The 142,029-nt window shown below is 47.3% G+C and overlaps 5 protein-coding genes across 7 annotated transcripts; 3 read left to right on the top strand and 2 right to left on the bottom strand.

The window, feature by feature from the left end:
* Positions 1-23,130: 23,130 nt before the first annotated feature.
* Positions 23,131-24,102, bottom strand: LOC123352662 (P2Y purinoceptor 2-like). The gene has a single exon (XM_044993096.1). The coding sequence runs from the start codon at positions 24,100-24,102 to the stop codon at positions 23,131-23,133; it is 972 nt and encodes a 323-aa protein (XP_044849031.1).
* Positions 24,103-43,524: 19,422 nt separating this feature from the next.
* Positions 43,525-58,324, top strand: LOC123352366. Its single transcript, XM_044992345.1, has 7 exons — positions 43,525-43,643; positions 47,279-47,569; positions 49,529-49,664; positions 50,293-50,414; positions 51,640-51,707; positions 53,713-53,863; positions 57,098-58,324. Exons 2-7 carry the CDS (start codon positions 47,337-47,339, stop codon positions 58,074-58,076), a joined length of 1,689 nt encoding a protein of 562 aa, XP_044848280.1. The 5' UTR covers positions 43,525-43,643; positions 47,279-47,336; the 3' UTR covers positions 58,077-58,324.
* A 9,143-nt stretch (positions 58,325-67,467) lies between these two features.
* On the bottom strand, positions 67,468-82,873 carry NELFB (negative elongation factor complex member B). Of its 2 annotated transcripts, none has more exons than XM_044993184.1 (13): positions 82,719-82,873; positions 81,007-81,170; positions 80,710-80,809; positions 79,701-79,931; positions 78,313-78,498; positions 76,618-76,730; positions 76,061-76,163; positions 74,673-74,768; positions 72,588-72,730; positions 70,437-70,543; positions 69,643-69,784; positions 68,953-69,061; positions 67,468-68,685 (listed from the first exon to the last, which is right to left on the bottom strand). In XM_044993184.1, the coding sequence occupies exons 1-13, from the start codon at positions 82,818-82,820 to the stop codon at positions 68,548-68,550; spliced, it is 1,734 nt and encodes a 577-aa protein (XP_044849119.1). In that variant the 5' UTR covers positions 82,821-82,873; the 3' UTR covers positions 67,468-68,547. The 2 variants fall into 2 exon arrangements, with proteins under 2 accessions (XP_044849119.1, XP_044849120.1); XM_044993185.1 differs by lacking the exon at positions 82,719-82,873 and adding an exon at positions 82,543-82,655.
* Positions 82,874-90,816: 7,943 nt separating this feature from the next.
* On the top strand, positions 90,817-121,103 carry LOC123352621 (ectonucleoside triphosphate diphosphohydrolase 2-like). Its single transcript, XM_044993023.1, has 9 exons — positions 90,817-90,974; positions 99,586-99,703; positions 105,877-106,027; positions 107,773-107,932; positions 111,136-111,363; positions 113,534-113,806; positions 115,135-115,230; positions 116,955-117,089; positions 118,063-121,103. The coding sequence occupies exons 1-9, from the start codon at positions 90,864-90,866 to the stop codon at positions 118,279-118,281; spliced, it is 1,491 nt and encodes a 496-aa protein (XP_044848958.1). The 5' UTR covers positions 90,817-90,863; the 3' UTR covers positions 118,282-121,103.
* A 6,372-nt stretch (positions 121,104-127,475) lies between these two features.
* On the top strand, positions 127,476-141,789 carry LOC123352546 (ficolin-2-like). 2 transcript variants are annotated; one of them, XM_044992844.1, is made up of 10 exons: positions 127,476-127,640; positions 131,007-131,120; positions 131,996-132,049; positions 133,639-133,674; positions 134,193-134,228; positions 134,870-134,905; positions 135,417-135,544; positions 137,052-137,181; positions 139,792-139,926; positions 141,236-141,789. In XM_044992844.1, the coding sequence occupies exons 1-10, from the start codon at positions 127,559-127,561 to the stop codon at positions 141,481-141,483; spliced, it is 999 nt and encodes a 332-aa protein (XP_044848779.1). In that variant the 5' UTR covers positions 127,476-127,558; the 3' UTR covers positions 141,484-141,789. The 2 variants fall into 2 exon arrangements, with proteins under 2 accessions (XP_044848779.1, XP_044848780.1); XM_044992845.1 differs by lacking the exon at positions 127,476-127,640 and adding an exon at positions 130,353-130,381.
* Positions 141,790-142,029: the final 240 nt, after the last annotated feature.

Raw genomic sequence — 142,029 nt, 5'->3', positions numbered from 1 at the left:
GCTCTCCGGGTCTGTTTCTGCTGTTCCTGTTGTTGCTGCTTTGGCTCCCACCATCAGTCCAGCTTTTCCATTTAGTTTTTGTTCTTTTAAATACTAACTCCCTACTCGACCAAGTCCCTCTCCCCAGCTATCACATCTGCCACTGTTTCATCTCCCCTACTCCTTTCCCAGCAGCAGCTTTAAATTTCCCTCCTTTGTTGGGTGAGGGGAGGTCTCAGAAAGTCCTGCCAACTGTATCAGTTATCACAGGGCCACCTTATCCAGTCTGTCTTCAGGCAAGCTGTTGCCTCAGTTTCCCCTCAGTTCCAGGGGGTGGAGGCAGGGGAATCATTGCCTCCATTCTCCACCAGCTGTAGGGTGCGAGCCTGTCTCCCAGCCCTGGAAGGATTCATCGACACACCCACAGTCTTTTTCCAGGCACCGTTTTATTCTCCAAATGTAAAACGTAGAGAAAACATCAAACTCGAAACCAGCTCCTCAGCCCACCCTGGGCTCCAGCTGCCAGGGGCTTTCCCCCTTTGTCTCTCCGTCCCTCATTCAGGAACCCATCTCCCTTCCTGCTGCCCCTCCTCTGCAAGTGAGTTCTCTCAGGCCTTTATCGCACTCACCTGACCCCTTCCCAGAGGGGTCTGAAACCAAACAGGGATGGCTGTCCCCGGTCCCCGCCTCTGACATGGGCAGGCCAACCCCTCATACCTTTACCCTGAAGCAGAACCCCAGGGAGCAAACTCCTCCCTAATGCATTTGACCTTCTCCTCTTAGTCACTTACCAGGCCAACTGAATACATCCCCTGAGGATTTACAGCAGGCCTGCACAACTCGTAAAGCGGCGAGGGCCCTGTTACTCCAAAGAAAACAGCTGAGGGCCGAACCACCTCTAGCCCCGCCGGCCCCCTCCCCTCCAGTGCCACCAAGCCCCCCCGAAACAACACTTTCCCCAGCGCTGCCCAGTCCCCCTGAAACACTCCCCCCTCCAGCGCCGCCCAGCCCCCCTGAAATACTCCCCCCGCAGCACCACCTGCCTCGTGGAAACAAACCCTCCTTCCCCAGCGCTGCTCCACCGAAAAAGCCGTATTGAACCTTGGTAATATGTTATAGGGGGCCCCTGAGGTAGTATAATTAAGGTAAAAGAAAAATGCCTTTTTGCTAGAAATAGAATAAGATCTTCCCCCCACTTTGTAATCAATTGCCCCGTTGAATGAATGAGGTGTGACTGAGGAAGGTGTGGAAGGCAGCACCTCCAGACAGCTGCAACCCTAGGAGAGGGGATGGGAGCCAGACCAGATCAGTAGAACAGGACAGCCACTGATTCCTCGCTTGCGTCCTCAGCCTCCCACCCCCCCGGCTTGTCTCCTCACCCCCCGCCACTGCCCACCTGCCTCTTCATCCCCCCTCCCTCACCTGCCGCTTGCCTACTCACCCCCCACGGGCTGCACAGTGAGCCCACCTACTCATTTCCTGTGGGCCGCACAGTGAGCCCACGCGGGCCGCATGTTGTGCAGGCCTGATTTACAGCTCTCCAGCTGCATCCATAGGTTTTCAGCGAGCACCTTCCACAGGGTTAATGTTTGAAAGAAGCCCGGCAAGGCCCCCCTTTATGTGTATGCAGCCGTATTATATACAGAGCCCCAGTATCATCACCTCCCTGGCACGGGGGAGGGGAGGGACAATGCAGGGAAAATCAAGGAAATGGGAGTCACTTCAGTACAGTCTCTCTCAAAGGGAGAAGTTGGATGATAAGATAAGCCAGAGCCTAATTGCCATTGGCTGGCCAGCTTTTCCCAGAGTCATCGCTGCCCTAATTCCATCTTGTCTGATCAGCTCTCTTCTCATTTCCCCATAACGTGAGTGGAGGAGCTGGCAGGGGTAAGTCAAATGCAAGACTACTGACAGCCCCAGGAGGAGGCAGGGAGCGGAGGCATGAGACATGATTTCATGTAGGAGCCAACTATGAAGAGCAGCAATCAGAGTGATTAGGACACATGGCTGGTTTTTAGATCTTGAAGGCTCCCTGTTTCAGTGCTCCGCAGATTCAATCTGCTTCCACCCATGAGGCTTCATTCTCACACTGATGCTGTCCCACTGCCCGGTGTGGCATCATCTCATCATGTGACATCAGTTCTTCACCTCCTGACAAACGTCCCAGTGCCAGAGAGAAACTCGGGGCTTTCCTGCAAGCTCCTGGTGTAGGACTCACCTGGACAGAACCTTGGGGCTCAGAACATCCCTTGAGCTGCAGGCTGGGTGTCAACCCCACCCCAGGGATTGTGAGGACTCAAAAGCAGATCTGCTAAGGCAAAGGGGTTGATTTTGCTCCCTGCTCCAGGGAGCCACAAGAGGTTGTGGGAGAACTGTATGTTTAAGAGGTCCTACACTGCCTTTCCTTGTAGGCCGTTGTGTACTGGCAGGGCTGGGGGCATAATTATAGGGTTTCAGGGAATTCTGGGTAGCTATGCCCCCAAGCAGGGACAGATCAAACTTATACCAGGGGACATTTCTGCCCCCACATCAGCCCTGGATCCTGGTAGTGAAAAGCAGCCGTCCAAGCTTTACTTCCCAGGAGGCACAGCACAGAATCTAGCCCAAAGAGTCTAACAAAGTTGGGGAAGGGGCCTGGCATAATGGGTACAGCACCTCCCTCAGCATAGAGACTTTTGGCTTCATTGGACTGTAAAGTATTTCCTGTTCCTTCAGGGTGCTACTCTCAGCCACCTCGCTAGGGAGATCACATGTCCTTACGAAGAAGGATCCAGGTCTGTCCTCGTGTCTCCATATGTTGGTATTTTCTTCCTGCATTTGTGGCCTCTGCAGATGCTGGCCCCCTGACTGGCTGAGCGGATGAAACTGTCAGCAGGCTGGCTGGGCGCACGTGCGCCTCAAGCAGCACCTGCCGCCTGGCCTCTCACAGGCTGATACTGCCCCACGGAGGGGGGATCAGCTGGATTTGGAGGGGTTGGTTAGTTTTAAAAAAATAAACGTTTTCCCTCCCTGGTGTATATAAAACAGCTTCAGAGATGCAGGGAACCCCGCTGTCAATTTCATCAGCTCAGCCAGTCAAGGGACCAGGATCTGCCGAGGCCACAAATGCTGGAAGAAAACACCAACATTTCTAGAATCATTGGAGAGCACAGACTAGCAACCTCCTTCCTTCCTTCCCCACATGCATTGTCCTGACTCCTCCCACCCCAAACCCTTCTCCCCATGTGCCATCCTGTTTCCCCTCTCCCCTGCCCTCTTCCAACCTTCTCCCTGGGTGCCTTGTTTTAGGTTTTGAAAATCTGGTCTCCTCGGTCTTGCCCTTCCCAATGAGAAAATGAACTTGACCTACATGCATGATGTTGTCAGTCTCCGAGCAGAGAGAGAGAAATACCCAGGAGACGGAGAAGTCACGGTTTAGAGAGTCTGAAAAGCCATTAAACAAGACATCAGCTCAGAAAGCAGCTGCACCTGCAGCCCAGCTCACCTGCTGCCTGGGGCATTTTCAATATTTCAGACACCTCTGCTGCCAAAGTCTTCTGGGAAAAACGTGTTCCAACAGCCTTGCTACCTTTCAATCAAGAGAGATGTCTGCAGGGCAGGATTGGCCTAGAAAAATAAGTGATGAAAAAAATAATGGACATGCTTTCCTTTATGGATTATTTGCATCCGGAGCCCTGCAAGAGTCCAGGAACTCCTCAGTCTCCTTTCAGCTTCTCTGTCCCGTTCATGACCAGAGACTCCAGATTACTTGAAGCTCAGAAGGCCCAGCAGGCTACACAGATTCCTTTAAGCTTGTTTCTTAAAATTCTCAAGGCAGAGATTCACATTTCTTTACTCCCCTTCCCTTGACAGGGGAAAATGGCAAATGCTTTGATAAATGGGTTGTGCTTGGTACACCTGCTTTTTTGTGTTGCTGTAGCATCTCGGAGTCCCAGGGATGGAGTAGAACCTGGTATGTCAGGCGCTGCACATACACAGAGCAAAAAGATGGTCTCTGCTATGGTGATGGGACTATAGAAAACCAGAGATAAAAAGAGTGTCTATTTAAGTAGGTCCCACCCGTTGATATCAGCGAGTACTTGAAGCCTGTGTGGCTGCTTTACTGATGGGCTTCTATGGTCTTGTCTATGGTACAGAATTTTGCAGGACTTAGTAACAGGACCCTGCGATTGGCTGAAATTCCCCCTTACTTCCCACACCCAGAAGTGCTAGAAAAACACGAGTAACACCGATTTGGCTGGACTAAGTGAGGTCTGAGCTTCAGTCGTTCCAGGCTTTTCTTGTCCCTGGTTCAGCAGGGCAGTTGATTTAACAGCTGCACAGCAATACTACAAAGAGTTTAGGTTAGAAAGTGAAGGACACGGTAAACATTCACGGAGGGAATCTGAGGGGAGTTGACCACAAGTATTCAAGTGATGTGCCCTGGGAACTTGAATGACCCACACAGGGAGAATTAGAGGTGGGCCTGAAACACTTATCATCTGAACGTGACCCCACATCCCAGGCATCAAGTAAATAGGCACCAGAGCTGAACCATCCCTAGTTTTGGCTTTGCAAAACAAGCCACCCTCCTCCTCCACTCCACTTTTACAAGGCAGCTTCCCCAGCAGTCCAGTGCCCAGCACTGCTGACTCCGTGGGAAGAGCTGCACATGCTGCGTCACTAAAACCACTTCTTGCAGCAACTAGTCTCCCAGCCAAACACTGACCAGGCGCATCCCTACGTAGTCTGTTGGAGCTGGCTGAGATCGTGGCATTGTGGCAGCTGGATGATTGTCAGACAGGAGATGTTAGGCAGCAGAGAGACCATGCTCTGATGTTTGCAGGGGAAAGAGCATTACACTGAATTCTCATAAGCTCTTTCCAGAAATAATGAGTCAGATTTACAGGAAAGGAGGATTAACTCGGCCTGATATTAATTTTACTTTCAGAAATTCCCCAGCCACCCCCATTTGATGTTTCATGTGGATTTGATCCTTAAGTCTCATAGACTCATAGACTTAAGGTCAGAAGGGACCATTATGATTATCTAGTCTGACCTCTTGCACAATTCAGGCCACAGAATCTCACCCACCCACCCCTGTAACAACCCCCTAACCTATGTCTGAGTTATTGAAGTCCTCAAACTGTGGTTTGAAGACCTCAAGCTGCAGGGAATCCTCCAGCAAGTGACCCATGGCCCCACGCTGCAGAGGAAGGCGAAAAACCTCCAGGGCCTCTTCCTGACCCCAAATATGGCGATCAGCTAAACCCTGAGCATGTGGTTTAAGTCTGCTAGGACTAGGAAGTAAATCCGAGTGAACAATGGCAGACACGGATGTTCAGCCTAGAATCAGAAGGGCATTCAGAGGGCAAAAGAAACAGGGAAAAACAAACCAAAACCCAACATGACTGCTTGTGACACCTTAAATACATAAGGACCAGAAAGCGAATGGGAGAAACAGAGTCAGCTGTGGAGCAGAGCCTCCCTCCCCCCCTCCTTTGCATTGTCCCTGAGTCAAGTGACATCAGAGCCAGCCTAGTCTCTGGGGCTGGAGCCATAGGTGAGGGGCCCTCAGCACAGCTCAGTGTTTTCAGTGGGAGAGGAGGTGGCTTGAAGCCATCTTTGCACCCCCTTGCAGTCCTGGACATCTTTGTGCACCTAGGTGGCCCTCATCATAACACATGGCAGCCAATGGCTGCAGAGAGCCATCTTGGCAGCTAGAGCATAGTGGGGCTCTGTTTGCACCCAATAACTGGGGTCAGGTGGGAGAGGGGAAGAGAATTGCTGGAGCAGCAATGGTGCCGCTACGCCACTCGAATACCCTCCGCACTGTGGATTGCCAGGCACTAGTGGCCTGCAGGCAGCTTTGCACCACACGAAGCACAGGGCAAGACTTGACACAGATCTTCATTCTCCGTGAAACACCATGCGCACAGCTCTCCAGTAACCTCCAGGGAGTCCCGCAATGTCCTAAACCCCCTTCCATTAACCCCCATCCACTAGCAGCCATTATGCATCTCCTCCAGTACTACCCAGACTTCGGTGCCAACCCCCATAGTACCTAGGCGCCCGCTTCCCATCTTAACCTCTGCTCCTTGTACCTGAGAGAAACCTCTTCCAGAAACCTCACGCTTTCAGTACCTCCTGGAAACCACTTCCGTTTCCGTCTCTCCAGTAAGCCCCAGAGCCTGCACCATTTGACTGTCCAGCACCTCTCTCATGGAGGACAGGTCCATCAATGGCTTTTAGGGACACAGCACCATGCTCTGGATGTCCCTAAGCCTCTGACTACCAGAGTCTAGGAATGGGTGACAGGGGCTGGATCACTTGATAATTGCCCTGTTCTGGTCATTCCCTCTGGGGCACCTGGCACTGGGCACTGTCAGAAGACGGGATACCGGGCTAGATGGGCCACTGAGCAGCCCCAGCATGGCCGTTCTTATGAGTGGGATAGAGGGAAGGATTAAGCCTGGAGTTAAACCACAGAACCTGGATCCTTTCAGAGACCTCTGCACTGACTCTAGAGCACAGTAATTGCTCAGGGGGACACATTTAATGCACCAGGTCAGCAGCTAGGACCAGAGGGCTAAGCCAGAGAGGGATAAGGGAGCATTGCAGAAAAGCTTTCTGGTCTGCAGCTTGACCCCTTTATGTATCTGCAGTGTACGAGCCGCAGAACTCACAAGAGCTGGCCAGGGTAAATAATCTCTTTAGAGTATATGGAGGGAAGGAGGAGCACTGGGAGTCAATAATGCTGGGTTTTATTCCCAGTTCTGCCATTTGCATATTGTTTGATCTTGAGCAAGTGACTTAACTTACATACCTCAGTTTACAAGTCTCTAAAATGGGGGTGGGATACTTATCTCTGGGGAGAGGTGCTGTGTTTGTAAATCACCTTTAGATCCACCAATGGAAGGTGATGCAGAAAGGCAAAGTGTTATTATATTCTCCAAAGCACGCCTTCCACTCCTTCCCTCCAGAACAGCCCTCTGGTAACACCAGGAGTATGTGTGAGACTCAGAGAAAAATTGCCCTGCTTATGTGACCGAACCAGGATCCAGCCATGGAGCATTTACCCTCTAGTCACTGACTGCTTGAGAATCCAAGAGTGATGGCTCTGCCAGTGTAAATACCTGAGAAAAGGAAGGTCATTCTTCTACAGTGGCCAAAGTCCTGGGAAGAATGAGTCAGTATCTTTATTGCAATTCAGGAAGCATTATACTTAGAGCCCTACCAAATTCACAGTCCATTTTGGTCAATTTCACGGTTATAGGATTTAAAAAATCATAAATGTCATGATTTCACGTATTTAAATCTGAAATTTCTTGGTGTTGTAATTGTAGGGGTGCTAACCCAAAAAGGAGTTGTGGGAGGGGTCGCAAGGTTATTGTAGGGTGGGTTGCGGTACTGCTCCCCTTACTTCTGTGTTGCTCTCTGGCGGCAGCGCTGCCTTCAGAGCCGAGCAGCTGGAGAGCAGCAGCTGCTGGCCTGGAGCCCAGCTCTGAAGGCAGAGCCGCCACCAGCAGCAGTGCAGAAGTAAGGGTAGCATGGCATGATATGCTGCCCAGCTCTGACGTCAGTGCAGAAGTAAGGATGGCAATACTGTGACCCCCCTAAAATAACCTTGTGACCCCCCCTGCAACTCTCTTTTGGGTCAGGACCTCCAGTGTGAGAAACGCTGGTCTCCCCCGTGAAAGCTGTATAGTATAGGGTAAAAGCGCACAAAAGACCAGATTTCACAGTCCGTGATGCCTTTTTCCTGGCTATGAATTTGGTAGGGCCCTAATTATACTCGATCTCATCATGCTAGGCTGCCCTCTGCCACCCACAGTAGGGGCTCATAGTGCTGGTGCTTAGCACCTGACCAAAAGCATCTCCAAGTCAACGATGATTCATAGAATCATAGAACCACAGGGGTAGAAGGGACTGCAAGGGTCATCTCGTCTAACCCCTGCCAAGATGCCAGTTGATTTTAATGGGCTCTGGATCCGGCCTGTATTTTCATATTCTGATGTCACAGGAACACACACCCGTTGTTCTCACACATGTTTTCTAGGGACAGTGAGGTCTCTGCACAGTTAAGGTTGGAACCAGTTTTTTTAAACATAATGGCCACACTTGGTCAGACCAGTGGTCCATCTATCCCAGTATCCCATCTTCTGACAGTGTCCTGTGCCAGAGGCCTTAGGGGAATTAACAGAACAGGGCAATTATCGAGTGATCCATCCCCCATTGTCCAGTCCCAGCATCTGGCAGTCAGAGGCTAAAACCATTTTGATCTCTCTACTCTTGATAGGTGTAACCCAACCTGTTTGAACAGCCTGCTGTGTAGGCATGTGGCAGAGGATTTGGGGGAAAGTTTGAGGTAATCTGACAAGGCCCCACTGACATCTAATCATTCGAAACACCGAGAGATGTCACTTCCTGGACAATTTCCTAATTTATTCCTTTATTTGTATGTGTGCATCATGTGGTGTCCCCAAAAATAACTTAGCCAGGAGAGCAGCAAAGAGTCCTGTGGCGCCTTATAGACTAACAGAAGTATTGGAGCATGAGCTTTCGTGGGTGAATACCCACTTCGTCTCGTGCATCCGACAAAGTGGGTATTCACCCACAAAACCCCATGCTCCAATACTTCTGTTAGTCTATAAGGTGCCACAGGACTCTTTGCTGCTTTTACAGATCCAGACTAACACAGCTACCCCTCTGATACTTAGCCAGGAGAGTCCACATTTGGTTTATTCCATTGTTCTGACTGAGAACTGGTGCCTTCCATTATTTTTGTGAAAGCTGGCAGGTTAATTCTGAAGTCATTTCTTTTTTAAATCTGGGGTTTGTAAACTCTGCAACTCATGTGATGACATTAAGGAAGCCCACAGCCAAAAACTGTAGACTTAATAAAGGGCACTGCTGAGGCCTTTTAAACTTGCTTTTGCTTCTGTTCCAATCGGTAGCAACCACATCACATTTTCACTCATCATTGCTATAAAAAGTCATCTCGAAAACACAAACAGAAAAATAAGGAAATTCCCAAACAAAAAACTTGGCTGGTAAGTCAGTGTTAAGGCTGTAACTAGACCAGTAATATATAAATGTTATTTAAAAAAAGGAACATTTGAAAGTTGGGAAATGAATGGAGGTTATAAATCAAGTGTTTGAAAGTCCAGAATTTAAAATATTGTGGGACAAAAAGCCTAGGTTCCAGGGCACTGGGAGATATTAAGCAGTACAAAGACCAAGGCCGTTGTTTATTAGGGAAGTGCTGTTCTGCACGACTTGCCAGTTGGCTAGTCTGTGTAATTGTTTTAATGATCCAAGTGGAATTTCTCCCTCTCGTTGCGAAAAGATTTTCCTTATGAAGTCATGAGCAGAATAGGTTGACCTGGATTAATGTTTTAATTCCTGCCATTAAGAAGGCTTCCTCTTCCCTTTAGCTCCCCCTTTCCCCAATGCATTTAATTGGCGATAATACATCATAATACTTATACTTTGCCCTTCTCTAATCCCATCCATCTGAAGACCTCAAAGTACTTTACAAACATGTATTAACCCTCACTGCTCCACTGTGAAGTAGGGGGCATTAGCACCAGTTTGTAGCTGGCACAGCGCCGTTAAATAACTTGTCCCAGGAAGCCTTTGGCAGAGCTGAGAGTACAAACCATGAGTCCTGAATCCCAATCCTGGTCTTTAATCACTACAGCCCGTCCATCCCTTGAGGGGGTTTCCCAATGAACTGATAGCTGAAATCTCAGCCTTTGCAGAACTCCTTGGATTGAAGCTACTTTTCTTTCCTGGCAGGCATCTATCTAAGGTACTTGCATGGTTCCCACTACTGTAGCATCTGAGAACCCCCTAATCATTACAACAGCCCTGGGAGGTAGGACAGTGTGGTTATCCCCATTGGGGGCACTGAGGAACCAAGGCCCAGATCCTCAAAGGTATTTAGGCTCCTCTGCACCACTGATGTCAGTGACTTGCCCAATATCACACAGGAAGTCTGTGGCAGAGGGAATTGAACCCAGATCTCCAAAATCCTAGGCGAGGGCCCTAACCACTGGACCACCCTTCCTCTCTATAGGTGGAATCACCCTTCTCTTCCAGCCCCCACCAAAATCAGTGCGTCTCTGCTGGCTTCTGACTAGGACTGTGAGAACCCAGAGCTTAAGGTTTAGCCAGGTTCACGCTCTTGAGGTTTCCTTTGAGTTTCTGGTTTGCACAAATCCAAGCCAATACTAACAGATGCCTCATTTTAACTCCCACCCTCTGCCATGACACCCTCTTCCCCCACAGACCAACTTGGGATCCTCCCTCATTCCCACTCAACCTCCTCCACCCTTAGACCCTGGCTTCCATTTACCACTAGGTTCCTTCTGGGGGCAAGAAGACAGGGGAGCTATTGACCTGATTCTTCCCTTCCCTCACAAGCCCTTGAGGCAGCAGCTGGCTGGCCCCTGCCTACAAATGGGCTCTTTATTGTTGGCCAGAAGGCCTGCTGCCCCCATAGGGGGTGGATGTTGAGTAGGTTAATTGCTCTGCTTAGCCCACTGTTAATACCGACAGTGGAGCTGCCTGTCTCTAAGCCCCACATTCAGCACCAGGGCTCAGCCTGTAAAGAGAATTCACCTCCTTCTAGGGCCTTGATGCACCTAGAACGTATGACAGGCCAGTTCCCCTATTACCTTGCAGGTGCTGGGATTAACGGTCGATGGTTTAGGTAACAGTTGGCTATGGGGTGTAGAAAAAAGGTATCTTTATAGCCTGCAGGAATTCAGGTGGCAGCGCAAACTTTGCTATTCCACTCACCGGCATTCCCCGCCCCCTCATCTGATAAACCACTGTGCATGTTACTGTGAGCGTGCCCATTACATACATGGAAACGAATAAGCAAATAAATAAAATAAATAAATAAATAAAAGTCACTTGCGGTTTTGGAGCACTTGGGTCTCAGTCAAGTTGGCATGGACCAAAAATTCCAAATGTGGCCATTGATTTTGGGTGCTAAGGATCCATATCTCCCAGTGAAGTCAATGGAAATTACGTATGGTCCACATCTAAGAGAAAAAACAATCACACTTTACTAATAATGTTATGCTGCAGGTGGCGATGACTGCCAGCAGCTGTCTTTGATCGATGTGCTGTCACAGGGCTCTCTGAGGAGCTGATGGGTGTGCTTTCATCTGGGTTAAATGAGGGAGCAATAAAATGCCACTTTGCTTAGAGATAACTGAAACAGAAGCCACTGTCCAAGGTTCTGGGCCGTATGGGAAGGCCTGAGCTTGAACTCACCTCAGGGAGAATAGAAGGGGTTTCCCTGGATCTAATTGCAACTGTAGAGGCTGGGGTATTGTGTGTCAAAGGCAGATGGGGCCAGAAAGCTAGAGAGTCACTCGTAAGCGTGGCCCTGGGCTGAAGCCAAGAGAGAACTTTTTGGGTACAGGACTGGCTGGAAAGTAGCCTTGGATGTATGAGCAGGAAAATTACCTCCTACTGCATTCAGGGAAACAACTTTGTGGACATTCTTTGTCAGTAGAGAGGCACTAAAGAAATATTTGACTCATATTATCAGTTTCCCCTCCTAACAGAAACAACCCAGCAAGGCCTCAAATACTGGCCCAAATTCTTGCCAAATTCTTGGGCTAAGGGGCAACAGTGATAGGGAGCTCTTCTGCAGTCCTTTGCATCAGTACACCCCCAAACACTTGACAAAGGAGGTCAGTATCATTACCCCCATTTCACAGATAGAGAAACTTTTGCCCAGAGCAGGTAAATGACTTGAGCAAAGTCCAGCAGCAAATTTGGAAAAAGAACCCGGTTCTTCTGAGTCCCAGGCCAGTGCTCCATCCGCTAGGCCATGCGGGTGTCTCAGGACAGCCAACCAAAAACTGAGGCACTTTGGCCTGAGTTCCCATGCTGACTTCCTGGCCCCTTTACAGAACCAGAGTGGTGCAAAGGGACTTTAGAATGAATATGAATCTTGCTCCTGGAGCCAGTATCCTTCTTAGAAATGTGGTGTTTCCTCTTCCTCCAGGCTTGAGTCTCTTCTCTCTGGCACTACTGTTGAACAGGGCCCCGCTGCCTGTTTTCTCCTTTCGTTCCCAGGACATACATTAAAAGGCTTTGTGAGGAATACCAGCCTGTATGTTTTGTTCTCGCTTGGAGACCCGCCCCCCGTCCGATCTGCACATTATCACTAGGAAATAGGGTTTAATCGCTGCAGAAGGTAAACGGAGCCGTTATCGCTTCTTGAGGGTTGCATTAAGCAGCCGTTTGGAGTTGGCTTTGTTTACACGGCTTGGTGTATTTTAGAAATATGTTAGAGTCTTTTGAGACAAATAGCTCCCCTGGGACAAATCCAGCTGCCCTTGTTCTTTTGTTTTCCTCTTCTGCTCCTGTGACCTGTTTTTCATGTCGGCGGTATCAGCGATATAACAGGGCTTAGATCATAGTCATGTGTTTTAGGAACTAACGTCCTCTAGTTATCCCCAGAGCAGGTAAACCGCAGACAGAAATAGCACAAGATTCCTCCACACCAGCCTGCCGGTGGCCTTCAACCTTGCCTTGAAGCGCCCCATCTTTAGTTGCGGCAGGTAGCTCAGACTGTCCTGCCCATTCAATCCCTGGCTTTTCTGCAGAAGCTCTCAACCCAGGGACCGACTGGTCCGGATGGCTATGGTTTGTGTGACGCAGCCGCGTGTCAGTTAGGAATTGGAATGAGATTACCACCATGTTTCCTGCAGATCGCAGATCAGATCTCAGATAGTACAGCCTTTGCTCCCTGCTGATCTAGGCTGGACAAACACCTGTCAGGGATGGTCCAAGTTTGCCTCAGCCCAGGGAGCTGGATTTGATGAACTGCCAAGGTCCCTTCCAGCCCTACATTTCTGTGACTGACTCTCCACGGCTGTGACTGATAGGGGGTCTGCTCTCTGTAGGGCAGCTGGCCTGTTTCCCCAGCCCAGGAAGGATTAAATGCCATGCCCAGATTCTGTTCAGGCCCTTCCTTCAGGGCTCAGTTTATTCCTCCAACAAAATACACACAAAGTAGCTGCAAAACGAAGCTAGTCCCCTGACCAAAGCAGGCTGCAGGGGCCCAGAAGCTTCTCATTGTATCTCTTCTCCACTGGTCATAGCAGCCATCTGCTTCCCACAACTCCCTTCCCAAGGGAACCCTCTCAGCCCTTTATAGGAACCACTTGACTCTTTCCCAGCTGCAACTGATAATCTGCCTGGCCCAGACACGTGTTCTTAAAGGGGCTCTGTCTCCAAACAGGGCTGACTGGCCCCAGAACTCTTGGCCCTTAAAAGGGCAAACCACCCACCTATACCCACATTCTCATGTAGTCAGAGAGGTATCTATCACCATCCATGCTGCAGCCTTTTGCCCAATCCAGCTTTGCTTCTAGCTCCAGATTTTCCTCACTGTAACATGTCCCACCCCATGGCTAAATGGGAATAGGAGAAGGTGGGTCTGGGTTCACTGAGAGGTGCTTTCAAGGATGCCACTGATCAGGCAGCTTGCTTTTTAAACTCCATCTTCTTTCCTCCCAGAGACAGAGAAAGATGATGTAGTGTTGCCAGTTCACATGATTTTCTGAGAAGTCTCATGATATCTGGCATTTTCTTAAAGCCCCAGCTCCTGGAGTCGTGTGACTATACCAAGACCAGAGCTTTCACTTTAAAAAAAATCAGTTTCTATCCCCTGCAGTTGCACAGATATACTTGAAAGTGTGGCCCCTAAATGCTCCAACACCTGGAACCAAATGGAAAGAACCTCAAATGTATTATTATGAGCTCATGATTTTAAAGCCAATCCCCATGTTTGGCTTTTTTGGGGCCTGACTCATGATTTTTGAATGTTCGGAGTTGTCAACACTGTGATGGGAGCTGGGACAGCACATTTCGTTACAATTCAAGGTTGCTTCTTGTTAATGTAGTAATAATAAACTCCTTGCCATTTAGCATTGGCATTTTAGTCCAGGACACGGTTATAACCCATTTTATAAACAGGAGGCATCGTCTAAGTATCTAGGTAACTAGCCATTGTTATACACAGAGAAAATACAAGAGAGCAGGGTCTTGTACATTTCAATCTGTCGCCTGTGTACAGGAACGGAACTGACAGAACCACAGCAAAACAAATCAAAAGAATCATTGTGATCGTATGCAGCCGAGTCCAGCAATGTTGAAGATATTCCTGTGTAATGCATGTTATTCCTCAGTTGTTCACTAGATGGCCCTCTTCTCACATGCCATCACTGCAAATGTGAGTAAGGACTCAGGAAGCAAAGGCCTTTCCTCTGTTTGTCTGCAGTTTATTATCTAGTGTGTTTGATTTGTAATTAAACTCTGCTTCCCATTCATGTAGCTAATGGAGGCTGGTTGAAGTTTTTCCATTGAAGCTGGGGTTTGATTTTTTTTTTTTTGAAGAAAAAGCTTTTTTTTGGCTAAATGAATATTTTTGCAAAAGAATATCTGCCTTTTGGAGAAAATTTTGAGGTTTGGTCAAAACTTTTTGGCTGAAAGTTTTCTATAAAAAGTTATAATTTTTCAAGGAAACAACTCTTACTCCTGAGTAGTTTTGTCTCCAACTTAAGCAGCGGTTTGTGGGGGCAAGAGGGAACGGCAGGAGGTTCTGCTAGGAGTTGATCCCAATCCTCCCGACCCGCAGCTTTCTAGCCTACGCTTTGCACAATGTGTGTGAGATACCTCCAGCTGCAGCTGTGCTTGAAATAAGCCGGTGTGGGGCGCATTGGGGGTTAGCCCAGACTATAGCACAAGAAGAGCTTGTGAACCTAGCTGGCCACATTAGTTCAGAGTGAGTCTCACGAGGGCTGGGTGGGGATAAAGCTTTTGGGGCAGCTGATTTGCTGTTGTAGACTTCCCTTCCTGAGACACCAGGTTCACCAGATCCAAACGCAGGAGCCATCTTTACATCCTGGCTTTCTCTCACTAATACTAATAAATCTTCACGTGTCACCCCCGTCCTGGCGTGGGAGGAGAGAGGGGCCGTATTTCCATGCTAACAGACCGAGCTGCCTGTTAGCACCGTGGCGAGCCTGGTATCAATGAGAGAGAGCTGCCAGGTGGCATGTTGAAGACCCAGATCCAGCCCTGTCATCCCCTGCGATGGTTCAAACCTGATCTGGGCTTGGTGTTCGGATGGGGCTGAACCCTGTTCTTAGCTGCATTCGTGAAGGGTGTCACCGCTCTGCTGCAGACACTTCAGCCCCATTTATGCCTGAAGACTTAAATGTATTTTAACCATGTCAGGAGCCTTCCCTGTTTTAACCTAGTCCTCCCGCACCAGCAATGTCTTCGGGGCGACATTAGGAGATATAAATGTCAAGGCCCAAAGGAAGAGGCAACAAGCTGGAATCTGGACAGGGACTTCCATGTCCCTGGTTTATGAAGAGGCATCTGGTGTGTGTGTGTGTGCGTGTGCGTGTGCGTGAGAGAGAGAGAGAGAGAGAGATGGCAGCTCTGCCCTTGCTGGGTGAGTTGCACATCAGGTTGTAGCAGCTGTTCGACAACTAATTCATGGCTCCGTCCTCCAGCAGGCAGCCCCAGCAGCTTGGAGCTGTGGGAGGATGTAAAGGGATAGGGGTAGGCTACCCCTACACACCCCATCGTGGCTAGGTGCAGCCCTGCAGATATACCTGACCTCACTTTACCCCAGCTGGGTGTTAACCAGTGTGCTTGTTTGATCAGGACACTGACAAGCCAAGCACCCTAATTAACACAGATAAATTCTCCCTTAAATGACACCATCCTGAAAAGGAGCACTTGGACAAATTTTAAGGCTCTTACCTCAGAGCCCAGGTTTGGGTCACTCCAAACTTAAGACTCGGAGTCTGGTTAGACCAGTCTTCAGGGGGCTGGAGCAGAGATCACCATCCCTAGCTAATTGCACAGTTTCAAGTCTACACCCCCTCTCACGTGTGCAGGTGGTTCTGATTGCAGCTCCTGGCTGGCCCCTTAAGTGTAGCATACTCCTTCATAGAGGGATTTCCCCTTCGTTACCTGGGCAGCACGACAGCTGGTTCTGTTCACCCTGCAGAAACAGAATGGGCAGTGGTGCAAAGGAAGGACGTGCTCCGAAAGGAAAAAAGTGCAGAAGGGGAGGACTTGCCCAGAAAGGCCCCAAAAGAACTCGGTTTTGCTTCAGCATCTCCCGTGCTGTGCACTGGCTTCAGGGAAGATCACAGAACCATAGAATGGTAGGACTGGAAGGGACCTCGAGAGGTCATCTAGTCCTGTCCCCTGCACTCCTGGCAGGACTAATGATCTAGACCATCCCTGACAGGTGTTTGTCTAACTTGCTCTTAAAAATCTCCAGTGATGGAGATCCCACAGCTTCCCTAAGCAATTTATTCCATGACAGTTCGGAAGTTTTTCCTAATGTCCAACCTAAACCTCCTTTGCAGCAATTTAAGCCCTTTGCTTCTTGTCCTAGCATCAGAGGTTAAGAAGAACAATTTTTCTTCGTCCTCCTTGTAACAACCTTTTACATACTTGAAAACTGTTATGTCCCTGCTCAGTCTTCTCTTCGCCAGACACAAATCCAATATTTTCAGCCTTCCCTCATAGGTCTTGTTTTTTAGACTTTCAGTCATTTTTGTTGCTCTTCTTTGGACTCTCTCCAATTTGTCCACATCCTTCCTGAAATGTGGTGCCCAGAACTGAACACAATACTCCATTTGAGGCCTAATCAGCGTGGAGTAGAGCGGAAGAATTACTTCTCACGTCTTGCTTACAACACTCCTGCTAATACATCCCAGAATTATGTTCGCTTTTTTTGCAGCAGTTACACTGTTGACTCATATTTAGCTTGTGGTCCACTATTACCCCAGATCCGTTTCCGCAGTGCTCCTTCCCATTTTGTATGTGTGCAACTGCCTGTTCCTTCCTAAGTGGAGTCCTTTGCATTTGTCCTTATGGAATTTCATCCTACTGACTTCAGACCATTTTTCCAGTTTGTCCACATCATTTTGAATTTTAATTCTATCCTCCAAAAGCACTTGCAACCCCTCCCAGCTTGGTATCACCCTCAAACTTTATACGTTTACTCTGTATGCCATTATCTAAACCATTGATGAAGATATTGAACCAGACCCAGAACCAATCCCTGCGGGATCCCACTCGATACACCCTTCCAGCATGGCTGTGAACCACTGATAACTACTCTCTGGGAACAGTTTTCCAACCAGTTTTGCACCCACCTTATAGTAGCTCCATCTGTGTTGCATTTTCCTAGTTTATTTATGAGCTAGTTATGTGGGACAGTATCAAAAGCTTCACTAAAATCAAGCTACAGCACGTCTACCACTTCCCGCCTATTCACAAGGCTTGTGACCCTATCAAAGATGCTGTAGGCACAGCTCGCAAATAACACCCAGTAAAGGGCCATACTGACTGCTGTTCTAGCGGTGTAAATTAAGGGTCATTCTGTTGACTGCAGAGGAGTTACTCCTGATTTACACCCACGTAACTCAGTCTGGCTGTAGGACTGTAGGAACGGTGCAGATCCCCAGTGTTCTGCATGCAGCTACCAAACTCACAGGATCTTGTTAGAGAGTTTTTGGGCTGTGATTTCCCAGTGCCCCTGCTAACGTGATTAGTCTGCTGATGACTGGACACCCTCTAAAGAGAGTACTTAGCACAGGCGGAGGGTGTGACTTTTCAGTGTCACATTGTCCTGCTTCTAACTTGAGTGGCGCACACCCCATTTGGCAGCAGAGCCAGGGCCTGGCAAGCCCCTTAGCTGGTGTAAATCAGCATAGCTCCACTGACTTCAATGGGACTATTCCAATTTACATGGGTTGAATAGTTTAGTTTCCTCAGAGCTTGGGAGTGAGAAAAAAAATACATTGTGCTTGCCAAGGTGGCCTAACTTTTGGAAACAGACGCATGGAGCAGAGGCAGAACCTTCATTTCATTGAGTTTTCAAACAATGCAAATCAGAACAAAGACCATTGCACTTTGAACAGTGGTAAATGCCTCTGCAACGTTGCCAGGCAATAGTGAGTCAGGTCCCTTCATTTTAATTAATATAAATACTGTTAAATGCAAAGTATAAATGAATTCACGCCCCCACCTGTCATGCTGATTTACCACATGCTGTTTGATACCAGCCAACTAGAGCAGTTAGCATAGAAATCCTGTGTTTCCGCTGATCCAATTGTCTGTCCTATTTGTGCGATGCCTTAAAACCACAAAAATATTTGTACTCATAAGGCGGGGACTCCCAAGCAACCACCTGGTTTAGATCACGTGCACACCCATGTGATCTAAACCAGGTGCATCCGAAGAAGTGGGTATTCACCCACGAAAGCTCATGCTGCAAAACGTCTGTTAGTCTATAAGGTGCCACAGGATTCTTTGCTACCCATGGTGGGGACAGCATGAATTTGGCAGCTTGGCACCATCATTCCTCAGAGTTGTTAGCAGCTTTATAATAATTATCCAAGCATTATTTATCCAATTATAACATCATTAGAAGTGTTATGGCACCTTTCCTCTTGCAAGGCACATTAAAGACATGACAATTGCCCTGTGTGGTAGATGTGTAAATATGCTAGAGATAGAATAAACCCACGGTTGAAGTTTGTAGGATAAATGTGTTTTGGTTACAGAACTGAAGTCGTTAGCAAATACAATAATTAGTAAGTTAAGCCAGCAGGTAACAGATGACAAGGTACAGCAGTCAAAGAGCAGCAATGTGAGTTTCTTAAGCTGCATTGTCAGACAAAGCACTGAGCTGGGTTACAGCCAGGGCCAGAGAACCTGATGGAGGTGGGGGAGATCCTAGCCAAGGAGAGAAATAACCCCTTCCACGGATGGAGAGGAGAGACAAAGTGGTCTGGTCTAGGGGAGAGACACCCCCAGAGGGAGAGTCATAGCTCCATACCTCAATGCCAGATAGAAGGAGAAGGGAAACCTGTGCTGGTAATTCAGGGTGACCAGATGTCCCGATTTTATCAGGACAGTCCCAATTTTTGGGTCTTTTTCTTACATAGCCTCCTATTACCCCCCACTCCCTCCCGATTTTTCACATTTGCTGTCTGGGTCACCCTATGGTAATTACAACTTCTGTCATTAACGTGAAATAGAAAAGGAGCTGACGGCAGTGTCACGAGAGGGTATTTGGATCTGGGTAAGCTGGGTGCCTGCTGTCCTGGCAATGTACGTTGACCAAATATACAAAATTAGGGCATTGACCCAGAACTTCATCGCCAGATCTCTGTATCGCTCAACTTGTAGATTTCTGTACCACCTCACCATGCAGAGAGGCCTCAAAGGCTCCCAGCTGAGGCCATGCAGGAGTGTGCAGTGTACTTCAGCGAACATTTTGGAGCTCACTCATGCTTTCAGCTTTCTCCCACGTAAAGGGCCCTGGCTTGAGAGCCTAGAAACTTGCCAAGCAAATTCTACGCAATATGGTTCAACTGATTTTGGAACTTTAAAAAGCCCCAGCAGCTTGGACACTAAGGTTGACAAGTTTTGTCGTGCAGAAGGGACCTTGGCTTTCCTTTTACAATAAGGAACCCTCATCTCATTGAATCTACTGCCTGCCACACTGGTACAATTGCATTGAGGGTGGTGCAAACCTCCCGCTCACACACTCGTCTCTAAAGAGATGGTAATGCCTAAATCTAATGCTGATCACATGGTACTAACCAGACTTGCTGCACAGCCATGCTAATTACCATCGTTTGAACACAGCTGTTGCAAACAGAGTCCAACACCTTGTCTACACTGGGAATTTGCCCCAATTCAAGCAATCGGTGCCCTGACACCAACGGAGACACTATCTATACCCAAGTATACACAAGGGAAGCTGTGGTTTGCACTGGGGTGGCATTCCCTGGTTTGAAACAGATGCAAATGGCAGCTTACCTTGTCCACTCTGGTGCAACTGTGTCAGCAAGTGGCCACCAACAACTGGAATTACAAATACGCCATGTAGACAGGACCTGGTCTTACTCTCCCTGACCATGGATGGAGATTTTTATCTGAGACTAGTGCTGTTCCACAATGGAATCTATCATAGGGTGTTATCAAGATACACTTCTTTTCCCAGGCCTTCCCACCGGGTTTCCTTGCTGGCTGATAAAGCAGCAGGCAGCCAGGTCTCTCTACAGCACAGCTGGATTAGCAGCCTTAAGCTCTATGTTCACCTTGGACATGGAAACAGACCAAGAATGCTGTTAGCAACAGCTGTATGAGAACATGTTAAAATTAGGAGGTGGAAAATGGGGGAGAGGGGAAGATAAAAGGGAGGATCCACTCTTGGGAACCTCATGCCACCTCCCCAATCCATAACTCCTGCTTTGTCCTTCTGGAGGTCTCATTATCCCTGATGGCTAGTGCGGTCTCCCTATTGATAACGGTCTAGTTCTTCATACTTCTGTAGCACCTTTCATCCAAGGATGTCACTGTTCTTCTGTGCTGAAGCCCAGGGAGTTTAAGAGGTTTGCCCAAGGCATCAGAAAGTCAGTGGCAAAAACAGGAATTGAGCCCAGGAATCCCTTGTTTATTATACTAGCCAATAGGCATATGTTACACACCATCTTAATATGCATTACATATTATTACAAATATGAGCACAACGCTTTATATTTGAATGATATTTTGCTTGCACTGGTTCACTCATGCGAAGTATCCCATAACAATGTGCAAACCTGAAGTCAGCTTTGGCCCCAGCAAACACTAAATTTGTTCTATGACCCAGTACTGGTGCCTTCACGGGTAGCTGAATACAGGATCCGAAACAGAGATAAGACAAGTGAAAAACAAAACAAGAAGTTAAATCCCAGGCAGACTGCAAAGAGCTACAAAAGGATCTCTCAAAACTGGGTGACTGGGCAACAAAATGGCAGATGAAAGTCAATGTTGATAAATGCAAAGTAATGCACATTGGAAAACATCATCCCAACTGTACATATAAAATGATGGGGTCTAAATTAGCTGTTACCACTCAAGAAAGAGATTGTGGAGTCCTTGTGGATAGTTCTCTGAAAACATCCACTCAGTGTGCAGCGGCAGTCAAAAAAGCAAACAGAATGTTGGGAATCATTAAGAAAGGGACAGATAATAAGACAGAAAATATCATATTGCCGCTATATAAATCCATAGTACACCCACATCTTGAATACTGCATGCAGACGTGGTCACCCCATCTCAAAAAAGATATACTGGAATTGGAAAAGGTTCCGAAAAGGGCAACAAAAATGATTAGGGGTGTGGAATGGCTTCCATATGAGGAGAGATTAATAAGACTGGGACTTTTCAGCTTGGAAAAAAGACGACTAAGGGAGATATTATAAAGGTCTATAAAATCATGACTGGTGTGGAGAAAGAGGAAATAACACTTCCTTATTTACTTTCTCATAACACAAGAACTAGGGGCCACCAAATGAAATTAATAGGCAGCAGGTTTAAAACAAACAAAAGGAAGTATTTTTTTACACAATGCACAGCCAATCTGTGGAACTCCTTGCCAGAGGATGTTGTGAAGGCCAAGACTATAATGGGGTTCAAAAAAGAACTAGATAAGTTCATGGAGGATAGATCCACCCAATGGCTATTAGGCAAGATGGGCAGAGATGGTGTCCCTAGCCTGTTTCCCAGTAGCTGGGAATGGGCGACAGGGGATAGATCACTTGATGATCACCTGTTCTGTTCATTCCCTTTGGGCATCTGGCATTGGCCACTGTCAGAAGACAGGATAGTGGGCTAGATGGACTTTTGGTCTGACCCAATATGGCCGTTCTTATGATATATTTTATTATTATTAAATTAAGGAATGGTTGTGAACGGGTGGATTGGATTTTAGTGACGTACAGAGAGCTTTGTAACTTGTAAAACCACACTATAAATATAGCTAGCTTAAATGCATATTTTGGAAGCACACTTTCTGTGTAAGGTGAACATCCTGCAAGATGAAAATTGGTCCCTGGAAGGAGGGTGTGCTTGTGTATGTGTGTCTCCTTTTAGTATTGTATAGTTTTGTTTATAGAAAATAAATTTGGCTAAGTGAGGTTGATTGATCTCTTGAACATTTTTCATAATGAACCACAAGTAATTGGCTATACAGAATAATCAAATTTATATTGTGATTGCATGTAGAGGCCAACTGGGTGAGGCTCCATTGTGCAAGGTACTCTAGAAACACTACAGCCATAATACTTCCTTTTTGGCTGTTGCTTTGTGTAATGCAACTAGCTTCTAGATTCTGCAGCCAATGACATGAAGTGGGGATAGGATGTCCACCCGGAGAAAGGTTCTCTTTCCTATATGCTTTTGTGCTGGGATCACAAGCCCATCAGTCCTGCACCTTGCATTGCTTGTCACCTTCAGAGACATTTTTTTCTCCTGGTGAGAAACTGCATTATGATTTACATGGAAGACAAGGGTTTGACGTGTTTTGCTCCTTTGCAGAAATGGGTTTTTTTCACTGGGTTTGCTGACTGTGAGAAATTCTCTTTTGGTTTACAGTCTTAGGTCCAGATCGTCAACCCCACTTTAGCTGTGCTGGGCCATTCCAGCAGCACCAAGGAAAACAAAAGTCGGCAGACCCAGCTACCTGCGGATTTCCCCTTACACCTGTCAGTTTAGGCAAGAGCACCCTTAGACTCCAGTGATCTCCTGGCTACAGGAATGATCCCTTGGAGACCATTATAGCTGGTAGATCATAGAGCAGTCCTGAGGTTGCTCTAAGTTATGCCAGGGGATGAACTGGCACCCAGCAGCCCTGGGGATCAAAGTATGTCTACAGTGCAATCGTAGGGTAGGATTCCATCTCATGTATCTAGCTGGCTTGAGCACTGGAGCAATGAAGGAGCAGCAGCGGGCACTTCAGGATGGACTACCCCAATGAGTAATTAGGGTTCCAGGTGGCTGTGCACAGCATACACTGAAGTGGGCACTGCCACAGCTTCACTTCTCTGGTACCCAAGCTAGTTAGATTAAATCTAGCTTGGATGCCTCTCCGTGAGCTGCAATCATACCCCATCATTGCAGGGGAGATGCACCTTTAGAAGCACGTTTGCTGCCTCCAAACTGTGTCGAGCAGAGTTCTGGCACTGCTGAAGATCTGGCTCCTAGAATTTACAGCACCTCTGACTGGTCCCCCTGGAAGTGCTAGCATGGGCCCTGAATCCTGCCAATTCACTTTAAGAGCCGGAATTTTCTCAGGGATTTTGAGAAGGACTCATTAAACTTCTCACTCGTGAAGTTGTAGATCAAGGGATTGAGACAGCAGTTCACCATGGTGAAAAGCCAAGAGACATAATACGCAATTTCCACCTGGTGCAGGCGCTCACAGGACAGGTTGTAATACTTTACAATCACTCCTATGGTCCTGCTCACATGCAGTGGCACAAAGCAGATGACAAAGATAGCCAGGGACACCATTATCATCTGTAAGGACTTCGTTTTCATCACTCTGCCCCGGAGGCTCGTACTGTTCATTTTAGCAATGGTAGCTCCCAGCAAGGCATAGCAAGTCAAGCAGATGCCAAAGGGGAGGAGGAAGTTGACCGTCACCAGGAAGATATTGTAGTACAAATAAAGAGAGGAGAACTCCGATTGATGGATACTCATGCATTTCACAGAGCCATTGATTGATGAAGTCTTGAGGACGATGAACAAGGGCAGCCCTTGGATGCTTAGGAGAAACCATACGAACAAGCTGAGCTTCTTCAGGAAGGACTTCTTCTTCCAAAGGCTCCTGGAGCTGTAGTGAACGACAGCAAGGTACCTGTGAATGCTGATGAGCGTCAGGAAGTAGATGCTGCCATACAAGTGGGTGCTGAGGATGAAGATTTTGAGCTGGCAGAGGAACTGACCAAATAGCCAGCTGTTGTCCAAGCTGAAATAGGCAACAATCAGCGGCACAACGGGAATAAGAAGGGCATCCGTTAAGACTAGGTTGAATTGGAGGATCACGCTAGAATTCCACTGCTTGATATGGAACCAGAATATCCACAGACTGATGCTGTTCAGAACGAGGCAGGCCAAGAAGAGAATGCTCAGCAGGATGGGGATGACACGGGGCAGCACCTGTGGCTTGCACTCTGTGCTGGCATTCGTGACAGGATGAAAGCTGGTGGCTCTAAAAACTTGGGAAGAAGCCTCCATACTTTGGCTGACCTGCAGCAGAAGGGGCAAGAAAGAGAAAGTATTGACACTTTTAGGGTCCATCTTCTCTCTTTTGATGAGATAACGATGAGCCGAATTTTAGAACAATGCCAGGAAGGACGTCAGGAGCTGGTCTGCGGCACAGTTACTGGGTCCTGCAAGTCCACTGCAATGTGATGTCCCTTTGGCTAACAGCATCTGCCGAGCATATTAAACTAAGTATTTAGCCAACCAAAGAATGAGATACAGTAGATAGGGCTGAATTTGGCCTGCTCTTTCATAAGCAAATGCAAACCCATGGGAAACAGTAGCTTTGAGCCTGCTTATACCAGGGTTGAACTTTCCCAGCGTATTACGGGGAAAGCGAAAAGGTTTCATTTAGAGCACCAAGCAAATTATTATGGGTGGGTCCTAAGTACTGAAGTCCTGTCTGCTCCCCATGGACCTGTAAATAGCTGTGATGTTTTTCTTAGTAATAGAGGCTTATCCTAGTGTCTTTGGCCAAAAGTTTCCCCTCTTCCCACTGTTGTGCAAGGTGTTTTACATGGTTGATTGTTGCCCTTTGCCCCAGAGATGGCTGCATTTCAGTTGTGTAGCATATTTTCTGAAGCACTTCTGGATTCTTCAGTAACGTAAGGTATTACTGACTACCCCAGGGGAAACGTTAGAACAAATGAGCCCCGACACTGTATTTTTAACACTTGGTTCCAAAAGCCATTGCATTAATTTAAGGCCACTTGTAAAATGCTGGAATCATCCACTTTAGAAAGACTTCACGCCAGTTCAGTGAAATATTCAACTGCATTCCCCTCTCAGTGCATTGTCTTATGGGTGTTGTAATTCAGGCGGATCTGACTCAGAAGAAAATATTTTTCAGTTCAATTTTCCTGAGGGCAAATTGGAATTTCCCCCCCCCCCCACAGAAAGTTTTGATTTTGCAGAAATTGCGTTTGCTGTCAGAAAATCATCCCGGCAGGAAATTCCCAACCCGCTGGGAGGCAGCATAAGCCTCCCAGGTCAGGTACTGAGACTCAGGAGAGCACTGGTGCTCTCTGAAGTAGCTCATGTTCAGCAATGTCACTGCTGCAGTCCTGGGTTGTTTTGTTGCGGGAAGGCAGAGGGGATGGGAGTGATGATGGAATGCTCCGCCAGCCCCCCAAAGTCTTTCCTGGTGTTCCCACCCCCCAAGTCCTGTAACGCAGCCACCTTTCTTCCTGCCAACAAGGACCAGATGGGATTCCCCCTTTGCACCCCCAGATGCTGCTCTTTTAATTAGAATCTTCAGGGCAGGACACAGAGCTACGACGAGGCAGGCACACGTCACGGGGCTTGGTTAATTTTAATCGACCGTCACCTGGGCCCACACAAGTGAAGCCCTCAGCCCCATTGACAGGATGTTTACAGCTCAATTTTCAAAGATGGGAGCCTAACGTTGGGGATGTACATCATGGGCAGTGCACGCAGCCTGACCTTTGGGGAAACTAGCCATGCAACCTCACCCCTTCCACCCAAGGCCCTGCCCCTACCCCCGCTCTGCCAGAGCCTCGAGCATCCCCCTTCCCCCACAGCCGGAGGAGCCCCAGCTGAAGCACCCCGGGCTCCTGCCAGCTTGGGGGAGAGGGTGGAGCATGGGCGGGGCCAGGGCTTGGCCTCCCCCAGCCTATTATACCTGCCACCCATGATGCATGTCCATATTAAAGCACTAAGTAGCCATTTCAGGCTCTTAAATCTGCATTGAGGTGCAGGTATTTTGGTGTATAAATTTAGGCACCCTGCAGCATCAGTCACTGCTCAGCTATTGAAGCTTGAGTTGTCTCCTGAAAATGCCACAGTGTTTTGGACAAAATGCTCCGGCGTACAGTACACTACTTCTCTTTTTTTGTCAGTCATCTTAAACCCTAAGGAAAGGAAGCTCATGTCAGACTGCTTATCAGGCACCACCAGCGAGCTAGTGCACCTGGTTCTTCCCGCCCTGTGTCCGTAACGTGGGTTATAGACATTCATAGGACTCTTCTCTGGAGACCACATCCACAGTAGCGAGCTCTGTATTGTTAGCTAGCTGGCTGGGTGTGGCTGGAGCAGCGTGTGGGAGGAAGTGAGTGTGAGAATGTTCATCGGCCCCCCGCACTCACAGAGGTATTCTTAGAACATACACAGTTTCATTCTCTCATGGTTTAAGACGTAGGTAGAAACCTGCAATTTAATTGCATCTTTCTGTTCACTTCAGGGCCACTCCGTGTCTTTATATTGTGGCTCTCCACAGAACTGGCTAAGGAATTTGTGAGGGGGTTTAGAAGGGAGTGTTATCGGCTTGGTAGTAGAGTGGACCAAGAATCAGGATACCTGGATTCAAGTCCTCGGTTTTCCACCAGCCCTGACACACCTTGGGTGACTTTAACCACTCTGTGCCTCGGTTTCCCCTTCTGTCAAATGGGGGAATCTTAATTATTACCCAGTCCAGGGGCTTGTTGAAGCTTAATTATTGTTTGCAAAGCCCTGATGAGGCTCAGGTGGGAAGAGTTACTGCTATACAATTGCAGATTGCTATCAGGGAAGGTGATGCAGATTCTGCTTCTTGCTATGTTATGCTACAAAGCAATTCCTTCCAGATGAGCATCATAAACCCTTAGCTGCCTCCCAACGTGATCCTCCAAACCAAGCAGCCTACAGGGCTTTCCAAAGCAAGCCCAAGACAACAAATGTTAGGGGCCACCTACTCCAGGGGGCAGTGACACTGTACTCAAAGCTATGGACACATTTGGAGCGGACTCTTTCTGCTCTCTCCGGAGCAGGAGCTTTGTTGGCTCAAAGAATGACCACAGATTTCAGACGGGCAGCTGCCCACTGTACGAAGATAAAAGGCCAGGGGCTTCATTTTCCTCTCATGGGGATACATCAGGAACAGCAGGGGTATAAAACCAGTGTGAGATCAGGGTTGGGCTCAGTAGCTCAGGAACTAGGCGCAGTTCAGAGCCCCCTCCTTGGACCCGATCCTGCTCTCAAGGGAGGTTTTGCCCGAGGAAAGAGTGCAGGATCAAACTCCGCATGAAGGAGGCACCAGAGTCGGAGCAAGGACTTACAGCAATATGCAAGAGGAGAAGATTTGAGGTACAGTAGAAAGAAAAGTGCCGGGAATTGCCTAGTAAATTGAGAGCAGCTTTAAACTAACAAAACAAACCAGAAAAAGCCAATTGAGTGTTATTTAACGTGAAATGGAATTATACAAGCCATAAACCATTAGCTTTGTAATTACTTAAGGGCCAGATTCTATTGTCAGTCACAGCAATGTAAATAGAATTACTCTGGATTTATACCAGAGGAGCCGAGAATAGAATCTGACCCTGGATCTCTGAACAAAGCAATCATTTTGGTTTACTATTTGGCATTAAAATTCCCCCCTCTTTGGCATTCATGCAGCCTTATTGACTTCAGGGGGGGTTGCCTGGGTCTAATCAAATGGTGAATTTGGCTTTTGGCTATGATCTCCATGCACATTCATTGTTAAAAACAGACTATTAATAAGCTATTATGAAGAAGCTGTCTGGGAGAAACTTACCACCCTTCTCAGAGAGAGGAGCTGTACTTCACCAGCTGAGCTGCAGCGTTCCCAGCCGGAAGCCACATGGATACAAATTCATTCAAGCTTGCAGATAGAGGCACAGCTGATGGGACGGAAGAGGCTTAGGTGACTCTCAGGAGGAAGAGACAGTTCAGCAATGACACTGCAGCAGCCTAGGGCGTTTCAGTCAGCAAAAGAAGTGGGCGATGCAGGGTTCCAGGAAACAGTTTGAATACTTGGTTTGCAAAAGCACCTTTGGGCTTGTGAGCTCCTGGCCATCTCCCTCTGCGGTGTCTACAGGGCTTGCAGAGAAAACAGAGCCTCGAGGCAGCCAACTCCTTCCTCCGAGCAATTCAAGCACGTGGAATTGTACCACTTAGAAAAGGATCAGCCTGCAGGGGACGAGCGGGATCTGAGCTCCAAAATAGACTTGGAAATGGTCCCCCCCCAATAATATACACAAATCCAGGAGGAGGCAAGGAGCCAATCTGAAAGGCTGTAGGGAGTACAGACCCATCCTGGGCTTGGCAGGCAGAGGGTTATCCCTGTCTTGCAGAGTGGTGGATAAGGCCACACCTGGTGTGCTGATTGCCAGGTGAGGGTGGCCTGGGCAGCTGCGATGAATTAGACAATCTCAGTTGTGTCCGTGAAGCACCACCGCATTACACCCATTTGTTACTAGTAATTAAAGTAGCTGGGCAGTGGAGTGCTGATTCAAAGACCATCTCCCTGAAAAGCCCTCACACCAGTCCCATGAATAGAGAGATCAGCCCAGGTTGGATCCGCCAGGAATTTACCTACCCAGTGAGGACACTGATGACACTGCTTCTGCTGATATCCCTGTGGCTGACCCAGGAGTAAGGCTCCAGACTGGTATAATCCTCGGGACAAAACATGGGTCCTAAACAGGGCTGGCTCCAGGTTTTCTGCTGCCCCAGGTGGTGAAGAAAAGAAAAAAAGTGGATCGGCAGCACTTTGGCCACAGCTCAATCGCATCGCTCCATTCTTCAGCGGCGGGTCCTTCGCTTCCTCTCTTCCTCTTCGGCGGAACTTCGGCGGCAGCTCAAAGAGGAAGAGAGGGACTGAGGGACCCGCCGCCGAATTCCCGCCAAAGACCTGGACGGGCCGCCCCAATAGCGGACCGAGTGCACCCCTTTGTATTGGCGGCCCCAAGCACCTGCTTCCTTAGCTGGTGCCTGGATCCGGCCCTGGTCCTAAAGGTAAAGATGTCACACTTACTAATGCCATGGAGAGCAGTTTCAAACCCTTTTTATTCCTTGACATCCAGATCAACTCACGAAGGACCATCCAGTGACATTTTCTGGGGACTCGGGATTTCATTTTTGTTCACCTTGTCTACTGTACGCCTCAAACATCACATGATTTGGGGGAATGTCCACAAAGTCTGAGGAAATAGTGACTTCCTCCCTGAGATCCAGGCCTGTGCCAAGATTGTCATGTTTAAGCTGAGCCATTATTCAGCTGGTTGTGTGCAAAAAAAGGCCTGCAAAATGGGACTCCGGCAGAAAAAGTGTACTGTTGAAACCCCTCCCTCCTTCCCTTTTTATGCCACTTGAAAATGGGTGAATGGATTTTGCTCAGGCTTTCAAAGAAAACTCACCTGAATACTGAGGCCAATACTTTTTTTATATAATTCATGATTAATCTGTGGAACTCACTGCTACAAGATATCATTGAGGGCAAGAGTTTAGTATGAATCACAAAACATCCACCGTTAGGATTAAAAATGCATAACTTTCATGCTTCAGGGCATAAGCCAATCACTGACTGTCTGGGGTTAGGTACACACTTCCCTTATCGGCAGGATATTCCAAAATTGTCCACTCCTTGGTTTCTTGTGCATTCCCCTGAAGCATCTAGTACTGGCCAGTGTTGGAGACAATACACTGGACTAGATGGCTGCTGATCTGATCTGGCGTGGCAGCCCCAGTGTTCCTCTAAGAAGTTTCAGCCCAAAGGGGAAGTTTCTGTGAAAAGTTAGAGGGGGTTGGAGCGTAGCAATCATATCAACCTTAACCCTAGAGCGTGCAACCGTATTGCTTTTCTTAGCTTTGGGGAGAATTCAAAGAGTTGCTTCTTTTATAAAGAGCTTTGAGCTCTACTGATGAAAAGTTCGCTAGTAAGACCTAGGCATTATTAATTATTATTAGTTATGTCCCTACAGGAGTATTCGGGGCAGTGTTTAAGATCACAAATCCACGGGTGCAACCAACCACATTACTCCAGGCAGAGGCCCTGGAGGTTTTTCGCCTTCCTCTGCAGCGTGGGGCACGGGTCACTTGCTGGAGGATTCTCTGCAGCTTGAGGTCTTCAAACCACAATTTGCGGACTTCAATAACTCAGACATAGGTTAGGGGTTTGTTATTGAAGTGGATGGGTGAGATTCTGTGGCCTGCGTTGTGCAGGAGGTCAGACTAGATGATCATAATGGTCCCTTCTGACCTTAAAGTCTATGAGTCTATGAGTCCTGGAGTTGGCTGGTACATCAGGAGATGTCCAGCGGTTCTCAAAGGCTGTGGAGTTCTTTGTAGGTGAGGTTGAACTTACAATTACATATTTCAGCCCTTTGATTCATTTTCAAAACTGAAAAATAATGGGAGCCATAATGCACTTGCTGAGGCTGGTTTTGTGCCAGAGATTTGTCTGAGTGCCCTGGTTCCAGTTCTCAGATTCTTGTCTGAGGCCCTGTGCAAAGCGCAGCACAAAATGAAGCAGAAGTGGCCCTCATAATAAGGATCTGACTTTTGTCATGCAAGTGGGGGGGTGGTTTTCTTTTAGTGCCATAATTTCTTTTTATTATTTTAAAACCTTATTTTTTTGTTTTTATAGAACATATAAATACGTAATGAAACAAGCCAGAAATACAGGCACAAGATGGAAACACCATATAAATAACGACATTCAGGGTTCACTATTTGTAAAACCCGGGGGGAAAAATAAACCAAAACAAGTAAACCAACAAACAACCCCCTCCCCGAACCTGTAGAGGTCACGCAGGCCTTCAGTTGTTCAAGTGACTAAATAGATAAATAAGTGAGAACATAACCTCTGAGAAAGGCTACGATTACATCATGGAATTTGTGACTTCCAGAGACCTCTGTGACATTTTCTGCCCGGGGCTGGAGCTGTCAGCAGGCAGCCCTGCCTCTCCCCCGCAGCTGGCGGCACCCTGGCGGGTGGCGAGGGGCCCCCACAGAAGCAGCCCAGCTCCAGTGGCCCATGGGGGGACCCCAGAGCTCCCAGCCACTGTGGGTGCTGGACCCTCCTCCCTCTCCATTTTGTCAGGGATATTTGTAGTAAAAACCACAGACAGGTCACGGGTTTCTGTGAATTTTTTTTTTATTGCTGTGACCTGTCCATGACTTTTACTAAAATATCTGTGACAAAATCTGACCCTCACCTCCGAGTACTGGGGACTAATATACTAAACTACAAAAGCACACAAGAGTTTCAGGTGTCACCAGACATTCTCATATTTTTCCCAAGCGTCTCTATTAGGCAGACTCATTTTTTCCATTGATGCAGCAGTAGAGAGCTCACTAAGCCAGTCTGTATATGAGGGAGGAATCGCCGATTTCCATTTTCTCAAAATAACTCATTTGGCCACAAAAATTAGTTCCTGCAATTACCTGGTCATACCAACATCCGGCACCCCTAAAATACACACGCTTGGAGAAGGAGAGCAATACTTAAAGGTTTGGCGAGAGCACTGAATATGGTGTTCCAGAAGACATGCATTTTTTGACAGATATAGAGGATGTGTGCTAGGTTGTCATGGGGCTGTTTGCATCTCCAGCATTCACTGTGCGTTCTCAGTCTAGCCTTAAACAAACATTCTGGAGTCCAGCAATACCCGTTTAATATCTTGTTCCGGAAGAATCGCACGGATAAAGAACTTGAGGTAGTTTTCATATTAAGCCAGATATCCTCCCAGGTTTCTGTTGCAACTCCAAGGTCAAGTTCATTTCCCCATTTCATTTTGAGAGCGAGTTTGAGTGTGTAATGCAATCAGCCACCTATAAACAACTCCTGCAAAGTGACTTCGGCTTAACACGTTCTTCTAGTGCTGAGAGAGTTGAAACAGACCCATTGTCCCGTATCTTTGCATGAAGCCTTGAAGAAGGAACTGTGAGCCGGCAGTAGCTGACATTTGTTGCACGTCGTCGAAGGAGGCCAGTCTATCATCTTGTATTATATCTTTATTTTTTGTTAAGCCAACTTGACTAGAAAAAGGATTAAGTGTGGATTTGGCCTTGATCCTGAGGCCTGGCTTTGCCCACAGTGGTATGAGGAGAGAATTAGTAAGACTGGATGCTGTAAACATCTTAACATATTGCAGGATGCCCCCTGTGGATGCAAAGATACTTGTGGTTTCTTTGACTATAAAGAGAACAAGTGAAACTAACCATGACTGTCGCATCTTCGAATTCTGCTGCTGTGTCTCACAGCAACAGATTAAAACAAGCTCTCCAGGTTTGAATTGTGGTATTGCCTTAGAAGGACATCAGATGGCCATACTGCAGGGTGGCTTTTGCACTCGGCACTCTGTAAGCGTGCGGAGTCACCCCTGCGGCGCCTCCTGCTGGTCTCTCAGGGAATTAGCTCGATTTCTAGCCCGGAGCGCCCTCTGCAGGCCGGTGATCCGCCTTACCGCTTGCTGTTGGCCCCCCATGTTCCTCCCTGGACCCGGTGCCCCTTTTACCTGGGGTGCTGCCCCTGGCAGTAACCCCTTTCTCCCGGGTCTCCCCTCCCCGGGAAACCCCCACCCACTAGCCCCACCTTGCCTCAGTATAAGGCTGCTGCCCGTCATTGTCTAGCCCCCGCGCCCTGGGGCAGACTGCAGTATCAGCCACTCATCACTGGCGAGGTTGGGTTTGGACCTGCTGCCTTGGCCTACCCCTGGGCTGCCCCCTGCAACCCCCAGTACCTGTTGGCCTTGTGCTAGGCCGCAGCCTGGGGCTTTCCAGGCTGGAGCTCCCCAGCTCCTCTGCCTTTCCCCAGCCCTGCTCCACTCAGGTACCCTGTCTCTAGCCCCCTGCAGCCAGGCCCTTCTCCCTCTACAGGCAGAGGGAGACTTTGGGCTCCTGGCTCCCAGCCTGATTGGGGCGTGGCCCAGCTGCGGCTCTTTCCCCAGTCAGCCCAGCTTTTAGAGCTGCAGCCCTCTCCAGGGCCGCTTTTTAAACCCCTCAGGGCAGGCGCGGGTAACCACCCCCCTACACACTCAGAGTGTATTGAGCTTGGGGCTTTTAGCAAAGGACATTTGCTTCTTTTAAAACATGCTTTAGACAATAACAAGTTCATTCTTGGTGCATTTCAGTCCTATTGCTTTAATAGGCCCATGCATTTATTTAAGGCCTATTCTGATCCCATCAGCCACACTGAATAGCGCCTCACTGAACAAGTAGTCTTACTGCGTCTCCTAAGTGGCTCATTGCGGCCCCTCAGTGCGGGGGTGGATTCTGCCCACTGAACTCGAAGACTGCTGAGAGGTGTGCAAGGAATGAGCAAAGAGGAAGACAGTCTGAATGTTTTACATGTAAATTAGTTTATTTGAAGATCTACAGAAAAAGTAAACACAGAATATAAACCAATCGTATGGTCAACATAACCAGGTATTCACATCCATTCATGTTTCCTTAACAAAGCAGATGTCAGGACAGTACGACTGCATCACCCTTAATAGCTTCCAGGACTACTGGCTTCAGCTGAGGGCAGGTTCTTGGCTTTTATAACCAGGGTCAATCCCATCATGCATTGCACAAACAATTAAGTAAAACCACTTTTTATATACAATTGCTCTTAATCAAATTCATGTTAAGACTAGAAAGACAAGGGAGGGGCCATGCACAGCAAGGAAAAACAATCCAATTGTATGTTTCTCCCACAGACCTAGAGCTGATTGGCTATTTGAAAAAACAGGGGTTCCCTAATATTTCCGCTACTAAAACACACTGTGTTTGGTTTGCTGTTATGTATTATTCATGACACACTGGGAATTTCTGAAAATGTCTACAAATTTGAAGAGTGCCTGTAGCGGGGTGGCCACCCCACTCCTGCCCAGAGCGGTTAAAATAGCCCTGGAGAGGGCAAGAAAGGCTGATTGGGGGGAAGCAGCCACAGGTGGGGCCACGCCCAATCAGGCCACGGCTGGCCCTATAAGAGTGCTGAGGGCCAGAGGCAGGGGAGACACTCTCTCTAGCTTCATTGAGAGAGAAGGACCTGGCTGCCTGGGAAGCTAAGGAGGGTAGCTAGGGTGGAGCAGTGCTGGGGAAGGGCAGAGGGAGCTGGGGAGCGCCAACCTAGCAAAGCCCCAGGCTGCAGGCCGAGTTAAGGGCCCACCAAAAGGTACTAGGGCAGCCCAGAGATAGGCAGAGGCAGCTGGTCCAACCCCCCTTGCCAATGATGAGTGGCCATTACAGACTGCAGTCTGCCCCAGGGAACAGGGGCTAGATGGTGACTGACAGTAGCCACTGAGGAAAGGTGGGGATAGAGGGTTCCCCTGGGTGGGGAGACCCAGATTGTGGGTTACTGCTGGGGGCAGAACCCTGATGTAGAGGGGCACCGGGGTCCGGGGAGGGACATGGGGGCCAGTGGCAGGAGACACACCGGCCTGCAGGATCAAGACCAACTCCACACTTAAGACAACTTGACTAGAAAAAGGATTAACAAAAATTAAAGATATAATACAGATGATAGACTGGCCTCCTTCGATGACGTGCAACAAATGTCAGCTACTGCCGGCTCAGAGTTCCTTCTTCAAGGCTTCATGCAAAGATACGGGACAATGGGTCTGTTTCAACTCTCTCGCCACTAGAAGCTTGTTCTTGCCTCTTCAGCTGTGCCTGACTCAGCAATCTCGGAGCAACGAAAGCTTGGTCGGTCTCAGGAAGAGACGTGTCAGGCAGAGATGCAGACTGTGGTGCCTGGAGGATGCTTTCACACTGGCTACTGCAAGATGACAGGTTGGTGGCCTTCACAGTGCAGACTTCACAAGGATTGTGTGTCTCAGGATTAGTGAGCATCCCATGCCAAGCTTCAGAAAGGACCCACGAGGCATCCTCATGCCTTCCTGATGATTCGCCCCGGTTTCCTCCAATCCCGGTACCGCTCTCGCCGTGCCGAGTGCAGCAAACGCCTGGAGGAGCCAGAGTGGTTTGATCTTGTGAAGCTACAAAAAACATAAAATGAGCCATTGTTACTGATACGCTTCAGTCCCTTGTAGTTAGTGAGCTGACAACCCTAGGCACAGGAATGGGCACTCTAGCCTCAAGGACAGGAGCATCCAAGACTCCTAGGTAAGGGCCAATGCTTGATCGGTTTGGATGAGGACCTGCACTTTCCCTGAAGTTCAAGATGTTGTTAGACGTTCGGTTGCGTGTGAGTGTGATTTCCCTGCGTGCTGCTGTAATGCCGACAGACCCTGGTCATTAGCAGGCGGGATCGAACTGGGGATCTCTGGAGCTTAGTGCATAAGCCTCTACTGCATGAGCTAAAAGCCACCTTGCTCTTAGCTAAGGCTGTAGAGTAGACTCATTTAACTCTCTCTCTAAGTGGTCTCGGTGCCACTAGATGGGACACACCACCACACTGAGGAGGTGTGTGGGTTACACTGCCCCAGCCAGCATAGTAGACCTCGAGCGAACCACCACAGGATCCGTTAAGGTACGAAGGCACAAGGCCTGGTTTATTGTGGACAAAGCACCTGGCAGACTTTACAAGGATTCTAAGACAGGTATGCCCGTGACAATGGACGCAGCTCAGTGACTGGCGGGACTTTCCATTCCCCCCTCGGCTGGACCAAGACACTCTCTCAGAGATACCTCTTTATACCCTGATACAAACAAGTTACCTACTGCCCCTCTGACATAGTTAGGTACTGCCCCCCCGACATGGCGAGTTATCACCCATCACCTTGTACATGTTGGTTCAATTAAAACCTCTTTATTTATTACACTGTTATTCTGACCTTATCTGTTAGGAGGGGTCAGTGTGTTCCTGTTATCTGTGGGGAATGTTTTTGTACCATCCTTATTATTGAGATGTTCTGGTACCACTCTTCTGGAATGTGTTTGCATGAGTAATCTGTGCCTAGCACTTCTTAGGAATTTGTGTTTCTGCAATATCAGCCCTGTTCTTGTCAGATTCTGTGAACTTGCAAGCAAGCAGTGCCTGAGGTTTGTTCACAGCCTCAGCAAAGCTTGCCCAAAACCTTAGCTCAGGTCTCTAATACAAGGGCCTATATTTCAGGCTCTCTTCCTACTACACAAGGGTTTGAGATCACAGGTGTGGACGCCTGGCCCGTTTCCTCTTAGAGCTTCTGAAACCGGGATGATTCTGGGAACTCCATCAGTGCTGCAAGAGTTGCTAGTTATTGGAACAAGCCAGCTACTACATCAGGAGTGTCCAAATGTTGCAATACCAACGGCTGCAGGGGCAACTTGTCTTTCAAACTGAGGGTGGGATTTTCAAAACTGCCCATGGACGCTAGGAGCACAAATCCCATCGCGAGCCTTCGGTGCTTTTGAAAACCCCACCCTGCAGGTAGATATTCTTCTAAAACACCCCAATAAATGCACACAAACCTAATGTTTGCTTGTACTTTTGCCTTCCATGAGACGTTGCTAGAAACTGCTTGTTGGTTGCCTTCACCAGGCTTAAAAACTTGGATGTGACGGGCTTTGCTCCCCCCTGACCTGGGCAATTCGTCTTTGCGAACGTGATGTCAGCTTTGAAATAGAACGTCACTGTGTTCGCCCCCCGTTTTCAGCTTGCTTTCCCGGAACCGCTCACACGAGTGAAGCTGGGCTCATAGGAACGTTCGGGGGAAGTGAGTTGCATAGTAGAGATTAGCTGAACCACAACATGAAATTCAGACTGGTGACATTCACCCCCACGCAGAGGACCGGCAGAAGGATTATTCACCATTTGGGTGCAGCTTTAGTCTACAGGTATGTTTACATTGAAAAAAAGGAGGTATGAGCTTAACTTGAATTAAACAGCCGTGAAGACACAGCAACTCAGCTTTTTACTTGGGTCAGGAGCTCCAGTACAGTCCTATAGGGCAGCGGCTCACCCAGTTTAAAAGCTGACTGGGAAATACAGTCACCCTAAGTGAAGAAAAGGGAAAACAGGACACCTCCTGGGGCGAGCCCCAGCCCTCCCCTTCTCCCCGTGTGGGGCTGGCCTGAATGGGAGGAGAGTCGCTGCTCGCCCGAGCCCTACTTCCCCCTACGTGGGGCTGGCATTGCCACTTACTCCCCCACCCATATTCCTCCACACCCCACATTAACAAAAGTGGGCATTGGTCCTGTTTGCTCCTGCCAACTGATCAAGAACCACTGGTCTAGAGCAGGGGTGGCCAACCTGAGCCTGAGAAGGAGCCAGAATTTACCAATGTGCATTGCCAAAGAACCACAGTAATACATCAGCAGCCCCCCCTCAACTACCCCCTACCCCGCTCCCAGCGTCTCCCACCCACCGATCAGCGCCTCCCCCTCCCTCCCCGTCAGCTGTTCTGTGACATGCAGGAGGGGAGGGGGAGGAGCGAGGGCACGGCATGCTGAGGGGAGGGGGCAGGAAGGGGTGAAGTGGGGGCAGGGCCCGTGGCAGAGCCAGGGGTTGAGCAGTGAGCATCCCCTGGCACATTGGAAAGTTGGTGCCTGGAGCTCCAGGCCCGGAGTCGGTGCCTGTACAAGGAGCCGCCTATTAACTTCTGAAGAGCCGCATGTGGCTCCGGAGTCACAGGTTGGCTACCCCGGGCTAGAGGCTTGGGCACCGACGTGGGAGTCAAGAGACCTGGGTTCTATTCGCAGTTTAACCACTGGCCTGTGCAATGTTGGGCAAGCCCCTTTGCTTTTTGTTCCCACCTTTTGTCTGTCTTATCTAGAGACCATAAGCTCTTTGGGGACATGCCTGTCTCTTACTTATGTGTATGTGCAGCACCCACACCATGGTGCCATGATCTGGGCTGGAGCCGCTAGGGTATTAATAGAATATAAACAATACCTCCCCCCACCCCGTGGCTCTTGGGCTCCATGGCAAGATGTGTCCCTACTGCTTTGGCTCTGAGACCCAATGAGAATTGTGCCACTGGTACCTTTTTCTCCATGGCCAGGAGACTGTCATTTCACTATTGCCAGCGGCTCTGAGACCTGGTATCGTTTGACTGATGGGAAACGAAACAGCTTTTTTCGAGCGGCATTTTAATGGATCTCCTTTCTCTTTTAATGGGAGATCTCTTTCTTTATCTTTTAGCAGTTTGTGTTGCACACATGCCTGATGAATTGATGCCAAATAATATGTCGTCATAGAACTATTAGGGACATGGTTATCACAAGCGTGATGATGTTACGTTACTGGAATGCAAGGCTAATGATTGCACAGACACACACTTAATAGTAAGTATTAAGGTCATTTGGGGCTTTTCTTTTGCAGCCTCATCTCTCCACACAATATTTCATGTTGTGTAGAGGGAAAAAAGATTAGTATAATGGGCACAGCCCAAACAAAGCATGGGGGGAGAGAGCATTTGATATTTGACATAATCTCTAGTGATTTAATCTGAAATGCTCAGATTGCAAGTCGTCTATTGAGGTTTATGTTCCACTGATGAATATTGTACATGAAATATAGTTATCCACATTCTTTTCCTCCAATATACGCTGTTTGGGAGTCTAAGTCGCTCAGTTATAGTGTATAGCCACAGTAAAACAAATCACAAGCATAAATCCGTGACGATCAATCAAATCCACAATGTGTTCGTATTGTGCATTGTCAAAAGATTAACAGCCCTAACCCCACGATAGCGTATTCACACAGCGCAGAGGGAGCCATACATACACAATGTAACCATCTATAAGAGAGCAGCCTTCCCCATCTTTACATACATGAACCAAGTCCCCTCTTCTTTAATATTAAGCATCAACTCACCTAGAGGACCAAACTGGACCCACTTGCTTCTTAGGTTTGGTTACCTGCTTCTGATACTCCATCCAGCCACTGACCAACTCATGGAGGATCACCACATAGAGAAGGAAAATCAGAATCCTTGGGTCCATTCGGGGCACTTCGGGATCTGCTTCATTGGGCACAGGAGACATTGGGTCCAAGAGAGCAAAGGAAGATATGCAGTTCCTACTGGGCCTCTCACTCTCTCTGTAGCAGAGGGAGGTGGAGGGTCGGGAAAGGCTGCTGCCGAAGGGAAGCCTGGCTGGCTGGAATTGTGCAGAGCAAATTAATGCCGTAAAATCTCCCCAGGGATAGAAGGCTGATGCCTGTTACAGAAAGCAGCATAAACACAGCTGCTGAGATTATAGACGTCTCCCTTAATGCTGTTGATGATCAACTCTGCTACTTGATTCTTGTCTTCGCTCTCTCTCTCTCATGCTATTTCTGCATTACTCTGCAGCCATCAGCTTCCTACACTTTTATCGCACAAGCAATCCAGCTTCAGAACAATCCATTTTCATTGGCGGGAGTAGGAGAGAGTTGGCTTTTGTACCCCGTAGGCTTAGGAACTGTAGCATTGTATATGCCAAAAATCAACTGATCTGGATTCTCTTGCTGGTCTCCTCCCAGTATTTCTGTTAGGATTACGATCCACAGCTGACAAGTGTCAACTCAAATTCTTTCTATATGGATTTCTCAGCCAGAACATCTCTTCCCCCCTTTGCTTTTTTCTCTCTTCATTTTTTTTTTTGCTCCCGGTATTATTCATTATTTAAGCCTTCAATTGGTATTTAACTCTGTAACACATTTGAGATTTGTGCAGTGTAGGAGAAAGGGGTACATAATGTCATTAGGTCTCAATCTTTACTACATCAGCATTTCCCTCTCCACTTTCTGGACCCTCTCCTATTTAGCAAGATGGGAAAGGAAGGGTGGTCTTCACCTCAGCCCCTGTGCACAACCCCCTGGCTATACAAAATCAGCATTATATTTCACAGAACAGTAAAGGTTTCTCTGGATAGGCTGCCTTGTCTGGATACTTGAAGGATTAACAGACAGAGCCACATCTATTCGGCACTTAAAATCAAGAGGCAGGCATTTACAAAAGACTCTGCCTTGGGTTTTGAAAGAAGCCCTTCCTCAGGCAAAACTCCCATTTGCATCAGTGAGCAATTGCCAGAATCAGGCCTGCAGGATCACACCTTTAACAATAGAAATGGTTGGAAGGGACCTCAGGAGGTATCTAGTCCAACCCCCTGCTCAAAGCAGGACCAACACCAACTAAATCATGCCAGCCAGGGCTCTGTCAAGCCTGACCTTAAAAACCTCTAAGGAAGGAGAGTCCACCACCTCCCTAGGGAACCCATTCCAGTGCTTCACCACCCTCCTAGTGAAAAAGTTTTTCCTAATATCCAACCTAAACCTCCCACACTGCAACTTGAGACCATTACTCCTTGTTCTGTCATCTGCCACCATTGAGAACAGCCAAGCGCCATCCTCTTTGGAACCCCCCTTCAGGTAGTTGAAGGCTGCTATCAAATCTCCCCTCACTCTTCTCTTCTGCAGACTAAATAACCCGAGTTCCCACAGCCTCTCCTCATAAGTCATGTGCCCTAGGCCCCTGATCATTTTGGTTGCCCTCCGCTGGATTGTCTCCAATTTGTCCACATCCTTTCTGTAGTGGGGGGCCCGAACCTCTTCCCCCAATGATAATAAGAAAGGCACTACTTTGCCCCTGCCAGGGATAAAGAAAGGATCCCCTTCAACCTCCTCCTCGATCAGTGATCTGGACCCCTCCAGTGATAAATCCAAGGCCTGATCTAATCAGTCTAGTGCCACTGAATGGAACTGTGAGAATTTACACCAGCTAGGGATCAGACCCAGAATGACACAAAGTGAACCTTAATGACCTTTAATTGCTGACTACTATGGAAACATAGGAATTGCTGAACTGGATCAGATCGACTGTCCATCTAACACAGAATCCTGTTTCCCACAGGGACCAGGACAAAATGCTTCAGGGAAAGGTGGAAAAGCCCCATAATGTAAATGTTGCAGTAACCATGGGGACATGGCTTCCCAACCCCAGGCAATTAGTGGTAGCCTTATGTTTTGAAGCATGAGGTTAGATATTCCCTAGAGTCTTTTGCCCTATTGAACGTAGCCTGCAGAGATTTTTATTATTTACACAGATAATAAGTAAAATACTTTGCTGTCATGTAGCACTCTTGAGCTGTCCATCCAATGGTCTGATCCTTTTTTGAATCCTGCTAAGCTCTTTACATAATATCATCTACTTATATAGACTTCATTGCTCTAGTGTTGGAGCATCATGTCCCAGTGAGTTCCAAAGGCTGTTTGTTATGTTAAGAAAATGTGTTTGAGCTAATGGATACTTTTGTGCAACAGGCATATTTTCAATATTTTTCTTTTAAACACATCACCTCTGTTATGTACATGATGATTCACAAAGATGCACATTAAATGGGTTATAACTCTGTATCTTAAACACATCCAATGATAGTTACAGTGCAAACTGACCGTATAGTTTAAATTGTGTAAGAACTGTTATTCAGCTATCAAATACTCTTCAGTTAATGAAACAAGAAGAGCTGAATAACATTTTTTTTAACTGTATAATTTGGGAAGAGATCCTAATTATTCATATAACCAAGAGAATAAAATAAACAAAAACTGAGGGTGTTTGGCAACTTATAAAATCTTAACAAGAGGGAGGAATGGAAATACTTGAAGTTCAGCATGAAAAGATGGTGAAACCATGTTTCTATAGCAACAGAGACAGTTGCCAGGCTGCAGGAGATAGGTTCAGATGTACTGCATAACTCATATTGCACGGGAGTTCCTACTAAAGACAACCCTGACATTTTATAAATCACTCTCTACAGTTTTTAATTAATAAAGGGCATATTGTGACCCCTTTGCTTACAATGGTGAGCTCACGTGAAGTCAGTGGACCCACTTGTGTGAGAAAGTGTTCACTGGTCTGAACAAAAGGAGGCACAATTCGACCCTAAAGAGTTTTATTTGTTGATGTGCTGCATCTTGTGAATACAAAATGATTCCCGTGCCATCTGATTATTGGAGAAAATTACAGCTGGTTGAATAATAACATTTTAACCCCTCCCCCCCAGATTGGAAGGTATATTCATGAACAAACAACCTTACTTCTCTGTGTGGCCACAATGAGCATTCCAGCAACCACTGGATACATCTGAAAATGTTCACGTCTTGAAATTTATATGAATTTTAGCCCACAGATTCTTCACCCAAAAGCCACAGGAAGCACAAACATTGCACAATATTTGCTACTTGATATATGTTAATTTCCTGTATAAAAGTTTCATCCAATCCAGGAACAGGAACAATACTATATGGCCTAGTTTACACTTCAAAGTTTTGCCAGCAGGGCTATATTGGTTAAGAGTGTGAAAAAAAAAATCCCACCTGACACAGCTGTGTTGGCAAAAGCCCTAGTGTAGATGTAGTTATATGAGCAAAAAAGTCTTTTTGCCAGCATCGCTTATTTTGCTCAGGAAACTGGAATAAGCTGTGTCTACATTAGGATGGTTTGCCAGTATAGGTTTACTGGCAAACCTGTTCTAGTGTAGACAAGGCCTATGTGACATAAATGACCGCTCACACATGGCAAATAGTAAAAACAAAGCATAGGCTGGAAACTGTTCTTCCAAACTGTTTGGTGAATACCTATGAACAACAAGAACATTCACAACTGTTAGGGTTACTTTCTGAATGATTCAAAAACAGAACAGAGCTAACTTCACAGTGAATATTATTTGCAATGAATAATTTCACCAGCTCTATTGAAAACATTAATCACTCCTCTCCCAAAGAGATACTTATTTTGAACTTCCCAGCACCAGATATTAGGGATGACAGATACTGTTGCATAGTTAAGGAATTCTTTACAAGAGTCTAATCTACTGAACTAAATTCACTGTTGGTCTACGCAGGCAAAATGTGTCGGAAGGCAATGGAGTTGTGCCTAATTGTTCCTTTTGCAAATTTGGCCCAGTCTTTAAAAGTAGAAGGGACTTTACAATTATTTATCTTGTCTGTGAAAATATTTTATCCTGTGTGGGAGTGAGGAGAAGAAGCAGATACTCATTACTGCATTGTGTGTCCAAGGCAAAACTGATGCTTATGGGACGGCTTTGGAGTTTGCTGGGTGTTTTATGATTCTGTTATTATGAATATAGTTCCTTAGACTATCCTAATGGTCAGAGAGGTCACTGCCCCTTTGACTGTGCTCTACAATTAGAGGGGCATTAAAACAAGGTTCCTTCCCATGGAGCAGTATAAGGTCTCCCATCCCTTCCTCCCAGGGGCCAGGAAAATGTTTTCAGGGTCCTCCCCACAGCCATGTTCCACCATCCAGGGAATCAAGTAACAATTCCCCCTCCCAGATAAGCCCCTCTTCCCACCAGGCATCCCCACTCCTCTTCTCCCAGTGATGATAAGAGAGGCACTGCTTCGCCCCTGCCAGGGACAATGAGGATCCCCTTCAACCTCCTCCCTCATCGGTGCTCTGGAGTGCGCCCCTCCAGTGACAAGCCTCTTCCCCAGAGAGTCGGCATCTGTGGCAGCGTCCGGGCACTACCGCAGTGGGCAGGGAGCAGGATGCGGCGCCGCCCCACCCCTGCCTCAGGACAGAGGCAGGACACGGGGAGCTGTCCCTGGTGCTGAAGGGAAACCCTGCAGCAGCCACGGCCCCTCCTGCATCCTTGCGGCAGGCGCCCTGCTGCCCTTGACTACGGAGGGCGGAACCCCCAGCACCTGAACGTTGTCAGATGCGGGTGGAACGCTCATTGTCTGAACGTTCCCGGGGCGGGGCGACTGGAACGTTCCGTGTCTGAACGTTCCAATGCTGGGACGGATCCGCAAGCGGGAGGGGTTGGTTCCCCCCCCCCACCTCATTGTTCTCCCATGCGGGGCAACTGCTTTTCTCCCCCTCGCCCAGTGGCTACTTTCTTGGGTGAGTCCTTCGCCTGCCCTGCTCTCACACCCAGGGGGGCTCAGTATTGGCCTTTCTGCAGGACGACCCCCGCCTAGGGTGCCCTCTATGTTGGCCGGGGAGACAGCTGTGTTCGAGGGAAAATATGCCTTGCTGCGCCTGTGACGCCCCTGGAGGCTCACCAAAGGCAGCTGAGCTTTGTAGCCCTCATGTATGGAGGGGAGGGGAGGTGGGAGGGTTAAAATGTATTTACCGTCCTGTCTGCTCTGACACCTTCAGGTGGAACCAGAGTGTAGCAGTCAGCGCATCCCCTTTGGCCCCTCCACACGGGCACATTGTCATCTCCCTCTAACTAGAGCTCAAATTTGGTAAAGCTACTTATATGGTCCCCCCACTCCCCTGACTGGAGTATCCAAGTAGCTCACCATTTTTCATAGATTGATCCTTACACCACCGCTGTGAGGCAGGGCAGTGCTATTATCCCTCAGTTTGCAGATGGGGAACTGAGGTACAAAGAGGTTGCCCAGGGTCACTCTGGAGGTCTATGACAAAGCAAAGAATTTAACCAGGGTCTCCCAAGTCCTGGGCTAACACCCTAACCACTGGACCATCCTGCCTTTCATAAAAACAAAAACACTTTTTTTTAAATTCACCTCCCATACACTGGTACTATTTTCTCTTCTTTGATTGATGATCAGATGCTAATTCCTTTTCTAATTGCACAGTCATTTCTTTTCCTTACTCTGTCCCCCTGCCTCCCTCCCCACCACTCTCATTTCAAATCGAGAGCTTGGTAGAAAGAAACTCTCAACATCTAGTCCTAATATTGAGGACAACCGGAACTCAGATAAGCATGTGCTTAAAGCTAAGCCCTTGCTTAAGTGCTCTGCTGAACTGAGGCCTGTGTGAATAAAGGTTACAGATCTGAATCCCAGAGAGCTCGATCCTGTGAAGTGCTCCATGCTCAATCCTGTGAAGTCCTCAACTCACATTTAAGTCAAGAGGAGCTCAGCAAATCATAAAACCAATTTGGCAAATATTTGCTCTTGCACTTTTGATCAGCCCACCTGCCCTGTGTCCACTGACTCTTTTCTGCTGTGACAACTTCTAACATTCCTAACCTCTGTGCAGCTTCAAAAAGCTGCCTTTTAAAACCAGAACAAAAACCCGCCAAGCTGCTACAAAATGTGGGTGCTGCTTTCTCCCATCTGTGGTGTTCCCTCTTCCCATCCCCTTGCCCCGAGTTACAGGGGCCTGAGGTGCAGAAAAAGCAATATTCAGTCCTGGACTAATGAAAAGTTTAAAAAGCAAATACCTTGTGAACCTGTAGGGCTAGAACTGCGTTCATTATCCCACCTGCTTGCTGCAAACCCTTCTTTCCAATGTATTCCATCAATTCTGTCCATTAGAAACACAGGGAAATATCAGGCTGAAATTATTAGCTATACAAAAGCCATTTCAGAGGTTTTAAAAAATGTATTAGTTATAATTTCCCTTTCTGTTCTAGGCCTGTGCAGTTAGACTCATAATACAAATGCAGCTTTGCTGTAATGAGGGAACGATATGAAAATCACTAATATATATTTTATAATCTCCTTAAACGACCACAGTTTTCTATAAACGAAAGGCTGTGGCATAAACAAAACATATGATGGGGTAGGTTAGACTCGGGCAAGAAGCATTACTAGCATTTGTGGAGAAAGACCTATGCTGATTTGAAAGTTGTTTAATAGGAGATGTTGTCACAGGATATATGTTAAGCAAAATTGTATGATGGGGTATGTTGTGGGGTGAAGACCAAAAAAGAACTGGGTGCATGGAGACAAAGAGGGTATGTCTACACTGCACACTAGGCCTTGGCTCTGACTCAGGTTTGAACCCAAACCCTCCTTCTGTCCACACACAGGTCCAAGCCCTGTCACTTTGCAGTGTGAACACACCTCAAGACACAGACCTGAGTCAGAAGGTCTGCGTAGTGCAGTTTGGACGAATTAGTATGGCTGAGAGCAGGGCCGGTGCAACCCATTAGGCAACCTAGGCGGTCACCTAGGGTGCTAGCATTTGGGGTGGGGCGGCATTTCGGGTCCTTTGGAGGCGACTGTGGCGGCCGGAACTTCGGCCGCCCCGGTCGTCGTCGTCATTTAGGCGGAGGGACCTGGGGCGGGGGGGGGGGGACTGCAGGGAGGGCTGCCTGCAGCAAGTAAGGGGGGGCGCGGCACGCAGGGGAACCGCTCCCCACCCCAGCTCACCTCTGCTCCACCTCCTCCCCTGAGCACACCGCCCCACTCTGCTTCTCTCCCTCCCAGGCTTGCGGCACCAAACAGCTGATTGGCGCTGCAAGTCTGAGACGCAGGAGAAGTGGAGCGGCGACGGCGTGCTCGGGGAGGAGGCGGAGCAGAGGTGAGCTGGGGAAGCGAGCTGCCATGGGGGGGGTGCCTCAGGGCGGAGGCGGGGGGAGCTGCCACGGGTGGGGGCACTTCAGGGCAGAGGGCTGCCACAGGGATTGGGAGGGGGTGCAAGGTGGAAGTTTTGCCTAGGGCGCGAAACATCCTTGCACCTGCCCTGGCTGAGAGACCTGGGTCCAGCATTTATAAGCCCAGATTTACAATGCCCTGTGGACAGAAGCATGGGCTTGGAAACACCAAGTCCATAGGCCCAGGTCCCACAGAGCTGGGTTTACAAAGCAGTGTAGATGGATTGACCAAGAGCTCCACCATACGGCTCACTTGGAACCCTGGGGGTTTGAATTTGAAGGCTAGTCCGTTGACTCCTCTGAGGAAAGGGAGCAGCACCCCAGACAGCGTGGGAGAGCTCGGCTGCAGTCACAAGGGGAAGCGCTGCTGGGCTTAGACAAGATTAGGCTGTCCCTACTGGAATAAGAGGAAGGAAGGGTACTGGACACCATTGTTACATTTACTCGGGTTAGTGTTTTGTCAAACCCAGAGGCCAGTGAGGTTGTCAATTGGTGGGTTTTGAAGAGTTCTGCAGGGCCCTTGAAACACAGTGAAGAAGAAAAGCAGCCGCAATCATCATATATTTGTAGGTGGGTGCCCTGAGCAGATCAGAGGGGTAAAGAGGCTGTGCTAGTGACCTGGGGACACCGCGGTTGAATGGTGTGTGCACCCAGGAAGGGGCAGGTCATTACAGCATTTTTTTGGGATGGGTCAAAATTCCCTCATGGTCAATCAGCGTGAATATTTGTCAGCTGGCAGCGACTATAGAGAGCTACTCTTTCACCCAGTGCTGGCTCCTTGCTGCAACCAGGTGCACTGACAAGGAGAGCACTATATTATTGGCAAAAATCAAATGCTAATGGAGTCGGTTTGACATCACATTCCTGATGACTCTATCCAGGATAGAGAGATGCGAGACGAGCAGTAGTGAGCAACAACATTGTGGACCATTAAGGATTTTGGTTGAGTATTAATTTGACTAGTGCATTGCTTTGCTACTCGGGAATAATGCAGCCATGCCAATAAAGTCTTTATACTAAACCTTTATGTAACGTGTACACACACAGATGCACACACAGACATTACTATTAATATTATAGCTTTGATTTGTGTCCGTCATTTGCAGAACAGCAAGTTATTTGTTTAATGTGGGTCTGGGATTCTCTCTATATAATAATCCTTCCCCTCTCCTTTTGTCTTCAGATAAATAATTCTCTAGTTATACAATAAAGGACAAAGATCAAGAAGGCATAAAGACAGCATGGCAGAAGCAGCCCAGTCGAAGGAAATCCTCTCGCAGTCTAGTATGGGAGGCAGGCAGGATTCAGGACCAAATGTTAGTCAGCTCAGAATTAAGAAAAATTCTGAGAAACAGAAGGAAATGAAAACCAGACTCACCCACTGGGTCACAAAACGACCAACATCAGGTATTGTGGGACAGAAACCAACCCAGAGGAGAAGTCTTTCAGACCTGGATTTAAGTACCCACAAGAGGTAATGCAACATGCCTTATCTGCTGCTCCTTGCATGCATTTATATTATCTCATTCTCTGAGGGTACATCTGCACTGCAGTGGAAAGGTGTAATTTCCAGCTTGAGCAGACATACCCACACTAGCTCAAAAAATAGGAGTGTGACTGCAGTGGAACAGGTTAGTCCACCCGAGTGCGTACTGAGGGTCTCCGATGGAATCAGACGCAGGTTGGCTAAACCCTCCGACGTCTTGCATCCCCGCAGCTGCACTTCTATTTTTTATGTGCTTGTTCAATCAGAGCTAGCGCTGGTTTGCCTGACCGATCTGGAAATTACACCTTCAGGGCCAGCATCGACATAGTGGTTAACATGCAGAAATCCCTATGGAACGAACATGTTAGTGTGCCCGGCTACTTTGAGAAAATGGCCTGGGACCAATGTCAGCCCTGTATTTCCCCGATACACTAGTTCCTGCAGTTTTCAGGTATTTGAGCACTCAGAAAAGTTCAGAATCCCTGCTGAAATGCCACCAAGTCCCCAGTTTTCAGATGGTGGCAACACCCAGTCGCTTCTCCTCTGGTCTGACTGCTGCAGTCTCATTTGCACTCCCCTGTGCTCAGGGACTTCCCTGCTAGTTAGATGCACCATCCTTCTTAAATCCCATCATGGCTGAGGCTTGAGCAGTGCCATGCACACTGGGGTGTCAGCAACGGGGAAGTGCTGGGGTGCAGGGAAGTCTGAATGGGGTCAGAGCAATGGGATTCAGTGAAGGACCTATTATGTCCTGTCACTGTCTTTTTTGCAGTGGCTATTTTTCTCTCATGTGGAGGGTGATTTGGGTCTAATTACCACTAGAGGAGGAGATGAGAGATGTGGTGGGTAGCCCTGCTGTCCCTTAGTTGGTACTTACATTCAGGCCAATACCAAATTTAGACCGCCGCTTATCTTAGTTGTGCAGTGAGGCCAGAACTCATTTACCTTCAAGCTCCCTAGAAGCCACCCCCAGCCTCATTGAGTCCTTCCACTTAGAAAACAGTATAATTGAAGTCTTGCGTTGGAAAGAATACCTTGTGGGTGCAGTGCTTTCAAGCCACGTCATTCATTGTTCTATAAATCACAGGGGGTGCTAATCAGATTGCTTACTCAGACTTCAGAAGAATAGCATGAAAGCCTCACAAAGCCCAAGCTGCAACACACAGACTTCACCTACAAAGGCAAAACTCATTGTTAAGATATCTAATCAAACAGCAACCTGGGTGCAGGGCCAGTGCAAGGATGTTTCGCGCCCTAGGCGAAACTTCCACCTTGCGCCCCCACCCTGAGGCGCCCCCCCCACGGCAGCTCCCCCCCTCCGCCCTGAGGCACACCCCTTGAGCTGCTCCCCATCCCCCACCCTCCATCCTGAGGTACCCCCCCCACCCCAGCTCACCATCGCTCCGCGCACAAGCACCCCAAGCACACCATCGCTGCTTCACTTCTCCCACCTCCCAGGCTTGCGGCGCCAATCAGCTTAGGCGCCACAAGCCTGGGAGGCGGGAGACGTGAAGCAGCCATGGCGTGCTCGGGGAGGAGGCGGGGCAGGGGTGAGGTGGGGCGAGGAGTTCCCCTGCGTGCCGCCCCCCGCCTTACTTGCTGCAGGCGGCCCTCCCCGCGCCCCCACTTCCCCAGCTCCCTCCACCTAAATGCCAGCGGCGACCAGGGTGGCCGAAGATTTGGCTGCCGCGGTTGCTGTCAAAGAAAATGGCGCCCCCCAAATCCTAGTGCCCTAGGAGACCACCTAGGTCGCCTAAATGGTTGCACTGGCCCTGCCTGGGTGAGCTGCTCAAGTTCCCCTCACTTATTTGTAATATTCATTTTTTAGAGGAAAACACTGGGCTATGTTTGTCCCTGGTGTAGGCTGACTGAAACCATTGGGTTACGACAGGGATTAATTTGGCTCATATATTAAAGAACTGGAAACATGTCTAGTTTCTCACACAGGATGGTTATACAAAACCGACAGAGTGGGTGGAGCAACCACTATGGTAGCCCACTGGGGTCTCACTCCAAGATACCTGCAGAATCCAGATGCTACAGTGCTCCCCCAAAGCCAACAATCAAACAAAACTCTGGAAGTGTAAGTACCTCCATAGAATATATACATATCAATCCTTTATTGCTGGAGAAAGCGTGTATTCGAATCTGAATTCCTCGAAGAACACCAGAACTATACAGCATTAGCAGCAGTGGTGCTAACCACATTCCCACCATCACTTCTTCACAGGTTTCCACCCTGTTGTGGTGGGACCATGTCTAGTGGGCATGAAGGTAGGTCAGTCTCCATGGCCCATTCTGTCTTTGGCCTCTGCAGGGATTGCCAACCAGGAGTCCTATTGTGCTAGGAGCTTTGTAATTAGGTGGTCAGCTGTTAACTAGGGATTGGACTAAGACCATCAAACCCATTTCATATAGCCCCTCAGATGGGAACAACTTTTGGTTCTTGCCTGCATGAGGAGGATTTGAACTGGTGACCTAGAGGTGAAGGTTTTCTTATCCCATTAATAATCTCTTGCGACAAATGCCTTCATTTTAACTTCAGAACACGGTATTGTTTGCAAGAGAAGTACAATTAAGAGCCTGCCACCAACAAACACTCTGTCCAACTTCCCTGAATTTGATTCTTCCTTTGTGTTTCATGGGAATTCATGTAATCTGGAAATACATTTGACCTTTTCTTACCCGTCTCTTTTCCTTTCTAACTGCAGGGAAAGCTGTACAGTCCTGTGACAAGAGGTGAAGACAGAAGTGTGGCCTACAGAAGGCACCACTCACAGCCATCACCAGCTCAAAGACACAGTGCTCTCGGCAGATTTGGGGAGAATAAGAGGTAATACACTCTCCTGGACACATTCTTAACTGATTGCCTTATAGGCTATAATGGAAGAATAGACCAATGGGCAAGTATTTATCTGAAGAGCAGCAGTTCTTTTCAGTTTTGTACCAATGTGCTATCTGTTAAATGCAGTTATGGTGACTGTAAAAAATAGCATCACATCAGATCTTCTTGCACATCTCTGAGGCATTGCCACTGAGTTCACTTAACAACAAAGAAGTTTTTACTCCTGTTAACCCTGCAGAGCAATTTTGGGAGAGGGAGCTGAATTCGTGTGAAGATTCCATCTGCGCTAGGCATGAAAATTGGGGTTCAGGTGGGGGTGAGGGCTCTGAGGTGGGGCCAGAAAAAAGGAGCTCAGGGTGCGGGAGTGGGCTCCAGGCTGGGGCAGAGGTGTGGGGGGCGAGGGCTTTGGCTGGTGGTGCAGGTTCTGGGGTGGGACTCAGGATGAAGGGTGTGGGGTGCAGGGGGTGCTCTGGGCTGGGACTGAGGGGTTTAGAGGGCAGGAGAGGGATCAGGGCTGGGGCAGAGGGTTGGGGCACAGGAGGGCTCGGGGGTTCAGGCTCTGGGCAGCACTTACCTCAAGCAGCTCGCAGAAGCAGTGGCATGTCCCTGCTCCGGCTCTGGAGTGGCCAGGCAGCTCTGTGCGCTGCCCCGTCCCCAGGTGCCACCCCTGCAGCTCTCATTGGCTGCACTTCCTGGCCAATGGGAAGTGCAGAGTCAGCACCTGTGGGTGGGGCAGCATGCAGAGCCCCCTGGCTGCCCCTAAATGTAGGAGCCCGAGGGGGGACATGCCACTGCTTCCAAGAGCCACGGTGCGCGGCGCGGCCCCCGACCCCGCTCCTCAGCAGGAACTTGAGGACTGGATTAAAATGGGCTGGCAGGCCAGACGTGGCCCACGGGCCGTAGTTTGCCCACCCCTGCCCTGGAACCCGCCCTGCTATTTTTTGAGTTGCTTTTCAGGGTAGAAGCACCCTTTAAGCTTTTGAAATAGTATTTTATATGTTCTTGATACAAACGCCACCCTTCCCCTTCAACCTTCACACCCTCGCATTGGGCACATGTAATCGCTATGATCTGAGTAGCAGGTAGAGAGTAGCATAGGTGAAAAGATTTGATACTCAGGTCTGGTCAGCTGCTTTTCTCACACCTGGACTTGAGAAGAGGTGAACACTTGGTCTAACTCTGATGCTTTCCCCGTCTTGTTTTCTGGGTAAAGGCTGACCCCTGAAGATCTGGAGAAGCAGCGATATCAAACCATTGCAGAATACCAGTTTATGACTCCAGGTAAGAAGTCCTTATCCTATAGGCAAGTGTCTTACAAGAAGTACGGTAGTTGATTCTTATGCAACATGTAACTTTCTCTTCCCATATCAGACAAGCTCTTCTAACCAGCACAGCAGGCTGTAATCATCCTTAAAAACTTTGCACCTAAGTGACATTACTACAATATTCTTAGTGTTTCCTTATATGGAATGCCATTGTATTATTATCAAGGGTAAAGCTCGAAAGTTTAAAGGCGATGCTGTAGGAGCACTGTGTTAAGATACTTGATTGCATTCCATGCTGCTGCACTGGAAATGAAGCTTTATATTCTATGCACCTTGTCAATAAGACACCTCTACCTGGCATTTAAAATTGTATTGTGCATTAATTAAGAAGCAAACAAATACACGCTTCTCTTTAGAACTTAGTCTCTCTCCTCCAGGAGTCCCAACAAGGGGCTCAGTTGTGAAGGTGGGGGTTTTGTGATGTGGTCATCATCAATCCACCTCCCTGCTGATTTCTCATAGGCCCCAAAGCAGATGATAAGAACTCATGACAATAGAAATCCAAGAGCTTTAGCCATTTTCAGTAGAAGGTACTGGATTCTCCAGCCTCTGAGCTTTCATTAGAACAAGTCTGTACAACATCCCTGGCTAGATTCCCTCAGCTTCAGTGGAGTTACCCCAGGAACAAACTGGACCCCATTTGGTTTTGAAGACGGCCTTTAGAACTTGAATGGTTGCACCATGCTTGTGAATCTGCCGACAGACTGAAACAATAGCACAAAGGTCTGTCCACACTATAGGGAAATGGTACTAGCCTGGTTTCTAAATGTGGTTTCTTCTAAGAAAGGAGAAAACATCTCAGCACTGGTCTCTCCAGCCTGTGTAGGACAGACCTAACTGTGTTAAGCAATTTAATCTGGGCACTAAGACAGTGTGCAAATGAGTTTCTAGCACAGAGGAACTATGCTAGGGAAGTGCAAAGCTGCTTACAACTGGGGTCAACCACAGTTCTCTAAGTCCTTCCCAATCTTGGCTTGACATGGTTTGCCCACTACTGTAGATGGACCCATACTATGCTCTTGGCCATGGCAGGCAGTCAGACTGACCCCAACAGAGCCAGGGGTTGGCCACACTTTGGTAATGAGTGCTGATCGTGCTCTGGCCCATCCTACATCACACTAGCAGGCAGACCATCTCCAGCTGCAGGTCAGAAAGGGACAGAGTGAAGTTGTGTTGATCACTCTGTCAACCATGTCTCCTTATCATGGTACAGATAATAGCATAGGCCAGGACTGTCTGGGGAACCAGAGCTGAGGGTGTACTAGCACCTTTGTGAGAAGGCTCAGGTGTAACATCTCCGGCTAACACAGTGGCTCTGTGTTGTAGATAGGGCTGGAGAGAAGTACAAACCTCCCATGTTTGTAGTGTTGACTGAAGATTAATGATCATTCACCACTTTTCTGCTGTTCCTGTTATCAGATACGTCCAGACTCCACAACTGTGCAGAGAGGTTGGATGCATCCACCTTGCTCTGCTGTTCCATTAATTGCAAAGGGCTCTTCATTGGCTTTACTTAGCCAATAGGAATAAGGCTGCAAGATTGGAATATGTGCATATTTGATCAGATGTTTTTAAATGACTCAAATCAAGGTTAGAAGGGGTGGGGGGAGCTGTGGGCCTTCACAAGGTCACCACCACCCCACCCCCATGTTGTATGCCAGGATGCAGTTTGCAGGACTTGGGAGGTGGTTTCAATGCACTTGGTTCAGTGGCAGTGAAGATGGGTGATTTCCATATGCCTGTTGACTGACACACTTGGGTTCTCAGTGATATCTGGCATCAACATCCCAGCACAGGGGGGAAGTGAAATGGAAAATAAGGTGGAGAACTCTGCAGCTTCGGGTGTGATCTCGAGACCGCAAAGGCAACAAATGGAAAATATTTGCTTCCTTGTTTGAAATTGCTTTGACTAAGGCTCTCGGGCAGAACCACTCATATTGATTATTGTACTTTCATTCCAGGAAAGACCTTTTACTATTGTACGAGGGAGAATGTGAAGCAGCATTTGCGCTCCATTTACCTAGCCCATCAGCCGGGTCAGAAGCCACCTAAATCAGCCCTTCAAGCAAACTGGCCTCCTGTTTGCTGCCAGGAGAAACACAGGACCCTCAGGTACGAGCCTTTGCTCTGGGTTTTAGAACCATGCTGTAAACACGGACCCAGCTACAAGGGTTTGGCCACATCGAGACCTGCTAGGTTAGCTCTTCTGTAGCGAAACGGGGACCCCTAATAACCCCACCAGCGCAGGCTGTAGTGCAAACAGGACTCAGGGGGTTCTACCACCAGAGTGTTTCCATCCCAGGCATTTTTTTAAACCACCCTCCTAGAAGAAGGTGATCAAGTTGCCTGAGCCCTGTCAACACTACACTTCCAGTGTTGGTACCACTGGGGGGGATTTTCAGGTCTAATTTTCCATGTGTAGATGAGACCCCAGTGTAGACAGGTCTAAATTGTGTTAGGAAACAACTTGAGCTGGAATCCTGCTTAAAGCAGAGCTTAGCCAGAACCAAAGCATTTGTTCCTCTTGTACTGAAATTACTGAGCTAAGTAACAGGTTACAACAGAAGCAGGTTTGCCTGCTGCTCAGACCACTACATTATCAGGCCTAGATCCAGCTCCGCCAAAGCCAAGGGAGTGGTTTTATTTACAAGGGAGAGCACATATTAACTCTCCAGGACTCTCTGCTGCGGACTCAGGTCTGTATCTTGAGGTGTGTCCACACTGCAAAGTGACAGGGCTTGAGGTGTGACACACAGCACACTGGAAATGATCTTTAGGTGTCTGAAAAGCCCCAAAGCAATTGTCCCAGCAAACTGCCCTAGAGAAGCGATCCAAATGACAATCCAGTGCTTCCCTCCCCATAGCTCTTATGCACAGCAACTCCCCACTTTGCTGGCCTCTGGCCTGACACATAAGGGTGTAATTTCCCTCCAGCCATCTGCATCACAATACGTCATATTTGCCCATGAGAGCTGTACTTTTCAGATGGGTCTATTCACAGGAGCAAGGGAGAACGCAGTGTTTGGCCAGCAAGCACATGTTTTCTAATGATCAGACTTGCGGAGCTGCATCCTAATACCGTCAAATTGCTGGTTCTCTTCCCCTTTTCATCCTTTGCATCACAGCCTGCTGGAGTCATTAATTCATAATAGTCCCAGGTGTCATTCTGAGGGATAACGTCAACGGGCTAGAGATTGCCTCTGGGCCTCCTCGGTGTCCTTTTGCTCCAGAGCATTCAAGGAGATGGATACGGCGACAGGGTCTATTTCAAATGAGTTATGGCCTCACCCTGAGTGGTTGCAGGTGCTCACTGTCTCTCAGAATTAAGCCCCTTATTGTAAATATTCCATCTGGTAGATGCATTGTGGTGAACCAGGGAGCATTTCTCACTGTACCATCAATGACCCTCAAGCATCTGAGTGGTGGAATCACACGTTAAAGCCAGGAGCGTCAGAAGGGCTCAGCACCCAGCTGGGTCCTAGATTGTCAGTGGGTGTTGAAGTCTTTCAAAAACATGATCCTTATTTAGGTGTCTAAATGGGAGCTGAGTGTGTTGAAAACCTGGCCTCAATGGGGGGTGCAGAGCTCTTGGGCCCAACTCTGCTCAGGCTGGATCTTTTTATACAAGTTTCATTGCATATTTTTTAAAGCCTTTTGTTCATGCCTAAAGATGCCAGCAGCACTGAGTCCAAGGAGGCTCCACTCAGCATGCCAGCTGGCTCCTTGCTGCCCAAGGTGCTGTGCTTCCTCGGGGCAGTTTTCTCCAACTCCTCCCTGGTATCCCTCTGTGGGAGAAAGAATATCAGGGCTGGAAGGGACCTCAGGAGGTCACCTAGTCCAACCGCCTGCTCAAAGCAGGACCAATCCCCAGACAGATTTTTACTGCAGTTCCCTAAATGGCCCCCTCAAGGATTGAATTTATAACCCTGGGTTTAGCAGACCAATGCTCAAACCACTGAGCTATCCCTCCCTCCAGCTCTGCACGCAAGAGATGCAATCAGCTCTGCTCAGTGGCTCCTGATGCTACTAATGGAACCCCTAAAGCTTTTGTGGGGGCGACTGCTGCTTCTCAGCTCCCAGCCCCTATGTTAAAACTAACTTGTATGCAAAGTTAGGGCGGTGTCCCACAGGATGAAAACAGCTTCCTGTCACGAATAAAGCAGGAGTAGAGGCACTGTTAGGGCATGCATCTCACAGAGGCAAAAGCACCCACTGATTTCAGAGTTTTATCCATTTATCAGAGTTTTATGACTGGGTCCTTTAAAGTGTAAACTTTAGGGCAGAGGAAAATGCCCCTGAAAGAGAGAGACAGAATTGTTTCTAAATTGTTTACAATGTTTCCCTAAAGATTTCTGCTGCATTAAGCTGGTTTCTCACTCAGGGCCCAGACCTGAGGTCCTTTCTGGAGCTGATGGGAAAATTTTCATTGAAGCAATTCTCCGTCAGATGCTAATGAGAGGAGCAGCTGTTTTCAGTATCCTAGGGAAATGGTTACTGACTAACACAAGTATATTGAAAAAAGCTACTCCTCTAATTATTACGCTGAAGCCTAGTTCCTCAAAGATATTTAGGCTCCTAACGTCCATCAATATCAATTGACGTTGAACCTAAATACCTTTGAGGATCTAGGCCTGAGTTCTTATCTTCTTTCCTTGTTCAATTGCCAAACTATTTCACTACCACACAAACAGGAAACACTTTGAGAAAATAAGATGTTTCACTTAGTACTAAGTAACTGCTGCCCTCAATGAATTTAGAAATAAAAAATAAATTCAAATATTTCAGCGACTAGATTTGTCATAATATGGCAAATCATGTTGTAGTAGAACAAATCAATAGTGGTAGGACATAGTATGACACATTATGTCCTATCAGGATATAACTTTATATCATATGTCATTATGCCGCCCTGCTGCTAACAGAGCATGAAATAGTTGTATATTCCTTTTATGTTTACACTAAAAACAACAAAACCAAGTTCAAACCAAAACATTCATTTTGAAATGAAATTTCTATATTTTTCTGGAATGCAACTTTCAGAACGTCCCTTTCACAGGAAACGTGGAGAAAACTGGTTTTCGTTCCGATTCAGACGAAGAACAAATTTTGAAATAGTGACGTTTCTTACGAAACGGAAATACCAAGTTTCAATCAGACAAAACTCCCCTTGACTTGCAGATTATGTCCCAGCTGAGAGGGATTTTTTTTTTTAAACCAGTGAATCAGTCTGATTGGCAGCAAAAAATCCACTCAGGGTTTTCCTTTCTGAACCTCAGGTGGCCGTGTGTTTTCTCGGGAGGTCATGCTAACTGCTGTCCTATTGTGTGTGTTTTCCTTTACAACTAGGAGAAATCCACTCACTGGTGCCACCGGTGAGTTTCTGGGAGACGTCTCCAGCCTGTGCACATCCCCCATGCCACATGGCATGATGGAGCTAGCACACAAGGTCAGCAAGTTAGCGCTTGTCAGCGAAAGAATGCGTGTACATGAAGAGAACTCCCCCAAGAGGAGAGCAGAGAATCGAAGCCATGTGCCGCTGCAGCCAAACACTGAAAAACCCATCCTCTCAGCCAATGAGCTCCAACCAAGCAGTGCAACGGAAGGAAAGGAAAGCAAGGAAGGGCAGGCCGTGGAACAGGAATTCAACGTGAATACATTGCCCCAAGGTTCTGGTATAAAGACGCTACAGGCTTTAAAAGCTGTTCAAGAAATAATCAACAAGGGAAGAGGGGGATCAGGAAGGGTTCACACTGTTACCGCTCTGAAAAAGAAACCTGACACTGGAAATAGCCAGGCTCTGAAGAACATCGTAGGGCGCAGTTTTAGCCAGGACTCAGCAGATAGAAAGGATACGGCTGAAGACTTATTGAACCTCCCACAAAGCAGCAACTGTAAAGACACTGGGGTAGCTCATGACAGCAAGGACAGTGCCATCATCATCCCCACACTTGATTGTCCACTCACGCCAGATGAGAGCACAGACATGGACTTGCTACCCAATGTGCATTCAAGCAACTCTAAGCTTGCTGAATCTCCAGCAGGGGAGAAGGGTCAGGCGTCTCATCCCAGAACAGTAAGACCCAGTGACCTGTCTTTTACCTCACTATGGGAAAAACCTTCTGGTGTTCTCAAACACTGCATCTCCATGGAGAAGGGCAGATGCAGCACTCATAGGCTCTTAGGAACCCTGCAAGGACCCTTGGACCCAGAGAATGAAAAGGATGCGTTCTGTAGTATGGACAGTCTTTCTGTTCCCTTCCAAAGGAAGTGCCTGGGAACAGAAGTCCTCTTTTCATTGTCCGACGATGATGATGATGATGAGTAGAAGGAAGAGAGATGGGAACCAGTGACAAATACTTCAGCTGGGCCCCAGAAGCTGTTCGTACTGACTGAGGGGGAAGTGGAAAGCTTGCTTTAAAGAAAATGGAAGTATTGGAAGCTAAGTATCTTTGAGAATAGAAACGTTGTCACTCGTTATTAACTCTTCTTACCAAGCCTTGTGCTAGTGTATTTCCAAACTTGTTCGTCACAGATTGACTCTTAAAGAATTTAAGATGAACCATGGGGTGGGGGGAGGAGAGAGGGGGGAAGCATTTTGTTGGAATCTGAAACTATCTGAGGTCATTGCCACTTGCTTTTAGACTTGTACGTATGACAAAATAAACGGTCTGATTCTCAGTTACTGCACTTAGGCAGAGAAGGTGGCTTTAAGCCATCGTTAGGTTTCCTGTATCCAGCCTTCGGTGTAAATTAATGCAGCCTCAGAGCTGCCCTAACTTAAGCTGTGCTTCCCAATGGCCCCCCCTCCCCATGGGTACTGGAGAAAGACAGCTGTAGTGCAGCGCATTTTGGCTGTGCCTCTGACACACCCTTGGTCAGTTCCCTGTGTCATGGGGCCATTGTGGAGTGGTTACAGAGTTCTTGCTCCTCCAGTTACCAGAGTGGACCAGTAGGTTTGCAGAGGGAGCTTAAAAAACACATGTACCTCCCAGTCACACAACAGACATGAGCAGGGATGGTGGAGAGCTCACATACAGGCTCTGCACTGGCTTTAAGTCCCCTTTATTCTGCCAGAGGAGCATAATAGGGCTGCAGTGTAATGGAGAATTGGGCCCAGAATTCTTTAACAACCAACATTTGTCCCAAAGTTATTCCAAGGCTCCACTTGTGCAAAGCCATTGTGCATGCATGAAATGTGCTGAATAACAGCCTCCAAAGACCTTCTTTACATATAATAGGCATCCGTGAATGAATTGACAAATGCTTTGTTAAGACCATATGATTTTGTGGTAGCAAAGCAAGTGGGGAATTGTCTTCTTTCCTTTGAGCATGCTAATGATAGTGTTTAAACCCAAACATGGGGTGTTGCATTGCTTTAGAAGCAGTTTCCATTATTGTTTTTGACATGTAACATTTAGCTTGTGCTCACAATCATGGAGAGAACTGGGTTTTGGAAGGCAATTGTCTAGCAATGTTACACAGCCAGCCTCAACACATACACATCTCACTGGCTGAAATCAAAACCAAGCAGCCATCATCCCTTCTGTGGGTATCGGGTCTCTAAAAGGAGGCAAACGATAATCCAAAGGGCTAAAAGCTGCTCTGAAGGAGTTTACCAGTGCAGCAGTGCCATTGTGTAGAGGTTCACAGATTCCAAGGCCAGAAAGGACCATTGGGATCATCAAGTCAGATCTACATAACACCGGTCAGAGAACTTCCCCCAAGTAATTTCTGTATGAACTAGACCAGGGGTTCTCAAACTGGGGGTCGGGACACCTCAGAGGGTCATGAGGTTATTACATAAGGGGGTCGTGAGCTGTCAGCCTCCACCCCAAATCCTGCTTTGCCTCCAGCATTTATAATGGTGTTAAGTATGTAAAAAAATGTTTTTAATGTATAAGGGGAGGTTGCACACAGAGGCTTGCTGTGTGAAAGGGGTCACCAGTACAAAAGTTTGAGAATCACTGAACTAGACAGATCTTTTAGAAAACCACAATCTTGATTCAAAGATTGACTGTGATGGAGCATCCAACACTACCCTTGGTAAATCGTTCCACTGGTTAATTACCTTCCCTGTTAAAAATGTACGTCTTATTTCCAGTCTGAATTTTCTAACTTTTAACTTCCAGACCTTGGAAGTTGTTACACCTTGCCTGCTAGATTGCACAGCCCATTGCCAAGTAGGTGTTTATAGACTGATCATCACCCCTTAACCTTCTCTTTGCATATGAATTGGTCTTAATTCAAATGTGATCAAACCTAACACTTTGGAAAGTTTCCTGTTCACTGCCTAGAAGGACAAAGATAGGCAGCACCTATATCCAAACAGCTCTCAGCAGATCAGCTAGGATGATGTGGCTAATATTCAGATTCCATTGTATCTTCATATCCGTCCTATCAGAGCAGCTTCATTTGCTTTTTTTGTACCACAGAAGTTTATCAGATGACTACAGGGAGCTGAGTCCATGGGTCAGTTTGTATTCAGGCTTTATTGTGGAATGGTACTGAACATGTGCTCTGCGGGTTAGACAGGCACAGAGTGTAAATCCAATGCCCCTTTCACTGTCTAACGCAGTAATAATATTTTACTCAGCTCTAACTTTATTTTACATGTTTTGGGTTCAATACTCAGCTAGTGTAAATCACATGAAACTTTACTAATTGACACTACGTGACGGAACTTGCTGCCTATAGTTAAGGTGGCTTAAAACCTTCCATTACAAGACCTTATTTTCATTTTGTTATAACTTTGCCAAACTTTAACCATTCAGGCTGGAATGTTGGGTAGTGTCTGCCTCAATATTTTTTAGAAAGTTTCAGCTAAAATGGCTCAAGAACAAGATTAGGGTAAAATGTTTTGCTAATATTAAAAGAAAAAATCATACATTCATTGGGAAGCTTTAGGACGTCCATGTTTTGGAGGAAGGACTTGAAATTTGGCAGGAGGAGTTGCCCTGCTGTCAGGGATATGACTTTTGCCATCCCCTATGAAAATCTGACCCAATTTGGCCAAATTGTAAGCCTAAAAACAAAACAAAACAAAAGTTCACACATGCTCAGTAGAGACTTGTCAGTTAAATTTTCTGAAGATTCCATCTGCACTAGGCATGATCCAGCCCAGGGCTGCAGGGGCTGATCAGGACTTTCCCTGCAGTTACACCTCCTTGGTTGCTGGGGTCCACTGTGCCACTGGGCACCAGAACGGAGAGCAAGGCCCCCTGTGTCCCGGTGCCACCCTACTTGAGCCCAGGCCGTGTGTAGGAGGCTACATGGGTATGGACATGCAGAGGGGTGAGGGATGGGGGTAGAGAGGAGATGGGTTACAAGAGCCAGAGGTTGAACAGGAACAAGGGAAGAGGTGAAGCTAGGGATATATAGGTGCAGAGGGGAGGTGGTCGGGTTGTGGGGTGGTTAGATAAGAGGAGAGGGACTGAAGCTGGGGTGCAGCAGATAGCAGAGGAGGACACTAGGGGTGGCTGAAGAACACCAGATTGATAAGCTTTTATTCTCGTCGCCTCCTGCAGCTGCTCCATATCAAGCAGCAGGACAAGATCAGAAATGAGGCTATTTGAAGCCAAACCCAGCAACTGCATCCATCAGCACTGGTCGGCTGTGGCAGCTTTCTTGGTACGGACATACTATAAGAACAGAACGCCAATGAATTCTGGAGTATGTACACCAAGGGATGCTGCTACACGGCCAACAATCACGAGTGCCAAAAGCTTTGGTGGCATAACAAGACTGCTAGTGATGGATGTAAACAGAATGTACAATCAGACCACCGTAAGTGCCTTGCCAGAGATCAAGCTGGGTGGGGCTTCATTTGCAAGAAGACTATGTTCCCTTGGGATTTGCCATGACGATGATTAAAAAAAACGCAAACAGTACAAAGACGTGAAAAGAACATTAATGTTGCGAAGTCAAGCATTCCAAAAATTAGGAAATTCAGGTTGCCTATGCAACCTGTACAAGAACGGACTCACCACTTGTGCCTCCTCAGAGTTGGGTGTCGTATAGCCGTTATTTCCTCTCTAGTGGCCCCTGCTGGTTGCTTCAGATGTGCAATGGTCTCTCCTAATGCAACTCAGCCCCCCGGGTAGGTTATGTTCTAGCTCCTCACCTTCTGGGTAACAGAAAAAACAACCAACAGTCCAAGGTCTTCAACCCCAACTCTGGGCCCCCAGGGTCTTTGCCTCCTTCTCTCAGAGTTTTCAGTCCTCCTTATTCCCTTCATGAGGGCTGGCAGGGGAACCGAAGCCTTCCCACTGCAGTCTGCTCAGATTCCTTGCTGCTGCCTTTCCCCCTATAATCCCTCTAGCTTCACCTTTCTTTCAGGGCCAGGACTTGCAGGGCTGTGTAATCCCCAAGGAACCCCAGACCAAGAGAACAAACTTAAACCAACTTCTGACCTCCTCAGGCTTGACTGGTCACCCCTTTTAAGTTTCTCGGGCTCTGTTCCTCCACTGAACACCTCCCAGGGCCTGCTCACTGGAAGTCCAGATTCTGCTCTTTTTCCAGGACTCACCACCATAGCTTGCGCCATCCCCAGTTACTGTTCTAATTTTGTCCTGGCCTCTTGCTAACTTTCTATTCAGGAAAGGATCCCAAAATCATCTCTCCCCCAGGTTTCCTCCTCGATCCTTCCAGTCTGTCTACTCTCTCACACTGCACACAGTTCTCTCTGCAGCCTCCTCCTGCTGCTCCAAACTTTTTTCTTTATAGTAACTACCCAGCTTCTCTCCAGCTGGGTCTCATCTTTAATTGGGCCTGCTTCCCTGCAACCAGGTGTCTTAATGGAGCTCTCCAGCTCCAGTTAACTCTCATCACAAATCTTAATTCAGCTCCCTTGTAATTAAAGACTGCATCATGATGCATATGTACATGATGATATACTAGTTTTTCCATAGGATCCCATCCTCCTTCAGTGCATAGGACAGACCTGCTCTTGGGCTGAATCAGGGTTGCGACTGAAGGAGGTGGTTATCTGCAGGATCTCTCAGTTGAGTGCAGCCCTGGAGAACTGGATTCGAGTCCTGCCTCTGCCATCAAGTTCCTGAGCAAGTCACTTAAACCAAACTTTTTACAAGTGGCCACTAAATTGTGTTTTCCTCATGTTCTGGGTGTCTAACGTGACACCTTGGGGCCAGACTTGCAGGCATGCTGAGCATGTACAGCTGCAACGGAGGTGGCTTGGAGCTGTGCTCTGAACAGATAAAGTACTATAAAATGCTAAGAACACTGAAAAATCATAGAGACTAACAAATTTATTTGGGCATAAGCTTTCATGGGCTAAAACCCACTTCATCGGACGCATGCAGTGGAAAATACAGTAGGAAGATATATGTACACAGAGAACATGAAAAGTGGGTGTTGCCCTACCAACTATAATAAGACTAATCAATTAAGGTGGGCTATTATCAGCAGGAGAAAAAAAAACTTTTGTAGTGATAATCTGGATGGCCCATTTCCAACAGTAGACAAGGTGTGAGTAACAGTAGGGGGAAAATTAGCATGGGGAAATAGATTACTTTGTGTAATGACCCATCCACTCCCAGTCTTTATTCAAGCCTAATTTAATGGCTTTAATTTCCAGTTTGCAAATTTGTTAGTCTCTAAGGTGCCACAAGGACTCCTCATTCTTTTTGCTGATACAGATAAACACAGCTACCACTCTGAAACCTGAAAAATCATACGTTATTGGTTTGTGGACAGCAGGGGGCAGTCAGCACTTGGACTGCAGTCTGTCCTTCAAAATTAAAGTCACCTGCTGCTCTTTAAAGACCTTCCCAGTGCATTATGGAGACACCGGTCACAGTTCCAGAACTATGGTTGGGTTTCCATTTTACTCATAGAGCAGGGTCATCATACTAATGGTATTTACTTTTTGAGCGTGAAATGAATTTTCTGAGCATTTACTAGTAAACCTGTTTAATTAGCTTAAGTGGAAATTTAATTTAAATCTGGGTCTTTTAAGAACTTTAGCATCCGTCAATCTTTTCTTTGTCCTGAAAGAACTTAATAACAGAATAAAACTTCCCAGACAGCTAACATTATGCAGAGGCAGCATTTGAAGGAATTATGTTGTAATTAAGCTGTTACTAACCAATCGTTTTTATCTAATTATTATGATTTTTATATCAAATAAAAGTACTGTGACAGAGCCAGACCGGTGGGGTCCAGGAGTCTGGCAGAGGGCAAATATACTGGTCACTGGCTGAGTAGTTTTCTGTTCCCTGAGTGACCAGAGCAGGGGCTGCACTAGAGTAATCAGGAACCTGCTAGAACCAATCAAGGCAGCCAGGCTGATTAGATCACCTGCAGCCAATCAAGGCAGGCTAATCAGGGCACCTGGGTTTAAAAAGGAGCTCACTCCAGTCAGGTGGGGTGAGGAGCCAGAGGAGAGGAAGTGTGTGTGAGGAGCTGGGAGCGAGAGGCTGTGCTGCTGGAGGACTGAGGAGTACAAGTGTTATCAGACACCAGGAGGAAGGTTCTGTGGTGAGGATAAAGGTGTTTGGAGGAGGCCATGGGGAAGTAGCCCAGGGAGTTGTAGCTGTCATGTAGCTGTTACAGGAGGCCCTATAGACAGCTGCGATCCACAGGGCCCTGGGCTGGAACCCGGAGTAGAGGGCGGGCCCGGGTTCCCCCCAAACCTCCCAACTCCTGATCAGACACAGGAGACGTTGACCCAGCCTGTGGGGAAGATCACTGAGGTGAGCAAATCTGCCAATAAGCGCAGGACCCACCAAGGTAGAGGAGGAACTTTGTCACAGTACATTAAGCGAACATTCAGGTTGCAAAGTCAAGCACTCCCAAATTAGGAAATTCCAGAATTAAATACAGCCTTAATTCAGTCGTCTTGTACATGTGCATTATAATACAGTCTTTAATTACATGCTCACTCACTACTTTTTTTCTAAAGGACCCCTGCCTCATTCAGTGAATGAATCCAATATTTCTTATCCTCATTCAATGTGTGGCCCAGAGGCAGTGACTACACCCTGCAGTGAATACAGAATTAGTAGTTTCCTTGTGCATGTGTTCTCGCCTTACTAGCGGAGTGCTTCAGACTTACTAAATCTATCTATACAACACCCCTGTGAGATTAGGTGGTGGTATTATTCCCATTTTACAGCTAAGGAACTGAGGCACAGACAGAGTAAGGCCAAAACTGTCCGAGGTGTCCACTAATTCTAGGTTCCCAACGTGAGACACCTAGGGATTATTAAACACACACCACTGCATCTTTGCTGCCATGACTCATGGTCCACAACACCCAGATCTGTTCACATATGGAGAGACAATGAAAATTCATAAAAAAACCCAACAACCTGCTGCTTTATAGTCTAGTTTTATTTTGCCAGGTGAGTCAAGTATGGCAAGATCCCATACAAGAACATATTAAGACCAAAGGAAAGGAAAAAATCCACTGCAGACAGGATCTCTGAAGCAATATACAGAGTTCTGAAGTCTGCACTCAGGGCCAGGGGGAACAGAGTGAGAGAGAGAGAGAGAGAACACAAGCATCATGGACACAACTTCTAGTTGAGGCTCTGAGATTTCCCTTAAAACAGAAGTTTCTGTAATTTCTGGCAATAAAACGAAAGCGTTTTCATCTCCAAGTTTGCATAGCAATGGCTGTGGATAGAAGCAGACTCTCTAGGATGTTCACTTTTTGAAAAATTATCCAATTTTAAAAAATAAATATTTGAAAATTGCCCATTCTTGATACTCTACCCAGAGTGTCTCCCTTCTTTTTGCTCTTCTGTAACTTGAAGAAATTCATAACTCCAGTATTTTGAAGGCATGACCCTTATCGCTTCAGTCAGTGCATCATACAAGCTATTTGAGCACCAACATTTTGTATTTCGTCTTTTCCTTTTGCAACAAGCCAACCCGACTGAGTATGGATTATGCAGCTACTTCCGTTCTCTACTGCTGCCAAGGTGCCCCCTCCCTAACCAAACCCGAGCCAGGGAAGGAGGGTGGCCAAGCAAGGGAAGCAGCTGGGGAGTTGGGACAGATGGGCGTGCGGTGGTCACTGGGGGGAAACCATATGGGGCCAGCATGCAGGCTGGTTGACTATCAGTGACTTGCTAGCTGGGGAAACTCTGGCAGGAGAGCGGCTCTTCCAACAGCTTCAGATCCACGGTCTCCCTCTTGTCTGCAGTCAGCCTCAGGTACCATCGCTCCTTGCTCTCCCTTCCCAAATGACAGGGGGCCGGGGAGGGGATGTGCCACAGGGGAGTTAGCAGCATATGGAATGGGGACAAGGGTGCACTGGGAGCAGGATTACAGGTGTAGCAGCACAGAGGTGGGTTGTGCTGCAGCAGGGGAACAGGAACAGTCCTAAAGCAACGAGCGCTACTGCAGCACTAACCCTGAGCGGCTGCCCAAGCATGGCCTCGCCCCAGTACACCAGAGGGGGTGAAGGAGAGACGAGAGAGAGAGCACTGGACTGGAACTTATGAGACCTGGGCTCTACGCACAGCTCTGCCACTGACCTGCTAGGTGACCTCAGGTAAATCACGCCAACACTTTGTTCCTCAGTTTCCCCCGTGAAATGAGGATGAGGATGATGACGCTGACCTCCTCTGTAAAGCGTTTTAAAAGCTAGTGATGAAAAGCGCTTGAGGTGTTTTTATTATAGAGCTGTGTCCTGGAGGCAGAAATTGAGCCCGTGGCTCCTGGCACACACACACTTCCTCCCATGCCACCCCTCTAACATGGGAGTAGCTCCCCATAAAACAGCTGCAAGGTCTTTCCTCCTGCAGGCTCTTCCTCTGCAGTGAGATCTACAAAAAAAGACTTGACAGTGGTTAGGCAGCTGCTGTGCTGTGGCTGCTACTTTCCATGCTCACCACTGTTTCCTTGTACTTCCCTGTCTCTTTGGTGCAGCCCGTTGTTGTCTCGTGTCTTAGGTGGCAAGCTCCTGGGATAGTCTTGTTATGAGCCCATGGCTCCTCTAGTACGTTGGCTCATGCAAGCCATCTCCAAGTGACTAACCACCACCCGCATGGAATGAGGTGACTTGGGTGGCCCTCTGCTCAGTGCAGTTAGCCTCCAAGGGGCCAGCCCACACTTATATCTGTGTTCCATTGCTCCACTTCAGCAGCAGGCAGCCAGAGTCCCCTCGACCAATGGGGCAAGAGGTGGCAAATGACAGCTTGGCCAGTAAGGAGCCTCAAGGGTCCCACAGATGGCCATGGGATTTACTGGACTAGAAGACCTCTTGATGTCCCCTCCAGTCCTACGATTCTATGGTCTTTGACAATAGAGAGTATCAGGTGCTGCTCACTTTGGACTGGGGACCTCAGTCCAACTCAACACGTCTGCCCCATTCCTAATGAATATCCTGAGTTTCCAGGTCCCAGTGATGGCCCTGGTAGATGCTGCCACAGCATCAGGGCAGCACCATGTAGGGATGAAGGGGGGTGACCTCGTGTGACGGAGCAGGGAACGGGGCGGATTTGACCTGGGAATGTGGCAGGGGATTACATTGGGGATGAGAAGGAAGCTACCTGAGCCAGGAAGGGGGAGTGGGAGAAGTGACACCTTCTGCCCAGGAGACTGAACAAAGGAGAGGAGGAGCAGAGGGGAGGGGGGAAGAAAGCGGCTGGAGGAATTTTTAGTTTCAGTTTGGGCTGGGTGGTGCAACGCAGGGAACCCCAAGCCCGGGTCTAAGCTCCCTGAACCCCCAGAAGGACTTGATTGAGGGGTCCTGGTTGTGCCTACAAGCTCTGCTGTAGACTGCGTTCCTACTGTCCAATAAACCTTCTGTTTTACTGGCTGGCTGAGAGTCACAGTGAATCTCAGGAAGAGGGGTGCAGGGCCCTGACTTCCCTACACTCCATGACACCTCGTGCAGGCTCTTCAGTGCAAAGAGAGCCAACCAGCCTGAGCTAGGGAGATGTGAGAGTGATGGGAGGTGCAGCCTGTCTGTGACTCTGGGTTCTGGGTTCACAAAAAGAATTTAAACTGAAACTCCTGAACTTTTCCAACCCTCTCCTCCCCTTCCTACCTGGGCTGCTGTCCAAGGTCCGGGACAGCTGCCAATTACCAGCTGCCGTGGAATAAGCTGGGGATCAGGTTGGTGAACAGCCAACCCCTGACATCAGAAGCAGGTGCCTAACTTGCCAGGTGCACCACAACTATGTCACCCCCTATGTCTGAGAGTGATCCACAAACCCAAAGAGGGAGCTGGAACTAGGCCCCGCCCCAGCTGTGCTGCTCCCACGGGGATTGGCCAACAGGTATGCACAGCCCTTGTCTCCATGAGGTCACAGGGAAGCACCAGTTTTGAACAAAGTATAAAATCTGCAGCCTTGTTCCCTTTTGTTGAGAACCATCTCTCAGCTTTAAAGACCCAAAGAAGCAAGCGGGGAGCAAAGAGCGAAACTGCTCAGACTTCAAGGGTTCGCTCCCTCTGCCTGATTACACAACCGGGTTTTTACTGCCCCAGAAAACTGTAAGTCTAAAAACGCAAGAAGATATAAAGTTTAAAAACAAGACTTGTCTTTTGAAAAAAAATAAATCATAGAAGCTGAGTAGATCCACAAGAAGCCACCTAGCTATCCTTAGGCAAAGTAAACCTACGCAATACACTGCATACTGAGCCTTCTAGCCAGCAAGAGACAGTGCTCAGTGTCTGACAATGTCCTGCGTCTGCAAAAGGTTCAGTGGCTTTAGGTAAGTTTCCACCACGGTAGCCAGAGACACTCAGCAGTACACTGAAATGCCTCCACTCTGCAGGACGCAAAAGGTTAGTTTCTCTTCTCTCAGAGTCCCGCTCATGTGGCTCAGAGCGAGGCTGGGGTGGGCACTGTGGGCAAAGTCAGTTCCATGGATGGAGTTTCAGCCACCTGGGCTGGACTGGGTTTGCGAAGCTCCAGTTTCTCGCTGAGCTGGTTATAAAGATCCTTCACAGCTTCGCCGCTCTGTGGAACGAGCATTGGGAAAACAAACAAACAAAAGAAGAGTCACACTTCATTCTAGCTGTTACTAGCTGGAACACTAAGTACTAGGACTCCTGGGAGTGTTTCAACACAGAGGAAAGTGGGAAGTGGAAGTCATGATATAATTAAGTCAATACTCCACACACTCTGAAAGCTGCTATCTAAACAGAACACAGGCTCCGGTAAGCAGCTTCAGGGAATGCAGTTGCCTTCCTCGGCAATTACTTTTCCTTTTGTGACCCTTCTTACCTGCTTGGTAGGTTCCAAAGCCTTCTGGAGTGATTCTAATTTGGCAGGTGCCACTTTGTGATGCAGGTGAAGTAGCAATCTTAGCATGTGTCTATGGACATTCTCTTTTCTGTAAAGAGCAATTGTAAAGTGGTGAAACCAATGTATAGATCACAATGTACAGAACACAACCACACTTTAGAGAGAAAGTTACACAACAACGTCAGAGCAGTGTCTGGGTGTTCAAACGATGGGAGTTTTGTTTTCAATTATCAAAAATACTTAAGTTGTAAAGGAATTGCTTGCATGCTACAGGATGTTATGCTTCTATAGGCTTGCCAGGAATTAATACAAGGGTTTAGAACTACTAACAAGTTCTTTATGTGCATTTATAAATTAGAGAGCTGAAGTTAAATATGTTTAAAGCAGAAATTCAATCTGCTATTGCACTGTAAGGAGGATGTTGCCCCACTGCAACTTCTGTCTCTGAATAACGATTTAGGGTTTGTGTAATCGTTTATAAATCAACACTTGCTATTTCCAGTGATTTTATTTCTACAGAATTGGTTGCAAAATCTAAGCATATAAAAAAAACACCACAAGAGCTATCATAGCCTTTCCAGTGTGAGCTAAGTGAAACAATAGCTCAGAAAGGTGTGAACTGTCCCATTCATCTTGTAAATATTGTGCTTTCTGAAGGATGTCAGTTACCTTGAGCAGGCAGTGAGGAAGAAGCCATCAAAGAGACTGGTACAGAAGTCCTCCAGAGCAAATTCATCAGCCAGCAACGTGAGGTTACCGGTGAGCAGGTGCAGGAAAATATCACCGAAGGCCAGGTCACTGAATGTCTCGACTGCACAACATGAAGGACAATGACTAACAGGGTGGCAAGCATTTGCCTGAAAGCTTTGCCGTGTTAGCAGAAGACGAGCCTGCTGAAAAAACTTGATGTGCACTTTGCTGACTGGCCACTGCAGGTGGCTGACTACCCGACCCAGGTATAAAGGGAGGTGGGAGAGAACCCAGGATGTGGGCTGAGCAGCCATTGAGGAAGAATTCCGGGAGCCGCTAAGCCTGGGCTAGATTCGGTGGTGTTTCACTGCGAGTTCCTTTTGTGGATCAAGTGGCAAGTTCTGATCCACTGCAACTTTTGGGGACTGTTTAGAGCAGGAAGCTACCTGCTCCGAGACACAATGTATCTTCCAGTAACATTCCAACCAGTCTACAGCTAATCACGTCGCCAGTACAGTGTCTTTCATCCGAGCAATTACAAACAAACACTGAGGAACCTTCACAAAACTCCTGCTCGGTAGGAAAACATCACCACTGACCAAGTAAGTAAACTCATGGGACTTGCACAGGGCTCACATGGTGAATCACTAGCAGACCTGAAACTAGCAGAATCCAAGAGTTGTCACCACTAACCACACTCACCCTCATAGCCCTTATTTTCCTCCTTCTAGGCCTTCTATATGTGACAAGTAGGTACAAAACATAAGACTTACCTAGTGCTGGCAGGAGCCTGAGAAAAGCATTCTTGTTCCTCTGTTTAGTTATGTGAAGTATGTAATAGAGCCCAACCTCACAGGCTATTCTGTGCTCCTGAAGGAATCTGTTATGGCACAAACAAAGTTTCTTAACTAATAGAACAAGAACCCATTTACCAAAGAGGACCGTACGAAGACAGGGTCCACAGCCTGGAAGCCACAGAGTAGGAAGCAGGGAAATGTCTCAGTAGCTAACCTGAAGTCTCCAGTGAAGTGGTGGCTAGGAGAAAGCGTTCAGATCTAGGCTAGCTGTCTGCTGCCATGGCCCAACGAAATAATTATTCAACAAACATTGTTACTTTCCAATAATCAATACTAACTGAACAGTTCATAAGAAGAAGGAAGCTTCAGGATCAAGCTAAACACAATGGAAAATCTGATTCTGCTTCATTTTAAAGCTTCCCAGCTCAGACACCAATTCTGCTATGAAATAGTTGTGCCTGTTATTCTAACTGAATGTGGTATTCTGGATACTGACATTCAAACAAGAAGAGTACTGGGAATAAGTGTAAGGTCTGAACATAACTGAGCATGCGGAGATCCTTTCTGTCGGCTTTGCAAAGAGAAACCATGAGAAGTTTCGTTTTTAACCTCCAAACCTTTAGGATTTCAAAGAGAAACTGAAGTCCTCATCACATGTACAGTCATCTTATTTCTAGTAGCGCATCTGAAGGTGCTCATTCTCTCGCTCAGTCCAAATGCAGTAATACCATGAAAGCAGCCACTGTACTCTGCTTGTGAAGGACACACAAATGTCTCCTTTATTTGAAAACAGCAATGCAAAAAAACCTTACTAATTTGTTTTGCAAAGACTGAACTGAAATGTCAGAGCGAGAAACATTAATGTGATGGTCCACCTCCTTGGGCCAGGCCTATATAAAAATCAACAGTAAGAAATATTGCTCCACGCAGGTTGCTTCAATGTTTTCAAATACAGGAGACACTGAGAACTTTATGAGAGGATGACACAGGCTCTGCTTCCTTGAAAATGAGGGCAAAGCAATATGATGTGCCTAGTTTAAAAACAGTATTGATGATCAGTCACTCACACCTCCCTAATTGTGTTACTGCTGAGCAGCAGCCATGTTTGTTAGTCAAAGAACTATTCTCTTTCTAATCACTATGAAGGCCTGAACTGATCTTTATTCTTCCATGGGTAACAAAAGCTTTAAGTACTCTAGCAAACCTCTTGTGCTTTCACTCCAAGGTCTCTCTAACCCACTTATGCACAATCTGGTTTAAGCAGCAGTAGCTCATGGTTAATTAATTTTGGCAATATGTTACGCAGCGAAATGTTCTTTTTAATGTCAGCTCTGTCTACAAGTGACTCTCCTCAGTAGTGTCCATGTCGAAATAACTCAGGCCAAAGGCACCAAGACAATATTATTCTATTCGCATAGGCCTGATTCAGCATATGCCTAACGTTAAGTACACGAGTAGTCACACTGACTATAAAGTACCTTGCTGAATCAAGGCCTTAGTGTTTTGTTGTTTCTTGTGCAGTTGCCTTTCAATCTGAGCCCTTGATAAAAATGCCACAGTATTTGAGCTCTCTGACTGGAAACTTTTAAACTGGACAGCACCCTCAATGGCTCCACAGCAGCACTGCCTCTCTCATACTTCTTGCCAGAGACCCCTTGTTTTCTCTCTATTGACCTATTAAAGATCTGTAGTTTTACTGGTGTCTTTTTAATCAACTGTTCCACTGAATGGAACTGAAGCCTTGAATTAGTTAGGGTTAATTCTTTTCTCTTAATTGTGCCAGGTTGCACAAAATGGGCTTCCTCTGTGGTACAGCTTAGCCACCTAAGACTACGTCTATACTACAAATTATTTCAGTATAACTTACATCACTCAGGGGTGTGAATAATCCACATCTCTGAGTGACGCAAGTTATACCAAGCTAAGCACCAGTGCGGACAGTAGTATGCTGGCAGCAGAGCTTCTCTCACTGACACAGCTGAGAAAGGAGTTACTGAGCCGATGGGAGCGTTCTCTCCTGTTGGCTTAGAGAGTCTTCACGAGAACGTCACTGTAAATGATGTAGTGTAGACATAGCTTACTGGTTTGTTGGAAAAAGGATCTAATGTACGTAGGTCGATGACATACTTGGTGAAAGCTTCGGGAATAGTGCTGGGGTAGGGAATTGGCCCTTTCTCGTCTGATGGCAGTTTCTGATCTACGTTGAATGTGTAGTCATCCACCACAAAAGACATCAGCATCGGCAAGAACTTGGTGATCAACTCGTGTTCCTTAGAAGGGGGAAAAAAGCCATTGCAATATAAAAAAGCCATTCAGCATTTATGTAACTTTCCATCCAAGAATCTCAAAGTGTTTAGGTGACATGTAATATTCCCATCCCACAGCTAGAAAAACGAAGGTAAACCATTTACCTATGACCACACAGCAAACCAATGGTAGACAGGAACATAAAACACTGGTATCCAGACACCAAGTCCCTGCTCTAACCACTGACCTCTCTTTTCATGTCCTCCAGTAGAATATAAGGAGATAATCAGAAAACTATCCTTCACTTTGTACACAAGAACACTATTGAAGGACTGTTTTTCTGTAACAGAATTACCCCGTGATATACATATCTGGTGTAGAGCACCTTATCCTATGTTATTGCAAGTGCTGGACACAGAGGGTCTGGGTAAGGACAGAGTAGTATGCTAATGAGTACAAGTCATCTTGTTTAATTCCCTGAACCAATATTAACCATTGCACACTTAGTCATGCTCCCAGGAGGAGTGCCAGGGGAAAGTCACACTCATTTCCTCCATTCCCAGCAGGGCTGGCTCCAGCTTTTTTGCTGCCCTAAGCGGTGAAGCGGGAGAAGAAAAAAAAAAAAGAGAGAGAGAAAGACGGTCGGCGGCAACTCAATCGTGCCGCTCCATTCTTTGGCGGCAATTCAGCGGCGGGTCCTTCGCTCCCCCTCTTCCTCTTTGGCGGCAGCTCAAAGAGGAAAAGAGGGAGTGAGGGACCCACCACTGAATTGCTGCTGAAGACCCAGCCGTGCTGCCCCTTTCCATTGGCCACCCCATGCACCTGCTTCCTTCGCTGGTGCCTGGAGCCGGCCCTGATTCCGACAGCAGTTGAAAATTACTTATTTTGTATCAAAATAAAACAACGGGAATCGGCAGCGTATGGAACCACAAAGTACATTAAAAATGAAGCAGGTTGTGGAGCTGTCTCCATATAGCACCAACAGGTGAAGAAGGAACCTTTCAAGTAAGATATGAGGTAAGACAAGGCTTTGCCGAGGGCCATGTGAGTACCTAATCATGTTACTATTTGACTATTCATGCACACACACCTGGGGGTGCTGGGACAATTTGTAGGGTAGCGGGTGCGGAGAGCCATTGAACCAAACTGTAAACCCTGCATATGATGGAAACCACTTCAAAGCAGGGGGTGCAGCAGCACCCCTAGTTCCAGCACCTATGCAAACACCTACGGAAAACATACATCACTGAGGTAAACGTGCAGCCAGCCAGCAGTGTATACGGCCAATGCCTCAATCACCCTCCCTGGGGAAGAGCTGCACCTCTTTGAGGCACAGAACAGAAACAGCAATGGAGTTTTTGCGGTTCCCCCCACTGCCCATATTGTGGTTAACCTCTCTTCTGTAGACAGCTGAATATAACTTCTCCCAGAGCTACCAAACCTGTTCAGAGAGCAGGCCAGAGGGAAAGTGGGGGGCGGATCACCTGAGCGATCCAAGATACGCTGTCCAGGGGTTGATTGATACCTCCACAGCATTCCTATCACAACACTGGGGAGGCAGACGCGCTAGCCACTGAATGACAATGCAATGAGCTGCTTTTAGAGTTCAGGGCCAGCCCCAGCAATGCTATTTTCACATTCATTCTGATCTACAGTCTCGCCATTTGGGCGGAGATCCCAGGAGTTATGAGCCATTGGTGCTGAATTTGTTAGAGGCAAAACTCAGATATAAAAAAGGTAAAGCCCCAGATGTTCAAGTCTACCAAAAAAAAGGGGGGGGGAGTTGACAAGAGGACCCACTTGTGTACACTCTCACCCTATTGGTGCATGCAAATGCCAGGTGTCATCTGTACAAACAGGACGTTTCCAAATTTTGCAAGTGCTTATTAGAGGCATTTGGAAAAGGTGACACTGAGGGTTTTTTGAGAGAGGGGAAGATGAGGAAATGCTCTTCGAGAAGCTTACCATTTTAGGCTCCCTGAAGACTTGACTGTCAATCATGTCCCAGGCCCCCTGTCCCAGAGACAGCATCCTTAGCAGCAACAAGAGGTCTGGGCTTTCCTGGAAATTCCAATGTAATAAAAGTTATGTTCTTCCTCAATTCTCTACATGTTGGAGATTTATTTGGAAGTAATTTATATTCAGTGGTTTTCTTGGATTCAGGAGCAATATCCAGAGATGTTAGATCGCAAAAGACTGCTAGGGGCTGTCAATTTCTATGATTTAAGTAAATGAATTATAGCTCAGAGGGCCACAAACAGCTGCAAATGCTACAGAACACACCTCAGTGTAATAATTTTATAGTGTGCTTGGAGATATTCAGGCCATCTGATCAGACGACTGGCTAGAGACCTTTCAAAAACAATTTGACATCATAAGTACAATATGCGTCAGAAAGAAACTATCTGTGTTTGTCAGTAAATATCCAATATTGAGTGTGTAAAAATGACACTGGCCTTTTTGCAAGCTTGAAAGGATAAAAGGAAATTATTTAATTTGACAATGAAAAAGCAGCCCAAGGGATGAAATACAGGGAGTGTTTCTATTTAGATCCTTGTATGGTTCCCATCATAGGATCTGAGTCCTGATCCATGGGGGCAAAGATTCACATTCTTGTTGCACAGCCCATGAGTACCCAGTTCATACCAGGGAAACTGAGGATCCAACCAGCAGACTGTATTCTAAGTCCTTTCTAGGGCTGAACAGCGGTCCAGCTGCCATTTCCAATGTAATTCTGCCTCCCCCACAAAGGGATTGTCGGCAGCAGAACGCAGCATTACAGAGAGCAAGTGCCTCACAACGTTATTAAGTGTACCATCTTCTTCTCCGTGTGGCTGATGTAAATGCTGAGCAACAACTATAATTTTACATTCAGATGGATCAATAAAGTGTACAATAGAGATAACTCTCTCTCCGCTTACACCATTCACTTTACTATATCCCCCTACCACCAGCCCAAAGCAAGGCAAGACACCAAGTTTAGCACAGGGAGTAAAGAATGCTGTAACTGAAGCAGGAATTTAAGTAGGCAGAAAGCAGTTGCCTGCAAGTATGCATAATTAGAAGAGCATGTACCTAGTAGAGAGTGAGAAATGTTAAGGGGGCATCGTCAACTTGAAAAATCACGTGTCTGAAAACTGTGTACCTACCATAATTACACAACACCTAAAATTACTACAAATGAAAGAAATCAGGACAAAATGTATGTTTTTCCTCTTTTTCAGTTTACTTGTGCATTTGATAGCACACAGTTTCATTGCTTCTCCTGTAATGTCAGTCAGTTTCTCCCTTGCTGAAAAACGCAAAACCCGAACAGGGCCCATTTGTAATCTGTGCAGGTTTTTCAGACTCACCCTGGGTAAGGTGTCTTGCCCAACCAGCTCTTGCAGATGCCGTATGGTACTCAGAGCTAAGGTGTTAATGGCAAAGGGATCACACAAGATCATTGATAAATCCCTGAAGGGAAACAGAACCACAAATGCATTTTATATATACTAACAAACCCCATGGCCCAACCACACATCCGGCCACAGAATACCAAAACCTATGAGGGAAGGAAGTCAGGCAGCAAAAACTATAATGATAAAACCTAATGTATTATATCAACTGAAATATGTTTCTGCCTTAGATCACTAATTAGATGCTTAAAAGTGGCAAGTCCTGCCTGATAAAACAAAAGTTAAAGGGGTGGTTGTTTTTTACAGGCCACTGACTAGTTAGAGCCTTGGGACAGGATACTGAGAATAAATCTGTTATCTTGCCGAATGCACTAAGAAGGGCTATGTTTGGCAATGATTGGTTTTGTTACTAGATACTTGTGGAGAATTAACAACTGAAGTAATTCTCAGCCCCTCTGGATAATGGGAACATCGCTATCAATCCCTCAGTTTCATGAGCCTGAACTGCTCACCCCAATACTTGTTCTTGTCCTTTCTTCACTCCGTCCAGGAACCCTTGCAGCTCTCGAGCTCTCTTGTTATCCACAAACTTCTCCCGAATGCAGGCATCTAAGCACCAGGTGAACTGCAAAGAAAGGAAACGTTGTTCACACACTCATGGCAACTCCTCTAAACTAGCATTACAATATATGAATCACCTCAAGGCTTCAGTGTAATACTGTTGGCTTGATATTTAATTAAATACACCCGCATAAGCCTTTCTGACCCTCCCCAACAGTTGTACAGGAAGCTGCAACATTAGATACAGCACACATCAGTTTTAAGACTCTTGCCGACTTTTCAAAGGCTACAGATCTAGTGACAAAACAGGTCCTTATTCAGTGAGCCTTTTGCATTAAGCTCCTACAAGTATTCTAATTATGTTCAAATGCCTCCATCAGTGCAACAGAACATGGGTTCGTGTAGCAGCATGTGAAGGGGGAACACAAAGTTTCCAATCCATACAAACAGCATCAACCTGTGACCAGCAGTATCTGCTGCTTGCACAGTCCTGTGTGTGTTGGGAAGTTCTAGTGGGGGTCTGACATCAGGAGCAGAGGAAGCCCAAGAGGCATCCAAACACACAAGATCACGCTATGAAGCTGTTGTACAGCAGGTTCAACTGGCATCACCTTTTCCTCTCCCACAACAAGCATTCCCTGAAAATTAACACGTACTATGTACCATGTAGTATGTGAATACATCTCGTGGCCCACCCCCATCAATGTGGGATCACATACATGATGGAGCACATGGTAACTGAGGGGGCAGTATCACTTAGTGGTAAGAACATGGGATTGGAAGTCAGATGATCTAGACTTTATTCCTGGTTCTATCACTGACTTACACTGGAAATTTGGACAAGCCATAACCCCTATGTGTTAGTCTCCCCATCTATATTAAAACTACATATTCCTCATAACGATGTTGTGGATCTTGATTAATTCATGTTTCTGAAGTGCTTGGAGCCCACTGTACAGAAGGTGCTAAATATATTTCTCATCACTAGTATCTTTTCTTCAGAAACACACATTGCACGAGAAATAAGCTTTGTAAATAATGTAACCAGGATGTAAGCGTAGAGAGTAGAATGCGACTCTGCATTTATGTGGATGAATGACTTAACTCACATTACAAATGCCAACGCAGCGCTAAATTAGACAGCAAAACTCCTTATATTTTAATAATTATTAATTTTCTGCTCTTTATACTTCAAGATCCATAGCACTTGCCAAACTAAACTAATGAAATGCAATCACTTCTGGGCAAAGAGCATCAGTTTGTGCACAGTCCTACGCACAACCGGGAGGGGAAGGAAACTGGCCAAGAACACTGGGGCAAACCAATGGCATGAACTTCGTTTTTGGCAGCATCCACGTAGGTCAGATGATACACTGTTTTTTAAGACTTCATACCAAGCACCCCAAACAGCACGACGAACAATTTATCTACCATACAAAGACAAAGGGCTTTGTTAACACTGCTGGGATTTGAACCTGTCATTCCAAGGACTATAAGAATTTCAGACTTGAGGTTTGAACCATTTTCTATGCCTGGAGATAATATACCCTCTCGGTTATTGACCTTCAAGGCAGCAGGCACAAATGAGAGCTGCTCAGACTGAAAACTCCAAAGTACTACTTGTGCCTGGTCCATCTATTCATTACCTTGTGACAGGGGTCAACAGTACAGATCTCGCTGATGTCCAGGTCATGCAATGACATCAGGAGCTCTGCCCGTAGCGTGCAGTAATGGACATTCCTTGTCCGAAGGAACAACGTTCTTAGGAACTGTAGCACCATGTCATATAGCTTCACATTCTTCCCAATCATCTGTGTCAGCTTCTGAACCACCTAAAGCCCAAATGGAAAACGACACACTTAGTACCAAAAGCTATTCCTACACGACAGCTTTCAAACTATTTCATTATTTGCCCCATCAGTTGTGGAATGCCTGAACTAAAACATACAGCTTTAAAGGACACTTCACTCCAGACTTTTTCAGCATTTCAACTCCATTTGTGCTTTAATTGATTTTTGTCTAGACTTTTGCAATTGCAAGACTTTCTGTTCCCTTGGCTAAACAATCTGACCTGTTATACCAAGTATACCAATAGGAATTGTTTTTTGTTGTAAATGTGATCTTAGGGTTTTATACTGCCATCTATCACCATAGTTTGAGTGCCCACCACGTAAAATCAAAAGTAATAGCAAAGTCCCTAGAGACTTCATGGAGTCTCTGGCATTTCCCCCTTTTTGGGGTAAAAACATTGCTTGGGGCATGGATTTGGGTTTTTTAAAAACATTTTAATAAAATGTGTATAGTGGGAGTGTCTAAAAGCACCACTGAAACAGAGACTCTACAAGTACATAGGAAGGCACAATCCTTGTCCTGAAGAATTTAGTTAACGAAGGTAGTATACAACAGGAGGGAAGAGTGGCTGGGGCGAGGTTTAACATTAATAAGATCACACTGTCCTATAGGCTAGCTACATGCACAGCTTTTGACGCTTCTTCCCATTTTTTTTTGTTGAACTATTACTATTTCCTGCAAAAACAAAATAAAAATTGTAACCCCGCCCCCCAAACCCTGATTTAACTGCCAAAGGTGCTTAGATACTATAACGATGGGCATGGTATTAAATCCCAGACTGATAGACAGAACCGGGGAAAAATATTATTGGCTAAACATGTTGTTTAGCTATTTAAATGTTATTTTTAAAAATCTGCTTAAACAAAAGATTAACCTATTACTTTATTCACTAGGTGCTATTCTAATAAACATAATGTTCAGTATTGTTATACTTGTAACTATTAAATATAAGATTAACCTGTTGATTTAATTAAGACTTGTTTAATGAAGATGAACTAACACTAAATAAGTAGCCAAAATATTTACATAGCTTTTTCCAGGTGCTAGCAAAGTTGTGAGGCCAGACAAACACTCAGTTATCTGATGATGCTGGCAGGATAGGAACCCAATATGCTCCCTTTTCAAGACAGAGATTGGAGATTTCCATTCCAAACTTCCCTGTAAAAGTTCTCCCTGCTCTTACCTCTCCCTGACGTCTCATTTTCGGAGAGGGACTGAAGAAGTTGTGCAAGACAGAGAGATCACTACTAAAGAGAGTGTTTTCTTTCTCCAGTATGTACTGTTTCAGCAATGGGGACACCTCATCGCCAAACAGAGCTTGGTTATCCTGCCAGATCTGGCGCTTCACCTCCACGGCACATGCTTTGTATAAATCCTTATCCGCCATCACTAACTTCAGTTTCTTTTCAGGGACCTGTGAACAACAGTGCAGTCTCAGTAAAGAGTTAGGGGTTCACCTACCTGACTGTTAAAATGGTAAATAGTTGACTATAAGGCAGCTCTAAATCACAACCTTGAACTGGCCAGTAACTTCTACAACCAATGCAATTAAAACCCAAGGAAACAGCAGAGACCCTTCTTTCATGACCCTACCCATCCAACACCACCCTAGTTTTAAAGTATTTAGCTTCCTAGAGAAAGCATTACATTTTCCTTCAGTTAATGTTGAAAAAACCATCTTCTCCTATTAAAAAAGGAGCACAGCATTCTATGGTGATGGTTCAAAACTCTAGTCTATAGCATACAATATCACTAGTACAGGTTTTGAAGCTATTACATTAAAGATATTGTAGTGCCTTAAATGAAGAGTTGTTTCCTCTTAAGTACCCCTTTCCAGAAATATTGCCCCCTTTTAAAATCTAGCTGCATCCTTCAAATACTTGCCATTTAAATCAGTTTTGGAAGAGACCCCTACCACTGAACTCAAACTATTTTTGGGAAGGATAAGGGGGACACACACATTTTAAAAATAGAAGAACAAACGTATCTCTCAAAGTAGAGTGTGCTTTATGAAATATGAAATGCTTTTTGAACTACATTAAATTAACTGATATGAGAATCAAACAAAGCATAAGACAAATTCTTCTGCCAGTGAATGACAAACTGACTGAAGAGTTTGCAAACGTGGCATACAGCCCGGCTAACAGCAGAGAATGAAAGGGGCTGTAACCAGGAGATACAACAGATTTTACCTTGGGCAGGTGTTTCATGACACACATCACCACAGGCTGTATAGATGGCATCTTGACCAAGGAAAAGCTTTTCTCCAGCAGATCCTCCAGCTTTTTGTATCTGGAAACATGCAAGCAAGAAAAGTTGCTAGGTAAAGTTTTCAAAATTCCTGAGTGACTTAGGGTCCTAAGTGCTTAAGACACTTTTGAAAAAGTGACCAAGGCATTTAAGCTTTTTGAAAACTTTACCTGTCATGATTAATTTTGCAATTAATTTCTAATGATGATTAATAATCAGCAGCAAGATCAGTAACACACCTTTCCTCAACTTTTCCTTCTGAGGCAATGGCTGAAACTCTCTCTAACAATTTCTCTCTCAGCTCATCAAATACAGACTGATGAAATTCCAGCCTAGGGGTACCATGGAGGTCCAAGAATGGCAGAGCAGACTGGAGAGAGGGCAGGAGGACTCCATTTTCTGTCTAGCAAAACAAACACCATACAGAGTTATAAATTTGGATTAAACACAAATTCCTTGCTGGCAATAAATAACAAGACAGAGTACTAAAACGACATGTTAAGAAAAAGTAAGCACTCGGATAAATTTAAATGGTCATTATTGAGTAAGAAACAATATATCATTTTTTAAAAAGTCCTTAGTTATGCTACTAGCACTAGTGTAATATTATTAATGTTAAAAAAACTTAAAAATCTAGTTCACTTTTCATCACCGATGCCATTTGTTTACTTTTTACTCAACTGAGGCAATGAAGAAAGACTAGCAAGTTTCCTTTTCTAGTTCTCATGCAATAGTGCAACACTGGAGTGTGGACACACTAGCAGAATAGAGTCCTGGTCCATGCCTCTGACTCCTAGGCATGGGTAGTAAACAGTGCAGAGGAATGTTTATTTGTTTACCAAAATATAGTTCCATTAACATTTATCCATTTTTATACAAAAACATTCACAATTTTAAAAAATTATCCTTAAATCTGGGGCCTGAAGTACCTTACAATGTTTCTCTAATCATTCAAAAATCTACCAGGACTTTTAAAATGGTTGCATTTGGCTAGCTTATGCTAAACTCCATTAACCCAACTTTATAAATATATAAACTGCCACTGCTGAAATATACCAAAGCTTTGCTAAACGATCAATGCCCCAGTCTTAAGAACACTGAAGCATCATGTAAGGACACATGCAATAGTTCCATGAAGTCTTAGAGATGCCATGTGACATACACAGTCAGCTTTCATTTGTATTACAGAAAATTACATTACAGAGGTGAGAAGATACTACAGAGCACCAGCGTGTTAGGAGCCAAGAGTAACCAAAGCTTCCTTTTCACATTTCATCCTGCATTAAGCTGCAAAAAACAAAAACCTAAAAGCCACTCTCACAACTGTCAAATCCTGTTCAATTGGGAGAGAGACTCCCTTCATTTTAAAAACAGCCTTTAAAGAGTCCTCTTGTGATGAGGGCCTCCAAAGTTTGTCTCAATTATAACTTTAAAAAAAAAATCCTGGATCTATTTTAAAATCCTTCATTGAAGTTGTCCCACATCGTGTAAGCAGCTGGGAGCAAATGAGGCTGCAATATAATGGGAGGATGATGGAAGGTGAAAAAGTTAAGCCCATGTCAAGCAACAGGGAGCAGCGCTCAAGCAGAGTCCGGATCAGAAACAACTCGAGGAGGTTTCAGAGAACAAGACCCGCAGCAATCGGACACCACCGCGATGGATGCCCTGGCACCCGGAACCCTTTTACTGAGGCGTTATCAGCCCAGACCCACCCAGCCCCTCTCGAAGCCCTGGGACCCAGGCCCCGAGTCCAGGCGGACTCGCATGAGACTGACCCGCGGGGGGACGGGACGGGGCTCGGCGAGCCGCGCACAGGTACATTAAAGACCACACCGGGGTGGGAGCCTGCCCGAGACCCATCTGGGCCAGCGGAGAGCTCCGGCCACCCTACCCCTGCCGGGGCAGAGCCACTCCCGCCCCGGGGAGCCCCGCCCCGGGCCGCGCTCCCCACCTGGAACTGCTCGATGGCCTTGAGCGGCTCGGTGCAGTTGGTCAGCGTCTCCTTCAGGTCCTCCCCGTTGGCCACCCCCAGCTCCTGCAGCCCCGCGAACATGGCGGCGGCCTCCGCGGGCCAGGCTGGGTCCGCCCCGCTCTCGTTCCCGTAGGGTCGGCCCGGTCCGCCCCCGCTGTCGCCCCCCAGCCCTGGCGGGTCCCGCGCTGTCCCCGTCCCCCCCCGAAACTGCTCCTCGGCGCGCAGGTTCCGGGCTGCCGCGGGAGCGGCTGGGAGCTGGCTCAGCCCCGCCGAAGGGCCTGCGTGGGGCTCTCACGGCCCATTCCCCAGAGACTCCCCGTGTGCTGCCTGCTCCCCTGGCTATGGGGACCCGATAGCCCGGTATACTGCCTGCTGCCCTATAGCCCCCGTGTGCTGCCTGCTCCCCTGGCTATGGGGGCCCTATAGCTATACTGCCTGCTGCCCTATAGCCCCCGTGTGCTGCCTGCTCCCCTGGCTATGGGGACCCGATAGCTATACTGCCTGCTCCCCTATAGCCCCCGTGTGCTGCCTGCTCCCCTGGCTATGGGGACCCGATAGCCCGGTATACTGCCTGCTCCCCTATAGCCCCCGTGTGCTGCCTGCTCCCCTGGCTATGGGGGCCCTATAGCTATACTGCCTGCTCCCCTATAGCCCCCGTGTGCTGCCTGCTCCCCTGGCTATGGGGACCCGATAGCCCGGTATACTGCCTGCTGCCCTATAGCCCCCGTGTGCTGCCTGCTTCCCTGGCTATGGGGGCCCTATAGCTATACTGCCTGCTGCCCTATAGCCCCCGTGTGCTGCCTGCTCCCCTGGCTATGGGGGCCTTATAGCTAAACTGCCTGCTGCCCTATAGCCCCCGTGTGCTGCCTGCTCCCCTGGCTATGGGGGCCCTATAGCTAAACTGCCTGCTGCCCTATAGCCCCCGTGTGCTGCCTGCTCCCCTGGCTATGGGGGCCTTATAGCTATACTGCCTGCTCCCCTATAGCCCCCGTGTGCTGCCTGCTCCCCTGGCTATGGGGACCCGATAGCTAGACTGCCTGCTCCCCTATAGCCCCCGTGGGCTGCCTGCTCCCCTGGTTATGGGGACCCGATAGCTATACTGCCTGCTCCCCTATAGCCCCCGTGGGCTGCCTGCTCCCCTGGCTATAGAGACCCGATAGCTATACTGCCTGCTCCCCTATAGCCCCCGTGGGCTGCCTGCTCCCCTGGCTATGGGGACCCGATAGCCCGGTATACTGCCTGCTGCCCTATAGCCCCCGTGTGCTGCCTGCTCCCCTGGCTATGGGGACCCGATAGCCCGGTATACTGCCTACTCCCCTATAGCCCCCGTGTGCTGCCTGCTCCTCTGACTATGGGGACCCGATAGCTATACTGCCTGCTCCCCTATAGCCCCTGTGTGCTGCCTGCTCCCCTGGCTATGGGGACCCGATAGCCCGGTATACTCCCTGCTGCCCTATAGCCCCCGTGTGCTGCCTGCTCCCCTGGCTATGGGGGCCTTATAGCTATACTGCCTGCTCCCCTATAGCCCCCGTGGGCTGCCTGCTCCCCTGGCTATAGAGACCCGATAGCTATACTGCCTGCTCCCCTATAGCCCCCGTGTGCTGCCTGCTCCCCTGGCTATAGAGACCCGATAGCTATACTGCCTGCTCCCCTATAGCCCCCGTGGGCTGCCTGCTCCCCTGGCTATGGGGACCCGATAGCTATACTGCCTGCTCCCCTATAGCCCCCGTGTGCTGCCTGTTCTCCTGGCTATAGAGACCCGATAGCTATACTGCCTGCTCCCCTATAGCCCCCGTGGGCTGTCTGCTCCCCTGGCTATGGGGACCCGATAGCTATACTGCCTGCTCCCCTATAGCCCCCGTGTGCTGTCTGCTCCCCTGGCTATGGGGACCCGATAGCCAGGTATACTGCCTCCTTCGCTATAGCCCCCGTGTGCTGCCTGCTTCCCTGGCTATGGGGACCCGATAGCTAGACTGCCTGCTCCCCTGGCTATAGAGACCTGATAGCTAAACTGCCTGCTCCCCTATAGCCCCCGTGTGCTGCCTGCTCCTCTGGCTATGGGGACCCGATAGCTATACTGCCTGCTCCCCTATAGCCCCCGTGGGCTGCCTGCTCCCCTGGCTATGGGGACCCGATAGCTATACTGCCTGCTCCCCTATAGCCCCCGTGGGCTGCCTGCTCCCCTGGCTATAGAGACCCGATAGCTATACTGCCTGCTCCCCTATAGCCCCCGTGTGCTGCCTGCTCCCCTGGCTATGGAGACACTATAGCTATACTGCCTCCTCCCCTATAGCCCCCGTGTGCTGCCTGCTCCTCTGGCTATGTGGACCCGATAGCCAGGTATACTGCCTGCTCCCCTATAGCCCCCGTGGGCTGCCTGCTCCCCTGGCTATGGGGACCCGATAGCTATACTGCCTGCTCCCCTATAGCCCCCGTGGGCTGCCTGCTCCCCTGGCTATAGAGACCCGATAGCTATACTGCCTGCTCCCCTATAGCCCCCGTGTGCTGCCTGTTCTCCTGGCTATAGAGACCCGATAGCTATACTGCCTGCTCCCCTATAGCCCCCGTGTGCTGCCTGCTCCCCTGGCTATGGGGACCCGATAGCTATACTGCCTGCTCCCCTATAGCCCCCGTGTGCTGCCTGCTCCCCTGGCTATGGGGACCTGATAGCCAGGTATACTGCCTCCTTCCCTATAGCCCCCGTGTGCTGCCTGCTCCCCTGGCTATGGAGACGCTATAGATATACTGCCTCCTCCCCTATAGCCCCTGTGTGCTGCCTGCCATGCTATCTTCACCAAGTGCCCTTCATTCATTCTCCGTATGTGTCTGAACCAGCAAAGTTGCGTGTCCTGGATTTTGTTGGCCACATCACAGGCTTTGGCTTCCATCCTAGTACTTTCATTTCTAAACCTGTCTTTTTGTGTAACTCCTCTTGTGGTGTGAAGACATCTCATGAAACACCTATAGACATAGAACGTGCCATCTCGTTATCGCCCAGGCTTCTGCACTGTACAGCGCTATGTGGTGCACTGTTGTTCCAGACAGCTGGGTTTTCAGTCTCAGCAGCACAGGGGCGATGGGGTGCCCTCACCCTGCACTGGATGGGGAAAGGCTAATTCTTCATTGTGGGCTGAAGAAGCCACACACATACACCCCCCCCCAAGTGTAGCACTAGTATAATGGGGAGCAGCCCAACTCAGTCTGGGCTGACTGCTGAGGAGGAAGGATGTACTTTGCATGCTTGAGCCTGGGAGTAGCTGGAGCCCTCACTGTAGAAGCCAGTGGTGCTAAGACCCAGACAGATGCCCAGGTACCTATGGATGCCCAATAGGAATTGGAGTCGTGAGGAGCTGTGGGTGCTGGGAAGCCCAGAGACCCAGATGCCACCCCAGCTGCTGCTCTGAGAGATGTGGTAGGAAGTGGCCGGGGGGGGACTAGCTGTAGACGTCCTGTGGGAAGTTGGCATGTTTTGGTTGGAGCCCTGCTGACTCAGTGGCAGAGTCCTCCACTATTGTTAGGGTCTTGGGCTGGGACCTGGTGGAGCAGGTTGGACCCCCTACCCTGGCTGCCCTGTGGGTAAGGGCAGCCCACTAGCCATTTAGCCTTGCTGCCCTGAGGTGGAGCGCAGCTTGGAGGATGGGGTGCTCTCATCTTGCCCTGGATGGGGTTCCCCCACCCTGTCACATTATGCTTGTCAAATGCACCACCTGAGTTATTTCAGTCTTCCAGCATCCCCAAATCTCATGTTCAAGCTCGCCATCTTCCATGGCCCAGCTGCCAAGGTGCTTGAACTGGTCAGTCTGACCTAGTCTCACTCCATTAATCTCTACATCTAGGCTTCTGGTGGCACCTCTACTGCCTCACACAACCTCAGTCTTAATCATTCTCATTTTCATCCCATGCCAGCTTAGCTGGTCATACCACTGGCTTACTATTTTCTCTAGAACTTCATTTGAGGATGCCCTCCTTGCTATGTCATCAGCATATAGCAGCTTCTCACCTTTCCCCACTGGGATCTTCCTGCTGACATAGTCCATCAGTATGATAACCAGCAGCAGAATTAGGGCTGGCTCCTGGTGCAGGCTGATCCCTGGGTCAGTCTCACGTTGGTTGCAAATAGACGTTTAATTCCAAACAATGTTTGGGTCACTGTTTTAGGTGATCTGTATAGGGCATTCACCATAGTTATTAAAACTTCAGACACTCCATATTTCCTCAGCACTGATGGAATATCCTTCTGTCCACTGTATTGTATGCCTTTTCTTGGTCTATAAAAGCCCAGAAGCTATCCTGTTGGTGTGACAGTCTGTACCCCTACATTCACCCCTTTTAATAGGACTATGATAAATCTTTTACAAAGTATGCCTTGTGAGGGATGATTGAAAACTCATAATTTGCTGATCACTATTGTCCTGGTAAAATGTGTGGCAACATTGTATGTAAAGTTATAAGATTCTACTGTATGATAATACTAAAAACAGCCACAAACCAGTTCCCCAGAGACAAAAGGCTAGCCAAAGACTCAGCCAGGTGTCAACAAAATCAAGTGGACTATCGTCTGGTTCATTGGCCATTCTTTGGCAGGAAGATTTGTGCAAAGATTTACATTTTTGACAAAGAAACAGCTGAGGATTCCCATCCAGCAGATTTATCCTGAACCTCGGTTGGAGATGATCCTCGAAGAAGAAAAGCATAAGAAGGAAGAACAAAGCTCCCAAATCATCTCTCCCTTCATCTCTACTTACGGTGTTGACAATACTTGAAGGACAAAGGAAGCATCATTGGACTGGGGAGGGTTACTAGCTGAAAGGACTTCAGCCAGGAAGACTGCTGTAATGTGGTGAGAGATCTTTGCTTTGAATTCACGTGGTTAAGTTAGGTATTAGTTGTGTTTTACTTAGTATTTATTTGTAACCAATTATGACTTGTACACCTCATTACTTGTAGTCATTTAAAACCTATCTTTTGTAGTTAATAAACTTGTTTGATCAGGCACCACATTGGCAACTCTGCCTTAAAGGGGTTTGTCTCATTTAAGAGATGCTCAAAGTATTATTTCCCCTTCTTCTTTACTTGTTCAGGTGTTACTAGTAGTCTCCCCCTGATCTTCAGCTCAGGGAACTGGTGGATAAGGTCCCAGGGCAAGAAAATCTAAGAGGTAAAGGAGAGCTGGCAGTTTCTCAAGGAGATGTTAAGCACAAAACTGCCAACTATTCCAATGCAAAGGAAATTTAGGAAGAATAGTGAGACACCAATATGCCTGGAAATCAAAAAGGAATCCCACAGGAAGTGGAAACCTGTACAAAGCGCTAAGGAGAAGTACAAACAAATGGCATAAGCATGTAGGGACAAAACCAGAAAGAATAAGGCACCACATGAGTTACACCTAGCAAGGGACATAAAAAGCAAGAAGATATTATTTAAATACATTAGGAGCAAGAGAAAGACAAAGGCAAGTGTAGGTTAGTGGGGAAGGAGAGTTAATTGATGACATCGAGTAAGCTGAGGTGTTTAATGTCTTTTTTGCTTCAGTCTTCACAAAAAAGGTTAATGGTAACAAATACTCAGCACAATATTAACAAGAGGGAAGGAACACAAGCCAAAATAGGGAAAGATCAGGTTAAAAATATTAAATAAGTTAGATGCATTGAGATTGGCAGGACCTTATGGAGTTCATTTTAGGAGATTTAAGGAACTAGCTGAAGCAATCTCAGAACCGTTAGTGATTATCTTTGAGAATGCCTGGAGGATAGGTGAGGTCCCAGAAGACTGGAGAAGGGGAAATGCAGGACCTGCCTTTAAAAGGGAACAAAGAGGACCTGGAGGGTTATAGATCTGCAGTCTAACTGGGATACCTGGAAAGATACTGTAACAATTTATTAAACACTCAGTTTGTAACCCACTAGAGGATAAAAGAGTTCTAAGGAATAGCCAGCATGGATTTATCAAGAATAGCCAAACCAGCCTCATTTCCTTCTTTGACAGGGTTACTGTCCTAGCGGATGTGGGGAAAGCAGTGCATGTGATAGAGCTTGGGTTTTAGTAGCACTTTTGACACAATCCCACATATTTCATATGTAAACTAGAGAATTTAATTTACACCACCTTTATTATAAGGTGTGTGTATGCAACTGACTGAAAGACTGTACTCAAAAGTGTAGTTATCAATGGTTTGCTGTCAAACTGGAGGCTGGATCTTGTGGAGTTCCTCAGGGGTCAGTCTTGGGTCTGGTAGTAGTCAATATTTTAATTAATGACTTGGATAACCAAGTGGAGAATATATGCTTAAAATCTGGGGATGACACCAAACTGGGAGGAGGTTGCAAGCACTTTGGAGGACAGGATTAGAATTCAAAATGATCTTAATGAATTGGTCTTCGATCAACAAAATGAATTTCAATAAAGACAAATGTGAAGTACTTCACTTAGGAAGGAAAAATGAAGGGCACAGCTCCAGAATGGGGAATAACTGGCTAGTTGGTCGTACTGCTGAAAAGATCTGGGGGTTCTCGTCCATCACAAATTGAATGAGTCAATCTGATGTAGTTGCAAAGAAGGCTAAGGGCATTGTGGGGTATATTAGCAGGACTGATGCATGTAAGACATGGGAGATAATTGTCCTGCTCAGCACTGGTGTGGCCTCAGCCTTAATCCTGTGTCTGGTTTTGAGTGCCGCACTTTAGGAAAGATACGGATAAATTGGAGAGAGTCCAGAGGAGAGCAACAAAAATTCTGAAAGGTTTAGAAAACCTGATCTATTGGGAAAAGTTAAAAAAACTGGGCACATTTTGTTTTGAGAAAAGAAGACTGAAGAGACCTGATAAGTCTTCAAGTATGTTAAGGGCTGTTCTAAAGAGGACTGAGATCAATTGTTCTCCATGGCCTCTAAAGGTAGGACAAGAAGTAATGGGCATAATCTGCAGCAAGGGAGATTTAGGTTAGATATTAGAAAAAAACCTTTCTAACTAGAAGGGTAGTTAAGTTCTGGAATAAGCTTCTAAAGGAGGTTGTGGAATCCCTGTCACTGGAGGTTTTTAAGATCAGGCTGGACAAACACCTGTAAGGGATGGTCTAGGTTTACTTGATCCGTGAGGGGAATGGGGGTGGGGATCTGGACTTAATGACTTCTTGAAGTCCCTTCCTGCCCTACATTTCTGAGATTTACAATGGTACTGCAACACCATCCTCCGTTCCTTGGCATCTCAGTTTTGCAATGCTACAGATCCTTTTTGCCAGCCAGATGTGGGTCATTTGAGAGCTCAGCATACAGGACGTCTAGGGCACTCTTTCTTTGGCCTTCTTCACCTCCCACTTGGCAGTCTGCTTTCATTCTTTGCACTCATTTTCATTCACACTGGGTGGATTTTTTCTTTATGAATCATTTTTCTTTTTTTGGATCACTATTTTCACGTCATTGGTCAACCACCCCGCCTACACTTTCCCTTGGTTTTCCCCATTTCATCTCTGAACCGATGCCACCGCCACCATCCACATTCATCTGAGGTAGTTCCGCTCTTGAGCTGATGCCAGATCTGTTTCTGGACACTTATCCTGTACTTCTTGCACAAACTTCTCTGCTGAACTTCCCCTTCATTTTCTGTGCTTAACCTTATTTCTTTTGGGCAAAGTTCCACTGGACACAGACAATACTAGAGAGCACAGAAATGCACCTGGTCTCCTGACCACATTGTAATCTGTGCATAAAGGAGGCAGCAGTGGTCATTCCAAGGAGAATGTATGGCTTCTTTGGCTTTCGGGTATCAATTAAGAGTGGCCTAAAGTAAGCTCTTACTGTCACACAGGAAAAGAACATCCAGCAACTGAAGAGACCCACCTACAGATGGGCTAATACTAACCCAGAGCTCCATTAATGTCTTTGAGCATTGGAGACACTAAATAAGCACAGAGTTGTATTTTTATTTACTGTGGTAGGAAAGAGGACCCCACTTTACACACATCAAGCCTCAGTCTATGACTTGTGGCTTGAGCTGTGTTGAAAGCCAACATCTGGCTCCACCTTCTCCCCTCCCCCCCACCCCTCCGAAGGCTGCAAATAACTTTCAGACAGTCTCTGTGCTCGCTGCTCCACAGCTTCCTCTTTTGCTAAGCAGGAAAAGGAGCCTGATGTCTTGGCGTGAGCTTCTTCCCCCTTCCCTGGTGATTTTAGCTGGGCTGATTGGGATCCTGCTGCTTTGTGTCACCACTAAAGATGTGCAGAACCCCCCCAGGTGCAAGGTAAGGAATGGCTGTCAGAGGTGGGCTTACCCTGGCATAGGGCGTGCAAGATGTGCCAGGGGGAATATTGACATCAGCAAGCACTGATGTCACTGCCTAATGTGGTCGACGTGTGAAAGGGAGCCCGACTTTTTACTTTGGGCTTGACTTGCATCTGTTGCAGCATTGTCTCTAAATCCATTAACTGCCTTGTTTTACGCTGTTAAACACACTGTACCAGTAAGTAAATTAACTTAGTGGCAAAATTCAGGGGTGCCTGCCCTCTTTCTTCAAAGGGCCATAAGCAGAAAGCTTGTTCTCTGGCGTATGGCTCCTTGAAGCTGCAACAAGCACTAATAACAGTGAACTTCCTTTTTCTACAATATCTTTACTGCTCTGACATTCCAGGGTGCAGTCCAGGCCAATGAGGGGTTGTCACTCCTGCCCTGCAACCTAGGGTGCCTCACAATGCTTTGCTGCTGTGGCTCCCAACCTGGGCTCCTCACAAACAGCCTGCTGGTTACACCCTGCATGCATAGGCGGCAGGTTTGTATAATTTTTGGTGGGGCCCAAAATGGTGGTGCCCCCCCGCTCCCGCCCTGTAAGCCGATATAAAATGAAGCTACAACGCGTCAGTGCCACAAGATTACAAGGGTCAATTAAAAGTGGAAAGTCAGAAGCAGCACTTGCCTACTTCAATATACAGTATTATATTTTGTTGCACCTGTTGTGATGAAGTGGGAATGTTCTTAATATTTTCTCTGAATACGGTGTGGGTGCCTCAGTTTCCCCTGCAAGATGCCAACTGAAGGTGTTGGGGACAAAGAGATCAGGTGGCCTCCTTGTCCAGAAGAGACACAGAGGCCAGAGGAGGGAGTGTCAGTTTGGAGCTGGCTGGGGAAGTGGGGAGAGACCCAGAACTTGGTTCTGGGCTCCCCACCCCACAAGATGGACCTGACAGAGGGGTTCTGTTTTCTGTACCAACAAGCTCTGTTTAAACTGTGTTCCCGTCATCTAATAAACCTTCTGTTTTACTGTCTGGCTGAGAGTCACATCTGACTGCGGAGTTGGGGTGCAGGGCCCTCTGGTTGCCCCAGGACCAGCCTGGGCAGACTCACTTTGGAAAGTGCATGATGTGGAAGGGCATGCTGAATGCTCCGAGGTCAGACCCAGGAAGGTGTAAGCTTCTTGCTCTGGAGACAGTATGCTCCGAGAGAGGAGGCTCCCCCAGAGTCCTGACTGGCTTTGTATGGAGTTGTTCCAAAGCATCACAGCATTCCCTTCCACACCGTGCACTTCTCAGAAGTCCGCACAGGCACTGACATTCCCTCCTCCGGCCTTTGTCTCTTTTCCAGGCATTAGGAGGCCACCTGATCTCTTTGTTCTCCAACACCTTCAGTTGGCACCTTGCAGGGGAAACTGATTTGGGAGAAATGAAGTAAAAGCTGCCCAAACCGAGCTTGAGCACTCCTGAAATTTGAGGTGTTCAAATCTGGAAGGCAGGTGCTGGGGGTGGGAGAGGGCTGTGGGCTCCATGGGGGAGCATGGCAGCAACTGTCTGGAGCTGCACGGAGCCAGACACGCTGGTCTGAGTGGCACAGTAAGCGGTTTGGGGGTTGGAGAAGGGGTAGGAGGTTCCGGGGGGCAGTCAAGGGACAAGGAGCAGGGGGGGTTGGATGGGGCATAGGTTTGGAGGGGCAGTCAGGGGACAGGCAGCAATTGGATAGGCATGGGAGTCTAGGAGGTTTATCAGGGGACAGGTAGGGGGTGCGGGTCCTGGGGGGGGAAGTTGGGTGGGGTCTCAGGAGGGGGCAGTTGGGGACAAGGAAAAGGGAGGCTTAGATAGGGGCTGAGGTCCCAAGGGGCAGTTAGGGGCAGGGGTCTCGGGAGGGGGTAATCGGGGAACAAGGACCAGTGGTGCTTAGATAGGGGTGTGGGGGTCCTGGGGGGCAATTGGGTCAGGGGTCTGGGGAGGGGGCAATCAGCGGACAGGGGCTGGGATTCAAAGGGCTCTGGGCTGCTGGCAGCCGCGGGGAGCCCAGAGCCTTTTAAATCCCAGCCGAGGCCGGGAATAAGAGGGCTCTGGGCTGCCCGCTGCGGCAGGGAGCCCAGAGCCCTTTAAATCTCAGCCGCGGCTGGGATTTAAAGGGCTCTGGGCTGCCTCCACCCGCGGGCAGCCCAGAGCCCTCTGATTCCTGGCCACGGCTGGGATTTAAAAGGCTCTGGGCTCCCCGCGGTTGCAGGCAGCCCAGAGCCCTCTGACTCCCGGCCGCGGCTGGGATTTAAAGGGCTCTGGGCTGCCGGCAGCGCAGAGCAGGGGAGAAACCTAGCTCCAAATATTGCTGGAGCAGAGCCCCTGTCTGTGAATATTCCTGGGGCTAAAGCCCCAGGAGCCCATATAAGTTGGTGCCCATGCCTGCATGTCTGCGTAAAGCCACAGCCCTGGGCCAGCAACTCTGATCCCAGCAGCCTGTCAGCAAACTTCAGCCATGCTCTGGCTTCCAACAGCCTGGGTTACCGCTTGTAGGGTGACCCCAACATACTCCTAATCTCTGATCCCCCCTCCCCCCAAAAGGGTCTTCTACACTGTCCAGCCCACTCCTGGATAGTTCAGATATGTTAGGTCCCTTGCCCCTCTAAGGGGCTCAATATACAATAGTTTGCTACCTTAAATGGAGTTACCCACAGTCACAACACTGGATGAGTTTTGATTTAAAGAATAAAACAAGTTAGGTTTTAAATGAGTAGAAGCATAAGGCATTCAAGTCAGAAATGGTTACAAGGGAAATAAAGATAAAATGCTTCCTAGTACTAAACGTAGCAAACTAGACTTGGTTCAAGGTGAAGTCCTTTACAACGTGTTTCCAGTAACATTGCTGACCAAACTCAGTCCAGGATTCTCTCCCAAAGGCTGTTTCTTGTGTCATCTTATCTGAAAAGGAGAGAGATGGATAGGGAGAGAGAACTTGGGGTGTGTTTGCCACTCACTTTCATAGTCCAGTCCCTCTTTGAAATGCATTTTCCTGAGAGTTACCCCTAGATAAAGTTCATTCCTGCAGTCGAGGAGTCTGGTGAGAAAAGTTCCATGCTGTTTGCTAAGAGGCAGATCTGTTTGTTCCTGTCCCCCTTCCTTGCCAAAGATCTGTCCTTGAGAAACAGATTTATCCAGACTTGTCTGGTAAATATATTTCAGACCTAATTTCATCTTATGTGTATAACTTTACATATAATATTACTGCCCACATTTCATCATGATATTATTGACCAGCGAGTTATTAGTTTTCAAATGCTATCTTACAAGGCATATTTTGTACAAAGATTATTACAACGGTGTGTAGGTTGTGAATACAGGGGTGCATTTGGTTATGACTGCTAACTGCCTAGGCTTTCCCTATAACAGCATTATAAGGAAACGTACAGGTATTGTGCTCCAGTGACCTCTAATTTGACATATGAAGAAAGTTTGGACAGGATATGAAAATACTTTGCATTTGCTCCATCTTTGGTTGTAGCCAGGAGTAAAGCCATCTAAATAGTGGAAAAAATGTTTGAGCATTCATTTGAACTCCCCAACTGCTGTTCAGTTGGACCATGATCTCTTGCTATAAGGACCTCCACAGCTGAAGGCCCTACACTTTCCTATTCCGAGTTCAACCTTGCTCACATCCACTGAAGCAGTCCCCACTGAATGTGACTGTATCCAGGGGCGGCTCCAGGCACCAGCGCAGCAAGCGTGTGCCGGGAGCGGCAAGCTGTGGGGGGCGGCCTGCTGGTTGCCGTGAGGGCAGCAGTCAGGCGGCCTTCGGCAGCATGCCTGCGGGAGGTCCGCCAGTCCCGTGGCTTCGGCGGCGGGTACGCTGAAGATGGGGGACCGGTGGACCTCCTGCAGGCAAGTCGCCGAAAGCTGCCTGACTCCCGTGCTTGGGGCAGCAAAATACATAGAGCCGCCCCTGCCTGTATCAATGGGTGGCAGAGTTTTGGTTTTGTTTTCCCCCCCCGCCAGATAGTCTAGCCTTTGCTCATTAGGCAGGACTTGAAAAATCTACTCATCCATGAAGAGTAGGAAGCTTTCTCCAGACAAGTGTTGTCAATTTTTGCAGAATCAATGTTCTCATTTTAAAAAAAAGTTTCTAGCTGTTATGTTTGTATGTATGTATGTATGTTTGTAAAGATGAGCTTATCAATGTGAACAGAGTGTAATTAGGGAAGCAAAGCCTTGCCTGAGTCTGAAGAACGACGGCTCCAGTGTGTCTGCTGCTGCTCAGAGCTTTCCCAAGGTTAAATGCATGAAAAATGACCACTTTTCTCCCTTTTCACTTGGCTATTTAGAACCCTGCAGGTAGCTGTGAAACTGATCAGAATCAGGTCAGTTTCATTCTGCCCATGCTTAGGATAGCTCTGGCCAGCAGCTGTGAGGCTGAAACTATTCACAGAATGGAGGTTGAGTCAAAAATAAAGACTGAGGGTGGGAAAGAGATTTCCTCTTTGCACCAGCTGAAAAGCAAAGGGAGGGTTAGATTAATAGTGATCCCACACCTGCACGCTCACCCTCATAGCATTCAACACACACCCATTGGGGGAAACAGACAAAACTCTTCCTAGCAGCAGAGGTGATGGAGATGAGGATGGCTTAATAGTGATCAGGTATTTGTTTGCCAGAGATAAGAAAGAGCCCAAAGCAGGGTCAGCACCTGACAGGAATTTCAGCACAATCCCTTTTTCCAGCAGCTGGGGGACGAGAGAGTTGGCTTCACCCCTGGACTTTGCCTTGGGACAGCATCTCTTGTCATGGCCTTTAGCTAGTGGGTTTAGTCCTCTGACTATTAGATGTCTGGTAAGTGTGAATGAATGGGGATGAAGGATGGATGTGCAGAGCTGGATGTGTGGACTGGTGAGAGCACGTGCTCCGCTATTAGCAGTTTAGTCAAAGCAAGCCCTTATATGGCTGGGGAGCCGGCTGCTGGAGCATATTCCAGCAATTATGGAATAATTGCTGCTCTGGGCAATTATTATCGTGTGAAAGTGGGATATACATGCTGTAACAACCTTGTGTTGTCACCTTGCTACTCAGTGTGGCCTCAGAACATCACCATGACAGCAGGGGATGGAATTCAGATCCCTCTGCCTCGAGGACAGAGCCCTGCCTGTTGACAATGAACCGTTAGCAGCTCAGGGCTTCTGGCTAGAGCTGATGGGAGGTGGGGGGGGGAACCTTTCCATAAAATGTTTTGTTGGAAAATACCGATCTGTGAACACCAAAACTTGTCGGGGAAATGGCCAGATCTGATGAAACTTGTGTGGGGAAGTTTGTCAGGTCTAGGATGGGAGGGAGTCCTCCCATTACAGCCAATAACCTGGTGGGGAAGGGCACACATCTGGGATGTGGGTGACCCTTGAGTCCTCCACATCACAGGAAGTGTCCTCCGTACCAGGCTATTGGCTATTCTGGGGTCGGTGTCGCTTGTTGGTTTTTCATGACCATCTTGAAAAGTCTTGGTTTCATCCCAGTGCGGTATAGGAAACTTTTAAAAGCAATTTCCTGCACAGATTGAGTAGGGGGCATACCATGTAGTTATGAAACAGTCTTGTGTGACTTTTACCGGCAAGCGTTCGCTATGATTGCTGGGAGAGCAGCGATTGGAATAATACTTCTACAGCGTCTGTCATCCTAAGCCTCTTACAAATGCTACTAACAGCTTTCTAACTAGGGCTGGGGGAACTACTCACAGCAGATTTTGAGTCAGATTTAGCCCGTCATTGTATTTGTGGCTTGTCTGCAAGTAGAATGCCATGTCCATGAATCTGTTCATTCAAAAATTATCCTGGACCCAATTCTGATTTACAGCAAGGCCGGTTCACAGTGTAAATGGAGACCTTAAAGTAATTGTAAATCTATCTCCCTTTAATGACTTAAGCAGTGGAGAGTGACCTTAGTGTAAACGAGGGTCAGGCTCTCAGTGAGCTTTATATGCAAACAGAATTAAGCCTGTGGCTTGCTGGCAAACGGTTTAGTGGCGATTACTTTGAGCCAGTGGTTCTCAAACTTTTGTTCTAGTGACCCCTTTCACACAGCAAGCCTCTGAGTCTGACCCCCCCCCTTTGTAAATTAAAACCACTTTTTAATATATTTAACACTATTATAAATGCTGGAGGCAAAGTAGATCAGGGGGTGGGGGGGTTGCGAGCTTGTCAGCCCCCACCCATGAAATAACCGTCTGACCTCCTGAAGGGTCCTGACCCCAGTTTGAGAACCCCTGTTTTGAACATTCCAAATTCACATTTTGGACTTGGAAGCTGGGACTTTAAAGGGGCCGACAGGATTTAGGCACCCGACTTATATCAACTTTCAATAGGAGCTGGGTGACCAAATCCCATAGGATTCTAAAAATTCCAACCTGAGCATTTTTGACTGGGCGTGTTGTTCATGTCATGTTGCTCCCCAGTTAGATGAGAATCAGGACTGCTAGTGCAAATGCTCACTGTTACGAATTTGAAACTTTCTGGGATTATTTGGTGGCATTTGCTTGCTCTAAAACATGGTTCAGGAACATCTTTCCCAGTGAATTTGTTTGCTTTTTGCAGTTACCCTGAGGCAAGCACAAGGATCAAAGACTGTTCACATGAGCTTGTGTGAAATTTCAGCTGGTCAGGACTTTTCTTGCAGTACTTGCAAAGTTTTAATTATAATCATAAAGCACTGTGCACAACTCAGCCCTCCTTACTAAGTAACCCTACAATAACAAACCAAAGTGCAGGTTTGATAGAGATAAAACATTCCTGGGAAGGAAGGTGGAGGCAGATCTGATTTTTATGCTTCCATGGGATTATTGCAAATTTCTGAGGGAGGCAGGGGTGGGAAAGGGCCTGAAAACAACTATGATAGTGACATTTACCAGGCCAGTTGGTGCATTAGGCAAACCACATCTAATAGACACTCCCTCATTGTGCTTATAAAAGGTATTTCTTCACATGTTGAGCTCCTCCCCTTGCTGCCTGCTCTTGTGATTTTTAGCACAACTCTCTGCTGTTTGGCATTTTTCTTAAAGCCCCAGCTCCTGGAATCACAGAAACATGTGAGCCTCTCAGCTTTCATTAAAAATAAAGCTAAGTTTCTAGCCTTCAGTGTTGTAGAGAAGCTTCAAAACATGACCCGAGTAAAACTGAAAGGCCCTGAAACCAGAACGAAAAGATTAAAAAAAAAAATTAGGTTGTTTTATCTCATGATTTAAGCCAATCTCCTAGATTTCTTTGCGGTTGGAGTCCTGATTCTGAAATGGTTGTATAGCACCAACACCTCTGGGTGGTTTGTTGGCAGCAGGGATTGGGACTGGGACTTCTAGATCTTAATGCTTCTTGTCTGAGCTAAAAGTCCTGTCTCTGGGCTTGTCTACACTGGCAATTTACAGCGCTGCAACTTTCTCGCTTGGGGGGAGGAGGGGACATGGAAAAACACCCCCACCCCGCTCCCCGAGTGCAACAAGTTTCATCACTGTGAAGCACCCATGTAGACAGTGTTCCCTGTTCCCGGCCAATAGGAACTGCGGGGGCGGTGCACGCAGGTGAGGGCAGCGTGCGGAGATCCCCTGCCCTCCCCCAGAAGTAGGGATGTGCCAGCCACTTCTGGGAGCAGCGTGGGCCAGGCCAGGCACGGAGCCTGCCTTAGCCCCACTGGGCCACCAGACTGTTAATGGCCGATCTCCCGATTTGACTGCAGGAGCCTCTGGGAGATCAAGCCCAATTCCAGGAGACTCCCAGTCAAACTGGGAGGGTTGACAACCCTAGACTCAGACTGAGATCGACTGTCAGAGGCTCAGCGATCGACCAGCAGACAGGGCCGCCCAGAGGATTCAGGGGGCCTGGGGCAGGGCCGGGTCTTCAGTGGCAATTCAGCGGCAGGTCCCTCTCGGAGGGAAGGACCCGCCACCGAATTGCTGCTGAAGAATGAAGCGGCGGCGATAGAGCAGCCTAAGTGCCACCGATCGCGGCTTTTTTTTTTCCCCACCGATTGCGGCACTTGTACTCACCGGGCGGCGCTGCGAGGCATCGGCAGCACTTCAGCGGCTGGTCCTTCACTTGCTCCGAGTCTTCTGCTGCACGGAAGGAGCCGCCGCCGAAGACCCGGAGCGAGTGAAGGGCTCGCCACCAAAGTGCCGCCGAAAACTCGGAGCGGCTCGCGGGGCCCCTGTCGGGCCCGGGGCCTGGGGCAAATTGCCCCACTTGCCCCCGCCCCCGGATGGCCCTGCCAGCAGATCTCAATCTGCTGGCTGGCGACCACTGCAGTACATACACCATACAAGAATAAGTGCTAGCCGTGTTAGTCTGTATCAGCAAAAAAACCCAAGGACTCCTCGTGGTGGTTTTTTTAACCATACAAGAATATTCAGGATCAGTAAGTCATTAGTTTTCCAAGGAGTTATTACATACAGATTATGAGATGAGGTAAATTGAACTGGTCAGGGCATCTGAAACTCATTTCCTGACACCAGGGATGCTCTTAGTGTCACAGTGGGTTACACTTGGAGTTGACAATGCTGAGTATTTGTGCAGCCGAGCAACCCCGCAATAACAAACCAGTGCACAAATGCGTGTCTTCAGGGATGTATCTATTTATGACCTTTGTGTTGCTTTTCAGTACGGCATCGTGGTGGATGCTGGCCCGTCCCGCACTACCCTGTTCATATACCAGTGGTCAGCCAGCAAAGAGAACAATACTGGGGTGATCAGTGAACATGGCTCCTGTGCTGTGCAAGGTAAGGTGGTGTTCTGCTGCTAATGTATGGACACTTGCATTGGATGACATTTCATTGCATAATCAATTTCCACCACAAAGTCTCTTGCAAACTCTGCATGAAAGAACTGTGGGGTGCAAATAAATCCCCTACAAGCTAAAGACCCAGGCAGCTGTTTCTACTCTGCCTCATGACTGAAGCATCTGGTGGGAAATTAAGCGGAACTGCCTGTTCCATTAGATGGCACTAGCTGAAGCATATGAGAGGTCTGTATGTCTTTGGAGCAGTGGTATTGACTGTGTGTATGGCATTGTCTCTTCACTGGGACCAACAGCTGGTGTCAGTGGCACTAGTCAGTGGTGTGCATCGACTGGTATGGGAACAATAAATATTGGGTTTGAATACAATTAAATAGCTCTCGCTATGCTACAACCCCTCCGAGGGGCTCTGTATCCATGGGAATCAGCTTTCAGGATCAGCACCTGATTTTTTGCAAGCTTCTCAGGCAAAGTACTATATATCATAAGCATCCTGATCTTTAGATACCAAAAACAATGCGGCCTGACCTTACTGAGTGGCCTCATAGATAGATCACTTGTCAGCCAAAGATCTCAAAACTCTTTGCAAAAATAGGTAAGCATTTTTGCCCCCACTTTACAGATGGGGGAAACTGAGGCACACAGCGAGGAAGGGACCTGCTGAAGGTGTCAGTGAATCAGCGGCAGAGCCAGGAATACTAATCTCCAGCCGGATGCATTTTCCATTAGCACCTACTGAGAGCTATTAGTTCTTGTATCCACTTTTGGCAAGAGCACATCTTTCATGTACAGCAAAATCAGGTTTCTAGCCTTTTTGACTGCAAGAAGGCTTCTAGGTATCATCTTAACTGAGCCATGCAGAAAACTGCCTCTAGCTAGACCACAGAAGCAACCAAGGTGTGAAATTCCACCTCTCTCACAGCTGATTTGGCAAAAGTGTGAGCTCTGCTCCCACCCCATCTCTCTTGCTCTCAATAAAGTGTGAAATTTGTCCAAATCACAAGTACATCTATGTTCTTGTAAGGAGCATGACAGTCATCTGACCCACCTACAACGGATGCGACTGAATTGTGTACATGCAGCAATTTTTTTTCACCACGCAGCCACGTGCAGTCACTGAGCTTAAGATTTTGCATCTGCTTTGCTGCTGAACCATGTTTATCTCTGTGCATACTGGGAAAATCTGAACAGCTATCCCATTGTGCCCCAGCAGAGGCAGGAGTGCTGGGCAGACACCCTGACGCAGCACCATCAGCGTGTGGAGCAATGCACTCTGGGATACCTTACTGCATGAGGCAGCTGGGAAGGAGGAAGACTGGCCAAACCAGCTGTAGAGACATATGTCCCATCTACACACAAACAAGATACAGGCAAATAGCTGTGCGCCAGCATAGGCCATTGGCAGGGGGAGACACATGGTTCTCTGGTTATGGATGGCAGGTCTACTCTACAGACTTCTGCCTGCATAGCTAGGCCAGTCAGAGATGTGCTGTGCTGACAGAAGCCCCTAGTGTAGACGCTGTTATACCAGAAAAATTGCATTTTCCAGTATAGCTAGTTTTGCTCCGGGTATGTTTGTGGTTTTACTCTACTGGCACTGCCATACGAGCAGTGCTTTGCCATATACAGGCTTTCCTATGCCAGTAAAGCACTCCTGGAGCAGGCATAACCGGTGAGTATGAAGGACAGGGCTAGTGGTTAGGGAATGGGAGACGTGGATTGAAATCTCTGCTCTGCCACGAGCCAGTGACCTTGGGCAAGTCATTTAGCCTATCTGTGCCTTAGTTCCCCCTCTATACAATGGAGATAATAGCCCTGGCCTGCCTTACGGGCTCTTGTAAAGGTAAATATATCAAAGGCTGTGAGGTGCTGCTCAGATACTATGGCAGTAGGGTAAGTACCGAAGGTATTAGATAAACGGTGTGATCTGTGAACACAAACTATGTTCAGATCCATCTGTGCCACTAATTGCTTACAAAATGGGTCAAAATTGTAACGTAGACGGACCTAAAACTGACTCCTCTGTGGATGACTTTTCATATCAAATGAAGACACTTTTTCTAACTGCTCCTCCTGGGATTTGAAAATCCAGCTAAGATTCTTCCGCTTCTTAACACTGTCACCTGTGGAAAAAGATTCTACGATTCAAACAGTATTTAGCTGGCAATTCTATTGGTGATGTACAGGGCGCACTAGAATCCACCTCACTCTCCCATAGCTGCATTGGTTCTAGGGCCAACAGTAGGACTGAAAACTTGTGAGTAAAGCAAGCAGATTTGATTATAGACAAACAGAAAGTCACATTATTATATGGAGCAGCAGTTGCCACTCCGTATTTGCAGTGAATTTCCATTATAAACCTGATTTTTGGTCCCCCTATGAAATCCGTAAGCAACTGTTTATTGGATTAAAAATGTAGATTAGGTTTTAGGGCTAGATAAATCATTTCTATCAAATTTGAAGTTAATTGAGCAAGGAGTACCTGAATTATAATATCTTAGCAATGGAAATATTTAAGTGTCCAGAAAATCTAACATTTTTATAAGACACTTTGTAGAAAAGAAAAATTGGAAAGGGGAGAATGTAGTTTACTGCATTCATCTCCTCAAGATCTAATGTATAGAACTAAAGATTAGTTGATTACATTTTAACTATGATCTGCCTAGGATTGCTTTATGCTGTTACCAGTAGCGTTCACCAAAGTTCTTTTTTTTCTGGTCCCAAATTCAACAAGTCTGTTATGAGATGATGGGAACTACACAGCAGTTCAAGACAGTGCTCTGACTGTTCGGAATTATCAATGACAATGCTGGATTTGTGAAGGACCTGAGTTCTGGGACACACCCATCCATTGAAACCTGCTAGAAAGAATTTATTAACTACCTTAAACCTCTAAGCCTGGTGAATACACTGAGGAAGCTACTAATCAGCTAAGAGGTGCCGGTGCAAGGATGTTTCGCGCCCTAGGTGAAACTTCCACCTTGCGCCCTCCCCCATCCCCGAGCCCCTGCCCTGAGGCACCCCCCCCCCCGCGGCAGCTTAGGGGCACGCCTAAGCTGATTGGCGCCACAAGCCTGGGAGGCGGGAGAAGTGAAGCAGCCACGGCGTGCTCGGGGAGGAGGTGGGGCAGGGGTGAGCTGGGGTGGGGAGTTCCCCTGTGTGCCGCCCCCCCCTTACTTGCTGCAGGCGGCCCTCCCCGCGCTCCCCTGCCCCAGCTCCCTCTGCCTAAATGCCGGTGGTGACCGGGGCAACCGAAGATCCAGCTGCCACGGTCGCTGCCGAAGAAAATGCCGCCCCCCAAATCCTAGCGCCCTAGGCGACAGCCTAGGTCGCCTAAATGGTTGCACCGGCCCTGGAGACGGGAACTCATATAGACCCCGATTCAGGAAAGCACTTAAACTCAGACACAAGAACTGGAACTAATTAATAAAGAACTGGAATTAATTTGCAAACTAGATACCATCAGATTAGGCCTGAATAAAGACTAGGGCTTTGGCTACACTTGCATTTCAAAGCGCTGCCGTGGCAGCGCTTTGAAGCGCTAAATGTAATCAAAGCGCCAGCGCTGGGAGAAAACTCTCCCAGCGCTGTCCGTACTCCACTTCCCTGTGGGGAATAACGGACAGCGCTGGGAGCGCGGCTCCCAGCGCTGGGGCTTTGACTACACTGGCGCTTTGTAGCGCCGCAATTTGCAGCGCTACAGAGGGTGTGTTTTCACACCCTGCTGCAGCGCTGCAAATTTGTAAGTGTAGCCAAGCCCTAGGAGTGGTGGGTCATTACAAAACATAAACTTAATTTCCCCAATACTAATTTCTCCTTACTGTTACTCACACCTCCTTGTCAACTGTCTGTAATGGGCCACTCTCTTACCACTTCAAAAGTTATTTTCCTTCCGTTGGTATCTTGCTGTTAATTGATTTATCTCATTAGACTGACCTCACACTTGGTAAAACACCTCCCATCCTTTCATGTATTTACCTGCTCCTGTATTTTTTTACTTCATACGTCTGACGAAGTGGGTTCTAGCCCACGAAAGCTTATGCCCAAATAAATGTGTTAGTTTCTAAGGTGCCACAAGGATGCCTCTTTTTTTTTTTTTTTACAAAAGAACTAATGACTGTCAGTAAGTCTGACTCCCACAATAGTTAGTCTTGTCTTGGCTATTGTCAAAATGTGCTAATGGAACATGCATCAGGCTGGAGACTGAGTCCCTGGCCCTGCTGCTGACTCACTGTGACAAGTCATCTGACCCAGTTACAACCACCACAGTTGAATTGTGTCCATACAACTTTTTTTTCCCACCACACAGCCATGTGCTGTCACTGAGCTTCAGCTTTACCACCACAGTTGAATTGTGTCCATACAACCTTTTTTTTCACCACACAGCCATGTGCTGTCACTGAGCTTCAGCTTTGGCATCTGCTTTGCTGCTGAATCATGTTGATCTCAGTGCACACTGGGAAAAGCTGAACAGCTGAACTTCAAGCACATACTTGCCTGAATTGGGGCCATGCTTAGATTGACTTCAGTGGGCATATGTCAGGTCCCATATGACAATCCATTGTTCTAGCTAGAACTGAATAACTCTAAACAATGTACACCATATTATCCATAACAATATATTAGTTATTTCTCTGTTTAGGCCTGTGTGGCGTTGGATAGTCATGTTAAATTGAGTGGGATATTTGTAGCTCTGTCTGTTTAATTATAAAGTATTTTGTTTAAAAATATTTTAATAAAAAGGCTATGAAATAAAAAGTTTGGCAGAAACCACAACTAATTCTGGTTATTTCAGCGTTGCCGGCCCCACACATTCAAAAATCATGAGTTGGGCCCAAAAAATCATGCAATTTTTAAAAATAACTTCTGAATTCTTTTTATTTGTCTTCTGCTGTTATAACCTTTCAGGGTCATATTTGCAAGCTTTTCTCCACAACCATGTGGGCCAAAATCTTATTTTTTTTTTTAACCAATGAAAGCTGAGATCATCAGATAATCACATGCCTCCAGGAGCTGGGGATTTGTGATAAAATCACGAGAGTTGGCAACACTGTTTGTAGCATTGACAGGGCCTAAGAGGAAGAAGCACTGGGCAAGGAGCTTGTCTTCTAGCTGTTGTATAAAATGCTGTGCATGCTAATGGTGCTTTACAAACTGCAATTATATCTGAAAGGGAGTTTGAGTTTTGAACAATAAATTGAGCTCAGCAGGAGAAGATACGTTTTCTCATGAGGTCTTAAAACAGAACAAGCATCCTGAGTGTTTAGTGCAAGTGACCACAATCCAGACAGTGGACAGATCGCTTGGCTATTCTGAAAAAAACCCCAGTTTCAGAGCCCCATGAATCTTGCTTTAGCAGTGTCCTTGTGCGTGCACTGACAACTTCCTCTGGCCTCCTAGACAGAGCCTTCCTGTGCTGTGGCTGAGAGCAGCCACAATGATTGTGTAGAAACCTCCCTGTGAACAGGAAGAAATGACTTCAGAAGGAAGCTGACAGCCTCAGCTCAGTTTGCTGCGTTCTTTCCCACTTATCACTCTCAGATCTCTCATGTGGGTCTTTTATGCTGATTTATATAGTTTGGTAGATACCCTAAACTCGCATCTGTTGGTTTAATTACATGCATTGTGTTATATTTACATGCATTCACTTTTTATCTCTGTCCCCTAAAGCATCATGTATTAGCCATTATTAGAGGCAGGATTCTGGTCTGATTTTATCAGAAACCATGATGGGGGATGGTCATGCCTAGTGGTCAGATTCATGGCAGTTGGGCCTAAGGGTTAGAGCCAGCATCAGGAGTCCAGAGCAGGGTTGGAGCAAGGATGGAGAAGGACTAGGAACAGGGCAGGGGCAGACTAAGGCTTGGGGAGTCTGTTGCCACTAGCAGGCTGAAGAGGCCTGAAATGATATTGAGCAGAGTCAGCTGCTGTTCCACCAGTGAGGTGCTTATACCAGCCCTGAATGTCAGCAGACCAGTCTCTGGCTTGTGGTTTGGCTGCGGCCTAGCCCAGGTGACTCATCGCCTTACGGATCTGCTGTAGCAAATCCTAAACTCTGCACAGAACTGTGTACACCTTGAAAGGCGCATGTATTGCTGTGGCTAATGGCTCCCCCACCCTGTCGTAATATTTCTTATGTTTCTTTTGGGTCCTTAGGTCCTGGAATCTCCAACTACTCCGGATCCCCGGAGGAAGCTGGGAACAGCTTAAAGCCATGCCTCGGCCAGGCAATGAAGGAAATCCCTGAGGAACAGCATGACCAAACCCCTATCTATTTGGGAGCAACTGCTGGCACGAGGCTGCTGAAGTGAGTCAAGATTTCAGCTACCCATGTGCTGATAGCATATTGGGTGTGAACAGCCATTTTATAAACTAGCCTCCCCATCATGGGCGCCAGGTGAAGCTTCCCGCTTGCTGCTCTCAGCACCCCCATGGCCCCGGCTGGAGTGGGAGAGGGAGGCTGAGAGCTCGACCCCTCCCCTCACTTGGTCCTGGACAGGACGGCGGGGGAGGGGGGGAGAGCTCAGTTGGCGCCATGGGAGGGGGTGGGGGGGTCTGAGAGCTCAGCCCGAGCCAGGACCGCGCTGGAGCTCCAAGCCTGGAGCCCCTCCCCCGTTCTGCCCCTTCCGCCTGCAGCCCTGCACATGGTCCCATCCCATTGTGCCCCTTCCACCGTGGCCCTGCCCCCATTCCGCCCACAGCCCCGCCCCTGTTCTGCCCCCAATCTCCCCCCACCCCAAGGCCCTGCCCGGTTAGCTCCTCTTTCTCCCCACCCCCACCCCCCTGCTGTGGTCCTGAGACTGGAAAAGCGAGAGCTCCTCCAACCTTGGGGCCATGGCAGGGGAGATTCTTCTGGGAGCCCCAAATCCGCCCCTGCCTCTCCCCACAATGGTATGAGGTTTGGGGAGCTTTAGCCTCCTCTAGCCTCCGTTACACTCTGCCCATGCTCCCCATCTCTGTTCATCCCTGACTACACTGGCCAGGTAAACCATCTGAGGTACTTAGGTGGCCCCCATTCTCGAAGCGCATCACAGTCTAACCTATTTATCCTCCCAGTGGCCCTGAGAGGGAGGGGAGTGCTGCTGTCCCCGTTTCACAGGGGAGGAGTGGAGGCACAGCTCCCCAGAGGTATTTAGGAGTCTAAGTCCCATGGACTGACTAGCTCACGGCCACACAGGCAGTCTGTGGTAGGGCAGGAAACTGGATCTGGATCTCCCAATTTCCAGCCTCATGCCCTAACCACTGGACCTTGCGTCCTCTCTAAGACCTTATGCTTTGCTTCCCAAGGGCACAGCCTGTGTGTGCTCCTCTCCAGCCACGTGACCAAGCTGGTGATTAGTGCAATTGATTGGTGCCGTATTATAACTTGCAGATCAAGGGATGTGATCATCCCCCTCTACTCAGCACTGGTGAGGCCTCATTTGGAGTACTGTGTCCAGTTTTGGGCCCCACACTACAAGAAGGATGTGGATAAATTGGAGAGAGTCCAGCGGAGGGCAACAAAAATGATTAGGGGGCTGGAGCACATGACTTATGAGGAGAGGCTGAGGGAACTGGGATTGTTTAGTCTGCAGAAGAGAAGAATGAGGGGGGATTTGATAGCTGCTTTCAACTACCTGAAAGGGGGTTCCAAAGAGGATGGATCTAGACTGTTCTCAGTGGTAGAAGATGACAGAACAAGGAGTAATGGTCTCAAGTTGCAGAGGGGGAGGTTTAGGTTGGATATTAGGAAAAACTTTTTCACTAGTAGGGTGGTGAAGAACTGGAATGGGTTACCTAGGGAGGTAGTGGAATCTCCTTCCTTAGAGGTTTTTAAGGTCAGGCTTGACAAAGCCCTGGCTGGGATGATTTAGTTGGGTTTGGTCCTGCTTTGAGCAGGGGGTTGAACTAGATGACCTCCTGAGGTCCCTTCCAACCCTGAGATTCTATGATTCTATGATTCCCCAAAATGAGCAACATGCCAGAAGCATTGAGGCTCTTGTCACTCAGGATTATTCTTGGGGGGGGGGGGTGCCTTTAACAACTAATGTGCTTCTTCTCTTTTTCACCCAGCCTCATCAGTCCCACTGTGTCAGATACTCTGCTTGCCGCTGTAACCGCCACGCTGAAGTCGTACCCCTTTGACTTTCAGGGGGCAGAAATCCTGTCCAGTCAAAACGAGGGGGTGTTTGGCTGGGTCACTGTTAACTATCTTCTGGAGAACTTCATCAAGGTAAAGGCTGTAGGGTTGGCTTAGGACACCTGTAGGATTCTCCGCTCCATCACACAGGGTGATTCCACTGACTTCACTGGTGCCGTGGCAGCATAGCAGAGAGAAGAACAGGGCTGAAGGAGTAAATAGGAACCAAGTGGAGATAGTGACGGGACCATTAGGGTTCTGCCTGTATGGGGCTTCCAACAGAGTTTTGAAACACTTAGTTATGGCCAGTCTATATGATAATAGCATTTGGCTGGCCAGTGTGGAGGGAGTCAAACTGTTACTATTGGGTTCATAGAACAGCTGTCTTAGGACAGGGTTCTACAGATGTGCACCAAAACTCCCCAAGGCTTCAAGGAAAATTTGTCCAGGTTTTAAAGAAGTTTGTGATTCTTAGTAAACCTGGCCCAAGACTTAAGGAGTGTTGAAAACAAAAAAACAAGATGACCCCCTCAGTCTTGCAGCTCTAGTGCAGATGGTAACCACCACCAACTTCCCTCACTGTTGTTCCAGGTTGGTGGGTCACTTGGTTCTGTTCAGTTACCTCTCAGGACTTGCCAAAGACAGCGAACAGAATTCATATCCTTTTGCTCCAGTATCATAGGCCCCTAGCATGTCATCTCAGATAAAATCTCCTTTAGTATTGGGGCTGTGAACCGTTCTGACTTTGGCTAGTAGAGGGCAGCATTGTGCATGCCTTCATGCACCCTCACTCTGTCATGCACTAGCCTGTTCATTAGTTTCCTTCTCTCCATTCCAAGGATGTACGGATTAAACAGAACACTGCCTTCCCAAACTGGCAGTGTCGTACAAGGGAAGGGCTCATTATTCCAGGCACTTGCTGGCTACAGTCCATAAACCCTTCATTTATTTTATTTGTGGAAAGCCACTTTATAAAAGTCACATCTGGGAGTCTGGTCACACTGACCCCAAAGCAGTTAAGATCGTCCTACCTGTCAGACTAATGCCCGTACAACAGAGTCCCCCACAAAGGTCTTATTATACCACGCTGTAGAACGCAGTGAGACTACCCGAAAGTAGGCACAGTAATTAACAAGATTTGTAGTGCCATTCAGAACAGCAGCTCCTGTTTTGACTGTACATGTCCTTGCCTTTTCGTGTGGCCCCTTTCTATCACTAACATCGGCCCCAGTCAAATCTGCCTGTGCAGGAAGCAGTGGGGTATGAGAACTGAGTCTACAGGCTGCTCCTGAAGGGAGCTCTCCCCATGGAATTGAAGTACTTGAACTTCGGTGGGGCTAGGAGGAGAGTCCTGTGTAGTCATCGAAATGCCTCTTGTAGTCGTGCGGACTCACCCCTGTGGCGCCTCCTGCTGGTCTCTCAGGGAATTAGCTCGATTCCAGCTCCGGAGCGCCCTTTGCAGGCCAGTGATCCACCTGCCTTCTGGCCCCCGTGCCCCTCCCTGGACCCCGGTGCCCTTTTAACTGGGGTGCTGATCCCTGGCAGTACCCCACCAATCTGGGTCTCCACTCCCTGGGGAACCCCCAACCCACTACCCCCACTTCGCCTCAGAATATGGCTACTGCCAGTCACCATCTAGCCCCCGTTCACTGGGGCAGGCTGCAGTATCAGCCACTCATCACTGGCAAGGAGGGTTTGGACCTGCTGCCTTGGCCTACCCCTGGGCTGCCCTCTGCAACCCCTAGTACCCTTTGGCCTTCTGCTAGGCCGCAGCCTGGGGCTTTCCAGGCTGGAGCTCCCCAGCTCCCTTGCCTTTTCCCCAGCCCTGCTCCACTCAGGTACTTTGTCTCTAGCTCCTTGCAGCCAGGCCCTTCTCCCTCTACAAACAGAGAGAGAATTGGTTTGATCCTGGCTTCCCAGCCTTCTCATAAGGCCCTGTTGCTCAGTGTGGGGCGTGGCCCCAGCTGCAGCCACTTCCCCCAATCAGCCAGGGTTGCTCAGCCCAGCCCTCTTCTGGGCTGTTTTTTCCCCTTCAGGGCAGGAGCGGGGGTCCATCCTGCTCCACCTCTGTAGAGAGAAATGGTGTAAGAAATTGCTGCTTACTGACCAGTGCCTTTAAACATAGGTGAGATTCTGCTGTTCTCAGTGCTCGTGTCTGCAATGATTGTTGTTAAATGATTGGAGCTAGTCCAGTGCTGTAGCCGGAGTCACCTATGCAGCAACGAATGCGGTTCTTAAATGAGTACACTATTCAGTGAATCACAGTGAGAGTTTGAGAGGGGTAGCCGTGTTAGTCTGTATCAGTAAAAACAACGAGGAGACCTTGTGGCACCTTAGAGACTAACAAATTTATTTGGGCATAAACTTTCATGGGCTAAAACCCACTTCATCAGGTGCATGGAGTGACAAATACAGTAAGCAGTATATATATCACAGCACATGGACAGATGGGAGTTGCCTTACCAAGTCGGGGGTCAGTGCTAATGAGGCCAATTCAATCTAGGTGGACGTCGCCCATTCCCAACAGTTGACAAGAAGATGTGAGTATCAATAGAGGGAAACTTACTTTTTCTAGTGACCCAATCGCTCAGTGCGAGTTATTATAGCTTTCGGAATGTAGTTCTCATGTATATTAGTCCAGGGATATTTTTATCCAGTATTTGCTCAGGTCAAAAAATGATCCAGTCTTTAAGAACCCGGCGGCAGTCTCTGACTCAGTGACCTCCTGCATGTGATTGGCAGAGCCTGTCCATACACAGCATACACCTTTTCCCCTCCTCCTGTATTTACCATCCATTTATCTCAAACACACGAGATCCAGCCCATAAACAAAACTGCTCCTAGAACCTAAGTGATGCTACCAGTTTGTACTCCCCTGGCTGCAGGTTCACTCCACAGTGTGGCAGCCATTCAGTGTCAAGACCTCAGACTCCTAGATGCCCTGCTCGGGGTTAAAGGTTGTGCCCATTTTCCAGGGGAAAGTTGATTTTGCTAGATGTGCAAAAAGGCTTTGGAAAATTCCCTGGGTGATGGTTTATCGTGTTAATGTGGGTACGGCCTATTATTATTGTTATTTAAACAGAAATAGCAGCAAGAGAGAATATCAGTAGTTTGCTGCTGAGATTTGATGATGGGGAGAAGTGGCAGGGGCTGGATTGGCAGTGGCCGGTGCCCCCGATGGCGGCAGGTGCAGTGTTGCATTTCCAGTTCCTCCCCATTCATTCCTCCAGAGCATCTGAACTCAGATACTTGTCAGGTGTACGAAAAATCTACCTCTCTGGTTCCCTTCTGTCTAGTATGGCTGGATTGGGCGGTGGAGCCACTCCAGGAAGGGAACAGTTGGAGTCATGACCATAGGAGGAGCCTCAACCCGGGTCACTTTCAAGATCAAAGAAAGGAGCACAGATCCCAAGAATGAAGTGACGCTGCGGCTGTACGGGCAAGAGCACAGGGTCTGCACCCACCACTTCCTGTGCTATGGCACAGACCAGCTCCGCAAGAGGCTGCTGTTGAAAGCCATACAGGTGAGTGCAGCGTGCTCATGTGCTTCATGGCTGCTTCAAACCTATAATGTTAAATGCCTTAAGTTTTATAGTCAATGCACATACATAGTCGGGTAACATCAGACACCCTCTGTCATGCAGGAGCTTCCCTACAAGTACACAAGCATAGAGCCTGCGTCACAAGCACTGTTTATACTAGTGTGCAAAGAATGTGTGTCTGTGGCATGAACACAGGCATATACTTAGGCTTGGGTTAGATTTTCATTGTTAAATGTTGATTTCTCCGCACCCACACAAACCGATGAAAGAATATTTCCATCAATGATTGTTGAAATGTACAGATAGGGAAAATAAGAAAAACGCTCCTTAAGAACTTATGAGGGTTTGATTTAAGGATATTTACTTTGTCTATTTTGATGTGATGTTGGCAGTTTGTACTTTAAACAGCTATAAAGCTTTAACTTTTTTGAATCTCAACATCTACTGCCATTAAATCATTGTCTGCCCCCGCACAATTTCCTGCAACTGAAAATTGAAATCAATAAAAATAGGAAAAAATGCTTAAAAATAAACATCAGTATTCTCCATCAAAATTATATATAAAAATTGAATTCTGCCAAGTCTACATCTACTTCCTGGCTGCTGAGCACTAGGTGTACTGCATGCATGGCCAGGTGGACACTGTGTACCGTATGTGTGCGTAACACACACAGAGGTTAAAAGCTGCTCCGTTGCACCTCCCTATGAGGAACTGCCCTTGCTTTAGACCCCTCTGCCCCACTTGTGTTATGGTAGAGTCATGGGGATCATAAACACTAGCTCTTGAATCAGAGGGGTCGTCGTGTTAGTCTGGGTCTGTAAAAAGCAGCAGAGTCCTGTGGCACCTTATAGGCTAACAGTCATATTGGAGCATGAGCTTTCGTGGGTGAATACCCACTTCGTCGGATGCATGTAGTGGAAGTTTCCAGAGGCAGGTATAAATATGCAGGCCAGAATCAGTCTAGAGATAACGAGGTTAGTTCAATCAGGGAGGATGAGGCCCTCTTCTAGCAGCTGAGGTGTGAAAACCAAGGGAGGAGAAACTGGTTTTGTAGTTGGGTAGCAATTCATTGTCTTTGTTTTAATCCTGAGCTGATGGTGTCAAATTTGCAGATGAACTGAAGCTCAGCAGTTTCTCTTTGAAGTCTGGTCCTGAAGTTTTTTTGCTGCAGGATGGCTACCTTTAAATCTGCTATTATGTGTCCAGGGAGGTTGAAGTGTTCTCCTACAGGTTTTTGTATATAGCCATTCAAGGGCTCATCAGGAAATGAAGCTTCCAGCCCAAAATGCTAGTTCTAGGTATGGTCTACCCATTACCAGAGCATCTGAGCAGCGCCTCACAATCTTTAATGTATTTATCCTCAAAACACTGCTGTGAGAGAAGGCAGTGCCATTCTCCCCATTGAACAGCTAGAGGACTGAGGCACTAGGAGACTAAGTGAAATGCCCAGATGTTTGTGGCAGAGCAACAATTGAACTCGTCCCCCACAGCTCCGGCTAGTGGTCTAACCAATGGACTGTTCTTCCTTTTGATTCATGCTAGAGAATCAATGTGATGAGAGCTACAGCAGAGTGATTAACCAAATTCCCAGCGGTGTCTCCCCAGTCTCAGAGGGATGAGAAGAGTTTGGGCACGGGGATCTCTTATCTTTAGGGCTGGACTGGTAGATGGAACATTCATCCCAAACTCAGATGGCCTGTTCTTGAAATTTTGATAAAAGTCTGACCTGTGAAAATCCTTTAGCTTCCCTGCATGTCTGCTTTGGGCTGGGAAGGGGAAGGTCAGAGGAGCAGTATTTCTGGTCTGACAAGAAGGACCAGGAAACTTACAAGGGGCATGTTCTCTAAATTCCCACCACAAGTCCCGATTCTGTAAGGTGCCAAACACTTGCAGCTCCCACTGAAAACATGCAGTACCATGCAGGTTTAAGCCCCAACTTTGCTGAGGGTTAGAGAGTTTGGATGAGAATCTGAATGGCAGGGGGTTGGTTTATGCAAAGCTTTTAAAATCCGCCTTCTCTGTTATAACCCTGGTATGCTGAAACCAAACTCTCCTTAGTTTCATTGTATTTTGTCTTTATTTGAAAAGTCCTGTTCAGACTCCAGCACTGCCTTTCACGCTCTGTGCTCCTGATTTATCCACTCCCTCTAGGACCACGGCTATGTGAGAGATGTGTCTAATCCCTGCTGGCCTCTCTCCTATTCCCGGGCGGTTCGGTTCGGTTCTGTGCATGACGGGCCCTGCACTGGAAGTAACGGCTCTTTAAGGACACCTACCTGTGAAGATGTGTTTCACGTAACTGGCTCCAGCAACTCTTCTGCCTGCAGGAAACTCATGGGAAGTTTGTTCGACTCCTCCTTGTTCTGCGGCTTCTCACAGTGTTCCCCAAATGGAGTTTTCCAGCCCAACATAACCAGATTTCAGGTAAGTTCTCCATTACATTAAGGTGTGCTTTACGCATGGAGTTCTTAAGAGATATACCCAGCTCAACAGCTAATAAACATTGTAAGATTGATGAGTATGTATTAGTGCTCTGTCCTCTGCTGGCTGGAATTGGAATTGCTCTGGGTAGTATTGCAGCACTGCCTTCTACTGGATGGGAATGAGACTTGTTCTACGGTGTGTCATGGGCCCTACACTAATAATAGCAACAGATTTTTTTTAAAAAATATTTATTTATTTATTTATTAGCTAAAGTGGTAGGGGTCTCCTGTCAAGCCAAGAGGATCTGACGTGTACTGCTTCTTTGAGGTTCCAAATAGTGATCGCTTTCTGGTTAGTGACAACTCTCAAGTGTCTCCGTGAGCATGGGTTTAATGAACCGGGTGTCAGCCTGGGTTACTCATTAGACCTCTAGGCTTCAAATGCTATGATGGAACAGAGGCTTAGGCTGTCTGAGCCTGCAGTGAAGTACCAGGGTGCCGTGTTTCTGGAGGCGCTGTCCTTCTTATATCTGCTTATTCTTCAGGTGGAAGCTACAGATCCCCTGGCACTTTCTAAACATAATGTAGGGAATTACTTTGATGTTCTGTCCAACATCCCCTCTCTGAACCACAGGTTCTAGTGTCCAGAGTCATGTGGGAGCCTGGAGTGAACATATGACTGCTGCAGATATTGTACCGCTGGTACCTCACTCCCCTGTCTGCAAAGAGCGCTTGGAAAGTTTGAGCGTGAAAGGTGCTAGATGAGACCAGACTCTCTGCTGGGTGCTGGTCTGTGTCTAGTGGCTGCAGCCACATCTTTGCCGTACAAGCTACAAGGGAAAGTAATTCAGCTTAGTAGCTGGAGGATCAGTTTAACTAGTTACCCTACTCCTGGCCCAGGGAGCCTCCATCAGACCCTTGGTGCAGGGGGTGGGGGGACCTGCCGGAGGCATTTCGAGGCTAGCAGTGAGAGGGGCTGGGAAGAGGTGTGGCCAGGACGGTTCTGCATCCCAATTATTCCCTGCTGCTGCAAGCCCCAGCTGGGAATCTGGTGCTGAGGAGCTCAAGGGCTGCCCTAATCTGTGCTAAAGGCCAGAAAAGCAGCTTCCCAGAGACATTTCTATTGTTTGCCCCTTTGGTCAGTAACCAGGTGTAATGAATTCTGCTTGATCTCCTGGTGTGTGTCATGGAGACATACAGCTACCAAACACAGACGTGTTGGGAGAGCGTCCTGGGAACATGCCCCATGTGCCCTCATGCCGCTGCCTCATTTTAGTCATGCTACAAATGGGCTGAATTTTCCAGTGAGTATTTTTGCTGCTGTCCTAGGTGATTTCCGAGGCTCTGGATCTTGTGAAGAAGATGACGCCCTCTACCGACCTGGGCCAGGCAGTCGACTCATTCTGTGGGCTGTCTATGGAAGAGGTGACTGTGAGCTAACCCACTTGTACCATGGGATAAGTGAGGCAGGCAACGCTTTCAGGCAAAACCCAACTCAGACCTTCGGTTCTCCTGAAAGCGCTGCGAGCAGGCGACCCCAGCCAAGGGGAGCTTGAGGTTCTCCTGGGTGTTGGGTTAAGATCTAGCCCATTTCCAAAGCCTTGGGACTTTCAAGAAATGGGGTCCAGTGAATGCAAAAATACTCTAGACCCAGACTCGCTCCACACCCTCAGTGGGCCAGATTGGGGTGTTTGTTAGTGGGGCTGAGCAGAGGGACTCCACTGGGTAACTGAGAAGCAAGCCCAGCTTATCTGTTATTTGGCTATTTTGTTTGATGCTCGTGTCCGTATGAACTATTCTTGTCTCCATGGATGCAGGCAGGGACTGTTCTGCCTCTTCATCTATACAGCACATGCGGCAGTCACCTGTGCATACATGGTACTGTTGGAATGGGTATAATAACCTAATGGGTGAGCCTTTCCTTGTACGCTTTGTAAAGCATGGCACAAGCCCCTGCTTCATCTTAAGGCAGAGAGAGAGAGAAAGTACTAGGAGCAGACACACTCTGCAGCCTCCTTGGTGACCCGGGTGTTTCCAGCTTCTGACAACAGCTGAATGTAACAAATCCTGCTTGGTCTCGCTGGGCCAGATTTCCAAGGGCTGAACATCCACAGTCAGGGTCAGGCTTTCCAAGGAGCTCCGCACCCAACTTCCGCACAACATGCTGAGCTCTTCTCAAAATCTGGCCATGATTGTCAGTGCTTGAGCCTTTCTGAACATTCCAGCCATTGTGCGGATCCTGGTAGAAATATTTCCACCTCAGTGCTGACACCAAGGAGATGTGGCCTGACTGGTTGGGTGGTTCAAGCTGGCTGGAGGTGCCATCTAGCTGTGGATGGGACTTATCTTCAGGGGGTGCACACAGGTTTTTTTTATACCATATGTTTGGGACGTCCCTGGGAGATCCCAGGTTATAAAAAACTCCAAATCTCCGCAAATGTCAAACGTTGTCCAATCTAAATTTGCCTGTTTGTATTTTTCATTTTTCATCACTGCTTTGTGGTTGTTCTGTGGCTTCCTAAGACTGCTCAGCACTGGACAATAGGTATATTGTGCCGAACAAATAGGGTCCCTGACTTTGATATAATCTGTACAGTGTTATGCAGAAGAGAGAGATCACCCATGGGAGCTGTGATCAAAGCCCCTCTCCCTCAGTTTCTCATTTAATCAAGTGCTGCTTCCTTTGTATTAAGGAGTAGACAGGGGATGCTCACTGGCCCTCCTGTATTTTACATACTTATGTCTTCTTTCCATACAAAACTATCTTCATCCCCATGTTCTCTCCCACATGGAGCACCCCATGACGTGAGGCCCTTCAACACCCAGGGGGCCCATGGAGATCCTTCCATGGGGAATTCAAGAGATTTTTCTTTGAAAAGACAAACAAAAATGAAATTTTAAAGTGATTTGGATGAAGGAGGGTCTCTCCCTTCTCTGAGGGTGAAATAAAAGTCTCCAGTTTAGCAGGCTGAAAGAAGCATTCGCTTCATAGCCATAAATAAGATGCTTGAGAACATTCCTGAGCATTGCTGCAATTCAGCAACCGGTGGCACAGAGCAACAAGGGCTGGATTTTACCATATTAGGAGCATTCAGAAATGCAGTTAGTGACTATTTACTTGTCTAACTTCTTTTGCAAATGCTGTTAAGCTGAGCAAGAGGCTCCAGATGAGACCAGACAGTCTTGCTGATCACTGTTCCGTATCCACGTTCATTTACTATCTAAGTACAAGGGGATTCCTGTTTGACTTGGACAGCTCTGGCCAGATTACATTTCAGGAGAAGGTCAGTAATATAGTATGTGATGCTTTAGATAACAGATGTGTCTGTGGGGAGGTAGCTAATAGTGCCTGGGAGGGATATGTCCTATCCCATAATCATTTTTGTGATATCTTACATGGAGGCTGTCATTTTTGGCTGGCAGCTGTTCCTCACAGGAAAAGGTGATGGGGCGGAGGGTGGGGAAATAGTTTGGATAAAATAAGAAATGAGTCCAAACATGCAGAACCTGAGCTATGCAGCTATACCCCAGTGCCATATTTTTATAAAATAAAGTCACTAGTCTGACAAGCAGGACTGTCAACTAAGCCACAGAAAGATTATCATCTGTGTCAGTCACTGTTGTGAAACTTGACAGACCTCGCGAATGAGCGGGTCAAACTTCCAACCCTAACGTCGAGCAACTAGTGCTCTGTTAGAATGCAGTGTGTCATGGGGCGCAGGACACCGTTGCAGGTGGTGGATCAGGGAAGGTGGCCAGGAGAGAATTTAAAACGAAGGGCAAAAGGACATCCTTGTGATTTTCTGAGTTGAGAGATGGGCCTGAGCCAAAAAAATCCCGAGCCGTCTGGTTTTTGAATGCCTTGCAAAGTTTGGGAGTGTTCACATCTGGAGAGCTAGTGTGGTCTGTTACTGAGCCGGGGGCCAGCTGTGAAATTTGGGTTCAGATTCTGAACCATCTAGGGGTCAGGGGTGATTGGTTGGACATGTCTTTAAAAAAAAAAAGTCACACCTCTGCCCTTCCTGCCTTTGGCCAGGACTGGAAGCAGAAATGCCCTTCAGAAACTAGTAATCTCCTGAGAAAGCCTGGTCTATTGAGCCTTCTAACCCAATTTTGAGACCAAAGAAACTTCGATAAAATTAACTAAGCTTTGGGTCTGGGCACTGAGAGATCTGTTTGAGCCTCCAGCCCTAGGCTTCACCTGTCACTAGTCACCTGCCATGAACCCAATCTTACTCTGTTGTTTTGTTTCATTAGGTTGGTAGCATATCAGCTGGCTGGTCTCTTGGGTACATGCTGAATCTGACCAACACCATCCCAGAGGATAAGCCGAGGTCCCTGAAAGCGATTGAATATGGGATCTGGCCCTTGCTCTTTATCCTCTTTGTCCTAATGCTCACTGGCTCTTTCACACGCATCGCATACCGAGTGATGGCTAAGGACAACGGACAGGACCTCATCTTGGAAGGACTTTGACTGTTGTCCCAGGGCTTGCCAGCGCTCAGAAGAGGGCGATTACAGGACAGAGAGAATGAGAGCACACAGTGGAGTGTCTGGCCTAGGAGACGCTGCAGAGCTGTTGCATAGGTGTCAGAAAAAGCTCTTTAGTGTTTAATTCTTTTCATCCAACCACTTCTCCAAGAGGCAAACAGCCAGATGGGGCTTCCAGAGTTCGGTATGGCGTTCAGCCAGTTGGGCCTCCCCACCAAGCCAGACAGGTTGTAAACATGTCGCTTACACTGATGCCATAGAAAGTGCCTGGTAACGGGCCCTGAATGCTGCGTACATGCTGGTAGCTGTTTTCTGTGGCGCTGAGAAGGTAGATCCCAGTGGAAGAGATTCGGGTTTCAATCACTCCTAGAGGTACTCTGGGGTATCTTCCTGGCTGTCAGTTACTCTGGATTTGCACTTTGGTGGCTGATAGCAGAATCAATTGGAAATCTGGCCTTGCGCTCTTTTGAAACTCTGGTCCACAGAGACCACAATCAGTAGCTTTTACAGGAAAAATGGGTTTCCGAACAAGCCTCAAAGCAACACGGCACACTAATACAACTGTCATCACAATGGAGCCAGGACAGTCTTGTCAATGCTAGAAGGGCAGAGTGAAAATATCATCAGACTGTGAAGAATTTGTTGTAAAAGGTGCTGTTCCTGCCTGGAAGAGCAGACCCTATATCCACTGATTGGGAATTGAATATCCTTAAAATTCAGCTGTATTGTAACTGCCAGTTCACTGTCATGTTCCACTTATGAAGGTAGCTTTCCAACCCTGGTAGTAATTATATGATTGTTTCAGCATCTTAGTTTTAACAAAGAAAATATCCATGCTCGTTTTCCTGCCAGCCTCACTCTTCCTTGCTAATGATCTCTTTCTGGCTTTGGTGGTGGTATGACGTGTACTGGGTAGCGCCTGGAGGTTCCAGTCAATATCACGGCCTCACTGTACTAGCACTGTGAAAACACAGAGTCAGACCATCCCAAATTTCTTGCAATCTAAGTACACAAGAGAGACAAAGGGTGGGAAGGGAAACTGAGGCACAGAAGGTGAAGTGACTTGCCCCAAATCACACATCCAGTCAGTGGCAGAGCCAAGAATAGAAGCCAGATCTTCCGATTTCCAGTCCAATGACCTATCTATTAGACCAGGATTAAAGTTAAGCAGTTAGTTTATATTCCAACATCCACATTTCCTTTGGAGGGCTGCAGTGATACCTGAGCACTTCTAGTATGGCGTGCTACTCCAGCATTCCTGGAACGTGGGGCTTCTGGGAATGATATCACATCACTAGCCAATCATTATCTCTGCTGTTTTACCATCATTCTTGGTACTAATCCTTTGTACAGTGACAGCAATCCGAGGAAGAGACGGTGGTTCCCTAGGTCAGTGGTTCTCAACCAGGGGTTCACAGAGGTCTTCCGGGGATACATCAACTAATCTAGAGATTTGCCTAGTTTTACAATAGGCTACATGAAAAGCATTTGCAAAGTCAGTTCAAACTAAAATTTCATACAGTGACTTGTTAATACTGCTCTGTATGCTGTACACGAAAATGTAATACAATATTTATATTCCAGTTGATTTATTTTATAATTCTATGGTAAAAATGAGTCAGCAGTTTTCAGGAATTGACAGTTTTGTATTTTTATGTCTGAGTTTGTAAGCAAGGAGTTTTTAAGTGAGGTGAAACTTGCGGGTCTGCAAGACAAGTCAGACTCCTGAGAGGGATACAGCAGCCTGGAAAGGTTGAGGCCGCTTCCCTCGGTAAAGCCACGGGTATTTTCAAACTCTTGTAAAAGAGCCCAGTGCTATTGAGGAAGTTGCTTGCAAAGAAATGGAAAGGATTAACTAAAATGAAATATAACCCTTCAACTAAAGAATTTAGGGTGTGATTTTTCAAAAATGACTTGGCCGGATTCTTACAGGTATGTAGGTACCTGGGAGTTAGGTGTCTGAATACATTTAACAGTCAGGCCCTGAGTGACTTAGGGATAACAAGCCCCAAAAGTTAAAAGCATGTGTGCTTCTCAGTCACTCAGGGTACGTCTACATGCAATAAAAAGCCCCGACACCGTGTCTCAGAGCCAGGGTCAGCTGTCACAAGCTCATGGGGCTCAGCGTGCAGGGCTAAAAATCACAGAGTAGATGTTGCACTTGGTCTGGAGCCTGAGCTCTGAGAGTCTCCCTCCTCACAGGGTTTCAGAGCCCAGGCTCCAGCACAACTCTGAACATCTACACTGCAGACTTTAGCCCCACAGCCCGAGCCCCATGAGCCCAAGTCAACTGATCTGGGCCAGCCCCGACCGTGCTACAGGTCTTTTTTTTTGCAGTATAAACGGACCCTTTGGGTAACATTTTTTTAAAGGTGCTAAGTGACATAGGGGCCTAAGCCTCATCTTCTAAAGGGATTTAGGTACTTAGGAGCCTAGACGCCATTGACTTTTGAAAATGGGTCTTAGGCTCCTCAGACACTTTTGAAAATCCCACCCATAATGTTGTTCATAACTGTATGTTACAATAAGGCAGTTCAAACATTTCTGGGGCCACTCATGCTGGTCTGAAGCCCCCAGGTGGAGCGTGGGGGAGGACAGGCCTGGGGGCACAGTGAAAGCTGAAGTAGGAACCTTCAGTTTGCCTTTTTTTTTTTGGTTTTGTTTGAGCTGCACGTCTAAGTATAACTTTAATAAGTGGTTCTAATGGACAATCGGTGCTAGTCTCAGCCAGGCCTTGTGAACAAGAAGAGCTCTGTGTAGCTCAGAAGCTTGTCCCTTTCACTAACCGAAGGCAATAAAAGATATTCCCTCACTCACATTGTGTCTCTCATTTTCTGGGACCAATACAGCTACACCAACACTGCACAGAACGTTTGTAAAAATCCTTGAACTTTAAGACACTTTTTGGTCTGACACTTCCCCCAGCTGACTTGCACAATGTTTCATTGTTCTATATTGCGCTGGGGGTAAACAGCGCAATCATATTCCAGCAGGTATTCGGTCCACCCATACCCTTCCTCCAGCTGTTGTGAACACAGAGAGGCTTCCTTTCGTAAACTAGGCAGATTAATATTTATGAGTCCCTCAGTGCCTCCCTCTCTCTCTGTCCTACTAAATCTATTTTTGCCTTCTAGCGTTAAGTGGAAGGGAAGGAACTTGGGTAGTAGCCAGTGCTCTTACTGCCGTTATAAGACTCTTAAGGTTATTAACAATAAAGCAAACCTCCCTGAAAACTCAATCCACACCAATAACACAATAGCAGATTTTAAGGTGGCCATCCTACAGCAAAAAAACTTTAGGACCAGACTTCAAAGAGAAACTGCTGAGCTCCAGTTCATCTGCAAATTTAACACCATCAGCTCAGGACTAAACAAAGACTGTGAATGGCTTGCCAATTACAGAACCAGTTTCTCCTCCCTTGGTTTTCACACCTCAGCTGCTGGAACAGGGCCTCATCCTCCCTGATTGATCTAACCTCGTTATCTCTAGCTTGCTTCTTGCTTGCTTATATATACACCTGCCCCTGGAAATTTCCACTGCTTGCATCCGAAGAAGTGAGTATTCACCCACGAAAGCTCATGCTGCAAAACGTCTGTTAGGGCTTGGCTACACTTACAAGTTGCAGCGCTGGTGGAGGCTTTCCAGCACTGCAATTACACCCCGTCCACACTTGCAGGGCACAACCAGCGCTGCAACTCCCTGGCTGCAGCGCTGGCTGAAAACCCATCCCGGCAGGGGTATAAGGAGTGCAGCGCTGGTGATCCAGCGCTGCTCAGCAGGTGTGGACACTCACCAGCGCTTTAAGTGTCCTCCAGGGAATAAGGAGTTATCCCAGAATTCCTGTTCAGCCACTCTGCTCATCAGTTTGCACTCTACTGCTCTTGCCTCAGGTGACCCGCCCTTTAAATGCCCCGGGAATTTTAAAAATCTCCTTCCTGTTTGCTGCAGCCAGGTGTGTGTGGAGTGCAATCAGTTAATCTTTCCAGGTGACCATGCCTCCACGCGGCAAATGAGCCCCAGCATGGAGCAATGGCGAGCTGATGGACCTCATCAGTGTTTGGGGGGAGGAATCTGTGCAGGCACAGCTGCGCTCCAGCCGTAGGAATTACGATATCTTTGAGCAGGTATCAAGGTCCTTGCTGGATAGGGGCCATGATCGGGACGCGCTGCAATGCAGGGTGAAAGTTAAAGAGCTGCGGAGTGCCTATTACAAAGCCCGCGAGGGCAATCGCCGATCCGGAGCTGCCCCCACGACCTGCCGTTTTTACAGGGAGATGGACGCGATACTTGGGGGTGACCCCACTGCCAATCCCAGGACAACGATGGACACTTCTGAGCAGGCTGGGGGACAGGAGGAGGAGGAGGCGGAGGCGGCGGGGAGGAAACCGCGAGTGAAGCTCCTGGGATGGGGGAAGACACCCCAGAGTGGGCATGCAGCCAGGAGCTCTTCTCAAGCCAGGAGGAAAGTACCCAATCGCAGCAGCCAGCAGTTGCAGAAGGACAAGCAGAGGAGCGGGTTACCGGTAAGCGGCTTTTATTTTCTGGGTGGAAATGTTTCTGGAGAGGAAGGGGGGTTATGGCTGCATGCATGCCAGACTAGAATAGCCCGTTGATGTGGTCTATCACGTCGCGGTAATCTGCTTCAGTTATCTCAGCAAAAGTTTCATCCAGAGCGTGGGCAATATGCCTGCGCAGGTTTATAGGCAGAGCCACTGTGTTCCTTGTCCCAGTCACGCTGACGCGTCCGCGCCACTGTGCTGCGAGTGGGGGGGGGACCATTTCTGAACACAGGCAAGCCGCATAGGGTCCCGGGCGGAATCCACATTGCTGTAAAAGAGCCTCCCGCTGTTCCCTAGTGACTCGCAGCAGGGAGACATCTTCCAGGATTAACTCCTGTGAAAAATGTTGGGAGACTCTTTAGTGAAGAGATAGGGAGATAGTGAAGATCACCCCTGCAGCTGCATCTTCACTCAACCCCTCTATCACTCCAGATTACCCGAAGCAACCAGCTCCCCTCTATCAATCAAGCCCCACTTCTCCCTCTATAAGCACCCCTCACTCACCATTTCGTGGCTTCTGTTGTGTTATGTGTGTGGGAAAAGAATGCTAAAGTGAGAACTCCCTCAGTGTAACAATTCATGTCTGGAGATAGTGGATACAATGCTGCCCCTGTTAAATGTTGTCATTTCTGGGTTTCTACAGTGACCTTGACTGCTGGACTGAGCAGATGTTCCACAGCACAGAGGCTGCACAATTTGAGAAAAAATCCCCGAAAGAGCAAAGAGGACATGCTGAAAACTGTTCTTCAACACTCTGCTAGAGAGAGTAAAGAATTGAAGGAGTGGAGAGAAAAGGAAAGCAAGATCCGCCAGAGGGAAAGCAGGAACCGGCAGAGAAATGCAGTGGCCAAAAGGAAAAGCACAGAGCAGCTTCTAAGCATCCTGTCGCGCCAAGCGGACTCTATCGAGTCACTCGTTGCCATGCAAGCAGAGCACTACCGTGCTACTCCCCCCCCCGTCTCAAAGCTTTTTGCCTTGTGCCCCAATGTCAGCTCAAACCACCTTTCCCCAGCATTCAGGTTCTTACCACCACCAGCTGCCTCCAACACCTGTACGTTCACCAACCAGCCCTGATACCTACCACCCTTACCCTCTGCACTCAACCCCCATCACCATGCAGTATATGCACCCTGAAGTGCAGGATTCATTAAACAGCACTCCAGACAGGGCATATGCAAACTTGTGACTGTACAGTTCACCAACCCACACCCCTGCCCTCTTGTGTTCATGAAATGTTGTGTGTCTGTCTGTCAAGGAAGTTTTTTTCTTTTCAATAAAACAATTCTTGGCTTTGAAAACAGTCTTTATTATAGCAGATAGTGAAAGATACCTTAGCCCAGTAAAGAAAGAGGCACTGCAAATCATTTTAGGGATAATAGAATAACAGTGTAAACAGTGCAATTCACTCCCATGCAAGGCAGCAAACATTACTGTTGGCTTTCAGCCTCAAATTCTTCCCTCAAGGCATCCCTAATCCTTGAAGCCCTGTGCTGGGCCTCTCTATTAGCCCTGCTCTCTGGCTGTGCATATTCAGCCTCCAGGACTTGAACCTCGGTGGTCCATGCCTGACTGAATGTTTCACCCTTCCCTTCACAAATATTATGGAGGGTACAGCAAGCGCATATAACCGCGGGGATGCTGCTTTCCCCCAAGTCTAGCTTCCCATAGAGACATCTCCAGTGAGCTTTTAAATGCCCAAAAGCACACTCCACAGTCATTCGGCACCGGCTCAGCCTGTAGTTGAACCGGTCCTTGCTCCTGTCAAGCTTCCCTGTATAGGGTTTCATGAGCCAAGGCAGTAACGGGTAAGCGGGGTCTCCAAGGATCACAATGGGCATTTCGACGTCCCCTACTGTGATCTTCCTGTCTGGGAAAAAAGTCCCTGCCTGCATCTTCCTGAACAGGCCACTGTTCCGAAAGATGCGTGCATCATGCACCTTTCCAGGCCAGCCTATGTAAATGTCAATGAAACGCCCGCGGTGATCCACAAGCGCCTGGAGAACCATAGAGAAATACCCCTTACGATTAACGCACTCTGATGCCAGGTGGGGGGGGGGGGCAGAATAGGAATATGTGTCCCATCTATCGCCCCTCCACAGTTAGGGAAACCCATTTGTGCAAAGCCATCCACAATGTCCTGCACGCTCCCCAGAGTCACGGTCTTTCTTAGCAGGATGCGATTAATTGCCTTGCAAACTTGCATCAAAACGATTCCAACGGTCGACTTTCCCACTCCAAACTGGTTCCCGACCGACCGGTAGCTGTCTGGAGTTGCCAGCTTCCAGATTGCAATAGCCACCCGCTTTTCCACCGTCAGGGCAGCTCTCAATCTTGTGTCCTTGCGCCGCAGAGTGGGGGCGAGCTCAGCACACAGTCCCATGAAAGTGGCTTTTCTCATACGAAAGTTCTGCAGCCACTGCTCGTCATCCCAGACTTCCATGACGATGTGATCCCACCACTCAGTGCTTGTTTCCCGAGCCCAAAAGCGGCGTTCAACGGTGCTGAGCATTTCCGTGAATGCCACAAGCACTTTAGTGTCGCATGCGGCAGGAGAATCGATATCAATATCATCGTCAGACTCCTCACTGTCACTTTGGAGCTGAAGGAATAGCTCGACTGCCAAACGTGTTGTGCTGGCGACACTCATCAGCACAGTCCTCAGCAGCTCGGGCTCCATTTCCCACAGAAATCGCGATTCACACACAGAGCAGAAAGACACTCACAATGGCGCCAAACGTTGCCAGAAAGACAGAATGCTGGGATGTGAAGCGATGCACCACGGGGCGTTGGAACAGGAAGCGGAATGACCCACACACTTCCTTCCCCTTCCCACAATACTCAGCGCCAAAACGGCGCCAAAACGGGACGAGGTGCTCTGTGGGATAGCTGCCCACAATGCACCTCTCAATACAGCGCTGGAAAGTGCTGCAAGTGTGGCCACACTGCAGCGCTGGTAGCTGTCAGTGTGGCCACACTCCAGCGCTGGCCCTACACAGCTGCATGACCAGCGCTGTAACTCCCAGCGCTGCAACTTGTAAGTGTAGCCAAGCCCTTAGTCTATAAGGTGCCACAGGATTCTTTGCTGCTTCTACCAATAACACTAGTGCAATTGGCCCTGAGGGAGCAGAGCCAGGTAAGGTAAGAACATTGAAGGGATGGGGGTCATGTCAACCTGCTACAGGAGAGACCCGGGTTCCAAAGAAACCTCAGGACACCTGTTCTTGGACCAGTGAAGACTGAGCACATGGCAGAGGCAACAAACTGGGGTTCCAGGAGTCAGGGGGGACTGGTGTGGAGGAAACAGTGTAAACTTCCCTCTTTATGGAGTTCCCTTTGGCCATGGAGCCTGAGGCTGAGAAGGTGCAGGAATGGAAATGGTAGGAGGTAGAGACAGTGGAGTTAGTGGAAGACGGCAGTTCTGGCAGCAGAGAGATGGATGGCAGGCTGTGCATTGGTCTCAAGGAAGAGGGCTCCAATCTATATGGAACCAGGGGGAGAAATGGAAGGACCAAAATGGATACATCACAGCAGGCACCTTTATTGGTGTCCATATGAAGCGTGGCTCTCGTCAAGGTTGAGGGCTGGCTCAGAGTGCTGCCCCACCTCTTATTCTGTCTATACTCTGCTCAGGTGATAGATACAGGCATACTAGGGAATCTCCCGCTGCCCAATCCTGCAAACCCTCACTCATGTGACTCATCCCTTTAATTTCAATTTAACTACTCAGATGAACTAGACTTCACAGGGTGGGTTTCTAAATGCTTCTCTAACCTGACCAGGATATTACAACTATGCCACCCCCAAGCAGGATTCCTTGATGAGCAAAACTGACAAAAAATGGATGAAAAACACCTTGTCTGGTTAGTGTCTGCCTTGGTGCACTACGTATCTGGATACCCGCAAGATGTGGTCCTTCAGAGCCAGGGGGTGCTAATAGTCCAAACATTTTTTTTTTTAGACACCTGCCACAGGAAGGGGGTTGTTGTTCTGTTGGTGGGTATTTATTCAGGGCCTGATCCAGGGCTTGGATCCTAAAGCAGATGGGACAGTCCATTAGGAAGAATCCAAACATCATGAGGCTTAATGCCTCTCTGGAAGGTGCTCGCACACCAAGGTGACGGGCCTGATAGAAGAACCTGAACAGAGCAGAATACAAATGTGTATGTGTATGACTGAAATTATGCAAATACCCAGAGCATGGATGGATATTGCTGCTGCTTTATAAAGGGCAAGAGATTTGAATGTGGTAACCACTTATACAGGACCTGCTGCGTGAAAGTGACTTGCCTGAGGTGTATTTAGTTCCTTAGTTGTGGGTTAGTTCCTCAGTATTTTGGAATTAAGCTCCTAATAACCCTCCCACCCGACAGCTCTACGTTCAGTGTAAATCCCCCGGCTCTCCAAAGGGCAACCAGAAGAATGGAACCAGAAGGCCGCAGGAGGTTTTATATTTAAAAAAAAAAAGTGTTAACCCTTTTGAGGATTTCCCTGCATCCAGGTGGCAACACTTCCTGTACAATGATCCCAGCAGGGAAAAAAACAGGACTTTGGAGACTGGCTGAGGAGACTGAGCAGTCAGGGGTGGAGCTTAATATTATTATTTGTATTGCCTGGAAAAGTCTCTCAGGCTCTGAAATGCTAAAGCAGAGGAGAGGGCAGTGAGGAGACGAGTGGAGCTGCCGTTGCAGAGACCAGCACCAGCCATGGGGAGAGCTGCCCAGCAAACCCTCCTCGCCTTACTCTGTCTAGCAGCTGTGGTTTGTCAGGCTCAGGACACCTGCCCAGGTGAGTGAGGAACAAAGCTGTTACCTTTTAACAACATGGGTCTGACTAGCTACTTTGCAGTAGTTACTGTCCACTCCTGATGGCGAAGCACCACTGTAGACTCGCCTGCAGTGAGGTCACAGGAAGGGGACACCAGGCCAAGGAGTCTGGCACAGTTCATCTCATGGGGTTTCCAAGAAATACTCCCCATAGGAGAGAGGAATTTGTGTGTGTGTGTGTGGGGGGGCAGGATCCCAGCCTCCAAACCCCAGAGAACTGTGGAGAAAGGAAGCTCCTCCATGCTCCTCGGCAGCACGGCTCTCTGAATGGCCACCCCACCATGCCTACCCCTTACTGTTCCTCTCTGGGAAGGGGATGCTGTAGAGTGGGAATTCGTGTTGATGGGAAATTCCTTGGGTCCCAAACGGAGCATGTTGCAGGGACCATCTGCCCCCTTAGTTCCATTCCTTCAACACCCCAGAGCCAGAGGCCCTATCTCTATGGAGCACATAGAGAGGACTTTCCGCTGATTTCTGAGGAGGAACGGGGAACACACATGCTACAGCAGAGCTCTGAATGGGGAGGAGCTGGACACATCAAACTCAGTTCATAGCTTCCAGCTTCTCCCCATTAGTATTGGACTCTTCTCCGGGCTGTGGCAGACCTGAGGACGTGGGGATGAGGGAGCCAAGGCTGTAAAATTCCCGGTTACTAAGAGGGAACCTTGAAAGACTCCCCTTCTCAAAACAAGAGCCTCTCAAATATCATCCCCAGTTGCTCCAATTCTGGCTGATTAATAATCCTCATGAAATCAAACACTTGCTTATGTGCCAGCCCCCACAAAGCCAATGTATGGGCTACACAACACTGTTTCCTCATTCCCTTGCCCCAGGGAGGTATTACCCAGAATCTTGCAACTGATGTGGAATGTAGAATAAGGGGGAAAATGCAGCTGTACTAATGCACGTACAAAACAGTCCCATTTTAGATTAAGGTTCCATTATTAAACAATTAATACATGATTAACACGTTTTAATACATGGCTTGTCTATGGTTACAGATTGTTCTAGAGTCCATTAAGTCAATGGGGTGCTTACCATGGCTTATAACAGGGGTCCCCAACGTGGCGCCCGCATACTGACCAGCGGACGAGCATCTGCCGAAATGCCGCCAAAATGCTGTTATGCAGAGGCGCTGCCGCCGAAATGCCACCGAATTTCGGTGGCATTTAGGCAGATGCTCGACTGCCGCCAGGGCCCTTCTTCTGGCGCCCGCCAGACGAAAAAGGTTGGAGACCACTGGCTTATAATAATCAATAATATGAATGATTATTTGCTATAACAAACCTTTGAATAAAACCATCTATAACATCTACTGATGTGTTTAGAAGCATCTATAACACATGCTACTTGTGTTTCTAATGTGCTTATAACAGCTCTTCAACATTTATAAATGGCACCTTAGTACAAAGGATGCACCAAAAGATACTGTTTGGTTACAGGCTCTGTTACTCTGTGCACTTGGATAGAAGTAGCTGGGAAAGCTGTTTTTTTCCTTTCTTCTTCCATACAGACTTGCTTTATTGAACTATTTGGTGGTGGATAGTTTTTATCGCAGGTTCAGGTTGCTATAAACCACAGAGGCGCGGTTGTTAATCTTCATTCCATTCTATTCTTCCACAGACTTTCAGTTCAGAAAGTACTTTAAAGTGTTCAAGACTTGGAATTTTCTAACATGTTACATATAGTTAAATCACCACTCTTAATACACATTCTTGTATAAACCTCGTTCTTAGATCAACTTCACAAATGGCTTTCAGTATGTAACAACTAAAAGCTACAGTTAAAGGGTAGAGATACTAACCTGTAAGTTACATCACCTACGCAGACATTGAAAACAGGGAAATGAACAGTAAAGCCACCAGTGAACAATTTCCAAGCAGAATCCTAGGCTCAAAACATGCTTCTCACACATCACATTTCCTATGTGTTGTAATGTTGGCAATATCTGCTTGGAGGAAGTTGCTGATGTCTTTATTGTTCATTTCCCTGTTCTCCATATTTGCATAGGACTGTCTTGTATGGGTTAGTAACTGTAACTTTCTCACAATGTGGTTTTATAAAATGTTTCTGATTCTTTTTCTAACCCTAACCCTGCTGTTATAGCAGCCTACAGTTGCTGTGTTCATGGCATACACAGAGTTAGAACCCCTTAGAACTTAAAGTGACAGCTTGTAATTTTAACACAGCTGTCAATTCATCAATGTTTCAGCTAGATGAATCGGTGTAAATTGGCAAAACTCCCCATAAGTCAATTTGCCAGTTTACACCAGCTGAAGATCTGATCCTTTGCCCCTTTCTTTCCAGCAGCCTTGTTTTGAAACCTACTGTTCACACATTGAAGGACTGTCATGGTCATGTACTGTTCAGGCCAGTCCTCGACTTTATGATGAACGGCACTTGTGAAATTTCTGAATTTACATCCTGATTTGACTTAGAACAATTGGTTTAGACTTTATGAAGCTTGGTCCCACAATGGAGTGGATTGCGGTTCTGAGTTATGATGTTTCGCTTTATGACGCAATTTTCAGGAACCAATTGTGTCGTAAGTCCGAGGACTGCCTGTACCGTGTTAAAGGTTTGCCATGTTTAAATGTAATATCATCTCTGAAATCATGGATGAAATCATCTTTACTTCATGCAGGTGTCATGAAGATAACACCCCCATGTCCCCTTCATCGTCTTTACTAGAGGGACCAAAGGGTTTGTTTTTTAAACTTCTTTTTCTAATGGACAACTTTTAAATAATTATATCTCAAACTAGTGGACTTCTCAGAAGCTCCATTCTGTGCTCAGAATTAGTGATGTAAATTTGAGGATGATGAATTACATGACACATATGTAAGAAGGAGGTTTAATCTCTGCTCTAAATGCAAATCTCAATGCAGTCTGGACTATAGAAGCTCTTGAAATTTCAGTCTGTGAGCAGGAGGAAATATGGACTGAGAGAACAGGAGAGTTTGAACCATAGAGGGACAGGCCAGAAAACCCACAGCTAGAGGGGGAGTTTGGGGCAGAGGCTTTCCACTCTGACTGTAGCATCCCCCAAGATCCAAAGAAGATTCTTCTGCAGCCCTCCCCAGTGGGAGCCACAGAGAGGCACTCTGGAGTTGGGTTCAGAAGATCAAGGGGCTTGTTCCTCCTACTTATGCTTGTAGAATCTCTCGAGTAAGCCTGGGCACCTACATTGCTTGTTTGTATTTGCCTTTCTAGTCAAGCATAGGGCTCTGTTAGATCTCACGTGCGTATCGTGCTTCCGCCTGGAATTCACAATTTGCAGAACATCCCACATCCTGTGTCTCTGATAAAGATTATTTTATGTCTCCAGAAGTGAAAATGGTGGGTCTCAGTGGTAACGAGAGGCTCGCTATTCTGCAAGGGTGCCCTGGAGTTCCTGGTGCCACAGGTCCCAAAGGAGAACCCGGAGCTGAAGGAATGAGAGGTACGTTCCTCAGCACTGAGGGAGAATCAGTTTTGGATGGTGCAGGCACAAACATGAATTACTCAATAAATAACCATAGTGTTGCTGATTAAAATCTTGCATGTAATTTACATGGTCTTTTAGCGATAATATAGAATCATAGAATATCAGGGTTGGAAGGGACCTCAGGAGGTATCTAGTCCAACCCGCTGCTCAAAGCAAGACCAATCTCCAGACAGATTTTTGTCCTAGATCCCTAAATGCCCCCCTCAAGGATTGAACTCATAACCTTAGGTTTAGCAGGCCAATGCTCAAACCACTGAGCTATCCATACGAAAGGATTTCCTTTTATTGGCTTTAAATTTGCCACCTTTAAAATTTTATTAAAAGTTTCTCTGTTACGAGACAAGGAGAACACACGTTCCCAATATACCTTCTATTGACCATTAATTGCTTTATATGCTTTTATCATGTCCCCTCTTATTCATCTCCTCTCTAGGGTAAACACCCCAGTCTTTCCAGACTCTCTTCATATGAACGTTCTTCATCTCGGTGATCATTTTCATTGCTCTTCTGAATCTCCTGTACTTATACAATATCTCTTTTTAGATATGGTGACCAGTACAATGCACAGTATTTCAGATAAGGCTGAACCACTGATTTATATAAAGACATTATAATATTTTTTTGTATTATTCATGATCTCATTCTCCATGTATCCCAACATCTTCTTCACCTTTTCGACCACACTGGCTTGGCTCCGTTCGCTCTCAGTGTCCTTTTACATTACCTGAGGATTAAGCCAGGAAGGGTAGAATTGGGAGCTCAGCTCTGTTCTAATTTCTTTTGTGTTTGAATATATATAAAATGTTTAAATTCATTCTCTGTGTTTGTAGGAGAAAAGGGAACTCAGGGGAGCCCTGGGAAGATGGGACCAGCTGGGGAGAAAGGTAAAGTAATAAAAAGACTAAGTAAATTTGTTTAACTGCCATCAAATAATTTTATTTTAGCATGAGCTTTCGTGAGTTACAGCTCACTTCTTCGGATGCATAGAATGGAACACACAGACAGGAGATATTTATACATACAGAGATCTTTTCATGTTCTCTGTATGTATAAATATCTCCTGTCTGTGTGTTCCATTCTATGCATCCGAAGAAGTGAGCTGTAACTCACGAAAGCTCATGCTAAAATAAATTTGTTAGTCTTTAAGGTGCCACAAGTACTCCTGTTCTTTTTGCGGATACAGACTAACACGGCTGCTACTCTGAAACCTATCAAATAATTTGTAACGTTTGAATTTTCCTTTTATGAAACATTTAACAATCCCTCTCCCCCCATCTCTCTGTCAATTTAGAGCATGAACTGAATCAAATGTAGGCCTCACTCATGAACTGTTCCTGGTTGCTAAGAATGTATCCGTTATCCCTGGTGCAGGGCTGTCCCTAGCCATTTGGGTGCCCTACGCAGTCCCTCATGAGGGGGCTGTGTGGGGCCCCAGGCCTTCCCCACCCCCAGGGTCTGGGACATAGGAGCTGTGGGGGGCCACTTTTGGGGGCCCCAGAGGCCCAGAGTGACCTGGGGGATTAGCGGGGGGCCATGAGCAGCCCGGTCCGCTTCCCTCGCCCCAGCCCCAGCCATGTCACTCAGGGGAGGGAGCCTGGGGGAAGGGATCTACCCCACTCCACTCACCGGCAGTGAGAGTGGGGGGGCGGTCCTTTCCTCAACCCGAGCAACATGGCTGGGGCTGCGTCTCCCCGCTTCCCACCACCGGTGAATGTGGGAGGTGATCCTTTCCCCGCACTCACCAGCGGCGGAAAGTGGAGCACCGTGGCTGGGAGCTGGTGGAGTAGAGTGGGCTGGGGCTGGGTGGGCTGGGGGTGGAGCGGGGGGAAGGGTAAGAGGCAGGGCAGAGGGAGTTGTCCGGGGCCCCACCCCCCCTAGGGATGGCCCTGCCCCTTGCAGGGGGAGCCGGCCGAGGGATAGAGCTTGTTGCCGGGGCTGGTGCTGCTGTGTATGCAGCACGCAGCTGCCAAGGGCACCATGAAATTTGGGGTAATTTGGTGTCCAAACTCTTCATGGTGCCCTAAGCAGCTGTGTATGCTGCGTATGCCTAAGGATGGCCCTGCCCTGGTGTTCACCAGAGTATTCTCAGCCACTGGCTGTTTTGTGAAATGGTTGCTACAAGCATTGGTAATTTATGGTGTGGAGTCACGTGATAGAGTTTCCACTCCCTGAATAGTTGACTGAAACCTTTTAATATGAGAGTGACGACTGAAGAACTTCTGGTATGAATTCATGCAGTCTGCAGGACAAGTAAGTAGTTTCATTGATACTAGCAATGATCGAAATATTCACGAACAACAAATAGTTGGACTCCATTGAATGGACACTAATTACATTTTGGGCCATTTTTTCACAAACAAATTCACAGATCCGTATTTTCAGTATTCACCCAGCTCTTATCCCAATAGAACCCCAGCTGTGAGCTCTCATTGAGATTCCTACGTCTCTGTTCATTCTTTCCGTTTTCCACCAGGAGCGAAGGGTGACATTGGTGTTCCTGGTCTGAAAGGTAAAACACCTCCAACAATTTTGGCTTGTTGATCTCTACGCCTGTCTTTTAGGTGTTACCCAGAGTGATAGAGACTGAGTCAGTAGGGACTGCAGTTGTGACATGCTAAGAGTTTTCCAAAAGAGCTTGGCACCCAATGCATCCCAGAGTCAATGAGAGTTGGGCACTTAACTTTTTCGGTCTCCTTTGGAAATTCCAGCCTTCACCTCAGAAATTAAAAAACGCCACCCCCACATACACAATATTTTCTCAAATTACCCTCTCATTTGTACCCATTCAACTCGGAAGAAGTCAGTGGGGTGGCACTGATGTGAAAAAGAATTTGGCCCTCTCTCCTCTGTGTCACACTTATCAAACTCTGGAAGGGTTAATACTTTTTTCCATGGGGTGATATCGGGGGAACTTGGGTTTTATACCAACATGGAATTAATAACAAATGCTGGGATGAGCACTCAGATCAAGATGCTGTCTCTTGGCTGTGTAATGATTTGTTCCCGTGTGTTTTTGGGTGTTTTTAGGAGATAAAGGAGACATTGGAGTACCTGGAACTATAAGTAAGAACATCTACAATTTCTTTTATGGCAAGAGTATAATTTGATTTCATTTGAAAAGCAGTACACTTGACCCTCACAGGAAACTTTCAGAGTGCAATTTGTTTGCACACAATACTGAATTTGTTAATATCCCTGGAGCTGAGGAGCTATCCAAGACTGTGAAAAAACCCTTGACCTCTAAATTAGCGATGAGCATGGGCTGTCACATGTGCATCTGCTTTTGGATCCAGAACTGATCTCCCTTGAAAGTTTGGGGAGGCTCACATCACAGCCAATGTGTGAAATTGTACGTCTTTGGTGCAGAAGGAACTAAAGGGATAAAATTTATTTCACACCCTGCAATTGCCTGAATGTTTCCCAGCTTGTGAAGAATGTTAAGTAAGGTGTAAGTGGATGTTATTTTTATGGATGGGGTTGTGGGAAGTAAAATCTGTGGTTGGAGAGAATGTAGGACACTGATCTTTGTCTAGGGAAGGACTTGTCTCCACATACTGGTAGCTGGAGTCAGAGATGCCCTAAGATGCTTTACTGTCTCTTAACTCATGATACATACATGCCTTGTGGCCTGAGCAGGAGTTTAGGAAAATATTATTCTTTTCCTGGTTTCAATCCCCCTCCCTTGTGTTTTTCTTCCTGAACAGCCGAGAAGGAGCTGGAGGATGTAAACTGTAAGACAGGTGAGTGTTTCCTAGAATCACATTACATGAGCTGTCAACTCATCCCATTCAAGGGACCTGGAGCTCAGCTCACAGTATAAAGACACAGTCGAAGGAGCTTGCAATTCATTCTGACTTCTGTAGCAACTAGTGGAATTGACCCCTGTTTCTGCTATGTTAGCATTATTGACTTAAGGTTCAGTTATACTAGAAACCCTACTGACTGTAATACAAGCAGGTAATCCTGTAAAATGGGCTAGTGACTAAAACCCACTGTGGTTCCTTATGTATATTACCATATAAAGTCTGAAGGAGTCAGTTTCATCGGGAATGCGCCGTTTTGCTGCTGTCTTTTCAGCCAGGAGTCAGGACTTAGGAAGCTGGTTAAACAGAAATCCAGCACTCCATGGTTTGGAAACTTTAAAGACAACTATTTGAAATTCCTAGTCCCTTATAAAGGGATCAATGCTGCTTGTGAACTTATCCGTTCCAGCAACATTTATTTATAACATTAAATTACCATCCTCTCCAGGAGCGAGGAACTGCAAGGAGCTGTTAGCCAAAGGGAAGATCATGAGTGGCTGGTACACCATCTACCCGCATGACTGTAATGCCATGACTGTGCTGTGTGACATGGACACAGATGGAGGTGGATGGATAGTAAGTGAGAACAAATCATGGAGTGCCCATTCTTGCTGCCATCAAAGCCACTGCAAATCATTGCTGGATCCCACAGGGAGTGGAATGGGGCCCAGGGTTTGCTCAAACAAGTCAGTTCCTAGAAAGGACATCAACCGCGTGAAGGCATTCGTAATCCTTGTTGAAAATGAAATCTATTTCTTTGCGCTGTCCCAGTGATACATGCTTGCTAGGAGCAGGACTTCAAACAGAAATTTCCCAACTTGTCAGTGTGTTTAAGATAAAACTGAGGCTGAGCTGGGAGCTGGTTTAAATCTGTTCCATTAGCATTTGGGGGAAGAGGAGGTGCACAAGATGAGGAAAAAAGCAAAGAGCTGATGGGGTTAAGGGAGTGAGGTCTTACAGGTTCTGGTTACCTTTGTATCCAATTCCTATAGTACTGTAAAGGAAAAGCCCATAGCCCATTGTGCTAAATAGGGTTGAAAGAGGAGGAAAAATATGTGCAATGCAGAGGAATTCTGTTTCAGTAAGATTTCAGAATTTGGAATATTTACAAATCAGAATTTAACCTGAAAATTTTAAAATTCTCCAGAGGAATATTCTTTTGTTGTTGTTGTTGTTTTGTTTTGGATCAATCAAAAATGTTTGATTTAGATATCAGTACAAATGTGTCATTTTGATGTTGACTTTTGTTTATATTATAATAAATAGTTATAAAAGGTTGAGGAATTCAATACAATTTTATGAAGCATTTCAATTCAATGGAACTGCATTTTTTGACTAGCTTTTAATATCATTTTTTTCTTTTAATTTCCAATTTCCCTGTTAAACCTATTAACACAGCCGTGAGAGGATTTCCCTTTTTGGTGTTAAGGCACCAGGTGCTCAGAAAGTTTCACTTGCATAACTGGAACATGGCTGTAGACAAGATCCTTATTGGTAATTTTTGTCCACAGCTGCTATCTTCTAACACTTACTTGAGGGATAGCTCAGTGGTTTGAGCATTGGCCTGTTAAATCCAGGGTTGTGAATTCAATCCTTAAGGTGGCCACTTAGGGATCTGGGGCAAAAATCAGTACTTGGCCCTGCTAGTGAAGGCAGGGGGCTGGACTCAATGACCTTTCGAGGTCCCTTCCAGTTCTAGGAGATAGGTATATCTCCAATTATATTATTCCTTAGCTTTCCAGCATGTAAGAGGTGAAATTGTATTTGTTCATTGCTTTAGACTTCTATTGGTGGGCTCGATGCAGAAAGTACCGGGTGAGTTTCTATGGCCTGTGTATGAGGACACCTTCTTGACCTTAAAACTTATGAATCTATTACAGCATCTATCCCCTTTGTCAATTCTCAAAACAGATGAAAATAAGTACCAGTAATTAAATACCAATCTGAGCTCTCATTTATATCCTGCGAGGCAGAGTAGAATTTGACTAGTTTAATAGTGATTGCTGATGCTTTAAAATTCTGCTGTGTGCCCTTGCTTTGTTCAGGACAGAAACTGACCAGCATCCCTTTCATTTTCCTGCAGGTTTTCCAGAAGAGGGCAGATGGATCCGTGGACTTTTTCCGTGACTGGAATTCATACAAGAGAGGTTTTGGCAGCCGCCTGACAGAATTCTGGTTGGGAAATGACAATATTCACCTACTAACCTCTTTTGGTAATTAAATAACGTGCATCGTGTGCACTTTTCCCCACCAAGTTCTCTCTCTATACTTGATTGTAGAGCATTCTCTTTGTACCTTTAACTAGGCTCTCTGATAAGGAAAAGAACAGTCCAGCCGTATGTCAGCTACTGACTTTCCTTGTTGTGTGTTTCCCTAGAGAGAGACGGATTTAAGGTGGCGGCTGTGACGGGTTCCCCCTGGGGTGCCCCCTGGAACTGGGGTACCACTGAGCCCTCTGACTCACTAGCCTGGTCTCCCTCTCAGCACTGTGCTGCTGTGCTAGGCCATAGATTGCTCCCAGTCCTACACTCTCCCCAGCATTCACACAGGCAGGGACACACCCAGCTGCAGTTACATGCAGGCTTTGGCCAGCCACCGCATGAACCAACAATAGAGAGGCTGCAGCCAAAATTATCCCCAGCTTCGGACCCCAGATCTGTACTGTCCTGCCCCAGTCAAAAACCCGACCGGTATGAATTTATTACTCGGTTCTCCTCTCCCTCAATGTGGAGAGGAATATGCAAACTTGTGGTAACCAAGCTGAGATTTTTCCCCAGAGACTTCACTTAAAGGCACACTGGTTTAGGTTAAAATATAAAACAAGTTTATGAACTACAAAAAGATAGATGTTAAATAATTGTAAGTGATAGCAAACTGATCAAAGCAGATTACCTAGTAAATCAACAAAAATGCAAACTGAGCTTAACTAGAAGGGTAGATTGAATTAACAATCTCTCACCTTGACTGATGATACAAGCAAGCTCACAGATTCTCAAGGCACAAACTGCACTTACTTTTCAGGCTGGGATCCCCACCTGTTTCAAGTCCTTTCCTTTCGGAACTTCTCTCAGGTGTTCAGTTGTGGGGAGTGAAGAACAACCGATGATGTCACTCCTGGCCTTATATAGCTTTAGCATATGGTAGGAACCCTTTGTTCGAAAAACAGTTCCCAGCCTAGTTTGTGGAAAAATACAGGTCCCCAAAATGGAGCCCAGAGTCATGTGGTCTGGTCACATGACCTTGCAGAGTCATAGCAGGCATTACTTACAGGCTGTGTGGAGCATTCTCAGGAAGGCTCACTGGGTGGCGGATGAGCTTCTCCTAAGGCCTACTGTTTTTCCTAATGGCCAATTATCTTGAATAGGCCTTTCCCAACCAGCTGTCTATGCTGGAAGCATTTTGCCTCGTGGGTGTAACGACATTTGAAACACAGATACATAGTCAATATTCATAACTTTAGATACAAAAATGATACATCCATACAAATAGTATAATCATATTCCGCAAATCATAACTTTTTGCAATGACACCTTACATGATCCATTTTGTACAAAATGCATCATAAGTATGCCATAATCATATCATAATATTACTATGGCAAATATGGGTCATGGTGCTAGAGCGGCTTCCATCCCATAATTGTTAAGATGCAGTATTAATTCTGCACAAGAGTACAAAATGTTAAGTGCTGGTAATAGAGGACATGCATGTTACAAAAACGGTTCTTTTGTGGAATCTCATTGGACCAGCTAACACCGTAGCTCTGGTGGCTCTAGTCAAGTCCCGGCAAATAGTAATGAATCAAATGGTAAATATTCCTTGCCAGAAATTCCTATCTTCTAGTTATGAGACACGGATGGACTGGTTGACCAGACTCCAGAACATAGAACAGGGGTTCTCAAACTGGGGATCGGGACCCCTCAGGGGGTCATGAGGTTATTAAATGGGGGGTTGTGAGCTGTCAGCCTCCACTCCAAACCCCGCTTTGCCTCCAGCATTTATAATGGTATTAAATATATAAAAAAGTATTTTCAATTTATAAGGGGGGAGGGGTCGCACTCAGAGGTTTGCTATGTGGAAGGGGTCACCAGTACACAAGTTTGAGAACCACAGCGCTAGAGGCATAAGAGCTATTCTGCTTATGCCCCTCTTGTTTGGGTGTTGATTGTTGGTCTCAAGTTAAGGAAGAGCATGACCCAGAGATTGCTGATTGTTCTTATTCTGGCAAACAAGAACTCTAAAAATAATGCAGGAAATGTAGAGAAGCTTTGTTTTGCAAAATCTGGGCCTCCTGAGAACTCTCTTTCCAGCTGCCCAGAGCCCTTCTCTGTCCCTCCCCCAACCAGTTGATCGATCAGGTTTTCAACACATTAGCAACTCACCTTAAAAAGTCATCACTGCGCTGCAAGTAGGGGCTAATGAAACTGATTTCAAATATCTTCTTGCTCAGCACCTAGCATTCAGTCATGCATAACCAGGGACGGTTTTGAGGGTTTCTTTATGGTTGTGTCTAGTTCTTCTGGTACTGAGGATTTTAAGACGTAAATGTAACTAAGATAAGAGGTGCAACCTACCAGTCCAAGATGGGTGAGCAATGACTCCAGTGGAAAGCGGGAGGTTTTGGTGTCAAAGCTGAAGGGAAGGGTGCTGCTGGTTTGCCTCTATTAGAGGTGAGGTGAAGTTGAAGGAACTGAAAAGCTGTGCTGGATGACTAGGCTCAAATTCTTGGGTTCTGCCATACAAAAACCCCTCCTAAAGATGCAAAATGTGACTGGCACCTGACGAGCTCTTTTCTTTCTTTCTTTCCATTTTGTTTCCATTAGGAGCTAATGAACTTCGCATTGACCTCACAGATTTCGATAACAACCATGCGTTTGCCAAGTACAAGTCATTCAAAATTTTAGGAGAGACTGAAAATTACAAGCTGATTCTTGGAGATTTCCTTGGGGGTAATGCAGGTAGGTGCCATACATGGTCTCCACATTTCATAGCACAGAGAAATGCTACAATGCTCACTCTTCTCTTCTGCAGACTGAACAATCCCAGTTCCCTCAGCCACTCCTCGTAAGTCATGTGCCCCAGCCCCCTAATCATTTTCATTGCCCTCCGCTGGACTCTCCAATTTGTCCACATCCCTTCTGTAGTGGGGGGGACCAAAACTGGACGCAGTACTCCAGGTGTGGCCTCACCAGTGCCGAATAGAGGGGAATAATCACTTCCCTCGATCTGCTGGCAGTGCTCCTACTAATACAGCCCAATATGCCATTGGCCTTCTTGGCAACAAGGGCACACTGCTGACTCAAATCCAGCTTCTCATCCACTGTAATCCCCAGGTCCTTTTCTGCAGAACTGCTGCTTAGCCTGTAGCGGTGCATGGGATTCTTCCTTTTTAAGTGCATGATTCTGCACTTGTCCTTGTTGAATCAGATTTCTTTTGGCCCAATCCTCCAACTTGTCTAGGTCACTCTGAACCCTGTCCCTACCCTCCAGCATATCTACCTCTCCCCGCAGTGTAGTGTCATTTGTGAACTTGCTGAGGGTGGAATTAATCCCATCATCCAGATCATTGATAAAATTGTTGAACAAAACTGGCCTCAGGACATCAAGCCGTTGATCACTACCCATTGAGCCTGACAATCTAGCCAGCTTTCTATCCACCTTATAGTCCATTCATCCAATCCATACTTTTTTAACTTGATCTTTGAAGTGGTACTGTTATTGTTTATTTACGGTATATCACGATAGCACCTAGACGACCTAAGTGAGGTCACATATTGTTGTATTATCAGTTAGCAGGTGCTGTACATGGTAAAAGAAATGGGAATCTAAATAGACAAGACAGGGGTGCAAGTAAGGAAGAATGATTTACAGTTAAGGAACTGAAGTTCAGAGATATTATGATGGCCATTTTGCAGAGAGGCTTAACGTACCCAACTCCCGTTGACTTTCTAGCAACTTGTCCCAGGTCATCCAGGAGGTTTGTGACAAACCTGGGTAGAAAACCCAGAAATTCTGAGTCCTAGTCAGGTGAATACCTGCACCTCAGAAGAGCTGGAGTTGGTATGTAACCCAGCGCCTGCTGCATCAGGAACCGAGTTGGAAGCAGTTAAATAGAGCCTCAGACTCCCGTCTATAATTCAAGGGATTCTGAGTGCCTCACGAAAGGGGGAAATGGACAGCACGACTCCAGGAACGTTAGACTTGGCCAATGAGGAGCTAAACTGCCTGCGACCTGCCATAAACAGTGATTTCATTTACTTTACGCAGGGGATTCGTTATCCGGCCACAACAACATGCTGTTCTCAACTAAAGACCGACAGCAAGATCCTGGTTCGAACAAATGTGCAACAACCTACAAAGGAGCCTGGTGGTACAGTAGCTGCCATACTTCCAACCTGAATGGGATGTATTGGCTGGGAACTCATAGCAGCTTTGCAGATGGTGTGAACTGGCAGGCAGGCAAAGGGTACAACTACTCCTACAAACGGTCCGAAATGAAATTCAGGCCTGTTTAGCCCAGCAGGAAGGCAGGCGATCACACGGCAGTGAACATGTGACCGGAGTAAACTTATTTTGTATGCCACTACTTCTATCAATAATTTTGGGTTTCTTCCCCTCTCCTTAAGATTGCTACTTTCTGCTGGCACCTGACTTGCTATTGCATGCTGGCCTCCCTTACCTGCCAGCTGAGGTTTTCCATGGTTCATCTAGTGGCAGTGCAAGGTGGGGAGAGACCGAGATATGGATCAAAGGGTTTGAGAACAACTGGAAATCCTTCACACTCTGTCTGCTCTGCATTGCTGATTATTTTGAGAACTAAATAAAACATGTCTTTATAATGCAACCGAGGCTGCACTTCTTTGTTTCCAGATAATTAGGGTTGACATAGGAATATCCTTCCAAGCAGGTTTCTGTTGTCCAGATAATGAGCATCCCCATTCTGCAATCCTATACAAAGGTCATGCGGAAGGGCTTCTGCAGGAGGGTAATGGTGTTTTGTTGGCCAGATTCTTACAGGCATTTAGGTGCCTGGGAGTTAGGTACCTAAATCTCTTTAACAA

This window comes from Mauremys mutica, chromosome 18 (genome assembly GCF_020497125.1).
Source record: "Mauremys mutica isolate MM-2020 ecotype Southern chromosome 18, ASM2049712v1, whole genome shotgun sequence".
Taxonomy (NCBI): Eukaryota; Metazoa; Chordata; order Testudines; family Geoemydidae; genus Mauremys; species Mauremys mutica.
This window is presented reverse-complemented; position numbering and strand designations above follow the sequence as displayed.

Excerpts from the sequence above, each read along its gene's own strand:
- LOC123352546 (XM_044992844.1), top strand. The coding sequence starts at position 127,559 with ATGGGGAGAGCTGCCCAGCAAACCCTCCTCGCCTTACTCTGTCTAGCA. Across the intron at positions 134,906-135,416 it reads GGATGTAAACTGTAAGACAG|GAGCGAGGAACTGCAAGGAG; the intron begins GTGAGTGTTTCC and ends CATCCTCTCCAG. Across the intron at positions 137,182-139,791 it reads TCACCTACTAACCTCTTTTG|GAGCTAATGAACTTCGCATT; the intron begins GTAATTAAATAA and ends TGTTTCCATTAG.
- LOC123352662 (XM_044993096.1), bottom strand. The coding sequence starts at position 24,102 with ATGGAGGCTTCTTCCCAAGTTTTTAGAGCCACCAGCTTTCATCCTGTC.
- LOC123352366 (XM_044992345.1), top strand. The coding sequence starts at position 47,337 with ATGGCAGAAGCAGCCCAGTCGAAGGAAATCCTCTCGCAGTCTAGTATG. Across the intron at positions 49,665-50,292 it reads TCAAACAAAACTCTGGAAGT|GGAAAGCTGTACAGTCCTGT; the intron begins GTAAGTACCTCC and ends TTCTAACTGCAG. Across the intron at positions 51,708-53,712 it reads ATACCAGTTTATGACTCCAG|GAAAGACCTTTTACTATTGT; the intron begins GTAAGAAGTCCT and ends CTTTCATTCCAG.
- NELFB (XM_044993184.1), bottom strand. The coding sequence starts at position 82,820 with ATGTTCGCGGGGCTGCAGGAGCTGGGGGTGGCCAACGGGGAGGACCTG. Across the intron at positions 79,932-80,709 it reads TCATGAAACACCTGCCCAAG|GTCCCTGAAAAGAAACTGAA; the intron begins GTAAAATCTGTT and ends TGTTGTTCACAG. Across the intron at positions 69,785-70,436 it reads CAGGCTCCTGCCAGCACTAG|TCGAGACATTCAGTGACCTG; the intron begins GTAAGTCTTATG and ends CATGTTGTGCAG.
- LOC123352621 (XM_044993023.1), top strand. The coding sequence starts at position 90,864 with ATGTCTTGGCGTGAGCTTCTTCCCCCTTCCCTGGTGATTTTAGCTGGG. Across the intron at positions 111,364-113,533 it reads TGCTGTTGAAAGCCATACAG|GACCACGGCTATGTGAGAGA; the intron begins GTGAGTGCAGCG and ends CACTCCCTCTAG. Across the intron at positions 117,090-118,062 it reads AGATTACATTTCAGGAGAAG|GTTGGTAGCATATCAGCTGG; the intron begins GTCAGTAATATA and ends TTGTTTCATTAG.